Genomic DNA, 144179 nt, shown 5'->3' on the forward strand with positions numbered 1-144179 from the left:
ATCAGTGATGTCAGATCAGGCTGCAGTAAATGGCGTTTTTAACCATCTCCTGGCCCAGTTTCGGGAAGAGCTATTGCCAACCATCATCCCAGAGTTCAATATAGTAGGTATATAATAGTGTACTTCAGTATGTTTTCTGTTTGGTCATAAGTCAGTGAGTGTATGTTAGAAACATCACATCAGTATTAATAACGTAGCTGCAAGATCTTGATTTGTTAATTAACCTTAATTTTAATTAAATGTAATAACTGATGAATAGTGTCATTTTAATTGATTAACAGTGTTGTCTTTGGGAAAAATTACAATGTTATTTACTTTATTCTAACAAGTTATTTATTTTTAAGTCTTTCAACAGACCAATGACAACAGCTGGTTGAGATGGGGACCTTTGCCAGCTGCATGCGCCTCCTGGTTAACATGGAGCCAGCTGCAGCCGGTGCCCTCCATGTCCTCGACGTCACCCTCGCTGAAGGCAACAACCTAAACAGCCTACACAGCGATGAAGCCGGAACACGTTGAGTTATCCGCACAGCTGCAGCAGTCTTCACTCGGCATGGTTTGTCAGCGGCAGGGACTCCGAACTTGTGGGAGGTGTTCCTCAAAAGGAGGATCTGATCACCTACCATGGCTACCGGATGAACATCTACTTTTACAACGCCCTGGCGTTGTACTTCCACTGGGAATATGCCACCTCCTTCCTCACAGACTGGTCCAATGACAATGACCTGTTGAAGTCTTTGCGGTTCAACATCAAGGAGCCATTGTACAGGGCAGGATGCAGGGCCATGGGCATGATCCATGCCCTGATCATGGAGCCTTTCGAGATGATTCTGAAGTTGCCAGGCAATATTCTAGATCTGAATGCCGATCTTCAGAAGATGCTTTTTGCCTTGCAGGTTTGGAACAGTGATGGGTCCGCTGCAATGAAAAGGGATCCAGTGTTTGGATGTGGCACCACTGGACAACGACCTGGCTGCAAGGGTGTTCGAGGAGGTGGAAAGTGCAGAGGAAGACAGCTTCACCCAGCTGGACATTGAGTTCATCAGCACCGGCACTTGAGGAGAAGATGAGGCAGAAGATGAGGAACAAGAAGGAAAAAGATGCCACACTGCAGGCAAGCAAATTCAGGATCAGTCAAGAGATCACTAAGTGGGGGGGTACAATGACACCTTGGACCTCCAACAGCCAAGAGTCAGATCAACATCACTGACTGTAGAGCAAAGATGCTTTTCAAGCTCAAAGAAGAAGAGTGCAAATACAAGTTGGACCAAACAAAATCAAGGTATTTTGATATTTACATTTGAGTAATTTAGCAGACACTATTATCCAGAGTGACCTACAGTCATTTGTCACGGATTCTGCCGAGGCTGCCCCTCCTTGCTCGGGCAGGCTTCGGCGTTCGTCGTCACCGGAATACTAGCTACTGCCGATCTATGTTCTATGTTTCTATGTTTCCTGTTGTTGTCTGATTGTCACACACCTGTTTCCTATCATGTCATTACTCCTTCCCTATTTAACCCGGTGGCTCCCATTGTGTTTTGTGCGTGTTTGTTTTAGTTTTAGTTTTAGTTTCGTGTGTCATTTGGTGAGCGGGTTTGTTCCTCGCTGTGTGGAGGTATTTTGCATTGGTTTCTTTACTTCCTCAGTAAAGTACTTTTCATAGAGTTCTGTGTCCTGCGCCTGACTTCGATCCACCGTATTACACTGACACTCGTGACAGAAACACGCACCACTCTTAATGAGGACGCAGGGGGGTCATGAGGAGAGGATTAGTCTCTATCTGATTGATTCTCCTGCGTATCCTGTGGTGTTGGGACTCCCCTGGTTAACCACTCATGACCCCACTATTTCTTGGCAACAGAGGGCTCTCAAGGGATGGTCCAGTCAGTGCTCAGGGAGGTGTGTAGGGGTTTCCTTAGGGGCTACTACGGTGGAGAGTCCAAACCAGGTCTCCACAATTCACATTCCTTCCGAGTATGCCGATTTGGCTCTCGCCTTCAGTAAAAAGAGGGTGACTAAATTACCACCCCATCGTCCGGGGGATTGTGCGATAAATCTCCAGGTGGGCGCTGCACTTCCCCGGAGTCACGTGTACCCTCTGTCACAGGAGGAGAAGGCGGCTATGGAAACATATGTCTCCGAATCTCTGAGACAGGGACACATTCGGCCTTCCACTTCTCCTGTTTCCTCTAGTTGTTTTTTGTGAAGAAGAAGGATGGTGGGTTACGCCCGTGCATTGATTACCGTGGTCTTAATCAGATCACCGTCAAGTACAGCTATCCATTACCTCTGATAGCTTGTATGACAGAGTCATTGCACGGGGCACGCTTCTTCACGAAATTGGATCTCAGGAGCGCGTACAACCTGGTGCGTATCCGGGAGGGAGATGAGTGGAAGACGGCATTCAGTACTACCTCAGGACACTATGAGTACCTCGTCATGCCATACGGGTTGATGAATGCTCCATCAGTCTTCCAATCCTTTGTCGATGAGATTTTCAGGGATCTGCACGGACAGGGTGTAGTGGTGTATATTGATGACATCCTCATATACTCCGCTACACGGGCCGAGCATGTGTCCCTGGTGCGTAAAGTGCTTGGACGACTGTTGAAGCATGACCTGTATGCCAAGGCGGAGAATTGCCTGTTCTTCCAGGAGTCCATCTCCTTCCTAGGTTACCACATGTCCGCGTCTGGGGTGAGGATGGAGAGTGACCGCATTTTGGCCGTACGTAATTGGGCGACTCCAACCACGGTGAAGGAGGTGCAGCGATTTTTGGGGTTTGCCAATTACTACCGGAGGTTTATCCGGGGCTTTGGTCAGGTGGCGGCTCCCATTACCTCGTTGCTGAAGAAGGGAACCGGTGCGTCTGCGGTGGTCAGCTGAGGCGGACAGGGTGTTCAGTCATCTGAAGAACCTGTTTACCTCGGCTCCAGTGCTGGCTCATCCGGATCCCTCCTTGGCTTTCACGGTTGAGGTGGACGCGTCGGAGGCTGGGATAGGGGCTGTTCTTTCCCAGCGCTCGGTCACACCACCCAAGCTCCGCCTCTGTGCGTTCTTTTCGAAGAAGCTCAGCCCGGTGGAACGCAACTATGATGTGGGGGACCGGAGCTGTTGGCTGTGGTCCAAGCCCTGAAAGCGTGGAGACATTGGCTTGAGGGGGCTAAACACCCTTTTCTCATTTTGACTGACCACCGCAATCTGGAGTACCTCATGGTTTCACCCCGAAAGTAACGGGCAGGTGGAGAGAGTCAACCAGGAGGTGGGTAGGTTTCTGAGGTCGTATTGCCAGGACCGGTGGGGGGAGTGGTCGGTTTTCCTCCCCTGGGCAGAAATGGCCCAAAACTCCCTCCGCCACTCCTCCACTGACCTGTCTCCATTCCAGTGTGTACTAGGTTATCAGCCGGTCCTGGCACCATGGCATCAGAGCCAGATCGAGGCACCTGCGGTGGATGAATGGTTTCGGCGCTCGCAGGAGACCTGGAACGCTGTCCATGTTCGCCTGCAACGGGCCATCAGGCGGCAAAAGGTGAGTGCCGACCGCCACCACAGTGAGGCTCCGGTGTATGCCCCGGGGGACCGGGTCTGGCTCTCGACCCGAAACCTGCCCCTTCGCCTGCCCTGCCGGAAGCTAGGTCGGCGGTTTGTGGGGCCATTCAAAGTCCTGAGGAGATTGAACGAGGTATGTTATAGGTTACAGCTTCCTCCTGACTATCGTATTAACCCCTCGTTCCATGTGTCTTTCCTCAGGCCGGTGGTAGCTGGTCCACTCCAGGAGTCTGAGATACGGGAAGTTCCTCCGCCCCCACTGGACATCGAGGGGGCACCGGCGTACTCGGTCCGTTCCATCTTGGATTCGAGGCGTCGGTTGGGAGGCCTGCAGTATCTCGTGGAGTGGGAGGGGTACGGTCTGGAGGAACGGTGCTGGGTCCCTAGGAGGGACATCCTCGATCCCTCCATGTTGAGGGATTTCCACCGCAGTCATCCGACTCGCCCCGCGCTGCGTCCTCCTGGCCGTTACTTCCTCAGTAAAGTACATTTTCATAGAGTTCTGTGTCCTGCGCCTGACTTCGATCCACCGCATTACACTGACACTCGTGACATCATTATTGAATATTACATTTGTTTAACAATCTGCCAAATACTCCCGTAAGGGAGGGGTCACCAATAGGCGATGTGACACCTAAATAGGAATGTATTAATTCATTCCAGGTTGGAGGAGTTGGTCAGGAGACCAGAGGGTGGCACAGTTGAATAGTTTTCAGCCACAGTTGTGGGTATGGTTGAGCCCAGAGAAGAGGAAGCAATGAACATAATGTACAGCATCAAGTACGATGTTTGTGAGGCATTGTTGAGCTTCCTTCTCCTTAAAGACATAAAAAAAGACTGACCTATATCTGGTGTGATGATACAGTGTGGCGGTGTGGCAGCCTTTTTTCCAATGCGGTCATTGGTAATCCCAGTAAATCCCATGCCTGTTATTTTTGTTTATATATTGATCCTTTCCAGATGTATTGTTCCTATTGTATAGACCTGTAATTATTATTGAGAATGCATTTGGATTTATAAGCTTTTGACTAAATTATAAATTGTTCAAGTTGTAGAGTTGCCGGTTTCCAATTGATATGTTAAGTGATTGTGTTGGCACCTACGAAGGTGGTTTGAAATGTGGCTTGAAATATCAGATTCCATGTGCTTTTTGGCTGTTCAGACTGCAGGAAAAATAACAGATTTGAATCTGGGATTTGAGTCAATTCAAACTGCCAATGTGAACAAGGTTTAGTGTCCTACCTCCCATCGCTCTCTCTCTCCCTCTCTCTCTCTCCCTCTCTCTCTCTCCCTCTCTCTTTCCACCCTTCTCTCTCTCTCTCCCTCTCTCTCTCTCTCTCTCTCTCTCTCTCCTTCTCTCTCTGAGATAAAGCATACCACGTTATAATAACCAGGCATTCCAGAGGGTGTCACCCCAATACTAATTAGAGACCACAGAGGTAGAGGGAGATTTATGAATTCCCTATGTGTGTGCATGCTTTTAGAAAACAGTTACCAACATATAAAAAAATATATTAATGTTTTCATAAAAAACGTTATTTTAATGAGTAAATTAGTTTTGTTTCATCCTTCCACCAGACAATAGTCAGGGGAAAAGCCAGTCATTAGTTCTGAGATTCTGAAGTTGCTAGCCAAATGGGCCATTCTATTGGCATGGTTGATAAACGTACTGGTCGTCCGTTCTAAGACAAAAAGGTTGCTATGGAGGCTAACTGCTTCTCCTTTGCTAGCTAGCCAACTAAAGCTAACACACAGTCACACAAAGCAGCTGGAATGACAGCAAACTATGTGCATTTTTGTTTGTTTTACCTTTGTTTCTATTGCCATTTCTTTGGATATATCCATTATAATGATCCTGATAAATGAATTCGCCTGGCTCAGATAAGCTGTCATTCACGTCCGGACACGTTCATTGTCTATGGCATGGTGGAGATCGTAAAAGAAAAACAACTGCACAGGTTGGAGAAGCAGGCAGCAAGCTTCAGACAAATCCCAACTGTTGCAAACCAATTGCTAGGCTAGAAGCATGCGGAAATAATATCTAGACTGTTTCTTTATGAAGTTTATGAATTGCCTGGCTGGGGTGTGGGACAGTAGATGTGCATTGATAATTCAAATGGAACTGTTAACAGGCATTACCCGGGGATTGTGATGAATAACTCCCTGCTAACAACCAATCAGAATCTAGGATCCAAACAACCTGTTTTATAATTCATTATACCATGGCATTGTTGAATACTCATTTATGATTGGCTTGAAGGGCATTCTTGAGCGTGCATTATTTCCCAATAACGCACAGTATATCAGCACGGTAGAATTCAAATGAACAGTTCATTCTTACATGTTCTATTGCTGTGTTTAAAACAACTGGGAACTCAAAAAAAAACTAGCTCGTACTGGGGAAGACCTGAAGATCAGTGACGTCATGATTTGATCTCGTTCCCAGTTGTCTTTAAAGCACCATTAGTTTGAGCAGCGTTTGAAAGCAAAAGTCAAATTGAAAACATTAACGTTATTGGCATTGATGAATTAGATTTTCATAATAGTAAGCTAGGAGTGATGGTTTGGTTAGCTAAACTAGCAATTATGTTTGTTTGGTTACCAAGGCAACTACTGTAGCTATCTAGTAAACTTGCTACCTACTTCAGTGGATGTTGAACACATTTCTTCCTGCAAATGAACACATTTCTATCAGCAAATAGCCATGGTATAAAAGGGATAATCAACTCGGGGCTCTATGCGTTCTCTGGAAAATAATGCAACTCCGTGGAAGGTCAGTTCCACTCCGCTAGCATGTCGTGGAACACACCTTCCCATGTAATGTTAATGGGGCGCTAACATAGAATGTTGTAGTGTCATGTAAATGCTTGATAATGCAGAAACTTCAATTGACCAATTCTCTAAATACATGACTCCGTGCAGGACTGGGGGACTGGGACTCTGTTAATCTGTGTGTTGTGATTTTAATTAATGTAGTGACTCAAGAAGTGTCCGAGTGTTCGGCGTTTTGTTGGAATTGCACCGACAGCTAAACAGTGAGTCAAACATTAAGAAGTCAAAAGGAGGGTGGAGTGGGGACAACATGAGCACATTTTGTGTTAGCCAAACTGTGAATGAAATATGATAGTTTTTTATTATTTTGAATGTCATGCTTTTGCTAACACTTCCTTGGAACAAAGTTATCAAAAAAGAAGCTTATTTGAAAAAGTTAGAACATGTGACTGTTTTTTGTTCTTTTATAGAAACCACATACTTATTGTCCCCCCATCTCTATCTTTCTCTGTCTCTGTCTCTGACTCTCTCTTTCTCTTTCTCCCTCTCTCTTTCTCTCTCTCTCCCTCTCTGTCTCTCTCTTTTTCTCTGTCTCTCTCTCTTTTTCTCTCCGTCTCTCTCTCTCTCTTGGATAATAAAACAGCTCATCTAACAAGGCATTTCTCATGTTTAGCCAACAGCAAATAAAAACATTACATAGTCTATGCCTTTGCATTCATAAATGTCCATTACATTTTCGTATTTATGTTATGTATATTTCTCCTTCGCAAGGTTAGGCCCAACTCATACGACTCTAGAATATGAACACCAATGTGAGCCCCCTATCCTAGACTTTTCACCTCAGAAAAATAATTTAATTTCAGAAATATAGAGTTCACTGAAATATTATCGCTATGAGCACTACACTCCACTCCAGATCGTCTGTAGATATGACTAGTCTAGGCTCACCCCACCGAACCCTAAAGTGCAAATTTGATGTATGCATGTAAGCGGGCATACAGTGTTTCATCAGGAGAGTGCAGGATGAAAGACAAATAGCAGGGTTACTGTAACTCCAGTTGACCACAAGGAATGCAACCAGGCAGCGTGTACAGACAGGAGAGGAGAGGAGAGGAGAGGAGAGGAGAGGAGAGGAGAGGAGAGGAGAGGAGAGGAGAGGAGAGGAGAGGAGAGGAGAGGAGAGGAGAGGAGAGGAGAGGAGAGGAGAGGAGAGAGGAACAACATGTGATTCCACACAGAGAAGAGGATCGACAAAGGCTCCAACCCTGCTCCCTGTAGGCTGCTCATCATCATTCTCCTCTATGAAAGGAGTAATAGCAGTGAGGAGTAATGGGAGTAAGATAAGTATTTGAATGGGATTCAGTAGAAATTTTGAAAAGTATGAAACTGACACACAGAGAATGTTCTAATAACTTAAGAAATCAATGTACATTATTATGGTCCTTCTTCCACCTTGTATTATTACTGTATGAAACAAGGATTTAGTGACCCTTATAATAATTGATAATGACTGTAGTGTCGACTTAAAAGCAGTATGGCTTAATGGTGGCCATGTAGCAGCTTGAGGCTACTTTTTAACTTACATCTCCAAAGGGCACGAGTCACCCAGGATTATTACTTTCCCAGTGCAGTGTGATGTAGTGTACCCTCCCAAACAACCCAACCAACCAACCAACCAACCTACCAACCAACCAGCCAACTCTGTGGGTTCTGGCAACTGTGTCATATTTCTGTTGGTGAGGTTGGGTTGGTGAGATCATAATGGATATTCTGTTTTAGGGTCCTGACTGTTTTCTGACTCTGTGTGTGTCTGTGTGTGTGCGTGCGTACATGCGTTCATGCGTGCATGTGTCCGACAGAGCAGAGGACAATTACTTCCTAATGGTGATATTATCATGAACACATGAGGGTGCTGTTCTGCTTACAACGTTTGGGAAGTAGTGAGATAAGGCCAAGCGGTAGAATTACTAGAGCATTTTGGACTACAGTATAATTCTGCACCTGTTTTCAGCATGAAAACGGACTACTAAACTATAAATGGTCAAAAGAGTGGTCACACTTTACTTGTATAGTCCGGATTTTCCATCTGTAGATGCTCTACAGATGGTCATACTATCAACAAACTATGTTGATAAGTAACTGTTTGCTAAGGTTACGGTTAGGTTTAGAATAAGGGTTAGGGTAAGGGTTAAGGTTAGGATTAGGGCTAGGGCTAGGGCTAGGGTTAGGGTTCAATTTAGGGTTAGGATAAGGATTAAGGTTAGGGTTAGAGATAGGGTTAGTAGATAGTTGAAATGTTACTGATAGTCTGTACAGCATCTATCCGAATAAAAGTTCAAGGCTGCATATGTTTTAACTCTATTCTAAGCTTTTTATTTGCTTCTAAAAATGTGGTTTCCCCCCTCCAATAGCCTGGAACCAAATTTCTATTGCATATAAGCAACTGTAAACATCATATTTGTTTTTCAATACAACACATTGTAAGTGGACTACCTAATTAAGTCCCACCTTGTCTCAAAATGGAGCAGGATCATTGAATATGTCATGGTTCATCCTGGCCCGTCCTGAGGGTAACTTACAGGAACAAAGCTATAGCATGGTCAGTATTGTGAGGGAAGAGACCTTTTGAAATTAGAATAACCTTCTGCTTTCTCTATCTATTCATCCTCACACTGATCCTCTCATTTCAGTCTCCAGCCTGTCTGAAATAATCAGTTATCCACAGTAATTGCTGTGTGTCATGAACAGTGAGTTTCAGAGACTTTCAGTGAGTTACAGAGAGTTTCAATGAGTCTTGCACATCATGTCTAAACTAAACCAAGGTCCTGGCTCTGTGGTCACTGAAGATCCCAAGGCATTTGTGACAGTAGGGGTGTTAACCCCAGTGTCCCTGGCTGAATTCCAACTTGGCCCCTCATGTATTCTCATGTATTCTCAACCATATTCCCTGATAAAAGAAAGTTAAATGAACGAACCAGTGTTATTAATGTGTTATTATTGCACTGAGGCCCTCAAACCGCTCTGACATGCAAACCCTCAATGACTCCCGCTTTACTCTCTCTCAATTCAATTCAACGGGCTTTATTATCTCTCTCTCTCTCTCTCTCTCTCTCTCTCTCTCTCTCTCTCTCTCTCTCTCTCTCTCTCTCTCTCTCTCTCTCTCTCTCTCTCTCTCTCTCTCTCTCTCTCTCTCTCTCTCTCTGCCCAACGCTGCAGGTTGAATCCATTGCCACGATTTCCTGTCACATGATTCGAAATAGGATCCCCTGCTTGCTTTCTACTATCTCTCTTGTGTCTCTGTGTGTTTAGACCTGCCTGCCTTGGAGTTCACTTCACAGACTTTTAACGCGAACTTGGAACGACACCTCAACCCACACAAAAGGACTCGCCGCATCAGTCCGCATCAGGCTGCGTTCAGAGCAACAGTTCACCTGCGTCCGAAGTCCCGAACACGCTCTGCTCCGTTCGGAACACGACTGTACCCTACCCAAGACAAGTCCCGCTCTTTCTTTCTCAAAGACTTGAGCGATGGATTCATTTTTGACAATCACTACTGCCCTTCTACTAGTTGGGTTTCTATCTTCGACTGCTTCCAGACATTTCGACACTGGTAAGTTGATCAGAAACTTTTTCTGCTGTTTCTTCTCACAGTGTGTGTCTTTATCCAACACATCCGCTAGAAGAAGCCTTTAAAAGTTACGAGGTACGCTGCGTACTTTTTTGAGCCGGCTGAGAATTTCCTCGCAAGACGCTCAATGGAAAGATTAGGTTATTGGTGTGAAATTCTTTGCGGATGTAATTTATGACTGAATTTGAATACAATATGGTGCACTTATCGTAGCCTGGGAATATGCTACAATGCTCTGCACTTGTAGCATACAACAGAACATTACACACAAGTCTTTCTATGCGTCTCCCGACCTGTCTACCTGGCATGTTTTGTATAGCCTACTGTAAATCGTAGCAGATGCTGAAATGCTGCTGCTACCTGTCACTGGTTAAATTCAAAAAGGAACAATCAGCCCAAGTCCATTTTCTTATGACAAATGCTATTGTTGATGGCGCATTCTTATTGCCCACCACAGACGTTGTAGGTCATTGACTTTATTCTGAAATGTGTATAAATTATTCAAAATAGGCTACTCTAATAATATCCAATCATTGTAATAAAGTAGGCTAATAATGCAATATTGTCCAAGGTATTGGGTTGACAGTGGGCAAGAGTCATTGGCTGTTATTTATTGAATTCCTTATGAATGGGTTGAGTTGGCTACAATGTGGACACCCATCAGTGACACCTGGATTCCCCCGTCCAGAATATGAACTTGAAGCATTCCTTGTTATACACAGTCAGACGCTGAGACATCGACATGCCAACTTCAATCTATCTTCTGTATTCAGACTGAAAAACACAGATTGTAACACTGCAGAGAAATTACGCAAATCCCATGAAACTGTATTCCGTTTCAAAACGAGCCCCCCTTTTTAAGAGAAAAATAAAGAATTTGTTTGATTTTAATTTTTAATAATGATGACCACACAAACCAAAGTTCTGGTGCTGTAATTTGTGTTGTGTTTCATGTCTAAACAGCAAATCCTCCTGCTTTCCTGTTTATTTTTTTCTTTCTTAATTATACCTTTGATTCCAATGAGAGGTTTAACCATCTGGGCTACATATGTAAGTGCTCCCATGTGTACCTATGTATTAACACTGTAAACTATGGTATTCCCCCTTTTTGCCCTGCAATGGAGAGAGAACCCTAGTCCAGAATACTTTATTATGGCCTTAAGTATTCTGTATGTTAACTGTATAACATATATATACCCTCTGCATAATAGATATTGGGTATATGATCATAATTTATACATCCTTTGCATCTGGAAAATCTATTCTCTTTTCTGTTTTCTGTTGTATATTTGTCATAGAGCAACTCTGTGTGGTGATGCTGCTCTCTCTATTTTGGATGTTTGCCCCAAATACATTTTAGATCAAGTAGAAGAAACATTTCTGAGTGTAGACAACACGCACAGGCACACACACACACACACACACACACACACACACACACACACACACACACACACACACACACACACACACACACACACGAGTTTCCCGATGTGCCGCTCATACAAATTGAATTTATGCTGAAGTCAATTGCCCTTTCATATCTTGTCTCCTGAACAGTACAGATAGGGTTGTCATCCCTACTGTAACTATGCAGTAGGGCAGGGTTTCCCAAATGTGGGTGCACGTTTTGGTTTTTGCCCTAGCACTATACAGCTGATTCAGATAATCAAAGCTTGATGATGAATTGGTTATTTGAATCAGCTGTGTAGTGCTAGGGCATAAAACAAAACGTGCACCCAGGGGGGCCCCAGGACCGAGTTTGGGAAACCCTGCAGTAGGGCATTCCCATCGAAAAGGACCCATGAGCACCAACCTGAAGTTTATAAGAGCATATCAAATTAGGTGTCAAATGAAAGCCAAGAGTCTATATTTTTGGGAAATGAAGGCATAGATACATTTTACAACCATTTTCCATCTTAGAAATTAGGCATAAGTAAAGGCTTTGATTTCTGGATAAACAGAAGGAAAAGGGGTCTTAGAAAACATCTACCAGAAAAAGTCTTAAAATGGTATCAGAAATACACCAAAACACAATAATGTTGACGTAAACACCCCTGCCAACTAATAGCAACACTTATATTTAGTTTTGGAGATATTTACATTCTGTAAGTTTAAGAAATATTGCTTTGTGCCTTGTAATTCCGTTACCTAAAACCCACATATCTTTAAGATATTTTCGAATTTCTCTCCCTCATGAGGATGGTGGATAATGAAAGTTTACAGAAGTAACAAGTAATGGTAGACCTACCAATTAGTTATAGTGATTTTACTAGTATCAATTTGATGAATTATTTGTAACGTGTACGCTGGGAGACAGGAAGCAAGTACAGGGAGTGAATTTAATAATAAATGAAACATGGAACAAAACAAGAAACACGAGTAGCGTACAGACATGAAATACAGAAACAGAATGAATAATGCCTGGGGAATAAACCGAAGGGAGTGACGCATATAGGGGAGGGAATCAGGAAGGTGATGGAGTCCAGGTGAGTCTCATAATACCGCGCAGGTGCGCGTAACGATGGTGGCAGGTGTGCGTAATGAACAGTCAACTGGCGACCTCGAGCGCCGGAGATGGGGAGTGGAAGTAGACATGACATTATTATGTGATTAAAACTCGTAATTCCATTACCAAATTGGTAATGGAATTACCCAAAAAAACGGAATTGGCTACAATGGGAAATCATAATAGTCACAAATCTGCTAATGTAATCCCTTCCACTGGCATTATTGTTATGTTCAGCCGATAACTGTTTTCTCATCTCGTGGTCAAACCAAGAGTGTTAAAACTGTCTGAGTCTGGACAGTCTGGATTCTCCCTCTCTCTCTCTCCCTCTCTCTCTCTCTCTCTCTCTCTCTCTCTCTCTCTCTCTCTCTCTCTCTCTCTCTCTCTCTCTCTCTCTCTCTCTCTCTCTCTCTCTCTCTCTCTCTCTCTCTCTCTCTCTCTCTCTCTCTCTCTCTCTCTCTCTCTCTCTCTCTCTCTCTCTCTCTCTCTCTCTCTCTCTCTCTCTCTCTCTCTCTCTCTCTCTCTCTCTCTCTCTCTCTCTCTCTCTCTATCTCTCTCTCTCTCTCTCTCTCTCTCTCTCTCTCTCTCTCTCTCTCTCTCTCTCTCTCTCTCTCTCTCTCTCTCTCTCTCTCTCTCTCTCTCTCTCTCTCTCTCTCTCTCTCTCTCTCTCTCTCTCTCTCTCTCTCTCTCTCTCTCTCTCTATCTCTCTCTCTCTCTCTCTCTCTCCCTCTCTCTCTCTCTCTCTCCTCTCTCTCTCTCTCTCTCTCTCTCTCTCTCTCTCTCTCTCTCTCTCTCTCTCTCTCTCTCTCTCTCTCTCTCTCTCTCTCTCTCTGTCTCTCTCTCTCTCTCTCTCTCTCTCTCTCTCTCTCTCTCTCTCTCTCTCTCTCTCTCTCTCTGTCTCTCTCTCTCTCTCTCTCTCTCTCTCTCTCTCTCTCTCTCTCTCTCTCTCTCTCTCTCTCTCTCTCTCTCTCTCTCTCTCTCTCTCTCTCTCTCTCTCACCAGTTAATGAACTCCAAACTTGTAACACTTGTAACGCAGCCAGTCTTACATTCAAAACCTTTCATTGTGCATTCATTTTGTTTGTAGACATCTTTCACCACACAACCACTGATCCAAAATATAAGTTTACTGTGAAATATAATGATACAGTAGGTATGTATTGTAGTGGTCCTGTATGTGGCTCAGTTCATAAGAGCAAGGCACTAGCAACACCAGAGTTGTGGGTTCGATTCCCACTGGGGTCACATACAAAAATGTGTGGACTGTTGTCATTTTGGATAAAAGTGTCTGCTACGTAAATGGCATGTATTATGGTATTACAGTACTGTATTGGCCAATGTAATTTTAGTAAAGCAGTGTGAACCTTCCCCCCATCAAAAAGACCCCATCAACTTCATTTTGGGGACATGTTTACTGTATAGGGGATGCATTTCTTTCTTGTTTTTTGACTTTTGGGAGTATTTGTGTATTGGTATTGTATTGATATTGTATTACTGCTCTATAGGAGCTAGACATCTTTGAATCTTAATTCGGAGCAGATATTTAACAGAGGTTTTGGAAAACGTGGTCACATAAACACCTGAGAGACATTTGACCGTAATTCCTTTACCAAAGTTTACATTTGCACAGTTCTTCCATTAAATTTGTTTTTGTACATTTTTCAGTGGAAATTGTTAAAAGTAGTCCTTGTGCATAAAGTTGTATGGTTTGTTAAACTTTGAAATCAATGTTTTTTGGGGCATAATTCCATTACTGTAGAATTGCCAAGTACTTATAGCTGCAGGCTTACTGTGTCGTAGGTGTTGAAGGGAGATATATAGCTGAGGCTTAAACACTAATCATCATCTCTGCCTCCTCTTCACACTTACTGCATCCCAAATGCCACCCTATTGCCTATACAGTATAGTGCACTTATTTTGACCAGAGCCCAATATGCCCTGGTCAAAAGTAGTGCACTATAACGGGAATAGGATTCCATTTGGGACGTAAACATTGTTTTTCAGAGCTGAGTGTCTTTGAGGGCTTATAAACGGGCCCAGCCGCTTGGACTCCCACATACCATTCTCCTCTCTAACCAATCAGGGGCCCAGCTCAGAGAGAGAATGTTTGCTTGGCAGCCGCAGAGACACTTGACACTCGTACACACAAATGGAAGTTGTTTCATGTCAAAGCTGTAACAGTGAAGGTGCAATTGAGTTGTGCTGAAAGCTGAAAGCCGGTAACGTTTGCTTTCGCGGTGTGTGCGTGTGTGTGCGTGTGTGTGTCGGGTCCTGTGAACAACCCGGAGCCGGTTAAACTGCAGTTAGTATTCTGTTGTTGACGTTTGTGTTCGGGGGATTTGTGATGGCCTTAACGTTTTGGAGACTGTTGCCTTTTGGCCCACAGCACAGTTATGTATAGGAGTCCTGCTGACTGACTGCTTCACATACTGCATACCCTTCTCAAATCAGACTGTGGAGGTTGTGTGGCGTAAAATGCTGGAAAGAGTAGCGCTAAATGTTGACACATACTTGTTTTAGCACTACAGTAATACTATGTGGAGGCATTACTATCTGTGCCGAGCAGTGTTAATTTTGGGACTTTTTTTTTGTCTTAGTCATTTTGACACAAATATCATTAAGTCTTAGTCACATTTTTTGTCATTTGAATAATGATTTAGTCTAGTTATTGTCAAAATGATGAAAACAGTGGGCCATTTTATTCAACTACATGCCCTTTCATTTTAGTCACATTTTAGTCACATCACATTTGTATTGCCTCATTAACCTATAGTAAACATAAATCACTGACTTCCATGTGCACAAACATACATAGGCAATTTTGTGCAGATGAGGGATATACATTTTAAAATAAAGTATACATCCATTTTTCTTTCTTTCTTGTCCTATCATGATGGAACGGTCCCTAACCCTATACCCTAAACACCCACCTGTGCGACCCATACACCAAAGAGAAGTCCCCATCTGTTTTATGGCCCTGCTGTAAGTTGCCTATATGCAGCCAAAACAGAAAGATAAATTTGGTCAGAGACCTACTAGAGCAGCACTCAAGATTCTGAGCCTGCCTGGCAGGGTTGGTCCTACAAAGCGAGAGCCCCCTGATGGGAAAGCATACTATACAAGGAAATTCTCAAAGCTGCTAATGAGAACCTTGACGACCTTGTACCTAGCCGGTGGGGATTCCGGTGGGGTACCCCACCCAGGTAGTGGCAGTGCTGGCAACACTGGCTGCAGTGTAACCCATGGGGAGGGGGTCACACTCGGACAATCAGAGAGGGGGCATATTATTGTGGCCCTGGTGGCACAAAATAATCAAAGGTCTGACTGCACAGAGATGCTTGGGAAAATGGTCACAATGGGGGACCAGCGTGTGTTTGTTTCAGGGGAAGGGGGTGGATCTGATCTCCATCACCTAGGACTTGACATTGGTTAATCAAATCTGAATGTTTTTCAAATTTTTGCTCAATCTTGCATGCTTTCTCAAACAGCTGTAACTGTATATGCATTCGTAAATCAGGTCCTTTCTTGAGTTGGGCTCTGGGATGTAACAACTGTTGAGCATCTGAGCTTATGGTTGATTGTAGGGGAAAGGGGTTGAGTGTGTTAGAGTATGTGTGTGTGTGTATGTATCCCACATCTGTTGCAAGAGGGTAAGGATGTTAGGGACAATATAGGATGAGTCACAATAATTGTTTGGTAAAATAATAATTGCTTGACAAAAATGTAATGTAATGCAATGGCAATCCTGGTTATAGGTAACAATCCTTTGCATGAACTGCCGACATTATTACGCATATTAATTGTTAATGATGGAAATTAAGATACGCAAGATATTTGAATAGATATATATTATTAATAGCTACAGTTGAAGTCTGAAGTTTACATACACCTTAGCCAAATACATTTAAACTCAGTTTTTCACAATTCCTGACATTTAATCCTAGTAAAAATTCCCTGTCTTAGGTCAGTTAGGATCACCACTTTATTTTAAGAATGTAAAATGTCAGAATAATAGTAGAGAGAATGATTTATTTCAACTTTTATTTATTTCATCACATTCCCAGTGGGTAAGAAGTTGACATACACTCAATTAGTATTTGGTAGCATTGCCTTTAAATTGTTTAACTTGGGTCAAACGTTTCGGGTAGCCTTCCACAAGCTTCCCACAATAAGTTGGGTGAATTTTGGCCCATTCCTCCTGACAGAGCTGGTGTAACTGAGTCAGGTTTGTAGGCCTCCTTAATCACACACGCTTTTTCAGTTCTGCCCACAAATGTTCTGTAGGATTGAGGTCAGGGCTTTGTGATGGCCACTCCAATACCTTGACTTTGTTGTCCTTAAGCCATTTTGCCACAACTTTGGAAGTATGCTTGGGGTCATTGTCCATTTGAAAGACCCATTTGCGACCAAGCTTTAACTTCCTGACTGATGTCTTGAGATGTTGCTTCAATATATCCACATAATTTTCCTTCCTCATGATGCCATCTATTTTGTGAATTGCACCAGCCCCTCCTGCAGCAAAGCACCCCCACAGCATGATGCTGCCACCCCGTGCTTCACGGTTGGGATGGTGTTCTTCGGCTTGCAAGCCCCCCTTTTTTCCTCCAAACATAACGATGGTCGTTATGGCTAAACAGTTCTATTTTTGTTTCTTCAGACCAGAGGACATTTCTCCAAAAAGTACGATCTTTGTCCCCATGTGCAGTTGCAAACCGTAGTCTGGCTTTTTTATGGCGTTTTTGGAGCGATGGCTTCTTCCTTGCTGAGCGGCCTTTCAGGTTATGTCGATATAGGACTCGTTTTACTGTGGATATAGATACTTTTGTACCTGTTTCCTCCAGCATCTTCACAAGGTCCTTTGCTGTTGTTCTGGGATTGATTCACACTTTTCGCACCAAAGTACGTTCATCTCTAGGAGACAGAACGCGTCTCCTTCCTGAGCGGTATGACGGCTGCGTGGTCCCATGGTGTTTATACTTGCGTACTATTGTTTGTACAGATGAACGTGGTACCTTCAGGCGCTTGGAAATTGCTCCCAAGGATGAACCAGACTTGTGGAGGTCTACAATTATTGTGGAGGTCTTGGCTGATTTATTTTGATTTTCCCATGATGTCAAGCAAAGAGGCACTGAGTTTGAAGGTAGGCCTTGAAATACATCCACAGGTACACCTCCAATTGACTCAAATGATGTCAATTAGCCTATCAGAAGCTTCTAAAGCCATGACATAATTTTCTGGAATTTTCCAAGCTGTTTAAAGGCACAGTCAACTTAGTGTATGTAAACTTCTGACCAACTGGAATTGTGATACAGTGAATTATAAGTGAAATAATCTGTCTGTAAACAATTGTTGGAAAAATTACTTGTGTCACGCACAAAGTAGATGTCCTAACAGACTTGCCAAAACTATAGTTTGTTAACAAGAAATTTGTGGAGTGTTTGTAAGCTTCCGACTTCAACTGTATACATACAGCAAATTGAGGTGAGAGCATTTGAAATACTTTTAGTGGTTGATCTGCTTCTGTTTTGTGGGTGGCACTGTGTGCTGTTTTCGAAGGATGGGTCCTGGCCTCTCAGGGGGCCTAGGGATCTGGGGGGACGGGTGGTCTGCCGGTCACTGGGGTGACAACCCAACTTGAGATGGGGAGGTGTTTTAGCGGGTTATACGAAATATGCTTCTCCCATGGGCAAAGAAACTCAAAAGGGGTGATGATATTAATTAACAGTAATTTTGATCCGAATGTGCAAATTGTCCAAATAGATCCGCAATGTTATTAATTGTACTTATCACTGAAAATCCAGTCCACTTAGTAGTCAGATTTTAGTCACAGAGATAATTTTGTCTTGTCTCATTTTAGTAAACTGAAAATATCTATATTTTTTGCATAGTTCTAGTTTTTTCTGGGTCTATTTAGTCAATTATAGTCTTGTCAATTGCCACTGAAAAATAGGTGTTTGACGAATATTTTAGTCACTATTATTGTTGACGAAATTAACACTGCCGCTGAGGTGGAATCCAACCCAACTGCTATTAGCAAGTTGTGAAAAAACAATAACAAAACAACTGCAAACTGCAGTTTGACATCTCCTGAGTATCAGCCAATTGCGTTAGTGAAAACATTTGCATAAATTGCTACAGATCGGTTTTCAAGCAGGAGAGAGCGTTAGGTTTGCCATTATTCATCTTGTGCTGTGAAGTCTCTATAGTGATGTAGACATGCATGATCTAACTTGTAAGGCTGGGCTAATGTGACATGTTAGGAGTGTTCTCTTTTCAGAGAGAGCATCTGATTTGCTGCATATGAGGTAATAGCATGACCTGACATAAACTGCATTTAGATGAAAATCATATAAAGTAGAGGAGTTTGGATTAGTGTCAATATGTATGGTTTGTGGAGTGCTTGTGCTCCTTTGTGTCATTGTGTGTACGTGTGTGTATGCTAGCCTAGCGTTGGACCAGTAACCGAAAGGTCGCTGGTTCAAATCCCTGAGCAAGGTGAGAAAATCTGCCGTTCTGCCCTTGAGCAAGGCCGTTATCCCCCAACAACAACTGCTCCCCAGGCGCTGATGACATGGACATCGATTAAGGCAGCACCCCTAACCTTTCTGATTCAGAGGGGTTGGGTTAAATGTGGCAGACACACATTTCTGTTGAATGCATTTAGTTGCGCAACTGACTAGGTATCCCACCTTCCCTCCCTTCTATCTTTGCTTTATTGAGGGCTATCCAGAAACAGCTTGAGGCAGCTACCACCCGGTAGACTCTATTCCCCTTATTGACTTTGAACCAGTGCAGTGGGGAAGAGGAGTGAGGAGAGTGAGTGTCTAGTCAGGATTTCCTTCCAGTCCAGACTGACTCCCATAGCTGTCTCTGTGCTACAGTGACTGAGTGCAGCAGAATTTGGCAACCTAACGGCTTTCTCCGGCTACCTAAGTCTACCATATCTGGCAACGTGACCCCTCACTCCTGCTCCGACTCCTGCTCCGACTCCTGCTGTGTCTGGCAACCTCACCACTCTCTCGCTTTCTTGCTCTCCCCTGCTCCTGCTCCGAGAGCCATCCTGGGCCAGCTTCACAGCATAACACAGCATAGTTGACAGAGCCTGCACTCTGTCAGGAGCTTCACGGAGAAGCAGAGCAGACAGCCAGATACATTACTGGCCTGGAGAGGAGCTGTGTGTGTGTGTGTGTGTGTGTGGCCAACAGCGCACAGTGTGGTAACCGATAAACGGTCCTCGCTGGGTTGTAACTGTTGGTGTAATGTTTTTTCTCCCACTCTGGCAAGCAAGCTACAAAACAGACACAGATTAATGTGCTTTGTGATGGCTTCTCGAGTTTTTGGCTCAAGTTGTGTGCGCTTGCATGCCTGTGTGCGTATGCATGTGTGTGCGCACATTTGTACCTGTGTGTGTATGTGTGTGTAGGTATATGTATGGGCCAGATCAGATGTAGAGGCATGGCCTAGGCCCTAACACATCTGGTGACTTCATAAACTCCCCATGTTCCTGCTCAGGTTTTAAAGGGGTCACCATGCAACGCTAAGACCGGGGGTCTCATGTCCTCACCTCTGACTCCCCTTTCCCCTTAGTCTCTCTCCCTCCATCCCCCATCTTACTCCTCTCTCCCCCCTCCAACCCAGGTGTTGCCTCCTCTCCCCCTTTCTCTCCCTTCTCTCACCCCCTCTCTCCTACTCTCTTTTTCCCCACTCATCCTTCCTCTCCTCCATCCCTTTCGCTCTCTACCCCTCTACAGCCCAGGTGTTGCCTCCCCCCAGCCCCTCACTCATCCCTGGGTCTGTCTCTAGTTAAGTCCCTCTCTCTCTTCCTCTCGTAACTGCCGCCCCTGCATCATATGTTTTGACTGGATTATGTCACAGTTTGCATCCTGACTGACTGTTTGACTAGGATGAGGATGGGACCGAGGTTTTTTGCATCCCAAATGGCAGCCTGTTCCCTATGTAGTGCAATACTTCTGACCAGGACCCATAGGGAATAGGATGCCATTTGGGACATTGCTGATGATGGGGCTGTAGGGTCTGGGTCCTCTTTGAGGATAACAGTGAGACCGTCGGCGAGAAATGTGAGCATGTGTTGGCAGCAGGATGGAGGGATGGAGATAGAGAGGTAGATGGAGACAGACGGGGTGTTTTAGGGCTGCTGGAATGTATGTGTAACCCATCTAGCTCAGCACAGGGAGTGTCGGGGTTGTAGGCTTCATATGTGGCCCTTGTGGTCCTTTTTTAGTTTTTTTTGGCCCTCACACTCTAACCTCTTAGCCACAGATGGGCTTCAGTGCAGCAGACACTGGTGAACCATTGAATGTATGGGGAGTGGTGTGTGTGTGTGTGTGTGTGTGTGTGTGTGTGTGTGTGTGTGTGCCAGAGTATGTTCACTTCAACAGGGAAACAAAACACAAACTAAACTAACACCAATATTTTTCCAGGGCAGTCGTCCCTGGATGGCACTAGGCTTGTTCGGTATACCGTATATACCGCATACTGGGGTATTTGGAAATAGCCACAGGGTGGTTTTTCAATACTGTCAATACCGTTGAAACTATTTATTTGAAGCATTTGAGTGTAGCTACTTTTGAAGTAAATACCTGCAGTCAACAATACGTTAGATAATGAAGATTGCATAATGAAGCTTACCGGTAGTCTCCAGTCACGTGGTGTTTGTTTACAAGCACACAACGAAGAGAGACCGGAGCCTTTTGTCACTCACTGTTGTGTAGCATGTGCCAGGGGATGTAATTACAGTATGGAATTCACAACTAAATGTTTGTCAGGTGGATATCTTAAGTTCATTCTAAAATGTGCTAAATGTTCTGCAGTTGTTCATTAGGTTTGCTAATTTAATAGCTTGTTAGCTATCCAGTTAAGTGGTTAGCGTCCTTCAAAATCAAGCTTCGCTTGCTGTCTAAAATGTGTTTTGTGCGTGCAGCAAACTGTGAGTAGCATTTTTGAGTTACTTGTATAACTTTATGAACTGGGATGTCTGTCCTGCAAATAGTTTAGGTCAGAGACTGTATAAAATGTTCGCAATGCACTCGTTATCATTTAGTTAGCATTCTCTATGAGATTGGACATGTACTGTGGTTAGCATTGCTAGCCTTTGGATTACAGAGGCTCAGTGTGGTTTTAAAAAAGCGCCCCATTTGTCAGTTTGAAGGTATGACAATCTGGATACCGCCCAAGCCTAGCTGGCACACCACAGTGAGAGAGCAGGTTGGGCATTACTAGCAGCATAGTACTAGAATATGCTAGGATCTACTTTCTATCCTAGCACTAGCCTAACTTGTTGTCTCATGCTCTACACTAGGGGAATCAGGCCGACAGTGCTGTTAGCAATGCTAACAATGTGTTTGCATGAATGGAGACATAAGGATTGGGGCTTGGAGAGGTTGTGTTAGGACTTATGAGAGGCAAAGAGTTTAAGGGGAGAGAAGAGAGAGACATGGGAGATGGAGAGATATACAGAAACAGAGAGAGGGAGACAGAGACAGAGCAGATATTATATATATATAGAGAGAGAGAGAGAGAGAGAGAGCGAGAGAGAGAGAGAGAGAGAGAGAGAGAGAGAGGGAGACAGAGACAGAGCAGATATTATAGAGAGAGAGAGAGAGAGAGAGAGAGAGAGAGAGAGAGAGAGAGAGAGAGAGAGAGAGAGAGAGAGAGAGAGAGAGAGAGAGAGAGAGAGAGAGAGAGAGAGAGAGAGAGTATGAGTGCTCCCTATTTGCCTACATTCCCAGTACTCTGCAGCATGCCCTGACTTGCGACGTCTGCCCAAAGTTCAGTGGAATACTCATATTTACTTAGCTGAAAGTGAGTTGAGTTTGGCTGGAAGTAGGAAACTTTGGTCTGTGTCATGTGGCTTTGCGTCCGGCCGCTGGCCTAGCAGCTACTTCCTGTTGACCCCTGGGTGGTGCCCTGCAGACGTCAGGTTACGGCCGACGCCCTGGGACAGGCTACCATGGCAACCGCAGACCCAGAGATGGACAGACGGACTGAGTCTTAGTATACACTGTTCTGATTATCATTATTATTACGATTATTACCAAGCCTGAGTTTAGCTGTAGCTGTGATTGTTTTTTTTTGTCATGTTCCTCAGAGGATTTCAAAGGCTTCTGTGTGTTTGATCAGTCTGTCTCTCTGTCTCTCTCTCTCTCTGTCTCTCTCTCTGTCTCTCTCTCTGTCTCTCCTCTCTCTCTCTGTCTCTCTCTCTCTCTCTGCCTCTCTATCTCTCTCTCTGTCTCTCTCTCTCTCTCTCTGTCTCTCTCTCTCTCTGTCTGTCTCTCTCTCTCTGTGTCTCTCTCTCTCTCTCTCTCTCTCTCTCTCTCTCTCTCTCTCTCTCTCTCTCTCTCTCTGTCTCTCTCTCTGTCTCTCTCTGTCTCGGTTCTACCTCCTTTCCATCTCTTTCTCTTTCACCTTGTGCAAATCACCACCTGTCCAGGGCAGGCTCCACAGCTGTCATTCCAGGATGCAAACCACCCCTGTCATCTTCTCCTGTGTCAGTCTCTTCTTTTCCATTTTTCTCTCTCTCTACCTCCCTTCCTCCCTCTTTCTTTCCCTTCCCGCGTCAGAGTCAGATTCACTTTCTGCCACAGGCCCTGTCCTGTCTCATCTCTGAAAGTCAAAGGCACTTCGTCGGATGAGAAGGCGAATGGGGCAGCTATCCTCTCTCTAGTGAGTAGATTGGACATGACAGATGTGATAATTATGTAAAGCGTGTTGTGAGAAGAGACAAAAGAAAGGTGGTTTCATGTTCACTGTGTCACTCAGTCTGGCCTGATCCGGCAAGGCAGCTCTCTCCTCTACTCTCCTCTTCTCCTTTCTCCTCTTCTCCTCTCGTAGACAACGTAGAATTAAGCTGTCAAGCATCTGCCTGTTTCACCACTATGTGTGTTGATGTGTGTGTGCGTGCATGTGTGTGTGTCTAATGCTCAACTGCCAAGACTGGAGGACATAAACAATATTTAGGTGGAGGGAGTGTATTCGTTGTTCTTTTTTCTGTCTGTTGCCAGCTATGACTTTTCTTGGGACATGTTTGTGTTCAACATAGGTCAAGGTCAATGTGGGATGTTTTGTGCCTGGACATGTCCAATTTCAACTGTACTTCACTTTAGAACTTTATCTATACTGTTGTTGCTCCATACGACAACATCTCTGCACTGCATTCTCTCTTCCTCTCTCTCTCTTATTCTCCTCTCCCTCTATCTCGGTCATTCTTCCTCTCTTCCTCCATCCCTCTCTTATTTGAATGCCATTATGCATGAGCAGCATTGCTCACCTCATCGGCCCAGTCTTCTTGTGTACCTTGACATTTGCTTGTGCATTAGGAGCCTTTCCTCTCATTTCCCACTGACATTCTCTCTGGGCCCCGCCAATTCCTATGGGTCCTGGTCAAAAGCAGTGCACAATGGAGGGAATAGGGTGCCATTTGGAACACAGACTCTGTTATAGGCCATCAGACTGAACACACTTTGAGACGCGGCGTACGCTGTGCAGGGTAAATGCAGATACGCAAAGAACAGTAATGGCATTACGTATGGAAGCATACATGCCCCATGCTTTCTGGGAATTCTATCAACTCTCTACAACAAACAATTGTTTTTCGTTATTAAAATGCAATTTTATTCATCAGAATGGAATTTTAAAGTACGTTTGGTTAGGATTGGAAGCCCCTGAAGGGAAATGTGTTTCGATGCATTGGAGAATTACACAAAATAATGAGTTTTCGTGCCTAAGCTTTTGGATTCATATAATGAGTTTAAATCAAAATGCACTGTTATCAGCTGTGGACGTGTAGATATGAAGAGAACACACATTGCTATTCTGACTGAGTCAGTGCTCTGATAGGTCAAATTTTTTCAAGTGTGTCAGGATAAAAATAAAAAAAAGTTAAAGTTATGTGAGACACTGTGGTTCTATATTCCCGGTAAAACCCCAAAACCAGTTGTGTTTGCTTTGGGGGGGGGGACATGACTTGTCCTGTGAACTCCAGTCTTTTTATATGAGGGTTGCGTTTGGTCCTCATCCGGTGGCCACTGAGGTTTCTCGTATGCATCCAAAATGGCACCCTATTCCCTACAAGGGCTCTACCTTTGACCAGAGCTCTATGGGCCCTGGTCGAATGTAGTGTGCTATATTGGGAATAGGGTGCCATTTGGTACGTAGCTTGCTCTCTGTTCCAGCCCTGCTGCTGAGGAATGACAGGCTCAGCCTCTCTAAATACACACACTCACACACACCAAATGAAATCACAGGCTCTCTAAATAAATGGAGAGCAATTTCCCTCCAGCAGCAGGGACCAGGGCCTCGGCTTGGCTAGGCTTGATCTAGGTCCAGCAGGCATTTTGCGGCCGAAGAAGCAAATTGTCGCCTTTCCCCTCCTGCAGATGCAGGACACACCCACTGACAGTGGACAGCAGGGTTCAGTGGACAGGCCAAATGGACAGCAGGGATCAGTGGACAGGCCAAGTGGACAGGGATTTGTAGTAGACAGGACATGGGAGTTAACAAGACAATGAGTGGACATCTGGACAACATAGCGAGTGGAGGCAGCTAAATGTTGACTTAGGTAAGTTGACTAAGGAGTTGATTTAGGTAAGTGGACTAGTCAGAATGTGGACAGAGTTAAGTGAATTGTGGGACGGGGGGATTGCATTGCAAATATGAGGCTTTGACAACCCATATCTATCTACTGAATCCAAGTTATGTGGGAACTCAACAGACACAATGATTTATGTAAGTGATTGAACCTCAGGAACATCTTGGTCCCAGGACCTTGTTTTACGACCCAGGTCTTACCCCTGTAAGCCGTTTAGCTGTGAGCCAGTGATATCCCATTGCAGCGCATTGAAGCTCTTTGAATGTGGCTGAAACTCAATGGCTTTGAAACCTGACCTGACAGGACAAGAGGCCCTGATTTAGCTAGCTGTCTGTCTATCCCTGTCTGCCTCCCTAATGGCACCCTATTCCCTACACAGTGCACTACCTTTGACCAGAGCCCTATATGGACCCTGGTCAAAAGTAGTTCACTATAGGGAATAGGATGCCATTTGGGACGCAGCCCCTGTGTTCTTGAGGTGAATACATCCCACCTTTCTGAGGTGAACAACAAGTTGGTTGGACATGAGTGTGTCTGTGTGTGTGTCTCCAAATACCCCCAGTGCCCAGCAGACAGTCTACGTGGCACAATCACCGAGCCCAGCGCCGACTGAGCCCCGGCCGAGCAACCAGGGGCGGTCACACACGGCCGATGCCATGAAACTAGATCCACACTAGATCCTCAATAGATCCCTGTAATGGATCCTCTTTCTCAGGCATGGTAGTGGGACTGGGATGCCCTCTCTCTCCCATTGACCGGAGACATCTGATTCTCTGTACAGAGGAGCTTCCTAGAGCCACACAGACCACAGTGAAACACACACTTACACACAAACCACAGTGATAAGGATTCGCTTTCACAAGTCAGGACCAGACATTGGAGATGGCCTGGTAAAAACACAAAACACAGGGGGCTAAAAGGCTGGTGATGATCCCTGCTTTAGTTCCTTCTTGTGTTGTGTTTAGGGTTGCAAACGGAGGGTATAATACTGGAAACTTTCCAAGTTTAGCAGTAAACTACCAGTATTTTGGTATCTTTCAAGGATTTTATGTAATCTATCACAAGACATCTAGTGTCTGTAATTACCTCTGGCACTCTGTGTGGCCTTATCACATGTAAAATATTTAAAATAATTAAATAGGATGATTTAAAAATAAAACATTTAATGACAAAGCTGTAAAACATTATCCTACATATAAACCATCAACTTAGTGAATACCATTGGTGTTTAATATGAAGGTTTCAGCTTGAAATAGTATTTGTTATTTTTTACACACTTATTTATTTGACTATGTCAATATGTATTTGTTGTAAATGTTTTGGCGTCAAATTGGTGGCAGTTCTGGAAAAAGTCAATAGTTAGAAGAGTTAAAAAATGAATACTACATATGAATCTTTTTTTGTTTGTTGATAGATTGCCATAGATTTTCTGTTAATTTCCCAGATTAGATTCCGGTAACTGGTAAATTACCGGTAGCTTTGCAACCGTAGTTGTGTGGCAGCTTTTGTGCATTGGTTTTTGTGTCCAGGTGTTGTGTGTTTTGTTTGTGGATTATCTGTCGGTCATTTGTAATTTTAATATGGTGGTATTGCACCCTTCGCTCGTTGGCTGACCGGGGCAATCAGGAAGATAAAACATCACGCATTAAGCGCATTTAGAGAAAATCTAAGAAAATCGGAGAAGAATCCAGAATTACAGATGAATGTGTTTTGTTGTGGTCCTTTTAGAAAATGTTTCAGATAAGGGGGAATTTAGTGTGGAGAGAGAGATAAAGGTGAAATGTCGGACTGCTCTCTCTCACCATCATAGCAAAGAGCCCAGTTTCTCTCATTTTTCTCAGATCCAAGTAGAAGTGGATGTGACGATGCAGTCGGAAGAATGCAGAAGGGACTTAGCCAAGACTTCCATCTGTAGTTTACCAAGATTGGCAAAACAAACATGCGGGGCCTTTTCTGATGTGCTTGCCACTCACACTCTATTAGCTTCATGCTGCTAGAAGAGAGTCATTGGATGCAGATGGGGCATGTTTGTGTTCCACACATGGACCCGCTGCTCGCAAAACATTCTGACGAAACGTTCTAAAACTAAGAGTTCTAGAACTAGGAACACTAAGTTCTAGAACAATTGAGCTATAGGAACACTGAGTTCTAAAACTATGGAGCTAGGAAAACTCTTGAGTTCTACATGGCTCTGGAATTCTCAAGGTTTCTGAAGTGCAGCTATGAAGTGCAGTCTATGTAATGTTGTCATCTGCCCAAAGGGTGAACAAAATCCAATGTTGGTCTGCTCCAATTACGCCTAATTTAAACACATGGCTCAAAGCCTTCCTTAGACGTTTTGATCAAATTAAGTCAAATTTCCAGCCGGCACTTCATGCCACTTCTGCTCTCATCTAAAGAACAATTATTCCAAAGTGAGCCCATTGGCTACAGAACTCACAAGCTGATTTGAAATTCTTTCACGGTGGCGAGCGGGTGGGCGCTTGGCCGGCTGTTGGGTTATGGGAGATGTTCCAGTCATTGGTACCCAGAATTCCAAGCTGACATTACTACTTCCTCCTTACTACTTCCTCTTTGGTTCTCAAACTGTCAAACTTCTTACAACAACATGTTGGGAAGTTCACCGTAATTCTCTCTTTCCCCCTTGGGTTATGCATGGTTACATTAAATCCTCAATGCTTCACTTTTATTCTACATCAATAACATTCTTATAATATTGCTTATTAATATCTGTATTAGTGTTATCGTTACATGTTCTTGAGGAAACAGTAGTGCGATTACTTGCGGTTTTCGATTTCGGGTTAGATTTGTTTATTTTTTATTAAATGCACTATGCATTATGTGGGTTGAATGCTGTAACTGCCCATTACTGCTTGTCACTTACTAACCATCATTTATTCACTTTACTTTTATAAAATATTTCAGTTGTTGTGTATATTACATTTGTTTTATTTGATGACTTTATTATTTCATTCCAAGTCATCATCTCATCTCTATAGAGCTGCTGCTTATGACTGCTGAATACCAACTATCAATCACTTAGATTAGGTAGAGATATCTAGCGAAGCAGCTACTCTATCCCTCTCAATTGCACATTATTCTGTCTCTTTTATGTTACAGGCTAAAAGAAACACAGATCAGACAAGCAGGCGTGCGATGGATTATGGTCATTGTAGTTAATTACCACGTTTTCAGCGCAACACTACGTAGAATATTTACCTGTTGGAAAATACAACTCCCTACTACATCACACAGTTTGGGCTCGATCTGATTTATCTCTACAGAAACTGTGCAATGTGCGCATTGAGCTCACAGAAGAAAAAACGAACAAAATGGAATTAAAATAATTGAACAGATGAACAGTTGATCATCTTTTGCACATCTATCATTCCAGTGTTAATACGAAATTGTAACTATTTTGCACTTTGGCCTATTTATTGCCTTACCTCCATAACTTACTACATTCGCACACACTGTATATAGATTTTCTGTTGTACACTGCTCAAAAAAATAAAGGGAACACTTAAACAACACAATGTAACTCCAAGTCAATCACACTTCTGTGAAATCAAACTGTCCACTTAGGAAGCAACACTGATTGACAATACATTTCACATGCTGTTGTGCAAATGGAATAGACAACAGGTGGAAATTATAGGCAATTAGCAAGACACCCCCAATAAAGGACTGGTTTTGCAGGTGGTGACCACAGACCACTTCTCAGTTCCTATGCTTCCTGGCTGATGTTTTGGTCACTTTTGAATGCTGGCGGTGCTTTCACTCTAGTGGTAGCATGAGACGGAGTCTACAACCCACACAAGTGGCTCAGGTAGTGCAGCTCATCCAGGATGGCACATCAATGCGAGCTGTGGCAAGAAGGTTTGCTGTGTCTGTCAGCGTAGTGTCCAGAGCATGGAGGCGCTACCAGGAGACAGGCCAGTACATCAGGAGACGTGGAGGAGGCCGTAGGAGGGCAACAACCCAGCAGCAGGACTGCTACCTCCACCTTTGTGCAAGGAGGAGCAGGAGGAGCACTGCCAGAGCCCTGCAAAATGACCTCCAGCAGGCCACAAATGTGCATGTGTCTGCTCAAACGGTCAGAAACAGACTCCATGAGGGTGGTATGAGGGCCCGACGTCCACAGGTGGGGGTTGTGCTTACAGCCCAACACCGTGCAGGACGTTTGGCATTTGCCAGAGAACACCAAGATTGGCAAATTCGCCACTGGCGCCCTGTGCTCTTCACAGATGAAAGCAGGTTCAAACTGAGCACATGTGACAGACGTGACAGAGTCTGGAGACGCCGTGGAGAACGTTCTGCTGCCTGCAACATCCTCCAGCATGACCGGTTTGGCGGTGGGTCAGTCATGGTGTGGGGTGGCATTTCTTTGGGGGGCCGCACAGCCCTCCATGTGCTCGCCAGAGGTAGCCTGACTGCCATTAGGTACTGAGATGTGATCCTCAGACCCCTTGTGAGACCATATGCTGGTGCGGTTGGCCCTGGGTTCCTCCTAATGCAAGACAATGCTAGACCTCATGTGGCTGGAGTGTGTCAGCAGTTCCTGCAAGAGGAAGGCATTGATGCTATGGACTGGCCCGCCCGTTCCCCAGACCTGAATCCAATTGAGCACATCTGGGACATCATGTCTCGCTCCATCCACCAACGCCACGTTGCACCACAGACTGTCCAGGAGTTGGCGGATGCTTTAGTCCAGGTCTGGGAGGAGATCCCTCAGGAGACCATCCGCCACCTCATCAGGAGCATGCCCAGGCGTTGTAGGGAGGTCATACAGGCACGTGGAGGCCACACACACTACTGAGCCTCATTTTGACTTGTTTTAAGGACATTACATCAAAGTTGGATCAGCCTGTAGTGTGGTTTTCCACTTTAATTTTGACTCCAAATCCAGACCTCCATGGGTTGATACATTTGATTTCCATTGATCATTTTTGTGCGATTTTGTTGTCAGCACATTCAACTATGTAAAGAAAAAAGTATTTAATAAGATTATTTCATTCATTCAGATCTAGGATGTGTTATTTTAGTGTTCCCTTAATTTTTTTGAGCAGTGTATTTTTGACTTTATGTTTTGTTTACCCCATATGTAACTCTGTGTTGTTGTTTTTATCGCACTGCTTTGCTTTATCTTGGCCAGGTCGCGGTTGTAAATGAGAACTTGTTCTCAACTGGCTTACCTGGTTAAATGAAGGTGAAATAAATAAATAAATAAATACTTAGTTCTTTAAAATCCAAAAAATAACCAAAATGTCAGTTAATCGCTCAGCACTAGAACAGAATACCAGAAAGGAAGAACAAACATTTATTTCTCTATTACTGTTGCATGCATAATATAAGTGATTGAAATTGTTTTTTGAGAGCACTTGAATGGCAGGTCACAATTGCCTCACCTCTGTTCATGCCCTCTATTTATCCTCCCAGTCCGGCCCCATCTTCCCTGGGGCCTGTAATCACGCAGGGGCCCAGAAAGAGAGAGGAAGGGAGAGGGAGAGAGAGAGAAAGGGCGAGAGAGACAGAGAGAGAGGGAGACGAGGGAGAAAAGAGAGGGAGAGAGAGGTGAGGAGGGGGTCTTTGTTTTGAAACACACCTGTTTTCGATCGTCCTGTTTGTGCTCATGTTGGCTGGCATGTCTGGTATGTTAATTACATGTGGTTTGGGGTAAGGAGGCTCTGGCTCTGAGCTGTTTCAGGGGCATGTGTGTGCAGCTATTAGCCGCTCTCTGTTCTCTCTCTCTCACTCGCTCAACTCACTCACTCCCTCTCTCTCTTTGTGAGGTGTGTTAGCGATTGGGGCCAATGCTTAGATGTAGCAGTGAGGCTTTGGCTAGAGTTAGAGGGGTTTGGGGGATCACTGGAGATAGATGAAAGTGTTTCTGATAGGGAAGAAGGAGAGTTGAAGTTCGCAAAGATGCTTGTTGGACCTCACATTATCAATACACCTCCAAACTTATGGATCAATGTGTTTGCATTTTTACTGTACCATTTTATTGTCTGAAGATAATGATGGATTCACTGGCGGAGCGTTTATTTTTTTTACACATTGCTTTCATTCAGAATGCCAGGAAATTAACAACAAGTCGCCCTAGTGTTCTGTACTGTAGACACCACAGGCTTACAGTAAATGTTTTAGCACATTGATTGTTGCCTTTGAAAGTCTGGAACACGCTGGTCAGCCTAGATTAGAATGACTGACACACACACAGTGGGCGGACATCCTTTGGGGAATTACACTGGCAGTACAGTCAAGAGTGGGTGAGAATGAATGAATGACACACGCACAATGACATAGTCCACTGGGAAGTTGGAACAATGCAGTCTGTGTGTCTGGGTGCCCCTGTCCTCCACATCGGATGCAACTTAAAACACTGTCGCCCCCGCTGCTCGGCTGATTAAAATTGCACCCTTTCTTACAGTAAAAGCGTTGGAAGAGTAGAAGGAGGGAGAAGTGAGAGAGAGAGAGAGAGAGAGAGAGAGAGAGAGAGAGAGAGTGTAAAGGAATGCTGTGAATAGTAGAGACAGATTAATGCATGTTCTGTCACTGCATCTGCTTATAACAGATCTCTGAGACTGCATCCCAAATGCAACCTATTCCCTATATAGTGCACTATTTTTTACCAGTGCACTATGAAGGGAATAGCGTGCCATTTTGGGATGTAGCCTGAGTGTTGGTTGGTGTAGGGATCATTTTACTCCCTCTTTTTTTTATAAAAAGAAGGGAAGAGGAGAGGAAGAGAGGAAGAGAAGAAGAGAGGAGAAAAGCCCCCATGCAGTGCTTGAACAGACTTTAGCAACAGTGGGCTATCATGTCCCAAATCACAGCCATAGATCCCAAAGCTAGCCAATCCACGATAGTACTAAGAACCCGTATGCTTGTGTGTGTGTGTGTGTGTGTGTGGGTGTTTGTGTTTGTGTGTTCATTCCCTTCCTTCCCAGCAGCAGACAAATTAAACAGGCTCAGTTTTTTCTCTATCTAAGCCCTACATTGGTTGTTTGTTTGCTGGTATAGGGGCCCAGCACGTAACTGCACCACAGAGCTCATCTGGAATGGCATTTGGAGCTCTGAGCTGAGGCCTGGCTGGTCTGGTGTAGGCTAGCTAGGCGCATGCTAGCTTTGTCTTTGTTTGCTGCTAATTTTATGAGCCTTGGCTTGGTGGGTCCTTCCATAACAATAGGAAATCAAGTTAACCAAGTGTTACTTCACTGGAGCAACATGGAGAGAATGAGGGCTTTGAAGAAAGCAGTTCTAACAATAAAAGATCATAAATAGTTTTCTATCTCTGGCGTTGTTGTGCTCTGCCTCTACTTCTCCTGCTGTTTCTCTTCCATTCTCACCTATTTCTATTTCTCTCATCTCTCATTCTGTCTCTGTTTTTCCCTTTCCCTTTGACTCTTTCTATCATCCTGTATTCGGTGCTCTCTGTGCGCCCGCCTAATTTACAGTTTGGTTTATGATTTCAGATGGATCTATCCCAAACACCTTAATTGTGTACCTTGGAACACACAGAGCAACTTCATTGAGCCTCTCTCGCTCTCACCCTCCCTCCCTCCCTCCTGCTCTGTCCTGGCTGTATCCACGTTGTTTCACTGAGACCCTCTCTCTCTCTCTCTCTCCCTCACTCACTCCCCTCCCCTCCCCTCTCTCCCCCTAACCCCCTCCCTCCTCCTCTTCACCTTGTTTACTCTATTGTCAGAGTTGGTTTAGAGTGAGTTCACCGGCAGCCTGTGTTGAGTATGCGGCATTGTGTAGCAGGAGGGACATTTCCCCGTCTATATTTGTTTAACCTGCTAACCTTGTCTACTTAGTCTACTTAGAGGCCTGGGACATGGCAGATGAATCACAGACAGGGTAGCTTGATATACAGTAATGGGGAGAGGCAGGCAGGGGTGAAGTGTGTGTGTCTGTGTGTAATAGGAGGTGAAGATATGAAGACCCTTTCAGTCATGTTTGGAAAATATGCCTCTTCATTTTCGTCTTTGTCTCACTGAAACAGCAGATGGCTAGAGCAGAGTGACTCCAGAGGAAACAGGGAAACTGACAGGAAGTGCAAGGGGGAAGTAATTTAACGTGACACCGGTCCTCCCTTGTGTCACGTTGGCATTTCATCCTCACGTATGTCAGGTCCTTCCTTTCCACTTTTGTTTCAACGTCCTCCTTTAGGTCATAGTCAGTATAAGTCCCGTCGTTCACTACCAAATCCTGCCCTTCTCCTGAAGTGTGCACTTGACTTACACACTTTCTCGCATGGATTTGACAATAGTGGAAGTGCGTGTGTGAGGGGTATTTGGGGTAGAGTGTTGAGGTTTTTTAGGCCTAAAGTGGGTGTCCATGGTTTTTAATGCTCCCTTATTCGGGTCACTAACAAAACAGAATGACAATGGCTTTAAAGGAAACAAGTAATTGTATTGGAGAAAGACATTGGGGTAGTGAAGTGGCATCTCTCACTTATGTGGGAATAAGACTCACTTCAATTATGTGGTAGCAAGACTATCTTTTTCAGTCACGCTCACACTTTTGTAGACCCTTGTAAGGGTGAAAGCATCTTGCCTGTTTAGTCACAGTTGTAACCTGTAAGTCTAGACCACTGATACCCCATAGTGGAATACTGTATCTATACACCTCATGGGAAATAAGTTACTGTACCGCTATAAAACTTAACAGCACTGCAGTATACCGATAAAAACATTGATATTGCCATGCGGTGCCCTCCTCAAATCAAATCAATTGTATTCGTCACATGCTTCATAAACAACAGGTGTAGACTAAAGGCCTCTGCATGCTTCCCAGCCTAAACAGTTTTGGAACAGTTTGTGCATATGTTATGACAACATTTTGTGACGTTTTTTGTTAGTTTTGGTCTTCCGCAAGGTTTTTTTGGTTGTTCACACACACTATATTTTTTCTCAAGGCAAGCCGAAGTCGGTAACCGCAGTCTACGCCCCTTCGTCGGTGATTGGTCAGCAGTAGGGATTCGTTAATGAAGTGTTTGTTGTCATTTAGGGCATACAAATCACTTTTGGGTTCACTAGCCACTCAGATTTCTTACCAGCCAAAATAATTTGATTCCGCTAAAATTACATCAACAAAACACAAAACGTATGGGCATGCTTTGTAATGTTTCTAAAACAAAAAATGTATTACTAGTAAGAAGTAATGTGGTTGTTTAATTTCATTTTTTGTGATGTTAGTCTTTTAACCAAAATATCACAGATGAGACAAAATAATTCACCTTCCCCTTTAAGGGCAGGATGTTACCATGGTAACACGACTCCAGTCATGTTTGTGCCTGCGAGATTGACTCTGACTAGTAGAGAAGCGTTGTCTTCTCTTCCCTACCAGTTGAAACTCAATCATAGAAGAACAACCTAGCTTGTGAACAAAACAATGTCAATAGTATTTCGTTTCAAGTAAATTAGACCAAATGTAATGCCTGTGCACAGGTGCTTCTAAAAATGAATCTTTCACTCATCTCTTCACATGCGCACAGCCCCCAGCCAGGCAGTGTTTCAGTGCTAGGTGGAATAGGCTATGTAGGATTCGTAGTTCTTTGACTTAATTTACCAGCTATGAAACAAAACGGCAGAAATACTTTGATAAACAGCTAATGCAGCATTTATTTTACTATAAATGTGATCATATTTGACTATTTTTATTCACAAATGCAAGTGTAATGCTCGCACTGTGGAGCCCTGACCATCCGCCAACCTGGCTGGTGAAATAGATATCTTACCCACCAATGCCAAAATCTACACGCATTTGCAGGTGGCGGGTGTTTTTAGGCCCTGTTGTCATTCAACCAGAGACAAATCGTTTTCATGCACATTTTTTCACTTGAGAAATACTGCACCAAATATCTTACATGCTGACTATACCGGGCGTCCGCGTGCGCCATCTCACGCATGTTGATTTTGTCCATCCACACCAGATGCGATCAGGACACGCAGGTTGAAATATCAAAACTAACTCTGAACCAACTATATTCATTTGGGGACAGGTCGAAAAACATGAAACATGGTTGGACATTTAGCTAGCTAGCTTGCTGTTGCTAACTAATTGTCCTGGGTTGTTATTTTACCTGAAATGCAGAAGGTCCTTTTTTTCTGGATCTTTGTAGAATTTTGAGTCACAAAATCGTGTGTTCTCTACTCCAACAATTAATCCACAGATAAAAGGGGAAACCTAGTTAGTTTCTAGTAATCTTTCCTCCTTCAGTCTTCTTCTGTGGACTTTATAATGGCGGTTGGCAACCAACTTTAAGGTGCATTACCACCACTACCAACTGGACTGGAGTGTGGACCTCAGTTCATCTTTCAATCACCCACGTGGGTATATGCTTCTAAATACCAATGAGGAAATGGGAGAGGCGGGACTTGGCGTCAAAAATAGTAGCAGGTTCTATTTTAGCGCCTGGCTACGTAGACGTTCGTTATCTTAGATTAATTCTGACTATTTTGAGGAAGTGTATACTGTCTACGGCGTCTCAAAATGGACAAACAGTACTATTGATGCGTTTTTCATGTTTTTCAAGTGAAGGTCTTTTAATGGAGCATGCGAGCACACTCGTTCGTTTCGCTTAGCCTAGTTCGGCTCGTGGTGCCCCAACACTCTATTAAGACACTTTATGTTGGTGTTTACTTTATTTTGTCAGTTACCTCATACAGTCTGTCCTACAGTCAGTCCTCATGGTTGTCCCTCTGTTACTCCCTACTGGGTTGTAATAAAGATGGTGGAATGGATAGAAGGATGGAGGGATATAGAGAGGGATGGAGGAAGCTCCTTAAATCAGAGTCTGTCTTTAGAACCAGACCTATGTAATTATCTAGCACTTTGTTTCATCCCTGCTCATAGCTAACACAACAAAACAGGGCTGTATTAATAGCGTGACCTGCAAACTCTCTACAGAGAAACCTCCTTTGTTTGTCTACTTGTTTGTTTTGTTTCCCAATGAAATCACATGACCACAAGCAGGCACAGCTCTCTCTCTCTCTCTCTCTCTCTCTCTCTCTCTCTCTCTCTCTTTCTCTCTCTCCCCTCTCTCTCTTTCTCTCCCCCTCTCTATATATCCCTCTCTCTCGCTCTCTCTCTCTCTCCATCACTCGCCAACGAGCACTATTTGAAGTCTTAGTATGGAAGTAATTTGCCCGCAAATCCCGACAAATATAATAACAGGGCGATTAGCTCTCAGTGAATTATCCTCCTCTCTTTCCTTTTTTAAGACTTATTGGGTTTGTGTGGTATCCTGCGAGAGCAAGACTTTGCTGGTTGGGGTTTGGGGCGAGTCCTCCATCCTCCTCTTCTCCTCCCATTTCCCAAACTTTTCTATTTGAGGATCTTGCATGTATTTAAGAGTTTTTTCTACTCCCCCACTCTCTCTCTCTCTCTCTCTCTCTCTCTCTCTCTCTCTCTCTCTCTCTCTCTTTCCGTCTTTCATGCGGTCGTGGTCTCTGGTTCTGTTTCCATCAGGCTGTGATGCGACCACAAGAAAGGCCCTTGTCATGTGACATGAGTGGAACGGTCACACGCTGACAGAGAGGGGGTGGAGAGGGTCTGAGGTGGCGATAGTCACCAATCAGAGGGAAGAGGACAGCTGGAGTATGTCCCAAATAGCCCCCTATTCCCTTATATAGAGCACTATTTTTGATGGGCCCTGGTTAAAAGTAGTGCACTAAATAGGGAATAGTGTACCATTTCGGATGGAGACCTCGTGGTAAGTGGATGGATTGAGTCACAGCTTTTGGATCTCCCTTCCTATCCTCATCCTATAGCGGGAGGGACTTTTGTTTTCAAGGATGTGTGCATGGCGCTCCCTCCCTCCCTCCCTTCCTCCGCAGGCCTTTTAAACGCTCCATTCATATTTAAGATGGCCTCACTTATCTCTGAGTCCCTGCAGATCCACTACTTCCCATTCCCACCGCAGGCAAATGGTGCCTCCAGACCACATCACGCCCTTGGCCCGGTCGCTAGGAAAACACTGCCTTATTTATCGTCTCGTCCTGGAAGGGTTAGATAGCTTTGCCATAGCAGGCTCATGACTGCCAACAGCAGCAGCAGTATCCAAAGTACTGAACACTGAAACAGTAAACTTCCACAAAAATTTTCCAAATAGGAGATATTTCACAAAGTCACATTGGGTTCCTCTCCTTTTGTCTTCTGATCTATTGCTTTGTAAAGCAGGCACAATAACGTCAGTCACTTAAATTTCAATCTAATGTGTGTGTGTGTGTGTGTGTCCAGTTTGAAGGACAGACACAGGGCCTGTTTGTCATGCAAGGCTCTGCCTCAACGCTTCCTGCAAGGTACTGTTGTCAGTCTGAGATGACTGGAGTGGGGAATACAGCACCCTTGACGTGATTGCTCTGGGATAGAAGTGACTCATAAATGCACTGGCACTGGCCCTCAAACTCTCCACACTGCTCAGTGTGTATCCTGTGACACACACACACACATCCCACCTTATTTAACACGCCTCATCTGTCCTCTGAACGTCAGACTGATAGCTGATGCTATCCCTCTATACTCTCCATACAACTGTGACACGTCTCCTAATGCTATTAAGCTGGATTGCTACTTTTATGAATTCATGTTCGTTCCCCTTCACAGTCTCTGGGTAGATTTATGATGCTTGGCTGATACTGAGCCACGCAGACCTAGATACTGGCAGAACTCATTCGCTGGGGGAGTGAGGAGCTGTTTACAGTTTACAGACAATGGAGTGGCATCATAATTACTGAAACCCTACACCCCTCAGCTCCTTACTAGCAGTGCAGCCTGTCAGCCTGTCATACCGCTGACGGATCGTGGATAGGGCTGACCGAACAATTGCGCCTGCCCTAAATGGCTTTCATTAAAACCCACTTTTACATGACACTGGAAGCAACTGGAGGCCTCTCCTGGTTTGATATGGAGGCAGCTCGTTTTTCTGCAGGAACATAGTGTTTCACGAGGGAAACTATTGTATGTGTTTCCTGTTACTTTTGGCATGAGACATGGAAGGAATGACATCAGATATCAAACCACCATACAGACAACCCTGGATGACTGAAGTCATTTAGATTTAGTTTTTGCTGTATTTTGCTCGATGTTCTTCCATAGATCAGCCTTATGTCTGGATAAGGCTCTTAAGTAGAAAATGGGAATCAGGGGAGACCAATACTGAGTGGTAGGACCAATTGACTCCTTTATGTCTGTGAACTAACACATCTAGGGCTGAGTTGAGTGGGTGACTTTGGGAACAGTCCTTCAAAGGCTCTGTGATGCTGCTGTCTCTTCCCAAACCGGCCGGTAACGAGCTGTACAGGGCTGCTTCAGGAGAGTCTATAGGGATAGACTGATCTGAATGATGTTCGACTCTAGATGCTGTGGAACAGGAGATGAGCTTTAAACATTAGACTCCAAAGGGGAAGCAGAGAGAGACTAACACCATAGCATTCTCGCTTAGGGCATATGGCGGTCACTGCAAGCAGGATGAACAGTAAAGCTGACAGAGCTTCACTCTATACTTCACTGTCTGTAGATGCATTTTCAGACAGGGCCTGTGTCTGTGCTGGCCAGACCAGAGACCCTCCTCCCTCCCTCTGAGCCCCAGGGAAACCCTTTGCAATGAGGGCTCATCAGACTCCCATCAGTTTATTTGGTTTCTCTTTCTTTTGTTGTCTGGAGAAAAAAAGCGCTTATTTTCTCCATCTTGTGTTTTGTTTGAGCGTTAGAGCTGAGATACAGTTGTTTAACCATGCTTTAGTTTGTCCTCTCTCTCGGTCTCTCCCTCTCTCTTTCACTCTCTCGCTCTCTCTCTTCTCCATATGGTTGTCGTACAATTTTGCAGAAAATTCAAACCATGCCTGTTTTTTACTGTATGTATCGTAGTGGGTTTCTAAAGACACTTGTGAAACTTTTGGAGGGCATTAATTGGAGCAATATTGTGTGATTGATCTCATGCTAGCTATCTAACACACTTGGCCATCTTTAGAATCTAAAACTGGGCAAAGAACACAACTATTCCAAGACTTACAGTTATCCTATTTGTTTAAAACTCTAATAATTCAAGCCTACTCTTTTGTCTCAACATTATCAACAGACTACATTGATGTAAAAACATGACTGAAAAAAACTCAGCCAAGCTTCTGATTTTTATTAGAATAGATCTTTCTCTCTCAATGCCAAACACCGTGAACCCTTGTTAAATATCTCTCTCTCTCTCTCTCTCTCTCTCTCTCTCTCTCTCTCTCTCTCTCTCTCTCTCTCTCTCTCTCTCTCTCTCCCCCCTCTCTCCCCTCTCTCCTTCCCTCACTCCCCCCCCCCCTCCCTCCGTACTTCACTCCCTCCCTCTCACTTTCTCCAGAATGTTACACAGCCAATGGAGGGGACTACAGGGGCTGCCAGAACCAGACGAGCCTCCTGGGGGGCAAGCCCTGCCTCTTCTGGAATGAGACCTTCCAGCACCCCTACAACACCCTCAAGTACCCCAACGGAGAGGGGGGTCTGGGCAGCCACAACTACTGCAGGTGAGACCCCCTCTGGAGCCTGAGCTGGAGAAGTTGGCTTAGCATTTAGCCTCACTATTTGTATGCTGGAAGCTAGCTGGTGGAGTTAGCTTAGCCTGTTAGCATTTAGCCTCACTGTTAGTATGCTGGAAGCTAGCTGGTGGAGTTAGCTTAGCATGTTAGCATTTAGCTCACTATTTGTATGCTGGAAGCTGGCTGGTGGAGTTAGCTTAGCCTGTTAGCATTTAGTCTCACTATTAGTATGCTGGAAGCTGGCTGGTGGAGTTAGCTTAGCCTGTTAGCATTTAACCTCACTATTAGTATCACTGAAAATTGTTTAGACACTTTACAACAGCAACCCCATTCCGTCTTTCCTTGTTATATTTCATCCCTACTCTGTTCAATCTGCCCTGGTTTTATTTACATGAGAAAGTGTACTCACACAACACATCAATGAAATCATACAGCAAGGAGATGTTATATTCCTGTTATTATCTGAAGATACACATACAGTGAGGGAAAAAAGTATTTGATCCCCTGCTGATTTTGTACGTTTGCCCACTGACAAAGACATGATCAGTCTATAATTTTAATGGTAGGTTTATTTGAACAGTGAGTGACAGAATAACAACAAAAAAATCCAGAAAAACGCATGTCAAAAATGTTATATAAATTGATTTGTATTTTAATGAGGGAAATAAGTATTTGACCCCTCTGCAAAACATGACTTAGTACTTGGTGGCAAAACCCTTGTTGGCAATCACAGAGGTCAGACGTTTCTTGTAGTTGGCCACCAGGTTTGCACACATCTCAGGAGGGATTTTGTCCCACTCCTCTTTGCAGATCTTCTCCAAGTCATTAAGGTTTCGAGGCTGATGTTTGACAACTCGAACCTTCAGCTCCCTCCACAGATTTTCTATGGGATTAAGGTCTGGAGACTGGCTAGGCCACTCCAGGAACTTAATGTGCTTCTTCTTGAGCCACTCCTTTGTTGCCTTGGCCGTGTGTTTTTGGTCATTGTCATGCTGGAATACCCATCCACGACCCATTTTCAATGCCCTGGCTGAGGGAAGGAGGTTCTCACCCAAGATTTGACGGTACATGGCCCCGTCCATCGTCCCTTTGAAGCGGTGAAGTTGTCCTGTCCCCTTAGCAGAAAAACACCCCCAAAGCATAATGTTTCCACCTCCATGTTTGACAGTGGGGATGGTGTTCTTGGGGTCATAGGCAGCATTCCTCCTCCTCCAAACACGGTGAGTTGAGTTGATGCCAAAGAGCTCGATTTTGGTCTCATCTGACCACAACACTTTCACCCAGTTCTCCTCTGAATCATTCAGATGTTAATTGGCAAACTTCAGATGGGCCTGTATATGTGCTTTCTTTAGCAGGGGGACCTTGCGGGTGCTGCAGGATTTCAGTCCTTCACGGCGTAGTATGTTACCAATTGTTTTCTTGGTGACTATGGTCCCAGCTGCCTTGAAATCATTGACAAGATCCTCCCGTGTAGTTCTGGGCTGATTTCTCACCGTTCTCATGATCATTGCAACTCCACGAGGTGAGATCTTGCATGGAGCCCCAGGCCGAGGGAGATTTACAATTATTTTGTGTTTCTTCCATTTGCGAATAATCGCATCAACTGTTGTCACCTTCTCACCAAGCTGCTTGGCGATGGTCTTGTAGCCCATTCCAGCCTTGTGTAGGTCTACAATCTTGTCCCTGACATCCTTGGAGAGCTCTTTGGTCTTGGCCATGGTGGAGAGTTTGGAATCTGATTGATTGATTGCTTCTGTGGACAGGTGTCTTTTATACAGGTAACAAGCTGAGATTAGGAGCACTCCCTTTAAGAGTGTGCTCCTAATCTCAGCTCGTTACCTGTATAAAATACACATGGGAGCCAGAAATCTTTCTAATTGAGAGGGGGTCAAATACTTATTTCCCTCATTAAAATGCAAATCAATTTATAAAATTTTTGACATGCGTTTTTCTGGATTGTTTTGTTGTTATTCTGTCTCTCACTGTTCAAATAAACCTACCATTAAAATTATAGACTGATCATTTCTTTGTCAGTGGGCAAACGTACAAAATCAGCAGGGGATCAAATACTTTTTTCCCTCACTGTAGTGATGCCACTTCTGGTGCATACAGCATGGTGTATGATGTGATTGACTTAGACAGACTGTTCTTAAAATGTCTTTAGAAGTAGAGCACACAGAGACATGTTTCTGAGAAGTCAGGGGAGAGATTCCCTCTTGGATGGTTTGACACAGAATCCTCTAAGTGTGTGTGTGTGTGTGTGTGTGTGTGTGTGTGTGTGTGTGTGTGTGTGTGTGTGTGTGTGTGTGTGTGTGTGTGTGTGTGTGTGTGTGTGTGTGCGTGCGTGCATGTGTACATTTGTGTGTATATGAGCGTGTGTGTTAGTGTGTGTGCGTGGGGGTGTGGGGTTGTGAATATTTAATGGTGGTCCCTCCCTGACGGCCCTTTTATCCTTGTCATCACGGGAAGCCAACCACGCTTGAAGAGTTTGTACAAGCAAAGTCCTCCTCACCCCACTGATCCAGAGAATGCCAGAGGACACCACCATGTCTGGGCTATCTGTAAAACACAACACAGCCATCGCTGTTAGTCTCATACACAACCCTTACATAGCTACAGCACTCACACAGCCATACGTACTTATGTACAACACTCATAGGCCTGTGATTGCTATCAGCTACACTCACATACAACACAACACTGTGATATGTGGTTGTCCCACCTAGCTATCTTAAGATGAATGCACTAACTGTAAGTCGCTCTGGATAAGAGCATCTGTTAAACAACTAAAATGTAAACACTCACACAGCCCTACTGACTTACATACAACACTCACATCATAGGCCCATAACCTCCCATACATAGGCCCATAACCTCCCATACATAGGCCCATAACCTCCCATACATAGGCTCATAACCTCCCATACATATGCCCATAACCTCCCATACATAGGCCTATAACCTCCCATACATAGGCCCATAACCTCCCATACATCATAAGCCCATAACTTAGTAGACATTGCTGTCAGCTGCACTCACAGACAACACTCACATAGGCCCAGTGGTGTAAAGTACTTAATAACCTTTTGCTGCAGTGGGCTAAATCAGGGTCACACACAGTGATTCTTGGTAGTCTTAAACAAATCTAGTTTAAAACAAAAGTATACACCTCACACACATTGTTATGGGCTTAATACAAGAAGACACCTGTACCATGTCAGATATAGAGTTGGAATGTATTCAGTTTTGAGTTTGCATCCCAATATTACAGTTTATATACAACACAGAAGACTGAAATATAACAAAACCGTTTGACGTAGAAACACCGGATTTTCTGCTTTAAAAAACATAATGTTTATTATTTATGAATTTATGAAAAATATTAGTAACATTCCACCCATGAAGCCACTTGGTAATTAGACTGCAGGAAAGGGCTACATAAAAATACTTTAAAGTACTACTTAAGTAGTTTTTTGGGGTATGTGTACTTCACTTTACTATTTATATTTTTGACAACTTTACCTTTTACTCCACTACATTCCTAAAGAAAATTATGTACTTTTTACTCCATACATTTTCCCTGACACCCAAAAGTACTCGTTACATTTTGAATGCTTAGCAGGACAGGAAAATGGGCCAATTCACGCACTTATCAAGAGAAGATCCCTGGTCATCCCTACGGCCTCTGATCTAGAGGACTCACTAAACACAAAGTGTTGGAGTGTGCCCCTGGCTATCTGGTTTGGTTGATATAAGGAATTTTAAATTGAAGGCCCCCAAGAACACAGTGGCCTCCATCATTCCTAAATGGAAGAAGTTTGGAACCACCAAGACTCTTCCTAGTGCTGGCCGCCCGGCCAAACTGAGCAATTGGGGAAGAAGTGCCTTGGTCAGGGTGGTGACCAAGAACCCGATGGTCACTCTGACAGAGCTCTAGAGATCCTCTGTAGAGATGGGAGAACCTTCCAGTAGGACAACCATCTCTGCAGCACTCCACCAATCAGGCCTTTATGTTAGAGTGGCCAGATGGAAGCCACTCCTCAGTAAAATGCACATGACAGCCCGCTTGGAGTTTGCCAAAAGGCACCTAAAGGACTCTCAGACCATGAGAAACGAGATTCTCTGGTCTGATGAAACCAAGATTGAAGTCTTTGGCCTGGATGCCAAGCGTCACGTCTGGAGGAAACCTGTCACCATCCCTACGGTGAAGCATGGTGGTGGCAGCATCATGCTGTGTGGATGTTTTTCAGCAGCAGGGCCTGGGAGACTAGTCAGGATTAAGGCAAAGATGAACAGCGCAAAGAACAGAGAGAGCTTTGATGAAAACCTGCTCCAGAGCCCCAGGACCTCAGACGAAGGTTCACCTTCCAACAGGACAACGACCCTAAGCACACAGCCAAGACATCGCAGGAGTGGCTTCAGGACAAGTCTCTGAATGTCCTTGAGTGGCCCAGCCAGAGCCCGGACTTGAACCCAATCAAACATCTCAGGAGAGACCTGAAAATAGTTGTGCAGCAATGCTCCCCATCCAACCTGACAGAGCTTGAGAGGATCTGCAGAGAAGAATGGGAGAACCTCCCCAAATACAGGTGTGCCAAGCTTGTAGCGTCATACCCAAGAAGACTCGAGGCTGTAATCGCTGCCAAAGGTGCTTCAACAAAGTACTGAATAAAGGGTCTGAATACTTATGTTAATGTCATTTTTCAGTTTTATATTCTTAATAAATGTGCAAACATTTCTACAAACCTTTTTTGCCTTGTCATTATGGGGTATTGTGTGTAGATTGATGAGGGGAAAAAAAACTATTTTATCAATTTTAGAATAAGGCTGTAACGTAACAAAATGTGGAAAAAGTTAAGGGGTCTGAATACTTTCTGAATGTGCTGTATATTTAAAACCAAATGCTTTTAGGCTTTTACTCAAGTAGTATTTTATTAGGTGACTTTCACTTTTACTTGAATCATTTTCTATTAAGGTATCTTTTACTCAAGTATGACAATGGGTACTTTTTCAACAACTGCATAGGCCTACAATCTAGTGGACTCATTGAACCCAGTAGCTAGCATTGAAGTATTTCCCCACTTAAAAGCCCCTTAAACATATCCTAAGTCTAAGTCATGGCCATTGATCTTGAGAGACTTCTAGTAAGTAGCTAAGATATAACAAATAAGAAAAATAGTATTTCCCCACCACCACTTAAAAACCCATTTAAAACATTTCCTAAGTTTAGTCATTGCCATAAAGTCATAAAGCAACAATGCTTTGAAGTGGCCGAGGACGGATTTGTTTTTGCTTTGCTTGGATAGGGATTCCATTAAGAATATATTACTCCTGACAAGCAATGTGAAAAAGGACATCTAGCCAATTGCGTGATCCTAGCACAATAAACATTTCATGATTCAGGCTATTGACAACTCACCACTTCGTAAATCTAGTTGGGTTGAAAGCAAAAGACACAGATCCATGATCTGCAAAGAAAATGGACAATCAAACATTCTTAGTCTAGTTGTCTCTGGGTTAGCTTTAATTGTCACCTTATCTAACCCCTTCTCTCTCTTTCTCTCGTTTTCTCTTTCTCTCTTTCTGTCCCCGAGTCACTCATCAGCATGAGTATTGGGACTGGATTGGCTCCTTCACACTGAATAGATGAGCGATGGCATTTACGAGTGGCTCAGTCACACAGTCACACGCTCTTTTGTTATTGCCTTGCCTTATCCTGGCTGGCATTTCCCTGAAGAGGAGAAAGTAAGGCTGACGTGTTTGTCTCTCTCTTTCCTCCTCTGTCCCGTTGTCTCTCTCTCTCTCGCTGTCTCTGTCTCTCTCATTTCAATTTCAATTTCAATTCAATTTCAATTCAATTTCAATTCAATTTCAATTCAATTTCAATTCAATTTCAATTCAATTTCAATTCAATTTCAATTCAAAAGGGCTGTATTGCCATCAGAAACACATGTTTACATTGCCAAAGGAAGTTAAATAAACAATCAGAAATGATCAGTAAACATTACACATTCTCTCGCTCTCGCTAGATTTGTTTTCAAATTCTTTGTGGGTCTGTGTAATCTGAGGGGAATATGTGTCTCTAATATGGTGATACATTTGGCAGGAGGTTAGGAAGTGCAGCTCAGTTTCCACCTTATTTTGAGAGCCAGGTCTGCCTATGGTGGCCTCTCTCAATAGCAAGGCAATGCTCACTGAGTCTGTACATACTCAAAGCTTTCCTTAATTTTGGGTCAGGGTGTACTCTCTGTTTAGGGCCAAATAGCGTTCCAGTTTGCTCAGTTTTTTGGCAAATTCTTTCCAATGTGTCAATTATCTTTTTGTTTTCTCATTTGGTTGGGTCTAATTGTGTTGTTGACCTGGGGCTCTGTGGGGTCTGTTTGTGTTTGTGAACAGAGCCCCAGGACCAGCATGCTTAGGGCACTCTTCTCTAGGTTAATCTCTCTGTAGTTGATGGCTTTGTTATAGAAGGTTTGGGAATCGCTTCCTTTTAGGTCATTGTCGAATTTAATGACTATTTTCTGGATTTTGATAATTATTTGGTATCGGCCTAATTCTGCTCTACATGCATTATTTGGTGTTTTACTTTGTACACAGAGGATGCTTTTGCAGAATGGGTTCAAGTATTTTTTGCCAGATCCTAATTGGGATGTCTAATTTCATGTTCCTTTTGATGGCGTAGAAGGCCCTTCTTGCCTTGTCTCTCAGATCGTTCACAGTTTTGTGGAAGTGGTGCTGATGTTTAGGCCCAGGTAGGTATAGTTTTTTGTGTGCTCTAGGGCAACGGTATTTAGATGGAATTCGTATTTGTGGTCCTGGCAACTGGACCTTTTTTGGAACACCATTATTTTTGTCTTACTGAGATTTACTGTCAGGGCCCAGGTCTGACAGAATCTGTGCAGAAGATCTAGATGCTGTTGTATGCCCTCCTTGGTTGGGGACAGAAGCACCAGATCATCAGCAAACAGTAGACATTTGACTCCAGATTCTAGTAGGGTGGTCGCGTGTGTGTGCGTTTTTAAAGTCCCTACCACATGGAGAAGACTCTTTCTGTTCATTCCATTTGGTTTGATGGAAGCGTTGGTTGATTGGACATGTAAATATCTAGCCAGATCGGAAATTGACTTGGACTGAAGAATTTGGAATGCAAAATACCTGATTTACATCATGGGCATCTTTCAATTCAAATTCAATTCTCCAGTACTTTCTCTACCTTCCAACTCTCTGTCTCCTTCTCCCTTTATCTCCCCTCTCTCCCTTTCTTTCTCTCCCTTTCTTTCTCTCCCTTTCTTTCTCTCCCTCTCTTTTTCTCCCTCTCTCTTTCTCCCTTTATCTTCCACTTTTTTTCTCTCACTCACTGTCTTTGTCTTTCTTTATTTCTCTCTCTTTCTCTCCATCCTTCCGTGACGCAGGTTTTTACTGTGTTGGGAATTCAATTCCAAGATGGCGTAGCAGTGCGGTCGTGTTCTCTGTTGTGTGTCCGTGTAAATAGCCTGCTTTTTTGTATTTTACGTAATATTTCCCTATTTCCCTAGCAAACATTTCCCCATCCTTCTACTAAATATACTTTCCTGCAACCCGCCTCACTCAATGTGGAACGAATTCTATTATTTACTCACCTTTATCTAGAATCTCCAGTTGAAACTTGCTAGCCAGCTAACTAGCTAACTAGCTACTTGCTATTAGCCACCGTTAGCGGTTTTCACCCAGAATATCTGATTTTCTGCCGGAATAACTGAATCACCGGACCTTAACACCGGATCGCAACTAGCTAGCCGCAACCAAATGGATGTTGCTGTAGGCTAATCACCACTGCCCCCGAAGCAAGCACCAGTTAGCCTTGAGCTAGCCTTGAGCCAGGCCCATATCCCGGCTATCTACCTCTCTGTCTACCGGACGGGAGTAGCCAGCTAACTAGCTACTTGCTATTAGCCACCGTTAGCGGTTTTTCACCATTGTCCGTGGCCTGCACTACCTACCAGCCAGCTCTAGCCTGGACTATTATTGGCCAGTCTGCACAGCGCATTATCGACCCAGAACATATCGGATTTTCTGCCGGAATCACTGAATCACTGTACCTTTAACACCGGATCTTCGCAACTAGCTAGCTGCAACCAAATGGATGTTGTTGTTGGCTAATCAGCCTTGTGCTAGCCTCGAGTCAGGCACATCTCCCGGCTATCTACCACTCTGCCCACCCGACTAGAATCACTACTCTCGACGGGTCTGACCTAGAGTATGTGGACAACTACAAATACCTAGGTGTCTGGTTAGACTGTAAACTCTCCTTCCAGACTCACATTAAGCATCTCCAATCCAAAGTTAAATCTAGAACAAAGCCTCCTTCACTCATGCTGCCAAACGTGCCCTCGTAAAACTGACTATCCTACCGATCCTTGACTTCGGCGATGTCATTTACAAAATAGCCTCCAACACTCTACTCAGCAAATTGACTGTAGTCTTTCACAGTGCCATCCGTTTTATCACCAAAGCCCCATATACTACCCACCATTGTGACGTGGACGCTCTTGTTGGCTGGCCCTCACTACATATTCGTCGCCAAACCCACTGGCTCCAGGCCATCTATAAATCACTGCTAGGCAAATCCCCGCCTTATCTTAACTCATTGGTCACCATAGCAACACCCACCCGTAGTATGCGCTCCAGCAGGTATATCTCACTGGTCATCCCCAAAGCCAACACCTCCTTTGGCCGCCATTCCTTCCAGTTCTCTGCTGCCAATGACTGGAACAAACTGCAAAAATCTCCCTCACTAACTTTAAGCAACAGTTGTCAGAGCACCTTACCGATCACTGCACCTGTCCACAGCCCTTCTGAAATTAGCCCACCCAACTACCTCATCCCCCATATTGTTATTTATTTTGCTCATTTGCACCCCAGTATCTCTATTTGCACATCATCTCTTGCACATCTATCATTCCAGTGTTAATACTAATTGTAATTATTTTGCACTATGGCCTATTTATTGCCTTACCTCCATAACTTGCTACATTTGCACACACTGTATATATATTTTCTGTTGTATTTTTGACTTTATGTTTTGTTTTACCCCATATGTAACTCTGTGTTGTTGTTTTTATCGCACTGCTTTGCTTTATCTTGGCCAGGTCGCAGTTGTAAATGAGAACTTGTTCTCAACTGGATTACCTGGTTAAATAAAGGTTAAATAAAAAATAAATAAATAAATAAATGGCTGGATAGGGCCTCCGCTGGATCTGGAGCTGCACTGGTGAAGTTTTTAAGGACAGGAATCATTACATTTCTTTCCTTTAAGGCCGTGGCTGTGAATATGGAGTTTTCGCCCCAGGCCCGCCCCTGGCCGCCCCTCCGGAAACCTCTTTCTCAAAGCTAAGGATCTGAATCACGTTCTGCACTTTTATTATTTTACGCACACATTCACGTTTCTCCTCACCCTCTTCTGAACCCTCAACCAATTTTAACAATGATGATGATGTGTCTCTGCCTATGTCTCTGCCTCATATTTTTGAACAGCTGGATTAAAAACCCAGTGGCGATTTATACGAACGTTCCAAATATATATATATATATATATATATATACACTTCCAGTCAAAAGTTTGGACAAACCTACTCATTCAAGTGTTTTTCTTAATTTTGTACTATTTTCTACATTGTAGAATACTAGTGAATACATCAAAACTATGAAATAACACATATGGAATCATGTAGTAACCAAGAAAGTGTTAAACAAATCAAAATATATTTTATATTTGAGATTCTTCAAATAGCCACATTTTGCCTTGATGACAGCTTTGAACACTCTTGGCATTCTCTCAACCAGCTTCATGAGGTAGTCACCTGAAATGCATTTCAAGTAACAGGTGTTCCTTCTTAAAAGTTAATTTGTGGAATTTCTTTCCTTCTTAATGCATATGAGACAATCAGTTGTGTAGATCTACATAGGTGTACAGAGGCCCATTATCAGCAACCATCAGTCCTGTGTTCCAATGGCACGTTGTGTTTGCTAATCCAAGTTTATCATTTTAAAAGGCTAATTGATCATTAGAAAACCCTTTTGCAGTTAGGTTAGCACAGCTGAAAACGGTTGTGCTGATTAAAGAAGCAATAAAACTGGCCTTCTTGAGACTAGTTGAGTATCTGGAGCATCAGAAATTGTGTGTTCGATTACAGGCTCAAAATGTCCAGAAACAAAGAACCTTCTTCTGAAACTCGTCAGCCTATTCTTGTTCTGAGAAATGAAGGCTATTCCATGCGAGTAATTGCCAAGAAACTGAAGATCTCGTACAACGCTGTGTACTACTCCCTTCACAGAACAGCGCAAACTGTCTCTAACCAGAATAGAAAGAGGAGTGGGAGGCCCTAGTGCACAATGCTACAAAAGCCATTTACAACATTAACAATGTCTACACTGTATTTCTGATCAATTTGATGTTATTTTAATGGACAATATATATATATATAATGAAGACTACAACCTTCTCTGTCTGTCTGTCGTAGCGGATATTGCCGTAGCACAAGCAAGACGCACCACAGGAGGCTGGTGGCACCTTAATTGGGGAGGACGGGCTCATGGTAACGGCTGGAGTGGATTAAGTGTAATTGTATCAAATACATCAAACACATAGTTTCCGTGTGTTCGATGCCATTCCATTCGCTCCTTTTCAGCCTCTATTAGCCATCCTCCCCTCAGAAGCCTCCACTGGTTTACACATTGCATTGGGGCAAAACGATCAGCGTTTTGTGTGATGATATCATTTGTATAGTTATGCTGCCTTATAGACAGAGTTTCTGAAAAGAGAACACTACCACTTTGACTGCCTCCCAATAGCCAATGTTTTCACATTAAATCGCTATTGACTGCCTGTCTGTGTCTTGCTAGTTTGATACGCTGCTGCTTTCCTAAATAGCTGTATGTAGGCCAACTCCCTTCCTAAAGAAAATAACCGCTAGACTGCTTGTTGTGTCGTGCTTATGTTGCAATACATTACTGTTAAAACAGACCAAGAACTACATTTGTTCAAACTGTCTTTTGTGCACAAGCGGCAGCGGAGTCATGGGTGGGCACTGAGCAGAAGCTGAGCAGAGTTTCTGAGAGTGTGAAGAGAAGAGAAGCAGGTGGAATGTGGGTGGACTTATGAGGAGCGAGGGGGGAATCGTAAACCATGTTCCCATCCCATTGTTGGCTTTTCCCCATACTGATTTAGTTGAAAGGGGTCTGTGGCTCCATGGCAGTGTGCAAGGGGGGTCTCTAATAGTCCTCACATTTAATCTTTATAGCCATCAGTAAAACAGCGCAATGAAAACAGGGAGAGATGTGGTTAATGGGGCAGAGGGAAATGTCATATTAATTCCAGAAAAGGAGAGCAAAGCTGCATTAAATGTCAAGAGAACTCGTGTCTCTCTGGAGAAGACTTCAGTGACAGAGACACAGTTAGATTCGACCGCGCACGACGCATTTCAAAAACTGACACTGACTGACAACCGGAATGCAAGAGCATACTGTTACAGCACAGTGCCCTCAGTTTGCAGATGAAGACATACGTCACTTCATTAATAACCTAAATGTAAATTAAACCAAATTAAAGAGGAGTTTTGTACATAGCCTACACACAGCTTTAACCTTTATTAAGCCAGGTTGCCCCACTGAGGTCAGAAGACCTCTTGTTGAAGAGAGACATGGCTTGATCTGGTGTTGTGCTGCTGCCACTGGCGTAACAAAGTTTCTCTGGACCCCCCTGCAAGGCCGGAGTTCGCCCCCACCCCTCCCCCAAACAAATAATTGAATGTGTCAGCCAGACAGCCAGACAGCCAATCACAAATAAGCCTATACACTAGATCGCTGTCCATGGTGCTGAAATCGTAGCCTTGACCACGGCAATTGTTCACCGATATCCCCTTATACTTTCAATCAGTGGAATTGTTTCTTTTTCAAGGCCTGAGGCCTTTTACAGTCACATTCCTGAAGCCCAAGAAACAAATACTTACCTTTCTAGTAAGTATGGAAATTAAAAATGTTTAGTAATTACTTTTCCAAGGGTTACTGTCAAAATTATTTATGAAATAAATAAAAAATAAACATTGATGATAGTCGCATGGGCCCCCAGAGCTTGTGTCCCCCAAATGGCACCTTATAGTGCACTACTTTTACCAAGGCCCATAAGGCTCTGGTCAAAAGTAGTTCACTATATAGGGAATAGGTTGTCATTTGGGACACAGCCCAAATGTTGGTTCAGTGGGAGGTTGACTGGTTTTAACACCTGTTTCCTGGCTTTTAGTATACACGTTTGCCGACAGTGTGTAAGTTATGGGTGTTCAGTGTAGTGTAGTATAGGCCCATAGCTTTCTCCAATAAGGCTGATAATGGCCATGGTGTCATTTACTGTGATGTGATGTCTTCTTCTTATTGGGGTCCTTTAGTTGTGGTTTCTTTGCAGCAATTCAACAATGAAGGCCTGATTCACACAGTCCCCTCTGGACAGTTGATGTTGAGATGTGTCTGTGACTTGAAGTCTGTGAAGCATTTATTTGAGCTGCAATTTCGGGGGGTGGTAACTCTAATTAACTTATCCTCTGCAGCAGAGTTAACTATGGGTCTTCCATTCCTGTGGTGGTCCTCATGAGAGGCAGTTTCATCATAGCGCTTGATGGTTTTTGCGACTGCACTTTAAGAAACTTTCAAAGTTCTTGACATTTTCCGTGTTGACTGACCTTCATGTCTTAAAGTAATGATGGACTGTCATTTCTCTTTGATTATTTGAGCTGTTCTTGCCATAATATGGACTTGGTCTTTTACCAAATAGGGCTATCTTCTGTATACCCCCCTACCTTGTCACAACACAACTGATTGACTCAAACGCATTATGAAGGAAATAAATTCCACAAATTAACTTTTAAGAAGGCACACCTGTTAATTGAAATGCATTCCAGGTGACTACCTCATGAAGCTGGTTGAGAGAATGCCAAGAGTGTGCAAAGCTGTCATTTGACTGGTAGTGTATGTATATGTATTTATATGTATGTATGTATGTATGTATGTATGTATGTATGTGTATATGTATGTATTTATATGTGTATGTATGTATGTATGTATGTGTATGTTAGTATATATATATATATATGTATATATTTGCAAAAGAAATATATGGGGGATTGGAAGTGATGCAGACAATTACATTTTTTAAAATAAATATATACAGTGGGGAGAACAAGTATTTGATACACTGCCGATTTTGCAGGTTTTCCTACTTACAAAGCATGTAGAGGTCTGTAATTTTTATCATAGGTACACTTCAACTGTGAGAGACGGAATCTAAAACAAAAATCCAGAAAATCGCATTGTATGATTTTTAAGTAATTAATTTGCATTTTATTGCATGACATAAGTATTTGATACATCAGAAAAGCAGAACTTAAAATTTGGTACAAAAACCTTTGTTTGCAATTACAGAGATCATACGTTTCCTGTAGGTCTTGACCAGGTTTGCACACACTGCAGCAGGGATTTTGGCCCACTCCTCCATACAGACCTTCTCCAGATCCTTCAGGTTTCGGGGCTGTCACTGGGCAATACGGACTTTCAGCTTACATGTTGATGCCTTTGTTCATCATCCACCATTTGCTGCTATAACAACCTCCACTCTTCTGGGTATGCCTTCTACTAGATGTTGGTACATTGCTGCGGGGACTTGCTTCCATTCAGCCATGAGCATTAGTGAGGTTGGGCGATTAGGCCTGGCTCGCAGTCGGCGTTCCAATTCATCCCAAAGGTGTTCGATGGGGTTGAGGTCAGGGCTCTGTGCAGGCCAGTCATGTTCTTCCACACCGATCTCGACAAACCATTTTTGTATGGAATTCGCTATGTGCGAATTGTCATGCTGAAACAGGAAAGGGCCTTCCCCAAACTGTTGCCACAAAGTTGGAAGCAGAGAATCGTCTAGAATGTCATTGTAGGCTGTAGATACCCTTTAATTCAACTGGGCACATGTAATTGCAGTTTGGTAAACAAATTGCCACTGGATTGATGCTAATAATCTTGATATCATAACTTTGTAGGTAATTGAGAAGGTTTTTGGGAAAGCCTTTCCATCTACCAGAAGACGGTTATCATTATTAGAAGGGACGTCAAACGTTCAGCCTGCTGCACAGACCCTTTGGACGCTCTAATAATAATAATAATAATAAATAATTGATTGGATTTATATAGCGCTTTTCTACCAACTGAGGTATTCAAAGTGCTTTACATAGTAGGGGGAAACTCACCTCATCCACCACCAATGTGCGGCACCCACCTGGGTGATGCACGGCGACCATTTTTGTGCCAGAATGCTAACCACACATCAGAGGTGAGGAGTGATATATGCCAATTAGGGGGATGATTAGGTGGCCATGATGGAATGGGTCCAGGTTGGGAACTTAGCCATGACACCAGGGTTTACACCTCTACTCTTACAATAAGTGCCATGGGGATATTTAAATGACACGAGAGTCAGAGATGACCACAGATGACCACAGAGAGCTCTAGTCTAGAGCGCCAGGTTAAATTGTGCTTAGGAGCATTTTTAAACTCTCTCCATGGCTAATGTAGGAAGAAATAGATGTAATTGTTGTAAAAATGTTTGAGTGTGCTACATTTACTATCATCATATATTAAAATATTCAATTAATTTGACATATTTAATTATGTTATATTACGCTAATTTCCTATGGTGGACAAAACGTGTTACATTGCACAAGCTTGCAATTTCACCACATAACATTTTGTGGAATTACATCAGATTGGGGATGTTATTTTTAAAGTGTATAGTCCGTCGCAGCCAGGACTTATAACGCCGTTGTCATTTTCAAACTGAAATGGCACAGTCAATTTGCGGTACTCTCTGTATAAAAGTCGCTGGCCACAAACTAATACACCGATTTGACAGTTAAGCTATCACTCAAATGAAAGCCAACCCATGTCACTATTTGGAACTCTCTCTCTCTGTTTCTCTCTCTCTCTGTTTCTCTATCTCTCTGTTTCTCTCTCTCTCTGTTTCTCTCTCTCTCTGTTTCTCTCTCTCTCTGTTTCTCTCTCTCTCTCTCTCTCTCTCTCTCTCTCTCTCTCTCTGTTTCTCTCTCTCTCTCTCTCTCTCTCTCTCTCTCTGTTTCTCTCTCTCTCTCTCTCTCTCTCTCTCTCTCTCTCTCTCTCTCTCTCTCTCTCTCTCTCTCTCTCTCTCTCTCTCTCTCTCTCTCTCTCTCTCTCGAGGGAAATAGACAGCCTCTGATCCTCTCCTGACCTCAAAGCCTAAACCAAACAAGCCTCTCAAACCCTCTTCAGCAGTTTTACACCGTCATTTTCCGAAGGGGTTTTCAGCTATCATCTTTTCTCTGTGGCTTCAGTGAGTGGCCAAATACTACGCTAATACGATTTAAAATACTTTCAGCATTTGCTTTAGTCTGAGTCCCAGATGTGTGGGGTTTGCGGCTGTGGGACTGTTCTATTGGTTAATATGCAACAGTCAAGCTCATACAAGCACAGATACAGTATTTGAAATTATTTCAAATAGTGTTTTGAACCCAGCTCTGAACCGCAGGCTAGTGGCTTGCTAATAGCATGAGTCCTGGGTGAACAGACCGACCGCCTCACACAGAAAAGCATGTTATTTCCAGCCCAGCTCTGTGCTGCTCAGCACTGCAGGTTTTCTCCCCTCTGATGTTGACGATTCAGAGCTTTTTATGGCTACGCCATGCCAGATATTTTTACGTTTATCATACATTTCATGATTAGGGGTACTTGGAAAATGGTTATTAAAGAAAAGTCTTTTGAACAGCGGCCAGCGGGGAACAGCGGTTTTTCTCTGTTCTCAGATGTAAGCCACACTGCCCAGTTAAAACACTGCCTAGCAGCTAGCTAAAACAGAGGAGTTAAACACAGACACAGACACACAAACACACACACTCTACACCCCCCTCCCCATCCCCACACTACACTACACTTCACTACACACACACACACACATACACACACCACATCCATACGCCCCTAGAACTACTATATCAGAGCCAAAGCATCTCCACTTAGGCTGCAGTCTTTCTCTGTACCAACAGGTTAAAATGATGGATTCTCTCTCCCTACCACAGCTCATTCTCCACCTGTCCTCTCCATCCTCCATGTCCCCTCTCTCCTCCACACTTCAGGGTTGGGGATAATGCCTCTCCTCTTTCATGTGGGTTTACCCATTCATTCTCTTCTCTCCTCACCTCCACCCCCCTCCCTCCATCACAGGGTGCTCAGGGCCAAAGACGGCCAGAAAACTGATTGTTTGTTGATCAAAGCTACCGGTTGTGTTTGTGTGTGTGTGTGTGTGTGTGTTTAAGGAAGTAAGTGTGTGTGTGTGTGTTCAGGATGATGCCCTCCTGAGGCTGTGATTAGGTTAATTAGATTAGTGACTAGAAGCGATGGATAACCTCATCTCACATAGAGCAGTTTGACAGGTCCAATGTGTGTTTGTGTGTGCGTGCGTTGGTGTAGAATAGTGTGTGTCCCCGCTTGTGTGCGTTTCTATTTGCGTGCATGTGCGTTTGTACATTTGCGTGTAGCCTGTGTTTGTTCCCTAGAGGTTTGAATCTAGCTACCCCTCTATCTTTACCGTCATGATAGTATCAGCCCCACCCCAACAGCCCCAGAGACTGGGTATATTACCATAGACATAATGGAGAAGATGCTAGAGCAGGTGTCAAACTCATTCCACGGAGGGCCGAGTGTCTGCGGGTTTTCACTCCTCCCTTGTATTTGATTGATGAATTAAGGTCGCTAATTAGTAAGGAACTCCCCACACTTGGGTGTCTATGGCTTAATTGAAAGGAAAAAACTAAAAACCTGCAGGCACTAGGCCCTCCATGGAATGAGTTTCACACCCCTGGGATAGAGTGTCCCAATCCAAGTGGAAAACAAGTACTGTGTTTCCTTTGTGCGTGGCAGGCTGTACTTTACACTAAATGAACATGGACATAATGGAAATGAAAATAACTTGTCTCTGAAAATCAAAAGAAATCAGCCACTGGAATTGTAATACAGTGAATTACAGGTGAAATAAACAATTGTTGGAAAAATTACTTGTGTCATGCACAAAGTAGATGTCCTAACCGACTTGCCAAAACTATAATTTGTTAACAAGAAATTTGTGGAGTGGTTGAAAAACGAGTTTGAATGACTCCAACCTAAGTGTATGTAAACTTCCAACTTAAACTGTAGATAGTGAACTACTTTTGAACCGGGTCAAAATGTGTGCACTATATAGGGAATAGGTTGCCATTTGGGAGACGAGTCCATGGTTAGGAGGAAGAGAGGGATCATTTTCTCCTAACAGAGAAAGAAAAAAAGATCCAAATGTCCACAGTACGTAACTCAACTTCATCCCCATCCCTAGGTTAAAGCTTCCCCTTACAAACAAAAAAACAATCCACTGTTCCTAAAATGATATCTTGCTCAATAAGCTTTTTCTGCCCTGTGAAAGGAGAGGAAGAGACCCTGGAAAGTGTTTTTGATAGGAGAAGAAAGGAATGGAAACGCCCTTCAGAATTCCCCCCACAATAGGGCTGAAATGGGATAGCTGAGGCCCCTGGCTTTTTTACAATGAAGAACGTCAAAAGAGAAAAGAAAGGAAGAGAATAGGTCAATTACAGTCAGAGCTGAGAAAAGGACAACAATAATGTTCCTAAATAAGATCTTTCCTCCATTGACCTAGGATGGGTTTTTTGTTGCCCTGTGCACCTTAGTGAAAAAAAGGTTCCACACTAGGCTTTGGCGGTATGCCATATATACCGTATACTGGGGTATTTGGAAATAGCCACAGGATGGTTTTTCAATACCGTCAATGTTGTTGAAACGATTTCATTGATTCTTTTTATTTTATTAATTTGAATATTTGTAGCTACTTTTTATGTAAATACCTGCAGTCAACTTGTGCAATACTTTAGGAGATAAAGAAGATTGCGTTCTTCATTTCACCTGTCACATAATATTTCATTATGAAACTTACCAGTAGTCACCAGTCACTTGGTGTTTGTTTACAAGCACACAAAGACAAGAGACCGAAGCCTTCTGAGTCACTTATGTTGTGCAGCATTCGCCAGGTAATCTAGTTACAGAACTTAATGTTTGCCAGCTAGATATCTTATAACTATTAAGTTAAATGTCTAAAATGTGCTAAATGCTCTGCAGTCAGCATTTGGTTTGCTAATTTAGTATCTAGTTAGCTATTCAGCTAAGTGGTTAGCTTCTTCCAAAATCAAGCTTCGCTTGGTAACAGCAGAGAATCACCTCCTGGATCAAGAGCCTTGCTGTATAATATTTGTTTTGTGCATGCAGCAAACTGTGAGTGGCATTTTGGAGTTACTTGAATAACTTTGAGCTGGGATGTCTGTCCTGTATAGACACTGTATAAAATGTTGGCAATGTGCTCGTTAGCATTTAGTTAGCATTTAGTTAGCCTTCCCTATGGGATTTTAGATGTACTTGTTAGCATTGCTAACCTTCGGATTACAGAGCATCAATGGGGTTTGAAAATAGCGCCCCTTGTGTTCAGTGCCAGTATTACCGAATATCCCAATATGGCACAAGGTCGGTACGAAGGTTTGACAATCTGGATACCGCCCAAGCCTATTCCACATGCTGGGATATGTGCTCCAAAGGGTGTCTATGTAGCTATTTATTATGTAATTAACAGTTTATAACCTTCTTATAAACCCTTTTCAAACTCTTCATTAAACCCATTATAAAGGGTAAGTGAAGTAGGACAATTAAGTGAACAACGCAAACAGACAGTATAGACAGTTCACAGAAACCAGCACCTACTCAAAGCCCCTGTCTGGATGTGTGTATGTTCTCCTTCTCTTCCCGTCAGGGAAACCAAAACAGCCAAAGTGCCACGGGGGCCAAAGGAGGCCAAGCTGTCAGGTTTGAAGGGTTAAAAGTGCAGAGTGGAGGTTCAAAGGAACGTGGCCCCTTCAGACAAAAGGCCCTGCTCCCTGCTCGCCCCAGGACAGGTCTGTCTCAACCAGAACAAAGACCCCACGTTCCTTTAGGCCCCTGTCTGCCTGTCTAAGAGCCCTCTGTCTAGGCCGGGGTCTGCTGGACATGCATGGTCAGGCCACCGAGGACCAGAACACAGGCTAACATAACAAACAGAGCAAAGCGGCTAGCTAGCGTCTAGTGGGGGTGCTGCAGTAGGGACAGGATAATTGGCACCACAAACAGACCCAATTTCAAAAAACGACTCTCCCGCACGGCAGGCAGCTCTCAGATATTTTATTCAATATTCGGTCTCCAGTTTTTGGTCGATAACCACTTTTTTATTTGTGTTTTCTCCCACTTATTTCCCCTCCTTCTCGCTTCTCTCTCTTCATCCCTCCTCCCAGGAACCCTGATGGTGACGTCCAGCCGTGGTGTTACATCGCTGACCATGAAGATAGAATCTACTGGAGATACTGTGACATCCCCAACTGTCAGAGTAAGTGGCTGTGTGTGTGTGTGTGTGTGTCTTCTTCTGTGCGTGTGCACGCTTGTGTGTGCGCGTGTTTGTGTCTGTGTGCATTGGTGCCTGAACTTTTGTGTGTGTCTGTGTATCAGAATCATGAAGTCAACGCCCTGTGTTCCTGTGTAACACCCTGGCTGACCTGAAGCCCGGAGGCCCTGTACCATTTGCATGATCATCTGTTCATCTCCCGGTCTCTCGTTTGGACGGATAGATACAGTAGTTATGAAAATGTTTATAGGTAGTCTGAGCTTTTTACTGAGCTATATCATCCTGAAGAATGTGCCTAATTGCCTTTCATCACCAGCCCTGCTGTGTCCGGGCCTGCCTGTTCGATATGAACTGTCAGTCAGTCATTCAGTCATACTGTGTGTGTTTCCCTATTTACCGGATGTGGGTTCGTTACTGTGCGTGCATGTGATTTGTGCGTGTATACATGTTTGTGTTAACACGTCTGTATGTCTTTGCATGTGTTTGTCTCCGTTTGTATCCCAGTGTGAGTGTGTGTGTACATTAATGTCAGCGCGCCAACTATCTCATTAGCTGTCAGTCAGCTCAGCAGAGCAGTGTGTGTGTGTGTGTGTTGTTGCCTCTGTACATGTTCTCTACTGGCTTGGCACAGACCTGGTAGAGGTGTCTGTCTCTATCTGTAATCCCAGAATGAACTGCTGTGGTATTACCTGATTGCTGGGAGGGACAGGGAGAGAGAGGTAGAGACTGGGTCGAATTCATCAACTAGTCAACTGAATTACAGACTGGAGATGACCTGAACACACAGTCAGTGCTACTAGAATAGACTGTGATGTGTGTCAGTGCTCTGGGCTGAAAACACTCCCATTCTTCATGTTTCTAACTTAAACCACATTATCAAATCAAATCATGCATTATTTAAACAGCACATTTCAGACATGGAATGCAACACAATGTGCTTCACAAAAAATTAAAATAAATCAAATGAAAATAAAAACATTGAAATATTTACTAAACAAACATAAGAGGATAAAAAAACTAAAAAAAACTAAAAAAGCACCATAAGGAAAAACAAACCTAAAAAGGTGTGTTTTAAGATGTCTTTTATACTGAACAAAAATATAAATGTAAGATGTAAGGTGTTGGTTCCATGTTTCATGAGCTGAAATAAAAGATCCCAGAAATGTTCCATATGCACAAAAAGCTTATTTCTCTCAAATTTTGTGAACAAATTTGTTTACATCCCTGTTAGTGAGCATTTCTCCTTTGCGAAGATAATCCATCCACCTGACAGGTGTGGCATATCAAGAAGCTGATTAAACAGCATGATCATTACACAGGTGCACCTGGTGCTGGGGACAATAAAAGGTCACACAACACAATGCCACAGATGTCTCAAGTTGAGGGAGCGTGCAATTGGCATGCTGACTGCAGGAATGTCCAGCAGCTGTTGCCAGAGAATTGAATATCTGCCATAAGCTGCTTCCAACGTCATTTTAGAGAATTTGGCAGTACATCCAACCGGCCTCACAACCGTAGACCATGTGTAACCATGCCCGCCCAGGACCTCCACATCTGGCTTCTTCACCTGCGGGATCATCTGAGGATGGGGGGGTGCTGAGGAGTATTTCTGTCTTTAATAAAGCCCTTGTGGGGAAAAACAGATTCTGATTGACTGGGCCTGGCTCCCTACGCCCTCCCAGGCCCACCCATGGCTGCGCCCCTGCCCAGTCATGTGAAATCCATAGATTATTAATTTATTTCTGATTACCTTCTATGAACTAACTCAGTAAAATCTTTGAAATTGTTGCATGTTGCATTTATATTTTTGTTCAGTATAAATATGTCCACACTTTCGGCCCCCCTCAGGTTCTCTGGCAGGCTATTCCAGAGGCTGGGGGCATATTATATAAAGGCTGCCTCTTGGTCCTAGGCTTTGAGATAGTTAAAAGGCCAGTGCCAGAGGACCTGAGGGACCCACTCGGTACATAACTTAACTTATAACTAATGTCATTTGGCACTGCCAGGGTAAACAAATGTCACATAATACATCTTGACAGGCCTGTCTGACCTCGTATGAAGGTCCACACTCTTACAGTACCAATGCCTATTTCAGACCTACACAACCAACAACTTAAGAATAATACAAGCAGAGTTCTTCCCTAATTTTATTGACCTCATGCGACCAGCCTGGACACAACACTAACAAGGTGGAGCCACTGGCCACTACCTCGCCAGGCTGGCGTGACCCTAGATGACAGGGCACAGTGGGACGACTTACTGACCAATCCTGGCAGATACAGACAGAGCCTCAGTGAATGGCCACACAAAAACACATGCAGACCAACCAAAACACAGACAAAACAGCAGATGCTCTTATCCAGTTAGTGCATTCATCTTAAGATAGCTAGGTGGGACATAGTAAGTACACTTTTCCTCAATAAAGTAGCGATCAGCAAAGTCCGAGCTAGATTTATTTTTAAGGGTGGGGGTCGAGGTGAGGAGGGAGATTATTTAAGATACTTGTTGAAGAGGTAGGGTTTCAGGTGCTTTCGGAAGATGGGCAGGGACTCTGCTGTCCTAGCTTCAGGGGGAAGCTGGTTTGGGTGCCAGGACAGAGAAGAGGTTGGACTGGGCTAAGCGGGAGCTGCCCTCCCATAGGGGTGGGAGAGCCAAGAGACCAGAGGTGGCAGAACGGAGTGCTCGGGTTGGAGTGTAGGGTTTGAGCATAGCCTGAAGGTAGGGAGGGGCAGTTCCTCTTGCTGCTCCGTAGGCAAGCACCATCTTGTAGTGGATGCGAGCTTCGACTGGAAGCCAGCGGAGTGTGCGGAGTAGCAGGGTGACATGGGATAACTTCGGAAGGTTGAAAATCAGGCGGGCTGCAGCATTATGGATAAGTTGCAGGGGTTTGATGGCACAAGCGGGGAGCCCTGCCAACAGCGAGTTGCAGTAGTCCAGACGGGAGATGACAAGTGTCTGGATTAGGACCTGCGTCGCTTCCTGTGTGAAGTAGGGTCGTACTCTACGGATGTTGTAGAGCATGTACATGCAGGAGCGAGTCACTGCTTTGATGTTTGCAGAGAATGACAGGGTGTTGCCCAGGGTCACGCCAAGGTTCTTTGCACTCTGGGAGGGCGACACTGGAGTTGTCCACTGTAATGGAGAGGCCTTTGAGTGGGCAGGCCTTCCCCGGGAGGAAGAGCAGCTCAGTCTTGTCAAGGTTGAGCTTGATGTTGTGGGCCAACATCAAAGGTATGCAGAGATGCGTGTCGCCACCTGGGTGTCAGAAGGGGGGAAGGAGAAAAGTAGTTGAGTGTCATCCGCATAGCAATGATAGGAGAGACCATGTGAGGATATGACGGAGCCGAGTGACTTAGTGTATAGAGAGAAGAGGAGAGGACCTAGATCCGAGCCCTGGGGGACACCAGTAGTGAGAGTATGTGGTGCAGACACAGATCCTCTCCACGTCACCTGGTAGAAGCGGCCTGCCAGGTAGGATGCAATCGAAGAGTGTGCAGAGCCTGAGACGCCCAACCCTGAGAGGGTGAAGAGGAGGATCTGATGGTTCACTGTCGAAGGCAGCGGATATATCTAGAAGGATGAGAACAGAGGAGAGAGAGTCAGCTTTGGAAGTGCGGAGAGCCTCCGTGACACATAGGAAAGCAGTCTCGGTTGAGTGACCCGTCTTGAAGCCTGACTGGTTAGGGTCAAGAAGATCGTTCTGAGAGAGATAACGAGAGAGTTGATCAGAGTGTTTTGGAAAGAAAAGAAAGAAGGGAGGCAGGTCTATAGTTTTTGACGTCAGATAAGTCAAGTGTTGGTTTCTTGAGGTGGGGAGCGACTCGGAACATTTTGAAGTCAGAGGGGACGCAGCCAGTGGTCAGGGATGAGTTGATGAGGGAAGTGAGAAGGTCTCCAGTGATGGTCTGGAAAGAGAGGAGGGGATGGGGTCGAGCGGGCAGGTTGTCGGGCGGCCAGACCTCACTAATTACAGGATGTTATCTGGAGAGAGAGGGGAGAAAGAGGTCAAGGCGTAGGGTAGTTCTGTGTGAGTGGGACCAGTGGACTCCATAGGCTAAGTGAATGAGGAGCGGATGTCATCACCCTTCTTTTCAAAGTGGTTGAGAAAGTCGTCCACGGAGGGGGAGGGGGTGGAGGAATAAGGAGCGAGGAGAAGGTGGAAAATAGTTTCCTAGGGTTCGAGGCAGAAGCTAGACATTTAGAGTGATAGAAAATGGCTTTAGCAGTGGATACAGAGGCAGAGAAGGTAGAGAGGAGGGTGAGAAAGGATGCTAGGTCCTCCGGAAGTTTAGTTTTCCTCCATTTTTGCTCAGCTGCCCACAGCCCTGTTCTGTAAGCTCACAATGAGTCACTCAGCCACAGAGCAGGAGGGGAGGGCCGAGTTAGCCGGGAGGAGAAGGGATAGTGCAAGTCATAGGATGCGGAAAGGGAGGAGAGTAGGGTCGAAGAGGCAGAATCAGGAGACTGGAGGGAGAAGGATTTAGCAGAAGGGACAGATGAGTTTAGTAGGCGAACAGCCTCTAGCAAAGATGAGGTCAAGCGTATTGCATGCCTTGTGAGTTGGAGGGAATTGGGAAAGGGTGAGGTCAAAAGAGGCTAGGAGGGGAAAGAGAGTTGGAAAGAAATTACTTGAAGCCAGACGTCGGGAGGTTGAAGTCACCAAGTACGAAGAACGGTGAGCCATCATCAGGAAATGAGTTTATCAAGGTGTCAAGCTCATTGAGGAACTCTCTAAGGGCACCTGGTGAGCGATAGGTGACAACAATGTTAAGCTTGAGTGGACAAGTGACAGTGACAGCATGGAATTCAAATGAGGAGATGGACAGGTGAGAGAGGTAGAAAATAGAAAATCTCCAGTTAGGAGAAATGAGTAGCCCTGTGCCACCACCGCGACAACCAGATACTCTTGGAATATGAGAGAAAACATAGTCAGATGAAGAGAAAACAGCTGTAGTAGCAGTGTTTTCTGGATGTCTCTGCAGCATAGGCTGAGATGAACTTGGTGTTCTTGACCGCAGATCGGCAGCGCCAAACGTTGCCAGAGACCCGGAATTTCACATGGGTTGTGCGCGCAGGGTACACTAAATTAGAAGGGTTGGAGCCAAGGGGTGGGGAGCGTCTGTAAAGCCTACAGGGAGAGGAGTGAACAGGTATAGAAAACACACATATAGTTGCCAAAGCTACAAAAGAGCAAAAAGAGATCATCAGAAAATAACCAGGTAAGATACTCAAGGGAGAGAGTGGTGTGGAGCCTTCCTCGTTCCTTCCTCTAACAACTCCGCAGAACAACTCTGCAGAACAACTCGGCAGAACCGTCTTTGTTTCGGCGACGGTATTTGTTTTGCAGACTAGACCACCACTGAGAAACCAGGGGAGACTCAAGTACTGACACTAATTGCTAATTGCAGAAGTGAAGAACACACCTCCCTGTACTAATTGCTGATTGCCTAGGAGAGGAGAAACCACTCCCCTCCAACACAGCTACTGATTACCAAAACAAGTCACATGCAGACCAACCAAAACACAGACAGACCACATGCAGACCAACCAAAACACAGACAGACCACCGATACAGACAAAAGAAAACACAGACGAGCCAGATCCCTTTCCGAAACACCACAGGAGCTCTGAGGCTCTTGTTGTTTCTCATGATCTTGTGAGACAAGACACTGACAGAAAGTGTGTTCTTTCTTTCACTTGGCAGCTGCATTTTAGATGCAGAAGAACACATGGAGAAAGGGCATGGCTGGAGGTGAAGGCAGGCAGCACCACGTAGCGACTGTGGTTTCACAATAAGATGAGGCGACTGGTTTGGTTTCGTGTTCTAGAACACACTTCTCTTCTCGCTGGCTGCCCTTGAGGCAGAACTGTCTCCTCAAGACAGAACAGGCATGTTTTCATCTGTCTTCATTGTAGATGCCTTGCTCCGGGCCCTTCCTTTCTCTATCTCAATTTTCTCTCTATTCAGAAATACAGTGTGTCTATCTATCTATAATGTCAGGGCAGAAAGGGGAGGAGGGAGGATGCGTGTAGAGCTGCATTCGATATGGGCAATGCTCAAAGCAGGCAGAAGAAGTGGAACACACACAGCACAGGGGTAGGTTACAGGGCAGGCAGGCTGCACCAGTCCAGACGAAGACAGCAGACAAAAAAATGCATGGAGACAGGGAGCACTATGGTGACCCAGCAGCCCATCTGCACTGCAACAAAGGGTGGCCTCAATTTCCCTGAGATAACTAATCATCTTAGCTCTTAGTCCAGCCAGGGGAATGGGTGGATGGATGGGTGGGTCGGACTGCTCCACTCTGACACAAAGGGCAGGGGATCGCTCTGGTCCAGACGCTCATGGATATTTGGACACTTGTGTGAAATAGGTCAGTCGAAAGAGAGAGAAAGAGAGAGGTGGAGGGAGAGAAAGAGAGAGAGACAGACAGAGAGACGTACACCTAAAGTACACACACACACTAACACACACACACACACTCTGCCTTTTCAGCAGGCCACACATTGTTGGATGTGTTGATGGATCCTTTAGCCATTTGGCCTCCAGAGGCTGAGAGGACAGCTGAAGACTGAGAGGAGTGGGCTTGAGTCACATAGAGGAGCAGTGGGCTCAGTCTCTCTCTCTCCCTGTCCCCTCCTGCCTACTACATTCTTGGGGCTGGCTGGGAGGGTTAGGGAAGAGGAGGAAGGGAAGAATGGGGTGTAATGGTGTTCTGTGAGAGATCACCAGTGGTTAATGAGGTGTGGGGAATGTACCAGATAAATCACTGTAACCCCCCACAGCCAAACTTACAGCAGGGCCAAGCCCACTCTGCCCTGAGCCAGGCCTGGGCCAAGGGAACCCTTCGTGGCAAAAAAGCTGTAGGCCTATCCTCATAGTAGCATATAGCAGAAACATTCCTGTCCCACTAGCTTGAGTCTGTTGTGACCTTTCACCCTTTTGCAGGTGTGTTTTTCACAAACATTTTGTAGTTATAAAACACTCAGTGGTGGAAAAAGTACCCAATTGTCATACTTGAGTAGAAGTAAAGATACCTTAATACAAAATGACTCAAGTAAAAGTGAAAGTCACCTGGTAAAATACTACTTGAGTAAAAGTCTAAATGTATTTGGTTTTAAATATACTTAAGTATCAAAAGTAAATGTAACTGCAAAAATATACTTAAGTATCAAAAGTAAAAGTAAAAGTATAAATAATTTCAAATTGCTTATATTAAGCAAAAAATATATCCCAATGTTCTTGATAAAAATTGTTTTACAGATAGCCAGGGGCATACTCCAACACTCAGACATAATTTACCAACAAAGCATTTGTGCATTTACTTGTTGAAGTCACCGCACCACTCTCTCTCTTCCATCGGGCTGAAAGTGACACAGATCGAAGAGTTGTCTGGCACTGTCAGGGGGAGGGCTCCAGGAACTGCAGTCCTGGAGTCTTCTCTGAAACATGCACGCGCACACACACACACACACGCACAAACACAAACACACACACTGTAGTCCTGGAGCGTTCTCTAAAAAACAAAGAGACTTTGAGACTTTCAAGTGAGCGAAGCGAAGAGCTCATCTCTCAACAACCAGCCTTATGATCAGGAAAAACAGGCACTGTGTCACTACTGTGCATTCCAATCTTCAGATACACCCTCTCAGTTTTCTCTGCTGCACTCAACACTACAATTTGTTCTTTACAGGATGTTTACATTTTAAGTTCAAAGAAGGGTTAATCCCACGACTCATATATACACTTCATAAACATGCATATTATTCAACCCAGTGACAATTGAACGGTGGAAAATAGCCAATATGCTAAAAGGCCTATATATTTTTCTTTAGTGCAGTTGACATGTCAAGCATATCATTAGAGGATATCGTAATGAACTTGCCTGGTGAAGTTCAAAGGCAAGTCCCTCAAAGATGTTATCTGTGATTGAATAGAGGAGAGAGGTAAAACTTCAAGCTACCTTTTCCTGTTGAACCTGAAATGTGTATAAGAAGGTGAGGTGCAACACAATCACTCTCCATTCTAAAAATAAATGTGTATTATAAATCAAGTTTAAAAAACGTACAGTGCAGTGATGTTTCATTCGTTTTGGTCTACACATAGGCCTTCATCAGAAAGAGAATATGCTAATGTAAATGTTTGCTCTGTGCATTGAAGTTCGAAGTAAAGACAGTCGCTGAAGGGTGTTAGTAGTGATTGATTCGGGAGGATAGGGGTAAAGCCTAAAGCTGCCTGGTGCACTTCAAAGTGTGATCACTGATTCTGTTATCAGAAATACTTACAAAACATCATTACCACGCTATCTGTCTGACGTTTTTATGAGATGGTCCATTGATTTATTATTACGCTATATATTTTCTGTTTTATTATACTATTTACATTTTACATTTTAGTCATTTAGCAGACGCTCTTATCCAGAGCGACTTACAGTTAGTTACTATAAAGGAAAAAGTTATGATGAGATATTATATGATCCCTTGGTTGTAATATATCATTAGTGCCTGGAGTTTGTTTCTGGTCATGTCATGTGGTCAGTGTCCCACGGTATTATATTTTACATTTGAATCCTTTTCTCTTAACCAGAGTAAAAACAACCCAGGTAGGTAAAAACAACCCACTTTTTAATCAGTTGCCATCTTGCTGCACCTGCAGAGTTGGTGTAGGGTGAAGTTGCCCCTAGATGCTGATCTGGGGTCAGTTTTCCCCCACTAATGGTTAAGGTTGGGATTGAGTGAGGGAAAGCTGATCCTAGATCTGTACTTAGGTGCTAGGGGAAACTTCACCCCGGAGCTGGAGAGTTAAACAGTTCAGGATAGAGTCAAAGTCATATCAGCTCATCTCCCCTCAGTAGGAGTGAGACTGTTCACATAGGACACCTGAGACTGAGAACGCTCCCTCCATTCAGGCCCTTAGTGTAACTGACCAGCCATTCCAGGCCCAGGAAAGCACAGGCACCATTGTTCCGGCAGCTCAATGGCGCCATTGTGGGGGCGAAAGTGAGACGTGGGCGGCTCAGTGGCTTAAGGAGCTCTCTATGCATCCCCTCCCCACAGATAGATGATTTAATGCACCTGTGGTCATCTGATTGTCTGTTTTTCCTAGGGCATCTACTACAGAGAATATGGGAAAAACATATTTTAAAGCCTGCAGGTATAATGCATTATGATGCAGTTATAATGCATTGTAAGCCCCTTATGATGTCTTATTATCATCTCATAATGGTAGTATGTTTTCAACACACACAGACATACCTGGTAGAGTTTGTTGTTTAAACCAGAGAAACTTTCAAGTTGTGTTATTGTGAGCGTCCTTCTCATCACAGTCATTCCTGTTAGAGACAGATGAACGTCTACAGTAGGTGGTCTCATCCTCTCCACCCCCTCACACACACACACACACACAGCCACTTACTCTGACACACATGTGCGTGCGTGCGAGCAAGAGTGTGTGTGTCTGTGTGCGTACATGCCTGTGTGTGAATGTGTCTGTGTGACTAATCTCTGTCTCAGCCCTGACGCCTGTCTGTCAGTAGAAACAGCCCCTCTCACCTGTCTGTTCCAGACCCCTCTCCAATGAGTAAACTCTTTGTTGGGTCTCAATGACCCCTGACCTCTCACAACTCCGCCCACATTACCCCTGGGGGGAAATGCCTGCACACAGGTACAAACTGGCTTTCCGTATCCCTAGGGGGGGGGGAAGAGGAGGGGACGGAGAGAGAGAATCACTTGATAGATTAGCATTTCTCTCTCTCTCCCTTTCTGTCTTTCTCTCAGTTACATGGTCTAAATAGGGCCATTGCCATTAGGGAATTAAATGGATTGGATTTCAAGGAGAGGTAGTTATACAGACTGGCCGTTAATAGGAACAACTAGACGCTTGTTATCAAACCTTCGTCTGGAGAAACAAGAGAAGATAAATACTGTAACATGGTGACCCTCTTACATAGGAATCATCAGAGCAAAGCCAAGTCCAAGCAAACTGCATGTAGGCTATGGGATAGCTTGTATGGGATAGCTTGTATGGGATATCGGATAGTTTATATGGGGATATGGGATAGCTTATATGGGAGAGCTTGTATGGGATATGAGATAGCTTGTATGGGATACTGTAGCTTATATACAGTGTATATAGAGGAACCATATTATCCTCTTTGATAAATAAACCTGCTCTGTGAGTAATTTATTATTGTGAATTAGGACTCAAACCACACAGAAGAGTTCAGTTGTAAATTAGGACCCGGTGAGGGCAATAGTTCAGTCGGAAAAATCAAAATATGTGAACTGGGACAGAACCTAGACAGAGAACACATCCTGTGCTGAGACTTGCCATGTGCCCTCGACCGGTTTATGTATGACCTGAGAGGAGGAAAATGGGGGTTACGTCCTCTATTACAGGGTACTGAGTCACACACACAAACACTCCCATTGAAAATGTCAGTAAAGACTAAGTTAGGGAATATCCAGGCCAAGAGGGCCAGATGTCCTATGGGAATGAGACAGTCAAGAATGGCATTCTGTTGTCTGCTTTTTCGGTTAAAGACATGTCACCCTCGATATCTTCTGGCTCACGTTATCTTATCCTTGGGCCAAATGGGAAGAGCCCTTCAAAGAATATTGAAGAGATAAGAATCATCCTAATTTCTTGAATATAGTCTGAACCCTCTGACTTGACAGACATCTTTTCGCATGCTATTCTACACAGATTGGAACACACACACACCCATAAACACACACCATGCCATATGAGAACTTCCCTGTGGTCTAAACAGTAGTTAAAGCAACCTGCTGTCAAAGTTATTCAAATCACTAATGACATGTTGTTCACTTTGAAAGAGGATAATGATGAATTGAAGAACTAGTCTTCCTGGGGTCCATTCTGTGTCAGACTGCAGGAAGACTAGCTGTCGCCATTGGCGTCGGCTAATGGGGATCCTAATAAAATCAGAAATCATAAATCATTCAAGCGCTTCTGAAAGAACCCCACAGGGGCAGACAGACATTTAGGAAAGCCATGCTTTTCATCTCCCAAGTTCCCAACTGTCCTGCCATCGGATCCGCCAATGGAATATAAGCCTATCTCCCCAGGACACATAACGCAGTGTGTGTGTGTGTTTGTGTGTGTGTTTGTGTGTGTACTTGCGCAGTGTATGTGCATGCTTACTTGCTCTCTATGTGTGTACCAGGCCCCCAGTGTCCGGTCTGGAGCGTGAAGTCACAAACTCTGCTGGTTGGCTACTGCCTGGCAACCTAGCGGTGCTAAAAGCCCTGGTCTGCTCTAGAAAGCCAATGTAAATTACGATCACCAGAACATACCAAACATTTTTTTTAGATGGCTGTTTTGGGCTCTAAAATGTGTTTATTATGCTCAATCCCCACGGTGAATTGTTATAATGTTCGCTACAAATCGAGACATTTCATTAAATAGTGATCAATTCTGACTACTACATTTGTCGTCACACAGGACCACGTGCTGACACAGACCAATCATGGGCCGGCAGGCTATGAGGAGGGTCGCGACCTCATGCCATAGACATTAAGGTTGACTCTCTCAGGCAGGATGAAAACGACTACATCGACCATGATCCTTTGCTAGTTACGGCCACTTTCACCACAATCATTAGCGATTTTTTGGTGCCATTCAGCCCCATTCAGCAATATGGCGCACTTCAAATTCAAATACTTCCGGCTTCATGCGCCATCGGGAGTTTTCCATAGGAATACATAGGTGATTACTATCAACTGGTTTTAATGTCTATGGTGTGTACGTGCACACTCATTTTCATTTTCTCTCCTTTGTTCCCTGGTTCAGTCAGTCACACAGAAAGCCCTCTAATTATTCATTTAGAACAGAGTTGTGTTCTGTTCGCTTCCTTTAATTAGCTTCTTCTGCTAGGAGCCCTCAGGCTAACGCATTGATCTCCCCTGTCTTCTATGTCTCTGTCGTGTTGTAACACGGCTAGCCAACACAGACACACACACACACAGATGTACGCAGGCAGACACACAGTGCACCACGCACACACATAGGACGCACAAACACACACACACAGACGGATTACAGGACGCATACACAAAGCATGCTCTGACCAGCTGGCAAGTGTCTTCACTGATATTTTCAACCTCTCCCTGACCCAATCTGTAATACTTACATGTTTCAAGCAGACCACCATCACCAAGACCGCCAAGGTAAACTGTCTAAATGACTATCGCCCCGAAGCACTCACATCTGTAGCCGTGAAATACTTTGAAAGGCTGATCATGGCTCACATCAACACCATCATCCCAAACACCTTGGACCCACTCCAATTACACAATACCGCCCCAACAGATACACAGATGACGCAATCTGTCCAAGCACATCACTGAGCTCAGGACACTGGGACTGAACACGTCCCTCTGCAACTGGACGCTGGACTTCCTGATGGGCCGCCCCCAGGTGGTGAGGGTAGGCAACAACACATCTGCCACGCTGACCCTCAACACGGGGGCCCCTCAGGGGTGCGTACTTAGTCCCCTCCTGTACTCCCTGTTCACACACGACTGCGTGGCCACGCACGACTCCAACACCAACATTACGTTTGCTGATGACACGACAGTGGTAGGCCTGATCACCGATGATGATGAGACCGCCTAAAGAGAGGAGGGCAGTGAGCTGATTGTGGACCAGGAAATGGAGGGCCGAGCACTCCCCCATTCACATTGACGAGGCTGTAGTAGAGCGGGTCGAGAGCTTGATATTCCTCGGTGCCCACATCATTAAGGAATTAACATGGTCCACACACATCAAAACACAGTTGTGAAGAAGGCACGGCAACGCCTCTTCCCCCTCAGGAGGCTGAAAAGATTTGGCATGGGCTCTCAGATCCTCAAACAGTTTTACAGCTGCACCATTGAGAGCATCTTGACTGGCTGCTTCACCGCTTGGTATGGCAACTGCTTGGCATCCGACCGCAAGGCGCTACAGAGGGTATTGCGTACGGCCCAGTACATCACTGGGGCCGAAGTACCTGCTATCCAAGACCTCTATACCAGGCCGTGTCAGAGGAAGGCCCTAAAAATGGTCAAAGACTCCAGCTACCCAAGTCACAGACTGTTCTCTCTGCTACCGCATGGCAAGCAGTACCGATGCACCAAGTCTGGAACCAACAGGACCCTGAACAGCTTCTACCCCCAAGCCATAAATAGCTAACCAAATAGCTACCTGGACTATCTTCATTGACTCATCACATACACTGCTGCTACTCTTTATTATCTATCCTGTTGCCTAGTCACTTTACCCCTACATACATTATATGTACATATCTACCTCAATTACCTCATACCCCTGCACATCGACTCGGTACTCTGCATTGTTGGGAAGGGCCCGTAAGTAAGCTTTTCACTGTTAGTCTATACCTGTTGTTTACGAAGCATGTGAAAAATAAAATTTGATTTTGATTTGATTAGACACCAAACACATACATGCACACACAGAGCGCACCACACACACACACACACACAGGACGCACAAGAACACAGACAGCACACACACACACACACACACCGTGTGAACACTCATACATACACAAATGTGTGCACACACAGACACACGTATACACACACACACACACAAGCTTGTTTTCCGTCCCTCAACATCTCCCCCTTCTACACCAGAGGGGTGACACCAACAGTAAAACGAAGAAGGCTGGGTCAAATAAAAACAACATTCTGTTTAATAATCAGCTGCCTATAGTCTTACTGAGGCTTGTTCCACTGCCATAACCACCAATAACCTCCCTTCACCGCACTGTGTTTTATGGTGCACAAACACACACACACACAGTATGTGTTTTAGGAAAGCCTTGTTGCAGTGCCTCATTTACAACAGGCTAGATTTATGACGTCTAAAGCCCTGAATCAAGTATAAAACACACAGACACACATAAAGACATAAGGCAGGAAACACCCTCTCTCTTTAATAACACTAACTAGAATGTCTCCACATCTCTTTTTCCTATGGGAGTTATGGCATATTCTCTCTGTTTCATTTTGTTGCTCGTAAATCATGCTGGAGTAAAACAGAGCAGAACAGAGCTATCTTGGCCCTAATAAGACTCAGCTGTATTTATACGTTGAAGACTGAGTATGGGGAGTTTCATTCCAAAACGCTATATATCCATTTTCAGAAATGCTGGTAAATTCGCTTTATTGTTTAAAGACATTCTGAAAGAGATTGGTGTGTTTTTTCACTATCTCATCATGGAATGGGGTTGTTCAATGACAGACATGTACTCTGTTTGTATAAAATATATCACTTGGTGGTTTCATTTCAGAGAGACAAATAATCATGTTTATTTGCTAAAGGCTATATATACACATCACTTTCAGAGAAATAAGTAGTACTGCTAGGTTTTACAAAGTCAAATGTAACAAATAACTACATTTTTAATAACCCTGCATAAATTGGTCATAACATTTGATCGGATCTTCATCTAAGTCACAACAATAGACAAACACAGTCTGCTTAAACTAATAACACACAAATTATTGTATTTTTCTTGTCTATATTGAAGACATCATTTAACATTCACAGTGTAGGTTGGAAAAAGTATGTGAACCCCTAGGCTAATGACCTCCAAAAGCTAATTGGAGTCAGGATTCAGCTAACCTGGAGTCCAATCAATGAGACGAGATTGGAGATGTTGGTTAGAGCTGCCCTGCCCTATAAAAAACACTCACAAAATTTGAGTTTTCTATTCACAAGAAGCATTGCCTGATGTGAACCATGCCTCGAACAAAAGAGATCTCAGAAGACCTAAGATTAAGAATTGTTGACTTGCATAAAGCTGGAAAGGGTTACAAAAGTATCTCTAAAAGCTTTGATGTTCATCAGTCCACGGTAAGACAAATTGTCTATAAATGGAGAAAGTTCAGCACTGGTGCTCCTCTCCCTAGGAGTCTCCATCCTGCAAAGATGACTGCAAGAGCACAGCGCAGAATGCTCAATGAGGTTAAGAAGAATCCTAGAGTGTCAGCTAAAGACTTAGAAATCTCTGGAACATGCTAACATCTCTGTTGACGGGTCTACGATACGTAAAACACTAAACAAGAATGGTGTTCATGGGAGGACACCACGGAAGAAGCCACTGCTGTCCAAATATAGAGAGCGGTTCACACCAGTCATCCTAAGAATATTGCTGAACTGAAACAGTTTTGTAAAGAGGAATGGTCCAAAATTCCTCCTGACCGTTGTGCAGTCTGATCCGCAACTACAGAAAACGTTTGGTTGAGGTTATTGTTGCCAAAGGAGGGTCAACCAGTTATTAAATCCAAGGGTTCACATACTTTTCCCACTCTGCACTGTGAAGGTTTACACAGTGTGTTCAATAAAGACATGAAAACGTATAATTGTTTGTGTGTTATTAGTTTAAGCAGACTGTGTATCTATTGTAGTGACAGATGAAGATCAGATCAAATTCTATGACCAATTTATGCAGAAATCCAGGTAATTCCAAAGGGTTCACATACTTTCTTGCCACTGTATACATTTGACATTTTAGTCATTTGGCATGCTCTTATCCAGAGCGACGTACAGTAAGTGCATTCATCTTAAGATGATAATTATTATATTATTTATTACATTTGTAAAGCGCTTTTCATTATACAGAATAATCTAAAAGTGCATTAAAAATATTCGTCTAAATTATTTTCGGAAGCTACACGGAACATATCCCAGTCCGCGTGATCAAAACAATCTTGAAGTCGGACTCAAGTCAGAGTCCTGGACTCAAGTACAACAACACTGCCTGATAGCCCAGATAGCTAGGTGAGACAACCACATATCCCAGTCAAATATACAGGATACGAGCATTCCATTCCAGTTAAACAATGAATATATAGCGTTTTAATTTTCATACACATCTAAAATCTATGAATAGAAAATCTGAGAACAGTAATATTTTACACACACATGAAGGTACCCATAAGCAATCATTTCTGATGAAAAAACTTAAATGTAAAAAGGTTTTGGGAAATAAACTCTTCATATAGACATACAGAGATATATATTTCTCTGTTTGTGAGTTTATAAGGAGATAGAGATGGGGAGAAAGAGCATGTGTGAGTAAGGGAGTGATCAACAGAGGGAAAGACAGAAAGAGAGCGAGAGAGAGAACGAAAGAAAGAAAGAAAGAAAGAAAGAAAGAAAGAAAGAAAGAAAGAAAGAAAGAAAGAACGCTCTTTCTTTCTCTTTCTTTCTTTCTTTCTTTCTTTCTTTCTTTCTTTCTTTCTTTCTTTCTTTCTTTCTTTCTTTCTTTCTTTCGTTCGTTCTCTCTCTCGCTCTCTTTCTGTCTTTCCCTCTGTTGATCTTGTAAACATAGTCAGTGAAAAGTATTATTTCCTTGGTGTATGATACTTAACATTCCAGGAGAGACAGATGAGCCTGTGTGTGCGTGCGGGTGCGTGCATGTGTACGTGTGTGTGAGAGTTGTTAAGGTGTTGACAATGCGGCGGTAAGGTGGTGGCATCGTTAATGGGCCTCTGGGATCCTATCCAAGCTTCAAAATACCTTCCTGTGTTACTGTAAGGCACTGAGACACACACATTACTGTAGGTCGGTAGAGGTCCGGCCATGATGAGCATCTTAAATTGCCTGACTGTGAGTGAATAGTATTTTATGACAGGGGAGTGTGTTTTTAAAATCTCCTTCTCCCTTTGTGACATTACAGCATTCCTAACCAGGACGTGCTAATGAGTTTCTCTCTTCATGGCACCACAGAGGAATGTAGTTAGATGTAAATCAACCCGCGGCGTTAGCTATGAAGCTAAAGAGACCCCACGCTGTCCGCTCGTAGCATGGCCCACACAATGACATTAAAGACCGTATATATCATTTATGATCTGTGTGGGCAGACTGACCCTTATTAGGAGTTGCGTAGTGTGTTGCTGCTAAACTGACCTTTTGTGTTCCCCCGGAGTGGGAACATTGTGCATTCTTTAGGCCGGCACACAGAGAGTGGCCACTGAGACACTGACCATTGAGACATTTACACTGTATAAAGAGCGAAATGTTGAGTCAATACTGGTGTGCTGCAGATATTTGTTCCCCCTCATGAATGAGTCCTGCAGGTCGTTAGCACTTGGCAGCTAGTTTAGAAAGACTTTAGAAAAGGCTGGTTTATTAAGTCATTGTCTTCTTATTGTCCTCCTCCTCCCTCACTGTCTTTCTGTGTGTCTCTCCCTCTCCTTTCCTCTCATCTCTCATGTATAAATATCCCTGGCTGTGTGTTTGATGTTGTGGCATTTGTTATCATGCTGTGGCCCTCTCCCCACTGATGCTTTTAGGTCTGGTCTAGGTGTCTGTTCCTTCTCCAGAGGTGTCTTATCCTGTTGCAGACAGACAGACACCCCTGAAGTCTGTTTCTGTTGTTGTTTTGTCTGCAATGAACCCTGGGGTGTGGTAACTGATCTCTTCCTAGCCGAGACAGCAAGTTGTGATGATTCTGTCTACAGACAGGTCCTCCTGTGTCGGGGTCTGTGTATTTCTGTGTGCGTGTGTGCGTGCGTGCGTGCGTGCGTGCGTGCGTGCGTGCGTGCGTGCGTGCGTGCGTGTGTGCGTGTGTGTGTGTGTGTGTGTGTGTGTCTCTACTGATGTGTATCCCCATGCTGTGCTCTCCCCAGGCCTCTCTCCAGTCTGGCCTGGCTGATATAGGTGTTGCTGCCTTCATATACCTTCTTTCCCTCATCTCCCCAACGGCTTGTTAAACCAAATTCCACTGACGGCTTTAAAGTGTGTGTATTTATTTTATTACAAGCAAAGATTTTGTACTGGTTGTGCGGCTTGCGTCTGTGTAGCAGATGTAGCTGACGAACAATGCTTTGCTCAGGGCCTTTCTTCTGTTAAGGCATTTTTGCCATAATTGCCGACGTTAGCAGAAAAATACTGCCACCTTCCATTGTCATCTCAAGTTCCTGAGCGAGCAAAGCTGTGATTCAGGGCTAATATCACACACACACGCACGCACACACACACACTCACAATCCAAGAGTTGCTGAAGCTGCTGCCGCTGGGATCTACAGGACAAAGGCAGATAAATTGACAGTAGTCTGCAATCTTCTTGTCAAAAGAGAACCACGGGGCCTGCTGCCTTTAATCTCACTGCTGAGCCCTGTAGTACCATTCCCTGCTGTTTGAAAGCCTTATTGAAGTGGTAAGTACCTGCCTGGGTTAGCTTTAGCTCAGGAGAGGACGGTTGCTATACAAACCACCAGGTGTTTACCGGGGTGTGTGTGTGTGTGTGTGTGTGTGTGTGTGTGTGTGTGTGTGTGTGTGTGTGTGTGTGTGTGTGTGTGTGTGTGTGTGTGTGTGTGTGTGTGTGTGTGTGTTTGTGTTGCTGTACACACCAGGTGTTTACCGCTCTAAAGTCTAAACTCGGGTCACACCCTGCATATTTTTACAGGTTTTAGAGTAACTGGAAGAATACCTGGGCTGCTTAAACTCATGTCCTAACATCTACCTGCCTCACCCTGGAGAGTATGAAGTACCTAATCAAGACTCCAAATATCCACATTACTGTCATGTTTGTCTTTAACTCGCCACTTAATCTCCCTCCTAAATCCTCCAGTCTGCCGCTGTGTGCTGCACTGTGCGTGCTCTGCCACACTAAATGAGCCAGACAGAGGTATTAATCGTCTCGTAAAGCGAGAGGGGTTTGACGTGGCTGGAAAGAAGAAAAGAAGGGATAAAAAGAAGGAAAGCAAGACAGAAGGGATAGTCCTGGTGATTTATAGAGGAGAGGGAAGGATGGAGAGGAGTTGAAGCATGTTGTTTCCTTCCCTCTTCACTGCTCCTCTCCTCAAACTCAGAGTGCTCTCTCTCCCTCACCTCTCTTCTGCTCTCTCCATCTCTCTCTCTCTCATCATCGTCTCCCGTCTCCTTTCTCTCTTATCCATCAAACACTCTACACTTCGTTGATCCCGTCATGGCCCTTTGGCCAACAGTGTGGTCGGACTGCGGTCAGAGAACGTGGGCGAGAAGCAGGGCGTAGAGTAGCAACGTTGTCCTGTCCTGGTCTAGGACATTTGGTTTATGTCACAAATGGCACCCTAATTTCCTATATTGCGTACTACTTTTAATCAGGGTTCTGGTCAAAAGTAGTGCACTATAAAGGTGCCATTTGGGACGCATCATTGGTTAGCAAGTGTTCAGCACTGGCCTTTTGAACCTCTTTTGGGATTCCCAGAAGACCTCGCCCTGCTCGTGTTTCGTCCTTACGCAAACGCCAACGCATCTGCGGCATCTGCTATTTACATAGACAAGCTATTGTGTCAGCCAAAACGTTTACATTGGCATCGGCGAGGCAGGCAGCGGGACTGGGAGCGCACGTGTGTGGTCTTCGTCATGATCCACTCTCTCTCTCTCCCTCTATCTCTCCCTGTCTTTCTCATAATACAATACAATATAATACAATAAATGCTTTATTGGCATGAATTTGTGGTTGCCACTGTTGCCAAAGTACTGTATATGAACTATTACAAATCAACAATATGTTCTCTCTCTCACTCTCTTGCTCTCTCGGCCTGTAGAAAACACCCCGAAAACAAAACGTGGACTAGGCATAGGTTTTAAGTCTTAAACATCCAGCATACACCAGTTAAAATGTGTGTGTGTGCTAACAATACATCTACAGGCCTCTTCTAGAACTCATTCTCTCTCTAACTCTCTCTAACTCTTGAAACCTCGTACCAATCTAGCGTATTGTTTGTATAAGGTTAAACACTGAGTATACCAAACATTAGGAACACCTTCCTAATATTGAGTTGCATCCCCTTTTGCCCTCAGAACAGCCTCAATTCGTCAGTTGTCGAAAGCATTCCACAGGGATACTGGCCCATGTTGACTCCAATGCTTCCACAGTTGTGTCAAGTTGGATGGATGTCCTTTGGGTGGTGGATAATTCTTAATACACACGGGAAACAGTTGAGCGTGAAAAACCCAGCAGCGTTGCAGTTCTTGAAACGAACCAGTGCGCCTGGCACCTACTACCATACCCCATTCAAAAGGCACTTACATATCTTGGCTTGCCCATTCACCCTCTGAATGGCACACATACACAATCCATGTCTCAGTTGTCTCAAGGCTTAAAAATCCTTATTTAACCTGTCTCCTCCCCTTCATCTAAACTGATTGAAGTGAATTTCACAGGTGATCCCAATAAGGGATCATAGCTTTCACCTGGATTCACCTGGTCAGTCTGTCATGGAAATGTTTTGTGTATATTTGGTTAGGTTCTTTCAATGAAAAGTTACCAAGGTTTACACAAGTCTCATTCAGCAATCAGGTATATGTGGTTAATAAGGTGGTTAAGCTAATACTGATATTTGCCGTAGAAGTAGCTTGGTTAGCACCTTAGGTTGTTTTTAAACTGTCATATCACTGAGTTGTCTCTCAAACCAGCCATGACAGTCAGATAAACCTCTCTCTCTCTCTCTCTCTCTCTCTCTCTCTCTCTCTCTCTCTCTCTCTCTCTCTCTCTCTCTCTCTCTCTCTCTCTCTCTCTCTCTCTCTCTCTCTCTCTCTCTCTCTCTCTCTCTCTCTCTCTCTCTCTCTCCACAAATTTCATGTGTTCTCTCTAATATATTTTACCCATAGAACATTGAAATGAAAATGAAAGTAATACAATTTGAATCCTAATGAAACAAAGGATTCTGTATCCTACTATATGTATTAGTCCAGGCTTGAAGGTTTTTCTTAGAATATAATTATTCAGTGTTTACAGTTTTGCATTGTATTACTTACTTACACCGTGTTTAATGAATGCACAGTGGATTGGGGTGAAGAACACTTTATTTATCTTGCAGAGAACACAAAGCTTTCTTTTTTCTTACAACCCAACCCCCTGGGACAGTGGCAGCTTCTCTTGTCTGTCCTAGACCATGTCCTCAGAAGTGTGCTTTTATAGGCCGTGTATATTGCAGCAGTAGCTGTCTTCTGCTCCTATTTTACCTCTGTCTCAATAGACCTTCTCCTCTCTCATCAATATTTAGAGAGAGCCCCAGGCTGCTTTACTGTGAGGTATTCTGGGGTCAACACGTCCGCTGTACCCCCATCTCTCTGTCTAGCACAGTTATGGCGATAAATGCGTGTACACTCAAGCATGCAGACACACCCTTCAGCACTGTTTCCCAACTCCGGTCCTCGAGTACCCCCAACAGTACATCTTTTTATTGTGGCCCCTGACAAGCACACCTGATTCTACTTGTCAACTAATCATCAAGCCCTTGACCAGTTGAATCAGGAGTTTCTGTCTGGGGCTACAACAAAAACGTGTGCTGTTAGGGGTAGTCGAGAACCGGTTGGGAAACACTGCCCTACAGCACCTTCAGCGATAGCCAAGTAAAACTCAACTCCACGATGTACTTCACATCAACAGAGTAGAGCGACGAATAGTATGGGTGCTGGAGCTCCTACATCGCATAGAATTAAGTTTTTATCAAAAATTACTAATTTCAGCACCTAAAGAATAGCACGCAATTACACAGGACATTCATTTTATGTGATGTCGGAGCTCCAGTCCACCCACTCTCGTCTCCGCACAACTCCATTGATGTGGAGTACATCGTGGAGTTGAGTTTTACTTGGTTACCTCAACCCTGAAAGTACACTCTTACTGCCAATTTCTCTCCCTATCTCTCACACATACACAAACACGCACAGACAGTTTCACACACACTACCCTCTATGGCAGTGATACTTCCAGTTCGCCCAGAAATGCACATACTCTAGATTCCAACACCCTCTCGCTGTGACTCAGACACCCTTCCTCTCCTCCCTCACCTCCTCCCCTCTCCTCCCTCCTCCCCCACCTCCTCCCCCTCTCCTCCCTCACCCCTCACCTCCTCCCCTCTCCTCCCTCACCCCTCACCTCCTCCCCCTCTCTTCCCTCACCCCTCACCTCCTCCCCCCACCTCCTCCCCCCTCTCCTCCCTCACCCCTCACCTCCTCCCCCTCTCCTCCCTCAGCTCCTCCCCCTCTCCTCCCTCCCTCACCTCCTCCCCTCTCCTCCCTCACCTCCTCCCCCTCCCTCACCTCCTCCCCCTCTCCTCCCTCACCTCCTCCTCCTTTCTTCCAAACCCAACTTTTTGTCTGGTGACAATTAACATAACAATCTCAAACTGAAGCCAGCCAGAGAATTCTGGGGAGATGGCGTTTTTTTTTTTGGCTCAACTCATCGTGTTTCATGGCGTTCCCAGTCCGCCGGAGTGTGTGTGTCTGTGTCTGCATCTGTGTGTGCGTGTGTGTGTGTGCATGCCTGCCTGTGTGTGAGTGTGCCTGTGTGTGTGTGTGTTTGTGTGTGTGTGTGTCTGTGTGTGAGTGTGCCTGTGTTTGTGTGTGTGTGTGTGTGTGTGTGTGTGTGTGTGTGTGTGTGTGTGTGTGTGTGTGTGTGTGTGTGTGTGTGTGTGTGTGCGTGCATGTGGAATCAGGCCAGCCTTTGGAGAAGAAGTGTTAATCACACCTTATAAAACACAACACCCTTCAACAGAGCCACATTACAGACCAGGTTACAGGAAATGTACTGTATGATCTAATGATCTATTACAGAACTACAACCTAGGAATGGTTCTGAGGGCCAATGGTCTGTGTCTTGGGTTAATACCTGTTTTCTTGGGTTAATACCTGTTTTATGTTCTAAAAATGCATACACTCTGAGACCACTCTTCTATGAGACACAGATGGTTCATGGGAAGTGTAGTGTATGCTCTAGTACAGAGCTAAAACCTGCATGTTCAGGGGTCCCTCAGGATTGGCTCTGTGGACCAATGTTCTATATCTTAGTTGTTCTATGAGACACAGGTGGTTTGTGGGAAGTCCCACACAACCACTGTTCTGGCATATGGCTTAGCCTCATGGTAAATGATCTCTGTGGGATTGGTTGTTTCAAACAGGACTCTGGTAATACACCACACAGGTGCATCATGGGAAATCAGTGGAGGCTAGTGGGAGGAGCTATAGGAGGACGGGCTCATTGTAATGGCTGGAATGGAATGATTGGAATGGAATCAAACATGTAGTTTCTATATGTTCAATGTGTTTGATGCCTTTTCATTTTTTCCATTCCAGCCATTACAATGACCCCGTCCTCCTATAGCTCCTCCCACCAACTTCCTATCTGGGAAATATAGTGAATGTTTAATATAATGTGTGATTTTAAGTACAGAAGGGCCTCTCATGAAGAACTACATGACTAACCCATGCTCTCCTCTCTGTGTTTTCTCCAGTGCCAGGTAACCTGGGTTGTTTCAAAGACAGTGGAGACCCTCCCACCCTGACAGGGAGCAGTGAGACCTCAGACAAACTCACCATCCAGAACTGCATCAGCTTCTGCCGGAAACAGAGATACAAGGTACAGAGATGGATGTGTCCCAAAAGTAATGCACTATAGGGAATAGGATGCCTTTCAAGATTTGGTTCACCATCTGAACTCTCTAACTTGTTTCATCCTCAAAAAATCATCTTTGAGGGAAGAATGGCTGTCTGTTCTAGACACTGTATTTCTATGTTTATGACCATAACTATCCTCACATTTCAAATTAATTCAGTGACCCATCAGATGATGAAACATCACAGGCAGCTGTTAATGTACACTCTCTATGGCCTTCTATTGTCTTGGGTACTGACCATGGGTGTAAACAGTGGCAGCTGTTAATGTACACTCTCTATGGCCTTCTATTGTCTTGGGTACTGACCATGGGTGTAAACAGTGGCAGCTGTTAATGTACACTCTCTATGGCCTTCTATTGTCTTGGGTACTGACCATGGGTGTAAACAGTGGCAGCTGTTAATGTACACTCTCTATGGCTTTCTATTGTCTTGGGTACTGACCATGGGTGTAAACAGTGGCAGCTGTTAATGTACACTCTCTATGGCCTTCTATTGTCTTGGGTACTGACCATGGGTGTAAACAGTGGCAGCTGTTAATGTTCACTCTCTATGGCCTTCTATTGTCTTGGGTACTGACCATGGGTGTAAACAGTGGCAGGTGTTAATGTACACTCTCTATGGCCTTCTATTGTCTTGGGTACTGACCATGGGTGTAAACAGTGGCAGGTGTTAATGTACACTCTCTATGGCCTTCTATTGTCTTGGGTACTGACCATGGGTGTAAACAGTGGCAGGTGTTTATGTTCTGTGTGGACACTTCCAGTTTGCCCTGCGACAGACCCAGCACTCAGACGCTGTCTGCACTGATGAGCAGTGACAGTCTGCCCCTCTGTGTGTGTGTGTGTGTGTGTCCCTCTCCGCAGATGGCACTGGCATGATGTTTCCACAGCCTGAGACCATAACGTCTGTTCGTCCTCCGATTGTCATTGTCTCTAATGCACATTTAAAACGCTGTATTGACGCCCTCTGACTTCACTATGACAAACAACCACATCCAACCTTAAGTCAGTCAGACAGGAAGTCGGTGCGTGCGTCCCAAATGGCACCCTGTTCCCTATATAGTGCACTACTTTTGGCCAGGGCCCATAGGGAATAGGGTGCCATTTGGGAGACAACCAGTGACTTAGTGACTCAGTGATTCAGATGCTCCCTGCAAACAGTTTTCTGCTCTGTCACCAGAGGACTTCACGTTTGACTTCCTTCTTCCTTTCTCAAGTAATTTTTCATTTTCATCTGATAAATATGTAACGCATTCACGTCGGTTCGATTAGCGGGCGGAGGAGTCTAGTTACATAAATTCCAGCTTCATGAGAAATTTTTCAGAATGAAGGGAAGTGATGCGGTACCTTCGTATGAATTCATTTATGGGAAGAAAATTACACAATGGTCTTCTTTTAATGGGAGACAAAGGAGCTTTTAGTCAGTGTTCTGCCTCTACACTGAGTATGACTGGGTTGGATCTGAATTCTGAAAGGAAAGGTCAAGATGTTTGAAGAGTTTTGACTGTTGTGGGTCCCAAATGGCAGCCTAGTATAGTGCACTACTTGGTCCTGGTCAAAAGTAGTGCACTATAGTGGGCCCTGGTCAAACGTAGTGCACTATTAAGGGAATAGGGTGCCATTTGGGAAGCATCCTGTGATTCTGTCTCTCATTCTAATACAGCTCAACGCAACATGGCTTTAGGAAATGTTTACTCTGTTTTGACTAAGAGTTGAAGGTTAAGCGGTCCGATGCTATTTCAGATTGGTTTATTTTAGCCCTCCACTGAGGTCTTTGATGTGAAATGGTACTTAACTAGTTACCCTCTAATTACTGCTGACATAATGGGGATTCGTCCAAAATTGCACCCTATTTCCTATGTAGTTGCACAACTTTTGAAACATAGGGAATAGGGTGCCATTTGGAACGCATCAAGAGTGGTGACTGTTCTGTTTCTCCGAAAGCACTGGACTCAACCCAACCACACCATATTATTATCCTCAAACGCCTGATGGCTTTAGAGACATAAATCACTTTGTTTTAGGACAGAAAAACAGTCCTTTTTAGGATGTCTATGGACTCATTCTGAAAGTATGCCTATTAACATGACACGTTAGATGATATAGTAGTATCTCTGATTAAGTGAGGTGGACAACTCTTCTGACTCTACCATCCAGAGTTGGCTTAAGAAGGTTGAGCTCTCTCTAAGGTCTGGTTCCCCTCAAGGTTTCTTTCTTTGCTCTCATCCAAAGGGTTTTCTTCCTCAGTGCTGCACTACACTTTTTAAAAGTGAAGGTCTTACCCTCTTGTAAAGCTTTACGCAAGTGCTAAACAAATCAAGTTTGATTTGAGATTCAAATTTGATGATCATTGATTGATTTGCATGTCTCTCTCTGTTCCGTAGCTGGCTGGGATGGAGTCGGGTTACGCCTGTTTCTGTGGCAACGACCTGGACCTGCATCGCCATGGCAAAGCACCCAGTATGGAATGCAACCACGTGTGTTTTGGTGACCACACCCAGCCCTGTGGAGGAGATGGATGGGTCATCATCTTCGACAGTGAGTAGATAGGAGATCGTTTGCTCTGGGTCGTATTCATTAGTGCACATCGTTTCAAACTGTAGAAATGTTTTTCCCTGTGCAAACAATAAAAACAAGAGTTTCTTATTGTACATATTCAGGTAGTCCTTCACAGTTTTGGGCTGTTTTTTTTCCATTTGGCTTCTAGTGAAAACGACCCTAGTCTGGTCAGCCCGTTATAACTCCCCTAACATCTATGATGCTTCACCTAATATGTAAAAAGTGGAGTTCACAAACCTAGCATATTTCCAGGTGCATGGAGATTTTTTTTTAAGTGAAGGAACCTAATATGAAAGGATTGCAACACTCACCAACTCACTCATTGGAAGAGTCATGTAAACATAATGTTCTATCTCTCCCTTTGTTGTCATAAAATGATTTGATGATTTTGGCAAAACAATACATGCTAAATCTCTTTCTAATAGGCTACACAAGCGTAACGTTTATGCAAGACACAACTGCTAGATAATGAGACACAGATTTCACAGCTGTAGTCAACACAATTACAACAATTATGAAACACTCCTTGTTCAATCTAGTCTCATCTTTCCCTTATGTGTTCAAAACTCTTCATTCCACTCTATCATTGAGAGAGTCTGTTGGATGTGGTTTCTATATGAAAAGGTCTCTATGGCAACTACGAGATGTAGGAGTCAACAGGGTTAGTTATGTAAGAGGGTTAGTTGTATGAGAGACTTATAAGCAAAATGCAAACTTCAATAATTGAACTGTTATCCATTTAATGATCTTTGTCTGTTTATCTCCTCCAGCTCGTGTTGGTGCGTGCGGGGGTAACTACTCTGCCCCCTCTGGGGTGGTCTACTCCCCTGACTTCCCTGATAAGTACGAGGCAGGGAGGGTCTGCTACTGGACTGTCCAGGTATTGTGTCTTGTTTCTTTGGGTTTCGATCAAATGGCACCCTATCCCCTTTATAGTGCACTACTTTTGACCAGGGTCCAACTGTAGGGCGTTATATTGGGGATAGGGTGCATTTGGGATGCAATATTTGTATTTTATTTGTTTTGTTGCTTACATTTGTTGCCTATTGCCTAAAGCATCTTTGGGTTTCAGAAAGTAGTTACTACTATGTATTATTAAGTACTATGTATTATTAAGTGCTATGTATTTTTTATATTTGAATTATTATTAGGTACCTGGAGCCTCCATGATCCTGTTCAACTTTACCTTCTTTGACATCTCGGACCAGAAAGACATGGTGGAACTGCTGGATGGCTATACCACCCAGGTGTTAGCACGGTTCGATGGCCATAACCCGCCCCGGGACCTGGTCAACGTCACTGGAGACTTTGTTATCCTCTACTTCTACTCAGACCGCACCAACCAAGCAAAGGGCTTCGCTGTCACATACCAAGGTGGGTTTGCAATGGGATATACGTATACAGTATGTATGTAACCGGTGTGAAATGGCTAGCTAGTTAGCGGCGCGCGCTAGTAGCGTTTCAATCAGTGACGTCACTCGCTCTGAGACCTTGAAGTAGTTGTTTCCCTTGCTCTGCAAGGGCCCCGGCTTTTGTGGAGCGACGGGTAACGGTGCTTCGAGGGTGACTGTTGTCGATGTGTGCAGAGGGTCCCTGGTTCAAGGTAGGGGCGAGGAGAGGGACAGAAGCAACACTGTTACATATACACACACACACATACGCACCAACCTAGCTGTCACATACTAAGTTAAGAGACAGGTAGATAGGTAAGGACTTCAGGAGGGCGTCAATTAGTATTGTCCCCAACCCTTGTCATCAACATCACATCACCCATACATACACTATACAGTGCATTAGGAAAGTATTCAGACCCCTTGACTTTTTCCACTGTTACGTTACAGCCTTATTCCAAAATTGATTAAACTGTTTTTTTCCCTCATCAATCTACACACATAATGACCCCATAATGACAAAGCAAAAACAGGTATTTCAAAAACTGAAATATCACATTTACAAGTATTTAGACCCTTTACTCAGTACTTTGTTGAAGCGCCTTTGGCAGCGATTACAGCCTCAAGTCTTCTTGGGTATGACACTACAAGCTTGGTACACCTGTATTTGGGGAGTTTCTCCCATTCTTTTCTGCAGATCCTCTCAAGCTCTATCAGGTTGGATGGGGAGCGTCGCTGCACAGCTATTTTCAGGCCTCTCCAGAGATGTTCGATCGGGTTGAAGTCCGGGCTCTGGCTGGGTCACTCATGGACATTCAGAGACTTGTCCCGAAGCCACTCCTGCGTTGTCTTGGCTGTGTGCTTAGGGTCATTGTCCTGTTGGAAGGTGAACCTTTGCTCCAGTCTGAGGTCCTGAGCGCTCTGGAGCAGGTTTTCATCAAGGATCTCTCTGTACTCTGCTCCATTCATCTTTCCCTCGATCCTGACTAGTCTCCCAGTCCCTGCCACTGAAAATCAACCCCACAGCATGATGCTGCCACCACCATGCTTCACCGTAGGGATGGTGCCAGGTTTCCCCTAGACGTGACGCTTGGCATTCAGGCCAAAGACTTGAATCTTGGTTTCATCAGACCAGAGAATCTTGTTTCTCATGGTCTGAGAGTCCTTTAGGTGCCTTTTGGCAAACTCCAAGCAAGCTGTCATGTGCCTTTTACTGAGGAGTGGCTTCCGTCTGGCCACTCTACCATAAAGGCCTGATTGGTGGAGTGCTGCAGAGATGGTTGTCCTTCTGAAAGATTCACCCATCTCCACAGAGGAACTCTGGAGCTCTGTCAGAGTGACCATCAGGTTCTTGGTCACCTCCCTGACCAAGGCCCTTCTCCCCTGATTGCTCAGTTTGGCCCGGGCGGCCAGCTCTAGGAAGAGTCTTGGTGGTTCCAAACTTCTTCCATTTAAGAATGATGGAGGCCACTGTGTTCTTGGGGACCTTCAGTGCTGCAGAATTGTTTTGGTACCCTTCCCCATATATGTGCCTCGACACAATCCTGTCTCGGAGCTCTGCGGACAATTCCTTCGACTTCATGGCTTGGTTTTTGCTCTGACATGCACTGTCAACTGTGGGACCTTATATAGACAGGTGTGTGCCTTTCCAAATAATGTCCAATCAATTGAATTTATCACAGGTGGACTCCAATCAAGTTGTAGAAACATCTCAAGGATGATCAATGGAAACAGGATGCACCTGAGCTCAATTTCAAGTCTTTTGCAAAGGGTCTGAATACTTATGTTAATAAGGTATTTCTGTTTTTTATTTGTAATAAATTAGCAAACATGTCTAAAAACCTGTTTTCGCTTTGTCATTATGGGATATTGTGTATAGATTGTTGAAGGAAATGTGTAATTTCATCCATTTTAGAATAAGGCTGTAACGTAACAAAATGTGGAAAAAGTCAAGGGGCCTGAATACTTTCCAAATGCACTGTATTTACAAAGGTATGTGGACACTGCTTCAAATTAGTGGATCCGGCTATTTCAGCCACACCCGTTGCTGACAGGCGTATAAAAGCAGGCACACAGCCATGCAATCTGCATAGACAAACATTGGCAGTAGAATGGCCTTACTGAAGAGCTCAGTGACTTTCAACGTGGCACTGTCATAGGATGCCACCTTTCCAACAAGTCAGTTCGTCAAATGTCTGCCCTGCTAGAGCTTCCCCGGTCAACTGTAAGTGCTGTTATTGTGAAGTGGAAATGTCTAGGAGCAACAACGGCTCAGCCGCGAAGCACGTAGCGTGTAAAAATCATCTGTCCTCGTTTGCAACACCGAGTTCCAAACTGCCTCTGGAAGCAACGTCAGCACAATAACTGTTCATCGGGAGCTTCATCAAATGGGTTTCCATAGCCGAGCAGCTGCACACAAGCCTAAGGTCACCATGCGCAATGCCAAGCGTCAGCTGGAGTGGTGTAAAGCTTGCCGCCATTGGACTCTGGACCAGTGGAAACACGTTCTCTGGAGTGATAAATCACGCTTCACCATCTGGCAGTCCAACGGACGAATCTGGGTTTGCGGATGCCAGGAGAACACTACCTGCCCCAATGCATAGTGCCAACTGTAAAGTTTGGTGGAGGAGGAATAATGGTCTGGGGCTGTTTTTCGTGGTTCGGGCTAGGCCCCTTAGTTCCAGTAAAGGGAAATCTTAATGCTACAGCATACAAAGACATTCGAGACAATTCTGTGCTTCCAACTTTGTGGCAACAGTTTGGGGAAGGCCCTTTCCTGTTTCAGCATGACAATGCCCCTGTGCACAAAGCGAGGTCCCTACAGAAATGGTTTGTCGAGATCGGTGTGGAAGAACTTGACTGGCCTGCACAGAGCCCTGACCTCAACCCCATCGATCACCTTTGGGATGAATTGGAACACCGGCTGCGAGCCAGGCCTAATCGCCCAACATCAGTGCCCGACCTCACTAATGCTCTTGTAGCTGAATGGAAGCAAGTCCCCGCGTCAATGTTCCAACATATAGTGGCAGCAAAGGGGTGACCAACTCCATATTAATTACCATGACTTTGGAATGAGATGTTCGATGAGCAGGTGTCCAAATACTTTTGGTCATGTAGTGTAGGTTGTTTTGAGGTTGGCACAACAATTGTAACAATTGTACAAAAACAAAGCAAGTTGTTATAGTAGATATGAGAGATACTGTAACAAGCTTTTCCAGACCTCTATCACCCTCGGCTTGGCTTGAGTGATTTCAGCCCCATGCAGTGATTTGACTGAACCACAAACTCATCTCTCTCCGGGAGACATAATTTGCATGAACAGGTGCAGGCTGACATCCTTCTATCCTGGTTCCATGGCAGGGTTTTGCATAGCAACCACGCCGCCTGGCCACTGTTAAATCGACCAGACTAATGTGTTGTGGCTCTACTTAAGGCACACACACGTAAACACAGACACACCGGCACATGCACACACACTGAGGGTAAGAGAGGGAGACAGGCAGGGGAGACTCCAAGTGCTGCCGGCGGCTGACCTTTTCTCTTATCATTTGCTAGCCAATGCCTCAAAGCCGCAGGTGATATTGGTGTTGCATATCGAAATGTTTTGTTTTTCTAGGAACTCACCGTGAGACACACACTAATTCACAGGGTGCATGTCGTTGCATATTTAACACTGGCAGTGTGGGGAATACTTTTCGGGATGGTAAAAATGTTCTGTGTAAACTCAAACGACTAAAAAACAGATATAAAGAACATGTATGTAGAAAATATAAATAGCCTACGATCATCTTTGAGAACTAACAATCACCAAAATAAAAACTACACAGTCTGGTAGAATTTAACATTCAAAACATTTCATGGCATGGGGCTCCCATTGATTTTGTTATAATGTTTGAGTCATTCAGATAGCATAAGAACACGGCATAAACCATGGCCAAATAAATAGAATTGCAGGAAATTAGTAGGGTTGGGAATTGCCAGGGACCTCACGATACGATATTACCATGATACTTAGGTGCCAATACGATATGTATTGCGATTCTCACGATTCTAGATGTATTGGGATTCGATAGTGCGATTTTATTGCGATTTGTAGTGAAGGCAGCAAACATATTGCTCACTACATGTCTGCTGCAGAGAGACAATAGAGAGCATGAGAAAATTTGTTTAGATCAGTCATGGAAATAAAAGTGCTGAAAACATGTTGGCTCACTATTTATATAAAACGAAGATGGAGAACAAGCTATAGGATGAAAAATAACCGTTTTGGGGCAAGTACAGCAGGCTAGCGCTAGTTAATGCTACCTGGCAAAAAACTAAATATATATATTTATTAAACATTTACAAATCGATACTTGGAGTCAAATATCTATATAATATTGAACAAAATCAATATTGCTATATGTAACTGTATTGATTTTTTCCTCCTTTTTGTTTTTGGTCTCTGTCCTACTCACAAATCTCTGTTGGAAACAGACAGGTCGCACGTCCGCCAAAAGGCCATTCTTTTCCCATCTTCCTTTCCGGATTTTCCTACTCAAGCTCTCCTCAGCACGACATGATTCCTGTTCCCCTGCATAGCCATTTACACTCGTATACGGGTTTGAAAATGGCAGATTTGGGCACTGATAACCACCTAAATTGAAATGCAGTGGCTGTACAGTAACATGCTATAAATTACGTCAGAGCTCAGGCTTCACAGCACTGAAGTTCTGAAGTTGAGCACCACACGCGACAAGAAGTTGCCCAAATCCCTTCCGCTAATTGGGCAACTTTTGCACATTCTTTGTTGTCTAACTGAAGTAAATGCAGTAAATTAAGAGGACTCTGTATATTTTGATAGATGAGATGTTGAGGATTGTAATAAATACCGCTTTGGTGTCATACAAGCAAGCCAAACACCCTCGAGTTCAAATGTGCACTTCACATTTCGATCATACAACTCATGTAATATACAGTGTCAATGTTTACATGAGTGTCAATGACAACTTTTGCAGATAGTATGTAAAAATGCAAGCACCAAACACACTTAAATCATGATTTTATAATATTTGTGCTAATAAATCACAGATTCCAAGGTCAATTAGCTCCAGGACGAATTGCAAAAATCTCTGAAGCTGGAGACTCTTATCTCCCTCACTAACTTTAAGCATCAGTTGTCAGAGCACCTTACCGATCACTGCACCTGTACACAGCCCATCTGAAATTAGCCCACCCAACTACCTCATCCCTATATTGTTATTTATTTTGCTCATTTGCACCCCAGTATCTCTATTTGCACATAATCTCTTGCACATCTATCATTCCAGTGTTAATACTAATTGTAATTATTTTGCACTATAGCCTATTTATTGCCTTACCTCCATAACTTGCTACATTTGCACACACTGTATATATATTTTCTGTATTTTTGGACTTTATGTTTTGTAACTCTGTGTTGTTGTTTTTATCGCACTGCTTTGCTTTATCTTGGCCAGGTCGCAGTTGTAAATGAGAACTTGTTCTCAACTGGCTTACCTGGTTAAATAAAGGTGAAAAAAATAAAAAAACAGGACAATATTTCTACCTAATTAATTACACAAAAACAAATACACCCTTGTAGTAACAACACTTCACAATTTTACACACATGTACATACCAGCATACAATCCTTTCTCCAACTAAATATTCACAATGTTTGCGAGTTCTATTACACAGTACTAGGATGTTAGTCCATCCATAAAGATTATAAATTAAACATGAAACTGTAGGTGCAAACCTGTCTTTGACTTCACTCTTTCCCAAGCGTGTTAGTATGTCTTTGTCAATTGCCATGATGCATTCTATCTTGGGTCCTTGGGCTCCTAAGACAGGTATGTAGACGTCTTAATGCACTGAACTATCTCTGACAGCTGCTAACTGGGATGGTCAGCGTAGCCTGTATGATTGCCTTCAGTAATGGGAACATATCAGGGTCTAACAATTTATACACACAGGACATGTCAGAAGTGGCATCTTTTTTTGAGAGGTAATGTTTAGCAAGGACTATGTCCCCTGGCTTGTGTGGGCCTCCCCTCTCTCTATGTTCTCGCTCTGTCCTGTCTGCTCCCCTCTCTTCCTTGCTGTCTGAATTTCTGCTTTCCTGGATCAGTGCCATAGCAATCTGGAGTATTCTGAACAGACAAACACACACATAAGCAATATACACACGCACACACACAATATGAACAACAGGCAAATAATGTTTACCTGAATTGAGCTAAAAGTCAAATCTGGGATTATTTCTGTTCCTTAATGATATTAGCAGTTCACTCAATCTTAAACCTGATTAACATCCAACTGTCTTATCCTTCACTTACCACAATACCTGTGTTCTCCCTCTGTGGCTTTAGCAACAAAATCGAAATGCGTGCAACCATGTGGCAAAACAGATGAGGTTGGCTTCGATTGTTAACATGTAAGCCAATTTATATTTAGTCTGTTAGAGAACAAATACATTTGCACAATGACCACCTGTTGTTTCAAATACATTGTTAGTTGTTGGTTAGCTAGCGAATTGTAGCCATATTTGCATTGACATAAAATCCGTCAAAACACCTCAAAACAACACATGGTATCAATAACATGAAACATGCTGAAATAAGCCACTTATGATTCCCACACATGGCAGTGTCATTCTTGCTAGCAATCTGGCCATCCAGAACCAAAACAGGCTGATATATGCCCCATGGAAGCGCGCACATCGTTTTTGTGACGTTGTCAGCCAACCCATCTATGTAACTAGATGCTAAATAATTGTATTGTAAACACACACAATCTATTCACTTACTCCTGCAAATACAACAGCCGTCTCTGTGTTTGCTGAGCTGCATCTTCAATTCCATATGTCCATCTTCTATAAATTGGAGAAAAAAATTAACAGCTATGCAGCTTTGTTTTTTCAACAGGTAACGTTAGCTAGCTAATTGAGCTGACGTTACCAAAAGTAGCTAACGCCATGTTAGCCTTAAGTTAGCTAGCTATCTTTATTAGTAATTTTTTGCAAATTTGGACAGTACTTGATTAGACAGTACTTGGTTAGTTAGTGATACTTTGTCGGGTGGTGAACAGTGCTCCAGCAGTTGGATTCAGTGTCCAGATAGCTAATCAATAACTGTACTGTCAAATCCCTGCTCATAAAATGTGTTAGGTTGCTAATGAAGCAGCACTTCTAGCTAGACTGGGTAGTCCCTCAGTGCAGCTTTTGAGTAAACATGTTGAAATGTAAGTTACTCGAATCTGGCTTACTGTGAGGTCAATAACTCTGAATTACATCATCATGGGCTACCCAAATGTGCTATAGTAATAGCAAGCTAACAAAGTTTATCTCCGGCTCTCCTTGTCATCTTTGCTCTCTCTCCCTCAGAGAATGAAAAGAAAAAGATAACAAAATATTTGAGACTATATCTAATGACGTTCTACTCAATATACTCTTTAAACTAATTTCCTGTATCCCCTTCTCCCTCATACTAGATCTCATCCTCTCTCTTTCCCTCCGATCCTGCCCACACTGTAGCAATACATGCTCCACGGTCTCTGTTTCCTGACAATAATCACACTTTCCTGTTGGATGCTTTCCTATCACATTTAATGTCTTATTCAACTTGCTGTGTCCCACCCTTAATCTTGTAAAAATAGCCTCCTCTCTTCTGTCCCTTCCTGCCGTCCTCCCCTCCCCGACTTTCCTCTGTACTTGAAATAAATGCCTTCCCTTATTATCTATATTCCACTGCTCCTGCCATCTCTGCACCATCACTGTGTATGTCAGTCTTTTTGCCTCTGCCTTGCTCATTAAAACTTCAACATCAACATCCCCACTACTAAGTGCTTGTTTAGCCAGTTAATCTACTGCCTCGTTCCCCTCCAGCCCCACAATCTTATTTGTATACCCATCTGTTTAATCCTGCCATGGGTTTGTAGCACCTCATAAAGCAGGTCTTGTCTGCTACGTGAGCTAAAGGACTGGACACTCATTAACACTGCACATGAATCACAGCAAATAACTACTCTATCTTGTTTGACTTCCTCCACCCACTGCAAGGCCAACAGTATGGCCATCAGCTCCGCCGTATATACAGCCAGATGATCTGTAATACGTTTCCTGATTTCCACCCCACATTCCTGCACTACAAATGCTGACCCAGTACGTCCTGTCCTTGGATCTTTTGAACCATCTGTGTAAATGGTCACAAAATCCTGATACACAGTATCAAGACGTCTCTTAAACAAATAAAATGGTTCAACGCCCTCCCTATCTTTCTGTAGTCTCTCCAACACTTCCAGATCAACTACTGGAGGCGGGAGTAGCCATAATGGATTAACAGGAATAGCTACCGTTGGACTAAACTCTCTTCCATACAGTCCCATCTCCTTCGCCTTGGTATTACCCACCCACCCAAAGCTCTGTTCTGTCTTCGCTCATGTTCCCAGCATGCCTGTAAAATCCCTTTCGCAGGATGAGACACCCCATGTCCTTGTAGGTTGACCCAATAATTCATTGCCAGCTGCTGTCTCCTAATCTGCAATGGCATATCCCCCATCTCCACTTGTAATGCAGCCACTGGGGACGTCCGAAACGCCCCACTACATATTCTGAGTCCTTGCCCCTGTATGACATCTTTCCAGTGATGTCCGGGCTGCCGAACCATATGCAATACTGCCATAGTCTATTACAGATCGGATCAATGCAACATACATGATCTTCAATGAGGAACGCCCACTCCTTCCCCGTCAGACAGCGCATCAAATGTAACACCTTCTTACACTTTCCCACCACTCTCTCAATGTGTTCTGCTCAGGTCAGTCTAGTGTCAAAGTATACCCCAAGGAACCTGAAGGCTCTCACCCTCTCCAAGTTTCTCCCATATAACCTCAAGCATACCTCATCTCCCACCTTCCTCCTGGTAAAGAACACAGTTTGAGTTCTCTACAGAGAACCTGAATCCCCACATTAATGCCCACCGCTCTACCTCATCAATTGCTTCCTGTACCTTCCTGACTATGTATGGCACATTTCTTCCCCTCTTCCATAAGGCCCCATCATCTGCAAATAACGACCTCCCTATATCCGGCTGTACCTGAGAGTAAACATCATTGATCATGATTGAGAACAACAGAGGACTAATCACGTTCCCCTGCGGTGTACCGTTATCCACCAAGTAGCTGCCTGATAAAGACTTCCCCACCCTCACCTGGATAGACCTTCCTAACAGGAAATCCTTTATCCAGTTGTACGTTCTTCCTCCTACCCCCATAATATCAAGCTTGATTAACAACCCCTCCTTCAACATCATATGATACTCCCAAGTGGCGCAGCGGTCTAAGGCACTGCATCTCAGCACTTGAGGTGTCACTACAGACCCCCTGGTTCGATTCCAGGCTGTATCACAACCGGCTGTGATTGGGAGTCCCATAGGGCGGCGCGCAATTGGCCCAGCGTCGTCCGAGTTTGGCCGGTGTAGACCGTCATTGTAAATAAGAATTTGTTCTTAACTGACTTGCCTAGTTAAATAAAGGTAAAATAAAAAAATTAAATACGCCTTCTCCACATCAAAAAAGACATCTACAACAGTCTCCTTGTTCACCTGAGCCTTCCTGACCTCTGCTTCTAAGCAGAGCACTGGATCCATAGTTCCCCTACCCTTCCTGAACCCACTCTGATGTGGCGTTACTAGCCCTCTGCTCTCCAGGAAGTAAGTTAGCCTCTCCGTAATCATATGTTCCATAATCTTACATACATGTGATGTTAAAGCTATTGGCCGATAGCTTGTTGGCTTCATTGGATCCTTCCCTGGCTTCCAGATTGGTACCACTACTGCCTCCTTCCAACTGCCTGGTAGTTTCCCCTCCTCCCACACTCTGTTGTACAACACCAATACCTTATCCAGTGCCTCATCACTAAAATGGGCCAACACAACATAGCACACCTCATCTTTCCCAGGTGAAGTTAATCCAGCCTTACCTATTGCTCTTTTCACCTCTGCCATTCAACGCATCATTTACATCCTCCCTCCTTTCCAGCACTCCAGGATGGTCTTCTCTCATGCTCTCTCTCCCCCTCTGCCCCTCCTCTGACAAATTTGCGGAGCTATGCTGTTAGGCCTACTGCTGATAGGTAGCTCTCTCTGCTCTCTCCCTCCCCTCTGTCTGTCCTTGATTGCAGGAGTGAAGTCTGGTGTGCGGGAGTCAGGGTTCCAGCTGCAGCTCATTCACCATAATCACCTCAGCCTTTAAGACCCGGTCAAACTTACCACTCATCGTCAGATCATAGTCAAGACGACCATGTTAGTCTCGCTGCCGACTCAACCTGGTTATTTTTGCTCTTTGTGTTTTTGGTCTGTTCTATTTACTTTTTCTCCTGTGCCACAGATATTTGGAACCTGACTCCTGCCTCCGCTTCACTCCTGCCACCACCATCCTGCTCTCCATTACCGGACCTCTCTTTTGGACTCACCACGGACACTAGGACATTACGGTACCACACCTGCCCTGATCTGGATCTGTTACCCTCCCTGTACCTGGACTTGCTCTTCCCATATATTTGGAAACCTGGACTTTGAACATTGTAAATAAACCTGTTAAAACTTCTCTGGCTTGGTGTACTTGTCTGCATTTGGGTTCTTATCCAGTTAAATCATAACAGTATGATCTGACCAACATGAACCCAGCAGACAGTAGCTCGGATACCACCCCAGAGTGCACTCAAATTTGGACTGCCATAGCCAATCAGGGCATTTTACTTGGCCAACATGATACCCTGTTTAAAACGATTGCTGAGGACAGTCAGGTGCTGCTTAATCAGGTTCAATTACTCTCCAATCAAGTATCTGCCCTTACTACCCCTTCAGCCCAGATCAGAGAGCCTTTTGTTCCTGCTCCAGAGCGCTATGACGGGAACATGGGAACCTGTGGCGATTTTTTGACTCAATGCTCGTTAGTGTTTGAACAACAGCCCCTCACCTACGCCTCAGAAAGAGCCCGTATTGCCTACCTTATCAACTCTACTAGCGGTTCCGCTCGTGCCTGGGGATCCGCGGTCTGGGAGAGTCAGTCGGACATTTGCAACGCTTACGTTGCCTTCACCACGGAGATGAGGAAGGTTTTTGACCACCCCGTACGAGGCAAGGAGGCTGCGAAACGGCTGTTTTCTCTTCGGCAGGGGGCTCGTAGTGTGGCGGAGATGGCAGTGGAGTTTCGGACTTTAGCAGCAGTGAGTGGTTGGAATGACGAGGCATTACAAGGAGTGTTCATCAATGCTTTGTCTGAGACCTTAAAAGATGAATTGGTGTCATATGATGAATCGCCTACGCTGGATAATCTTATTTCACTCACTATCAGGTTGGATAATCGGATTCGGGAGCGCCGCCGGGAGAGGAGTGTTAGTTCCAAGCAACCTGTCTGTCATCAACAAACTCCTCCCTGCATCGTCCCTACGGAGAGAGCCGTGTCTTCCCGAGTCGATACGAGGAGCACTGAACCCGAAGCCATGGAGGTGGGTCGTGCACGGTTGTCCTCAGAGGAGCGTGCACGTCGTATTCAGGCTCGGGTCTGCCTGTATTGTGGAGAAGCTGGTCATTTCGTTCCTTCCTGCCCAGTTCGTCCGGGAAAAGGGCCGGCTCATCATTAATGGGAGAAGTTTTGGTGAGCCGAGCAGCGGATTCTTCCTCTTCTCCCCGCATTCTGCTCCAGGCATCCCTCCAGTGGCAGTCCCAGAATTTCTCTGTTAGTGCGCTGATTGACTCTGGTGCCGACGAAAGCTTTTGGATAGAGAGTGGGCTCAACAAATGGATTTGGAGACTGTTCCTATGGACTGTCCGCTGCAGGCTAAGGGTCTAAATGGACAATTGTTGACCCGCATTACCCATCAGACTGTTCCTGTTTGTCTTAGAGTGTCGGGAAATCATCAGGAGAACATTCAATTCCATATTATCGACTGCCCACAGACTCCCCTGGTCCTTGGTATCCCCTGGCTCATAAAACACAATCCACACATTGATTGGGTGACAGGTAGCATTGTTTCATGGAGCACATTTTGTCATGTGAATTGTTTGTGTTCTGCTCAGACTCCTGCCAGTACTGTGCCTCAACCTCCACTGGAGTCCATGGATCTTTCTGCTGTTCCTGACGTGTATCATGACCTGGCATCCGTTTTCTGCAAACACAGAGCTACTTCTCTTCCTCCTCACCGGCCTTACGACTGCGCCATTGACCTCCAGCCAGGAGCCCCGCTCCCCCAGCAGTCGCCTGTACAATCTCTCCCGGCCGGAGACGGAGGCTATGGAGAACTACATTCGGGACTCCTTGGCGGCAGGTATTATGCGTCCTTCCTCGTCACCTGTAGGAGCGGGATTCTTTTTTGTTGCTAAGAAGGATAAGACCCTCAGACCCTGTATTGATTACCGTGGACTTAACAACATCACCATTAAGAACAAGTATTCTCTGCCTTTGATTAATTCTGCTTTTCCCCTCCTTCATGGTGCTACCATCTTTACGAAACTGGATCTACGAAATGCGTATCACCTGGTGCGCATTCGTAAGGGTGATGAATGGAAGACTGCCTTCAACACACCCTTGGGACATTTTGAGTATCGGGTTATGCCTTTTGGGTTGTCTAATGCCCCTGCTGTTTTTCAGGCACTAGTCAATGATGTCCTTCGGGACATGTTGAATCGGTTTGTTTTTGTCTATCTGGATGATATCTTGATTTTCTCAGAGTCCTCCCAGGAACATGAACTGCATGTGCGCCAGGTGTTGCAAAGGTTGTTGGAGAACAAACTGTTTGTGAAGATGGAGAAATGTGAATTTCATGTGTCTGAGACCTCTTTTTGGGTTACATCATAGCTCAGGGGGAGCTGCGGATGGACCCAGCTAAGATCTCTGCTGTCACGGACTGGCCAGCTCCCTCTACCCGCAAACAACTTCAACGATTCCTGGGGTTTGCGAACTTCTATAGGAGGTTCATCAAGGACTACAGCCGCATTGCGGCGCCACTCACCGCTCTCACCTCCATCTCACGACCGTTTGCTTGGAATGAAGGGGGCCGAATCAGCGTTCGAAGAACTGAAACATCGCTTCGCCTCGGCTCCCATTCTGATGCAGCCGGACCCCGACCGCCAGTTTGTCGTGGAGGTGGATGCATCCGACACTGGGGTAGGTGCAGTGTTGTCACAACGTTCTCCTGAAGATAACAAACTGCATCCCTGTGCTTTTCTCTCAAGGAAACTTTCTCAGGCAGAGAGGAATTATGATGTTGGAAATCGTGAACTGCTCGCCGTTAAGCTGGCTCTCGAGGAGTGGCGACATTGGTTGGAGGGCGGAACAACCCTTCATCGTTTGGACGGATCATAAGAATCTGGCTTACCTCCAGTCAGCGAAGCAGCTCAACCCCCGTCAAGCCAGGTGGGCACTATTTTTTGGGAGATTCAATTTTTCTCTGTCTTACCGTCCTGGGTCACGCAACGTCAAGCCTGACGCCCTGTCTCGTGTTCATTCGGCTGTTGATACTGGTAGTAACCCTGAACCCATTTTGCCTCCTACCTGCAGTATTGCAGTCATCACATGTGACATCGAGGGGATTGTTAGACAGGCTCAACATCATCAAGCTGACCCTGGGAGGGGTCCTCCTAACCGGATGTTTGTCCCTGAGTCTGCTCGCTCCCAGGTACTTCAGTGGGCTCACTCGTCTCCCCTTACCTGTCACCCTGGAGTTTCGCGGACCCTTGACTTTGTGCGACGGAAGTTCTGGTGGGCCACGATGGAGGCGGACACTCGAGCCTTCATTGCTGCTTGTACGGTATGTGCACGAAGTAAAAACTCCACCCAGGCCAGCGCTGGTCATCTACGACCTCTACCTATACCCAGCCGGCCCTGGTCGCATATCGCTATGGATTTTGTCACTGGACTTCCCCCCTCGTCTGGTAAGACTGTCATTCTTACGGTGATTGATCGTTTTTCTAAGTTCGCTCATTTTTTGGCCCTACCTAAACTGCCCACTGCCAGAGAGACGGCTGATATTTTGGTTGAACATGTGTTCCGCTCTCATGGTCTACCCACGGATATTGTCTCTGACAGGGGTCCCCAGTTTGTCTCCCAGGTGTGGAAAGCTTTCTGTAAAGCTTTGGGCATTACATCCAGCCTGTCCTCTGGATATCACCCCCCAGACCAACGGGCAAGCCGAGAGAGCGAACCAGGAGATGGAGACCGCTCTTCGCTGTGTCACTGGGTCTAACCCTGGGTCATGGAGCTCCATGCTCCCCTGGGTGGAATATGCTCATAACACCTTGACTAACGCTTCCTCTGGTTTGTCTCCTTTTCTGTGTGCTCTGGGTTATCAACCTCCCCTGTTCCCTTCCCAAGAGAGGGAACTTGCGGTACCCTCGGTGCAGTCCCACATGCGCCGCTGCTTCAAGGTCTGGAGGAAGGCCAGGGTAGCTCTGTCCCGAGCTTCGGCGTACATGCAGAGGCAAGCCAACCGTCACCGGTCCCAGGCTCCCGGTTACTCTCCTGGTCAAGAGGTATGGCTGAAGTCACGGGACCTTCCATTGAAGGTGGAGTCTAAGAAGATGGCGCCTCGTTTTATAGGACCGTTCAAGATACTGTCTATTGTTAACCCCTGCGCGGTCAAGCTACAGCTTCCTGCCTCCCTACGGGTTCATTCCACCTTTCATGTTTCCCAGATTAAGCCTGTGTCGGTTAGCCCTTTGTGCCCGCCCTCTCGTCCCCCTCCTCCGCCCAGGATCGTGGGTGGGGGTCCGGTCTACACTGTCCGGCGACTTCTGGATGTTCGCCGCCGAGGTCGTGGTTTCCAGTACCTGGTGGATTGGGAGGGTTATGGTCCCGAGGAACGTTCCTGGGTGCCCAGGAGCTTCATTGTGGATCCTGCTCTGGTCCGAGAGTTTCATAGGTTACATCCCGATAAACCCCGTCGGCCGCCAGGTGGCGTCCGTAGAGGGGGTACTGTTAGGCCTACTGCTGATAGGTAGCTCTCTCTGCTCTCTCCCTCCCCTCTGTCTGTCCTTGATTGCAGGAGTGAAGTCTGGTGTGCGGGAGTCAGGGTTCCAGCTGCAGCTCATTCACCATAATCACCTCAGCCTTTAAGACCCGGTCAAACTTACCACTCATCGTCAGATCATAGTCAAGACGACCATGTTAGTCTCGCTGCCGACTCAACCTGGTTATTTTTGCTCTTTGTGTTTTTGGTCTGTTCTATTTACTTTTTCTCCTGTGCCACAGATATTTGGAACCTGACTCCTGCCTCCGCTTCACTCCTGCCACCACCATCCTGCTCTCCATTACCGGACCTCTCTTTTGGACTCACCACGGACACTAGGACATTACGGTACCACACCTGCCCTGATCTGGATCTGTTACCCTCCCTGTACCTGGACTTGCTCTTCCCATATATTTGGAAACCTGGACTTTGAACATTGTAAATAAACCTGTTAAAACTTCTCTGGCTTGGTGTACTTGTCTGCATTTGGGTTCTTATCCAGTTAAATCATAACATATGCACTTGGACAAATGCATTGGCCATCATCTCTGCCTTCTCCTCATCTGTTACTGCCACATCCTCCCCACTCGCCAACACTGGATAATCCCACTCCCTTCTGACCCCACTCATCCTCTTAATCATACCCACACTTCTCCCACAGGTGTCGCCCTTCCAATGGTGTCACAGAACCGATGCCAACATGACCTCTTTGCCTGAACCCCTGCTGTCGCTTGCTCCACACCCACCCCGCCCGGCCATCTAGATGTGTGAAAGTTAGTGTATAAGCTAATGATGTATGACATTCCTGATAGTTCTCCTCACCAGGGCCTGGGCCTGCGAATCAAAAATGACTTTGGAAAACCACTTTGACTCCGCTTCCTAAAGTGCCACCGTACACAGAAATGCTGGTTTTAGGCAGCACTAAAAAGGTAGGGCAGGCCAGGGCTCATGTTTGGAGTATTCATTGCAGTGTAGCCTAGCTTGTTTTACACCATCCCAGCAGGGCAAAAGACTTGGGGCTGAGACAAAATCATTCGGGGCTAAAGCCCCTTAAGCCCGGGTCTGGTGACATCAATGATGAAAATCCTGGAAAAGTTATGGAATTTTTATATTGTGTTTTCCTTTTAAAAGGGATCAATCACTTACAAAATCTACATATCAGCCATGATCAGAATTAGGCCTACCCTTCATCATGTCTCTCTGTGTGTGCTGTGCATTATCTGTGTGTGTACCAGTGCGAGTGGGCGTTGCCCGAGGAGAGAGAGGGAGCCCAGCTAGCACATAACGTTCTGAGAACCATATGTTTCTTAGAGCTTGGTAAGTGTGTGGTTGGCCTATGGTTATTTTGCATACAACCTTCCCACAAAGTTCTGGGAATGGTGCAGGATAGTTGCTTGGCGTTGGAACTTCCTCAGCACATTTAAGGAACTTGAAAAAATAATGTTATTATTTGGTATTTCATTACTTTAACAGAATGTTTCCTAAAAGTTCAAACATGGTTACATTTAATAACATTTTTGAAAATGTTCTCGGAATGTTCTCCAACTGGTTTGACATTGGGGATGTTCTCAAATAGTTCAGAGAACGTTAAGAAACAACATTCTCCTCTGGGAATTTCAGTACTTCAGCATAACGTTTCTACCAGGTTTCCTCATGGTACTATTTAAAGTAATGTTCTCAAATTGTTCCAAAAACTTTAAGAACAAACGTTCTTCTCTGGGAATTTCAATACTTCAGCATAACGTTTCCTACAGGGTTCCTCATGGTTCTATTTAAGGAACCATTAGTAACGTTGAAAGAACATTCTAATAATGTTATTAAAAAACATATACAGTGGGGGAAAAAAGTATTTAGTCAGCCACCAATTGTGCAAGTTCTCCCACTTAAAAAGATGAAAGAGGCCTGTAATTTTCATCATAGGTACACGTCAACTATGACAGACAAATTGAGAAAAGAAATTCCAGAAAATCACATTGTAGGATTTTTAATGAATTTATTTGCAAATTATGGTGGAAAATAAGTATTTGGTCACCTACAAACAAGCAAGATTTCTGGCTCTCACAGACCTGTAACTTCTTCTTTAAGAGGCTCCTCTGTCCTCCACTCGTTACCTGTATTAATGGCACCTGTTTGAACTTGTTATCAGTATAAAAGACCCCTGTCCACAACCTCAAACAGTCACACTCCAAACTCCACTATGGACAAGACCAAAGAGCTGTCAAAGGACACCAGAAACAAAATTGTAGACCTGCACCAGGCTGGGAAGACTGAATCTGCAATAGGTAAGCAGCTTGGTTTGAAGAAATCAACTGTGGGAGCAATTATTAGGAAATGGAAGACATACAAGACCACTGATAATCTCCCTCGATCTGGGGCTCCACGCAAGATCTCACCCCGTGGGGTCAAAATGATCACTAGAACGGTGAGCAAAAATCCCAGAACCACACGGGGGGACCTAGTGAATGACCTGCAGAGAGCTGGGACCAAAGTAACAAAGCCTACCATCAGTAACACACTACGCCGCCAGGGACTCAAATCCTGCAGTGCCAGACGTGTCCCCCTGCTTAAGCCAGTAAATTTCCAGGCCCGTCTGAAGTTTGCTAGAGTGCATTTGGATGATCCAGAAGAGGATTGGGAGAATGTCATATGGTTAGATGAAACCAAAATAGAAATTTTTGGTAAAAACTCAACTCGTCGTGTTTGGAGGACAAAGAATGCTGAGTTGCATTCAAAGAACACCATACCTACTGTGAAGCATGGGGTGGAAACATCATGCTTTGGGGCTGTTTTTCTGCAAAGGGACCAGGACGACTGATCCGTGTAAAGGAAAGAATGAATGGGGCCATGTATCGTGAGATTTTGAGTGAAAACCTCCTTCCATCAGCAAGGGCATTGAAGATGAAACGTGGCTATGTCTTTCAGCATGACAATGATCCCAAACACACCGCCCGGGCAACGAAGGAGTGGCTTCGTAAGAAGCATTTCAAGGTCCTGGAGTGGCCTAGCCAGTCTCCAGATCTCAACCCCATAGAAAATCTTTGGAGGGAGTTGAAAGTCTGTGTTGCCCAGCGACAGCCCCAAAACATCACTGCTCTAGAGGAGATCTGCATGGAGGAATGGGCCAAAATACCAGCAACAGTGTGTGAAAACCTTGTGAAGACTTACAGAAAACGTTTGACCTGTGTCATTGCCAACAAAGGGTATATAACAAAGTATTGAGAAACTTTTGTTATTGACCAAATACTTATTTTCCACCATAATTTGCAAATAAATTCATTAAAAATCCTACAATGTGATGTTCTGGATTTTTTTTTCTCATTTTGTCTGTCATAGTTGACGTGTACCTATGATGAAAATTACAGGCCTCTCTCATCTTTTTAAGTGGGAGAACTTGCACAATTGGTGGCTGACTAAATACTTTTTTTCCCCACTGTACATTCTGTTCTCAGCATCAGCAAAACTCTCACTATCCACTATCTTGATAAGTGTGTTCAGGTGTGTTGGCCACGCCCACTAATTGGCCTCACATGATCTTAATGAGTGCTTGTTTCCTTTGAAATGGGGTCTGTTTGAATAGACTAAAATGAACAGCTTTGTATGAGTTTTAAAAACATTGCATGTTAGCTCCATTGTGGTGGCAAAGTGGACTAATTCCATGGATCGACAACAGAAGAGCATAGGGTCGAATCTCGCTGACGCTGTGTCACAATTAAAAAGAAATGTGTTTGCATGATTAACGCCTAAGCAAATTAATTTCCATATGTCCTATCTGTGCTTGGTGTTCAAAACAGTTAACCTAAGCTAGCAGTTTTATTAACCTCTTAAGGATCGGACCCTTTTTTTCAAATTTCGCCTAAATTGACATACCCAAATCTAACTGCATGTGTAGCTCAGGACCTGAAGCAAGGATTATGCATATTCTTGATACCATTTGAAAGGAAACACTTTGAAGTTTGTGGAAATTTGAAATTAATGTAGGAGAATATAACACATTCAATCTTTGAAATGCAAGAGAAAGGCCACAATCTGGATAAGAGCGTCTGCTAAATGACTAAAATGTAAATGTAAAAATAATATTGCAGTTTAGGCGCAATTTAGATTTTGGCCACTAGATGGCAGCAGTGTGAGTGCAAAGTTTCAGATTGATCCAGTGAAGCATTGCAATGCTGGAATATTTTGTATCAAGTCTACCCAAATATGCAGAATTGGTCAATTGATACATTTTTAAGTAAATAACTATAGAGGACATACAAAAATGATATGGTAATACAAAATGTAAGTTTACACACTCCCAGGAATGTCATACATCATTAGCTTATACACTAACTTTCACACATCTAGATGGCCAGGCGGGGTGGGTGTGGAGCAAGCGACAGCAGGGGTTCAAACTGTCGAACCCAGTTCCTACATTTGAATATAAACAAAACTATGCTACATTTTATCTCTGATGACAAATCAGAGCAAGATTACTGAATGTATGTACATTATTTACCTTCAGAGGTGAATGTATCAAACCAGTTGCCGTGATAAGGTTTTTGTTGTTGTGTACTCTCCTCAAACAATAGCATGGTATTTTTCCACTGTAATAGCTACTGTAAATTGAACAGTGCAGTTAGATTAACAAGAATTTAAGCTTTCTGCCCATATAAGACATGTCTATGTCATGGAAAGTTTGCTGTTACTTACAACAGTCATGCTAACCACATTAGCGCACGTTAGCTCAACTGTCCCGTATACGGGACACCGATCCCGTAGAGGTTAAAAGTCTTATTGAAACAACAAATGTGGCGAAAAGTACAGTAAATGTAAAATGCACATACAATCAACATTGTAATGTGTCAGTCTTGTGTCAGGTGAACTGTTGTGTCCTCAAATTTGGTCAAATAATTTTCCCATAATCTCTAAACTCCATTTCAATTGCTACCATGCTTATGCCTTAAAAATGTTTTCTGTAAGAAACATTTCAATTTAGCCCTATCCATATAGGCCAATTCCCACAAGTGTAAAGGGTTAACAGTTCACAGGAGTGTCACAAGATTCTCTGCCAGCTCTTGTCTCTGTGTTGGAAAAAACTTAAACAAAAGGAACGTTTTATAGGTGTAAGAATTAGCTTTGCTGCTTTTTCTCCTTGAGGTCTCTTTGTAGCTAGCATCCGGAACCGGCTAGCTACAGAGACTTGGCTAGCTTAGCTGCAAGACTTCGCTAACCAGGCTAGCTCACTATCCTACTCTAGATTTTCTAGCCTTTGTCTTGGTAGATAGATGCGCTTTGTCCGTCGCAAGCGAAGAGCGGCACACCTGTACTCCTAAAATCCTTCCCTTCGTGCAGCGATCCGCCTTCATACGGTCGCTCTCAAGAAAGACAGAGGGAGTCCACTTTACCCCCGAGTGACCTCTGTGTCACACCGCTCTCCTTGGCTCGTTCGTTCCGATTTGGCCAAGGCAGGAAGACAAATAGCCAGTCGCCACCAAGCACTGTCACCAGTTCCCAGTGTCACTACACTCTCTCTTTCAATAAAAACACCTCTGTCACAACCAGGCATCAATGCCAAGGACACATAGCAAAAATACTATGAAAGAGCAACTTTCTCTGCTGCCACCAGTGGGCGTCATTGCGCCACTGGTGAGTACCTCCCCATGGGCTGCTCGCCGAGAGAGTAGACAACTGGCACGCATGCGCAGTCAAGCCTGGGACCCTATCCACGGTTACCAAAAGCTACAGACTGTAGTTCGCTATGAGACCTCTTGTCTTCAATGGCATTCTGGAATCAGATGCGACCAACGACTTGGCATGCATACTAGAGCAGGAAATCTCCTCTCTTCTATACAAATGAAATATCAGAGCGATAGCAGAGGAAGAGAGCCATTGCAGCTTCTACTCCCGGTACATTCTGGTTACCAAAAAGGGGGAGATTCACCCCATTCTGGACCTACGGGTCCTCAATGGCTATCTGAGGAAGTTTGCATTTCATATTTTAACACCAAACGTGCTCTCTCGTTCTATTCGTCCAGGCAACTGGGTCACATCAGTCGACCTGCTTACTTCCATATAAGCATCCACACAAGGTTTCTAAGGATTGCCTTTCAAGGCAAGCCTACGAATACCTTGTTCTCCCGTTCGGGCTAGCGCTAGCTTCCCGAACATTCACCAAGTGTGTGGAGGCGGCTCTCGAGTCCCTCAGAAACGGAGGGCTGAGGGTATCCGCCTACATAAATGATTACCTGCTCTGCTCCCCTTCCCAGGAGCAAGCGGGGCGAGACGTTACCTCCTTGGTAACCCACCTTTCCGGGCTCGGATTTCCAAATCAATCAGATAAAAAGCTGTTTTATACCGACACAGAGAATAGAGTATCTGAGAATCACCCTAGACTCGCTCTCGTATCGGGCAACGCTGTTGGAAAGCCGCATCGCCTCATTCCGACAGTGCCTATCCCTATTAAACAGGGGGCACTCGGCCATGTTCCGAACATGCCTCCGGTTACAGGAGTTAATGGCCTCAATTATCTCAGTGGTCCCACATTGCCTACTGAGGATGAGATGTTTCCAACTTTGGCTTTTATCCCTACGTCTGTGCACTCAACGCTACCTCAATCAACAGATAAAGGTGTGACATCAGAGTGCCTCACAGCTTTCTGGAAATGGAGGGGCCCCTCGATCTTCACATTCGGCACCACTCTAGGGGTGGTGTCAGCGAGGAAGGTGGTGACGACAGACGTGTCACTCATAGGTTGGGGCGCTGTTCACGAGGGCAGTAAACTGAGTGTGGACCACACAACTCGGCCTTGCCCATATCAATTACCTCAAACTTCTGACAGTGTTCCTCTTATGAAACACATTCTACCATTCCTCCGGTATTGTCACGTCCTTGTCAGGACAGACAATATGACAGTGGTGGCATCCATTCCTTAAAACTCCACGGCCTAGCCAAAGCTATCATTCTGTGGAGTGGAACCCACATACTCTCTTTACGAGCGACCCATGTCCCGGGCGTACTGAATGTAGGAGCAGACTTACTGTCCAGAGGAAAACTCCATCCCCAAGTAGTGGAGGGAATCGGAGAGAAATACGGACAGGCATCTGCAGATCTCTTTGCATCACAAGAAAATGTGCAATGCCCACTGTTCTTTGCGATATCAAGTAACACTCCCCTAGGGCTGGCAGTGTTGGCACTAGGGCTGTTATTGTGACCGTATTACCGCCACACCGGCGGTCACGAGTCATGACGGCAGTCAAATTCCACGTGACCGTTTAGTCACGTAATTAGGCTTCTCCAAGCTCTGATGCTGCTGATGGTCATTAGTAGCCTACCAAACTTGCTAACTGCCTGGTACTCAGCACTCTATTGTCCCTGTAATTACTCTGACATCAATGCAAATGTAATCGAAAATCTAATCAAACACTTCATGAGAGCCCATGAGCTCATGTTGAGCAACATTTCTATAGGCTATGCAATTGCGTGAGAAAACAGAGTGATGGCCTCTATTAAAAAGAGGAGGATCCCATCAGCTTTCTATAGGCTAGGCCTATTATATTTCTTTCTCAACTTTCTTAATATTAAGCACATTGCTTCTCTTTACAACAGGAGTGTAGCCTACCTGGCTGGCATGAAAATGAACCACGGGAAAAGTGTCCTCCATTCGCTATTTAAGTGCATAGAATACATGTATTTTTTTCCCCTGCCCATTTCGAGACAGGTGCATGATAATGGTCCATTCTAAATCAAAACAAATGTCACACTTATATTATTTAGTATATGTAAAGACAAGATTAAATCAATAATAGTCGGGCCTCCCGAGTGGTCGAGGCGTCACTACAAACCCGGGTTCGATCCCAGGCTGTGTGACACTGGGAGACCCATGAGGCGGCGCACAATTGGCCCAGCATCGTCCGGGTTATGGGAGGGTTTGGCCGGCCGGGATGTCCTTGTCCTCTAGCGACTCCTTGTGGCAGGCCGGGTGCCTGCAAGCTGACTTTGATCGCCAGGTGTACGGTGATTTCTCTGACACATTGGTGCGGCTGTCTTCCGGGTTAAGCGAACAGTGCGGCTTGGCAGGGTTGTGTTTCGGAGGACGTATGGCTTGCAGCGATGGGACAAGACTGTAACTACCAACTGGGGAGAAAATTGATACAAGTTTTTTTTTTTTAAGAATAATCTGATTGGTGACAATATTAGCCAATCACTTGTGAATGCCCAGCTTGTGTGCAGTAAGGCAAGAAATGTATGCCTATATGTTTTGATAAGGTTTTTATCACAGCTAAAGTGGACAAATAGCTTTTTAAAATTAAGCACATTAATCCGCTTTAAAACGGGTGTAGAGCCTAACTGGCATACATACGCAGCGTGTGAGTTTCAAGTTTGGGGAAGATCATTTTCACCATAAAAATGCACCTTTATAATAAAAGCATTACATGCATAATCATATTTGCGGTCACTTTTGAGAATGGTGTTTTCCAGCTAATTGTTTGCATTTTGGAACATTCACGCTTATAGCCTACTGCCGTGTGTGCATTGCTGCGCTTATAATGTGAAGAAATAGCATAATAGTTTATCAACATTTTAAGCTAAAGGTTCTGATCTGTTGAGTCAGCCTCATTGCTTAAAAAACATTTTTTTATGCTAAAGGTTGTATTAATTTGGGATCTATCGCATCCCACAACTGTCCCAGACTATGCTTGGTATATTTATTTATCGCACAGAATAGAATAGGTCAACTTTTGTACTATGGGGATAGTAGATTGACATAGGCTAGTGCTTTTGCTGTTCGTTAGGCCTACTCATCTCGTTGGCTGACGAAAAGTAAATGTGGTAATATCTTCCAATATCTTCAATATGCGCCTCAGAATTGGATAAGGACGTGCGCAGTTCCGTCCCTGATGTGTCTGTCTTCACTTGCAGGCTGTGTGGAAGACCCGATTACGTTACTGGCATTGGCTAATGAGAATTGAGCAATCTGAGAGAGCCATGTGAGTGAGAGGTGCTACAGAGCATGCAGCCGGGAGAAGGGAATTATAATTATTATATTCAGCTCAAGGGCACAACGGCCACTGGCCGCAAAAGGCATGGATTTTTTTAGGGGGCATTACGGCCACACAAAGGAGATGCCGCCGGGAAATTCGAGGCATTATCAAGTGCTTGTCAAATTGGGAATGAGAGACTGATGAAGTGTGTGCAGCCTGAGCAAAAGAAGCCTTTCATGAGACTTTTTTCAAATCATCATTAGAGTCACATCATGCAGCCTTAGAATGTATTAAAAATTAGCCCAACGTTTGTATAGCCCAACGTTTGTATTTAAACGAAAGTTGTAGAAATAACTCTAAATTAAGCATAAAAGGAGGATCTGTTTCTTTGTTAACCGCTCAACACAGAATAGCAACAGGTGTGCACTCCCTCAAATCGTTTGGAGAAAATATCCTTTCTATTTTATTCAGCTATGTTCAATTGTATTCTTCATACTATAAAATAATGCCACGGAATTCTAAGCAAATCTTGTCTGCTAAATGAAGTAGTGTAGCCCACAGCCATATGGCATAGCCAGATCAGGACCTAACATAAGGACAACTCAGAGTATGCTATTCTGTTCTTCTGAAATAGACTACATTGTCTTCATATCCTGTTTCTTCAGACCTGTCTAAAATAAATCATGGATTTATTGTGATGGTGTAGGGCATATTACATGGCTTTTTATTTGACTTTTTTTTTTATGTAGATGTTCCAAAGGTCTGCATCAGTGGCTTGTAGGCTATGCATGGAAGCCAGGAGATGCTAAATGTGTTTACGTTAACTAACGGTCAATTACCGTGAGACCGGCAGTTATTTGCTTGACAATCACCGGCTGACTAAATTTCGGGACCGCCATAGCCCTAGTTGGCACACCCTTGGCCAAAGGCGCTGCTCTACGCTTTCCCCCCTATAAGCCTCACACTCCCCACTCTAGTCATAGTGAGACAACGAGGCTTGTCCCTCATCCTGGTAGCCCCCAGATGGCCGGGCAAGCTCTGGTTAACGGAGATCATTCTCTTGCTTTATGACGAGCCCTGGCAACTCCCATTATGCACGGATCTCCTGGCCCAGGCGAACTGGGAAATTCATCACCCTCACCATGGCCCTATGGACGCGACTAGTCTGCCTCAGAGTCATTGAGACAATCCAGAGCCCCTTCTACATGCTCAATTTACGGAAATAAATGCTGCATCTTTGAGAAGTGGTGTGACCAAAAACAGATCATTCCTTACCAATGTTTTGTATCAGAGGTTTTATGCTTCCTGCAAGGCCTTCTGGACAGCGGGAAGGCTTTCTCCACTGTTAAGTTCTACTTAACCGCTTTCCTCGGCCTGTCATATAGGCCTTAATAACAGCACGGTGGGCAAGCACCCGCTGTAATGCCATTTTAAGAAGGGGGCGCCCCGCTTACGTCCAATATCCAAGCCTGTAGCCCCGTCTTGGGATCTTTCTACTCTGCTTGAGGCTTTGTCTGAGCAGCGTTTTGAGATGCTGGAGGCTGTAGAGATGAAATATCTCTCTCTCAAGACCGCTTTATTGGTAGTCCTTACTTCCGCAAAGCGAGTGAGTGAACGACATTCACTGTCAGCTCACAATTCCTGCCTACTGTTTGTCCAGGGTTTTACCAAGGTAACCCTATTGCCTAACCCCACCTTTATGCCTAAGGTCAGCGACAGTTACAATTGTCTTACCTTGGAGCTTATGACTTTCCACCTACCACCTTTCTCTTCTGCAGAGGACGAGCGTCTCCACCGTTTGTGTCCAGTGCATGCTTTACGCATGTATTTGGATAGAACGAGAGCTTGACGCAAGAGCGTCAACGGTTGTGACATTGGATAGTGGATGCTATAATACTAGCTTATAATAGCAAGGGGTTACAGCTTGTGAGGGTTCATTCCACCAGAGGTATGGCTACCTCTTGGGCTCTGTTCAAAGGCGTCTCCTTACAGCAGATCTGTAATGCGGCATGTTGGGCATCCCCTCATGAGGTTCTACCGACTGAAAGTCACTGCACCTTCTCTGGCGCATACTGTTCTCAGTATCGGGGCGTCTGAGGGGTAGTCTGGAGACTAGTGTTCGGAGAGCGGGCCTGCTATATGGGAGTTTCATACGTCTCGTATGTGAGTCGTCGAAACAAATAATTGAAAGAGAACTCAAAGTTATTTACATAACCCCGGTTCTCTGATATTATAAGTGAGATGACTCGCCACACTCCCCTCCTCACAAGAGGAAGATAGGCATGCTTGAATGGCCTTTTGGCAGGCGCGTGGACCCTGTTATGGGGAAGGGGGCTCACCCCATTGGGCGGCCTGTCTGTCTCCAACAGACGTTTGTGTTTGGTTCTTTGAGTTTTCTGGACACAGGCACGTTCCCACATGAGTCGTCCCACTCATAATATCAGAGAACCGGGGTTATGTAAATAACCTTGAGATGTTTTGTTTGTCACTGGTATCGTATATCTGTATATATATCATTCATACATCATTCTCCCCATCCTGAACATCATTGTATACACAGAGTGCACCACCAACTAGGGATCCCAATCTGAACCCAATCTTATATTACACACTCATCATAATGGAATGAAAGTACTGTATTTACGTATAAATAGCAGTTCTCTGTATAGACCAAACTCTTGTATTGTTTCAGTTCCATTTCCTTAAGGCATCAGCACTCAACACAACTCTCTCTGAATTAGTTAATATTGTTGACATTAAAGCTAAGAGCCTACAGGGCTGGAAGGCACACAAACTCAGACATACACACAAACACAGACATACACCCAAACACACACACACAGAGAGAGACACACAGACTAAAAAATGATATTCTCAGGTCAGAGTCTGACACCCAGATCTACAGCCAATTCCCTTCTCAATCCTGACTTCACTTGTTTCAGACCGCACAGCAGAAACAGAGGTTGTTGGGAATGAATATACAATATAATGAGACATGTTATAAGAAAAGGTCACAAGTTTAAAAAAAATGAATAATCCCGCTGAGCTGGGAAAAGAGAGAGAGAGAGATTCTCCCTTGAGGCTAAGCTGGATGGATGTAAATACCAAACAGTATGTTAGTACATCCATACGTTGCTGAGTGGTGCGATGGTAATTTCCCTCTCAGATGAGGATAAACGCTCTCAGATGACGTCTGAGGAATTTCCTGCCGAGGTTTGAAGCAGCGGCAGCGCTGCATTCTGTTGTATCAAATGGAGAACATGTGGGAACATCGCAGTCATGTTAAGTTATGTCAGACAAAACTTTTAACTCCTAGTAAAGATTTAGGCCACCATTCATGGTAGAGATAAGAGATTATATCGAGGTTACTCTTCTGCGAAATAAAGTTATTGAAGACCAACTTTTAATGAATTACCACATTGTAAATGAAAGTGACATGGATTGCAGCAACATGTGTGACAGACAATTGAAATATCATTATCAAACCAAGGCTTTTGTATTTGTTTCTTTGGATAACAACTTCCAAATAATAAGAAATTAGGCTACTCTCCCACCACATGTATTTCCAATTCAGACAATAAAGTACAATATGCCACAGTAGGCCTAATGGACTAATTACTGTACGAAAATATAAAGGTTCACTATTGAGTGTTATCACGTTGATCTACAAATAAAGAAATATCCGCTATCCATACAACACTACCAGCCTAACCACGAACAGCTCATCACACACAGACAACCACTAAACAAATAGAATACATCACAGTCTCGAGTAGCACAACGTTTCATCTTAACATGGCAACATAGGCCTAATTATACATCCAATCTGTTTTGTGGAGCTGTAGCCTATTTCTGTCTGTTGTCCCCACTTTTCCCTGTCCTGTTCATTGTTTTGTATGTTTGTTTGTTTTTTCAAGTGATTAAAATGATTGGTTAAAAACATAATTATATATTATTTGTGCAACTTTCAATAACTTCATTACTATTATTAGAATACAATATAATTTGATTCAAAATACAATGCAATCATGATTTAGTTTCAAATGTCAAATGTGTAGCTTACAGTTCAGGAATATTTCCTTTTACCCTCTTGTTAAGAAATGACCATATTTGATTCAGACAAGTAAAATCATTAATGGATAACATAAATTGGAAACCATGGATTTGCGTAGGGTAGGCTACATTGCCATAGTAGATTTGCCGTGGTAAACGAGGAAATTAAATACTTTATTTCAGTTGTGCGGAATGATTGTCAAATAGATAAATCGCCCTTAGTCGGGTAGAATTGCCGGATGAAATTGTTCAGATGATAATACCCATCAAAGATAAACCCAACATCCGCGTTAGGGAGCAGTAAATCGGTGGCCAATGCTGCTTGTAAATGAGATCAGCTGCGTTGGTGAATTTACCACGTATTGATGGTTTAACATCTGCCAATAATCTACTGGCCAATCTTCGTTGCAATAGGCCCATGGAAACATTCTGTTTGTTGTTGTTGTTTCAGCACTGAGAGGCCTGGACACCAGACCTATGGATGAGGAAGAGGAGGAGGAGGAAGATGAGGACACTAGTACAGTGGAGCCTCAGCTTAACGGCGTAACGGAGAAGTCTAACGGGAGCGGTAACGGACGTTCCTCTCAGATCCTCTATGTGATAACATCCAGTCCCGGTAAACCGGACCACAACATGCCAGGTCAGTGGGCCGGACCCAACAGGACCAACGGACACACCTCTAGTATGTAGATACCAATATCCTACCTACTTAACTATCCTATCTACCTCTAGTATGTAGAGACCAAGATTGTTGTTTTCTATCTCTCAGTTACCAACATCCTATCTTTCTACTTCTCTGGGGTTTCTAATATGGCTTTCTACTACGACTCACCTCTATTGATACCGACATGTCTACGTCCTATCTCTCCATCTCTCAGTTACTACTTGTTTGTTTTTTTGTACCTTTGGTACTGTTTTTTTTTAACCTTTCTGGGGTTTCCCTTATGTGTAACCAACATCGTACCTTTCTGGGGTTTCTCTTATGTGTAACCAACATCGTACCTTCCTGCATCTGCATGCTGTTTTCGATTGTTCAAAAACGGTATGTTTTACAAAAAAGGTGTGAGACCTGTTTGGTTATAGGGATATACAGTGGGGGAAAAAAGTATTTAGTCAGCCACCAATTGTGCAAGTTCTCCCACTTAAAAAGATGAGAGAGGCCTGTAATTTTCATCATAGGTACACGTCAACTATGACAGCCAAAATGAGAAAAAAAATCCAGAAAATCACATTGTAGGATTTTTAATGCATTTATTTGCAAATTATGGTGGAAAATAAGTATTTGGTCAATAACAAAAGTTTCTCAATACTTTGTTATATACCCTTTGTTGGCAATGACACAGGTCAAACGTTTTCTGTAAATCTTCACAAGGTTTTCACACACTGTTGCTGGTATTTTGGCCCATTCCTCCATGCAGATCTCCTCTAGAGCAGTGATGTTTTGGGGCTATCGCTGGGCAACACGGACTTTCAACTCCCTCCAAAGATTTTCTATGGGGTTGAGATCTGGAGACTGGCTAGGCCCCTCCAGGACCTTGAAGTGCTTCTTACGAAGCCACTCCTTCGTTGCCCGGGCGGTGTGTTTGGGATCATTGTCATGCTGAAAGACCCAGCCACGTTTCATCTTCAATGCCCTTGCTGATGGAAGGAGGTTTTCACTCAAAATCTCACGATACATGGCCCCATTCATTCTTTCCTTTACACGGATCAGTCGTCCTGGTCCCTTTGCAGAAAAACAGCCCCAAAGCATGATGTTTCCACCCCCATGCTTCACAGTAGGTATGGTGTTCTTTGGATGCAACTCAGCATTCTTTGTCCTCCAAACACGACGAGTTGAGTTTTTACCAAAAAGTTCTATTTTGGTTTCATCTGACCATATGACATTCTCCCAATCCTCTTCTGGATCATCCAAATGCACTCTAGCAAACTTCAGACGGGCCTGGACATGTACTGGCTTAAGCAGGGGGACACGTCTGGCACTGCAGAATTTGAGTTCCTGGCGGCGTAGTGTGTTACTGATGGTAGGCTTTGTTACTTTGGTCCCAGCTCTCTGCAGGTCATTCACTAGGTCCCCCCGTGTGGTTCTGGGATTTTTGCTCACCGTTCTTGTGATCATTTTGACCCCACGGGGTGAGATCTTGCGTGGAGCCCCAGATCGAGGGAGATTATCAGTGGTCTTGTATGTCTTCCATTTCCTAATAATTGCTCCCACAGTTGATTTCTTCAAACCAAGCTGCTTACCTATTGCAGATTCAGTCTTCCCAGCCTGGTGCAGGTCTACAATTTTGTTTCTGGTGTCCTTTGACAGCTCTTTGGTCTTGGCCATAGTGGAGTTTGGAGTGTGACTGTTTGAGGTTGTGGACAGGTGTCTTTTATACTGATAACAAGTTCAAACAGGTGCCATTAATACAGGTAACGAGTGGAGGACAGAGGAGCCTCTTAAAGAAGAAGTTACAGGTCTGTGAGAGCCAGAAATCTTGCTTGTTTGTAGGTGACCAAATACTTATTTTCCACCATAATTTGCAAATAAATTCATTAAAAATCCTACAATGTGATTTTCTGGATTTTTTTCTTCTCAATTTGTCTGTCATAGTTGACGTGTACCTATGATGAAAATTACAGGCCTCTCTCATCTTTTTAAGTGGGAGAACTTCCACAATTGGTGGCTGACTAAATACCTTTTTCCCCCACTGTATACTGAACAAAAATATAAACGCAACATGCAACAATTTCAAAGAAATCAGTCAATTTAAATAAATAAATTAGGCCGCAATCTATGGATTTCACATGACTTGGCAAGGGCACAGCCATGGGTGTGCCTGGGAGCGCATACAGTAGGCCCACCCACTGAGGAGCCCAGCCAATCAGAATGAGTTTTTCCCCACAAAAGGGTTTTATTACAGACAGAAATACTCCCCCTCAGACGATCCCGCAGGTGAAGAAGCCTGATGTGGAGGTCCTGGGCTGACGTGGTTACACGTGGTCTGCAGTTGTGAGGCCGGGTGGACGTACTGCCAAATTCTCTAAAACGATGTTGGAGGCAGCTTATGGTAGAGATATGAACATTAAATGATCTGGCAACAGCTCTGGTGGACATTCCTACAGTCAGCATGCCAATTAAACGCTCCCTCAAAACTTGAGACATCTGTAGTATTGTGTTGTGTGACAAAACTGCAAATTTTAGAGTGGCCTTTAAGGTGCACCTGTGTAATGATCATGCTGTTAAATCAGCTTCTTGATATGCCACACCTATCAGGTGGATGGATTATCTTGGCAAAGGAGAAATGCTCACTAACAGGGATGTAAACAAATTTGAGCTCAACATTTGAGAAAAATAAGCTTTTTGTGCATATGGAAAATTTCTGGGATCTTTTATTTCAGCTCATGAACAATGGGACCAACACTTTACATGTTGCGTTTATATTTTTGTTCAGTATATATTAACAGATGTGCATCAAAAAAAATGCAGGTACTAATATTTTACTGTCTGAATCGGTTCTGTTAAAGGGCTTTAGGCTAACATGTGCAGGTAGATCAAGCCTTACACTGAGTATACTCTTTCCATGACATAGACTGACCAGGTGAATCCAGGTGAAAGCTATGGTCCCTTATTGATGTCACCTGTTAAATCCACTTCATTCAGTGTAGATGAAGGGGAGGAGACAGGTTAAAGAATTATTTTTATACCTTGAGACAATTGAGACATGGATTGTGTATGTGTGCCATTCAGAGGGTGAATGGGTAAGACAAAAGATTGAAGTGCCTTTGAACAAGGTATGGTAGTAGGTGCCAGGCGCACCAGCTTGAGTGTGTCAAGAACTGCAACGCTGCTGGGTTTTTTACGCTCAAATGTTTCCCGTGTGTATCAAGAATGGTCGGACACCCAATGGACATCCAGCCAACTTGACACAGCTGCGGGAAGCATTGGAGTTAACATGGGCCAGCATCCCTGTGGAATGCTTTCGACACCTTGTAGAGTTCATACCCCGACGAATTGAGGCTGTTCTAAGTGCAAAAGGGGGTGCAACTCAATATTACAAAGGTGTTCCTAATGTTTTGTACACTCAGTGTATAATACTGTACAAATATGGTGTAGATGTGCCAGACCGTTTTTATTTTATAGCCCCCTTTTATCTCTTTCTGATCAGGTGCCTCCATGCCTGTCTGAGACTCTACTCAAGTGCATAGGGTTCTTCTTCACTGGTATGTTTCTTCTAAACTGTCTGATTTCAATTGTGTTTCTGTGTTGACAGTGTGGACCATCTACGCTCTAGCTGCTCTCCTGACTCTGACAGTCATAGCCATGGTGGCTAAACTACTCCTGCATATTACAGTGAAGTAAGTATTTCATTTTCCGTTGTTTGCTGTAACTTATGGACAGTAAAGTTGTATTGTACTAATGCCTCAATAGTGTAACCGAAGTGTAGTTGATTGCATGTAATGTCTTTTTAACGCTGTGAGAGCCCCAGCAGGTGGAATATATAACCTAATGTTACTATTCTCTCTTGCTATATCTATTTCTCTCTCTTCTCTCCCTCTCTCAATCTTTTTTTCCAGATCTCCCAACATCCCAACCATCAGTGGTTCAGAGAGCTGCAGCGGGCAGAGTGCTGCGTCCGAGCCCTGGATCATCTTCTACCGGCCCTCCACCATCTCCCTCTTCAAGAAGAAGCTAAAGAACCACCACGGAGACCTCAGCCCTCTGGTGGGCAACTAGCGAACTGCAGTCTGGTCCACTACATCACCACCATCACCACTACTTCACCCTGTACCAGGGCCTACCGCACCAGAGCTAGCCACAGAGCTAGCCCCTCTACCAATGAGACTCTATGGGGCACTGAGCTACAAAGCTAACATGCTAACTAATGACTGATTCACTGACTCACTGAGTGACTACTACCAAATGGCCCAAGAGCCAAATCCCTAAAGGGGATCCAGACAGGGCTGTCTGTGTCTGCTGTGTACAAGGCAGGAGAGGAGGGCAGATATACAGTGTAAGGTGGACTTTTTACTGGGAGCCATGCATATTCCCTATCAGTGACTGTCATAGGTGTCTCACAGAACAAGGGGTTGGATCTTGACCAATGTCAGAGTAAGGCCTAGATTCAATCAGATCAAGCGTTAAACAGCGATATCTGATGTTTTGGCGGTGTCAGAGGTGTAACTGTGTTGGAGCAGTCAAATCGGTTAGCAGCTGCTCTTGATCACTGTCACAAAGCCACACCCACAGCTCGCGTTAGAAGTTCAGAAGGAGAAAGTGTAGGCTCAAATTAAAAATCACTCAACGAAATAAGAGTAATCGAGGTATAGATTACAACTCACATTCCTGTGTTCGAACTTGTAAAGAAGGCTGCATGGGATTTCTCTTAATGCGACTCCGTGCAGCCAATGATAATGTCCGCTTTAGGGATAATGCCAGGAGCCACTTGTGGATTTGAAAACTCTAAAGCAGTTCCACCTCCGACACTGCTATCTCTTCCACACTGCCTCTGGAGGAAACTGTATCAAGAGTCTCTACTATGGCCGCTGGTGGATGAGGGATAGGGGGGGGGGTTTCATTAAACAACTGCCATTTAAAGGAGTCTTTGAAATGCTCAGAGGTTCTCTCTCGTCCGCTCAGCTGTGGGTTCTTATCTTTCTGGTTTAACTATGTTTAAGTGCCTTAGGGCTCTTCAACAAGCCTGCTAGGCTTCTTTCCCTCTCCCCTTCTCCTTGTCTCTGAGTCTATTGCTTGTGATCCCCACCCTATGACAGACTACGTCAATTGGAATTACTGTAGCGTGGGCGAGACTTGGAAAAAATGTTTGCTTGATTTCTTTTCTATTTCTTTTTCTATGTGCACTTATGTGTAGTCTTCTTGGACATTACTGAACATATTGTTATCGTTATGTTGCCATTTGATTACAAGGAGGGGGTAAATTGTGTTGTATATTGTGTAATTCAATGTGGGGGATGATGATGACATATGTCCTGCTCTTTCATTTTGTGTCTCGGCAAAGCAATGGCGAAATCCATCAAAGTCGTTTTTGTACTTACTCATCAACTGCAACTTAGCTCAGAGTTTGGAGCTTTTTTTTTTTCTTCCTGTCTTCAGCAGCAGATTCATTCCCACATTCAGAGGGCTCACTAGACCCAAACAACCTCTCTCAACTTGCAGCTAAAGCACAACTAATATGGGATGAATGAATGAACTCGTGATAGTCCACTGTGCAAGGCAAGCAGACTGTTGCAGTCCGGTGTGTTTCTGTGAGCTTTGAGGACACGTGAAAGGTCACAATGTGTTAATGTGCTCCTGGAATGCAGCAGGTTGGAATTCCATAAAGAGAGGTTGAACCATAGAGATGAAATATATGTTAATATATATTACATTATACTGTATATGTATAATAATGTTAGAATTGTATTTCTATCAGTTTGTTTTTCCCAACAATCTCAAACATAGTCAAAGCTGATTAATCTGGTCCAAAACCTCAATGCACTTAAATTTGCCGCTACTTGTATGGTGACAGATAAATAGTACTTCAATCTAGTTTGGCTCTTATCTGCTCTCGAACCAAAACCGTTAGAAACTGATTATTGGAGATTTGCAAACTGCAAACTTGATATTGAGAGCACTTGCAACAAAAGGGTTACAGTTGATATGCAAAATTGCACGAATAGATTACATTTTAGGTAGTGTAACTTGGTCAAGAAATACTTCAATTTCACCTCATTTAAACATTCTGTCATAAACAGCACATGTTCAACTTCATAAAACAACATGTTTTCCCATCTCAAGGGTTAGGAAAAAAATACTATTGTAAGTGCCAATAAAGTGGCATTAAAGTAACAGGGTTGACATAACCAACGATTTATATATACTCTAGATGACTGACAAGGGGGCGCTGTTTTGAAGCCACCGCACCGCCATCTTGGCATTCCCCCACCTTTGTAAAAAATATTTTGGAAGCTGTGGAAATGCATTTATAAATGTCTACATTTGTTTTTGCCACATGTATTATATTACAGACACCTTAATGCATACTTTTAAATAAAAGTATGTGAGCTAAACATAAAAATAAAGAATTCATAAATAAATAAAAACATTTAAAGTATTTTCTTTAGAGAGTGCTAATGTTACTGTCCCCACTACAACAACAAAAATACTTAAATACATGTAATTTTGTATTTTAAACATTTCAATGAAATACTGTAGAATTCCATTCATTCCTATGGAGGACTGCTTTTCTGAGGAGTGCCAATATGGCCGACCGGTGGCTTCAAAGCCTCTCATTGGCCAATACATAGCATCAGCAATCCAGGGTTTATATACATCATTGACCGTAACATGGTTGAGGTTTTCATCTTAAATCAGCCATGCTTGTGATGGCTTGTGACAGGGGGAATGGAAGCTTGTTGTGTGCAACAGAGAGGGGCAATTGAATGGCCAAAAAGAGTTGACCCAGCTCACCTGCCTTTACACTATGATTTTACTATTATATGTTCAATGTTTCTTTTGAACGAGAGTTCAGTTCACGTAACAGGGTTGACCTTAAAATGAGGGGCAGACGTATATTAATCACTAATCACATTAAATAAATAATAATCTTCAGAAATAACTCTGTCAAAACAAGAACATAATTAGATGAAATGAAAAAAATGAAATAATTAGGGCTTTACAATGATGGTGAAAACCTAATGACATTTTGTGGTTAAGTGGGTTCAAATCTTCCTACAAGTCAGAACAACTTGACAAGGGACATTTTTTTCAAGTGCAGATTTCTTTATTCATATAAAAAAAATCTGATGTATTGAATTGTCCATGTGGTCTATATTAAAGGGCACTTAATTTAATATAACAGGCTTTTAAGATTCAATATTGGTGCACAATTTTTACTTAAAATATCAAAGGGACCAGTGGTTGTGTCCCAAATGGCACCCTATTCCCAACTATATATAGTGCACTACTTTTGACCAGTGCCCTATGTGTCACATTGGAATGAGGTTTAGGATTTATCGTAGGTGTGACTTAATGAGAGGGCCTCGCCTCGCGATGCAAGGAACTTTTCTTCTTCTCTGATGTTTGTCTGCTGGGTGACCTAATGTTGTATTTTGGCTGTCTGCTCATCTGTTACTCATGTTAATTATCGCAGGACAAGAAAATGCCCCTGGGTCTGTGATGTTCAGAGCAGTTTGTGCTTAGAGTAAGAGAGACTGTGTGTGTGTGTGTGTGTGTGTGTGTGTGTGTGTGTGTGTGTGTGTGTGTGTGTGTGTGTGTGTGTGTGTGTGTGTGTGTGTGTGTGTGTGTGTGTGTGTGTGTGTGTGTGTGTGTAAACGTTTTACTATACTTGTGAGTACCAGAAGTCCTCACAAGAATAGTAAACCAACAAAAATTCTGAGAAGTGAGGACATTTTTCCGGTCCTCACTTGTAAAAAGGCCATTTCAGGTTTAGGGGTTAGGGTTAGAATTAGGGTTAGGGTTAGAATTATGGGTTAGCGGTTAGTGGTTCGGGTTAGGAGTTAAGGTTAGGGTTAGGTTTAGGGTTAGGGATTAGGGAAAATAGGATTTTGAACGGGCATCAATTGTTGGTCCCCAAAAAGTCCTCACAAGTATAGTAAGACATAGAGAGAGCTCCAAATGTTTTGGGACAGTGACACATTGTCTGTTGTTTTGGCTCTGTACTCCAGCACTTTGGATTTGAAATGAGGTTAAAGTGCAGACTGTCAGCTTTAATTTGAGGGTATTTTCATGAACCGTTTAGAAATTACAGCAATTTTTTACATAGTCCCCCCATTTTAAGGGACAAAAAGTATTGGGACAAATTCACTTATATCTGTATTAAATTTAAGTATTTGGTCCCATATTCATAGCATGCAATGACTACATCAAGCTTGTGACTCTACACATTTGCTGGATGCATTTGCTGTTTGTTTTGGTTGTGTTTCAGAATATTTTGTGCACAATATAAATTAATGGTAAATAATGTATTGTGTCATTTTGGAGTCTCTTTTATTGTAAATAAGAATATAATATGTTTCTGAACACTTCTACATAAATGTGGATGCTACTATGAATACAGATAATCCTGAATGAATCGTGAATAATGAAAGTGAGAAAGTTACAGATGCACAAATATCATACCCCCAAAACATGCTAACATCTCACTATTACAATAACAGGGAAGGTTAGCATTTTGTAGCGGGGTATGATATTTGTTCACCCGATATGGAGGAAAATACCCTCAAATTAAAGCTGACAGTCTGCACTTGAACTTCATAGTCATTGTATCATTTCAAATCCAAAGGGCTGGAGTAGAGAGCCAAAACAACAACAAATGTGTCCCAATACCTTTGGAGCTCAATGTACGTAGCTGTGTGTGTGTGTGCGTGTGTGTGTGTGTGTGACAGAGAGAGATAGCATGTGTGCATGGAAGAGAGTATGTGAGTGAGAGAAAGAGGGGGAGCGTGTGTGTATGAGGAAAATCAGAGAGAGGCGTCTTTGTCAAATCACATAGAAAGTAACCATATCTGACAGTTTAAATCTAGCAAGGTCATGTCTGTTTGGATAGCCTGATGAATAATAACACCAACTCCATTTTCTCCCCTGTCCTCCAGTCAACCGGACAATTCCATGGTACCTTCTTATAATAATGGAAACTGTCTTCTCTTTTCTCTATCTGTGGTGCATTCAGAATGATACTTGGTACTGTTGTCATGGTAATAAGATGAGCAGCTCAGTGTGATATGGAGACCAATGGGTTTTGGGGGAATACAAAATACTGTTTTCATGAAAATTGTAAATAAATTAGTGAAATTGTAATTTATACCGTAAATTATTGTTATTTTGTATGTGAATGGGATATAATCTATATTTTGTATAAGTGAAGTACCTTTGTAGTTTTATTTAAATTAATGTGTCCTTCTGGTTGCTAAATAAATACTGTATGCATGTTTCTTATCCCTGTGTCCAGCCGTGATTAATCATACCAGCACACAAGACATACCCTACACATTTTCAGAATACATTATATGGATATTCACATGTATAGTGTGAATACATGTGAACAACCAGTATCCCTGCACATTGATATAGTACTGGTACTGAACTTGTATATAGCATTCAATACTGATGTGTTTCTATTTCTTGTGTGTTTTTTATTTTAACTGACCCAGTAATTGATTCCCTGCTCTTCTTTTAGTTTCAAATTGTACCTTTGATATTGTTGAGGAAAAGCTTGCAAGCATTTCACTGTACTGTTTACACCTGTTGTATCCTGTGCATGTGACAAATACACTTTGATAAATAAAAATAGTTTTAAAAATAGAATAATATCTAACAGTAGAGCTGGAAAAGGGAATTGTTGTTTATACACATAGAGAAAAGTATACTATTATACTGTAGGAGTACTGAAGTAAAAGTACTAGTACAGTGGATAAACATTATAGTCACAAACATTTTTAGAGAAGTCGTACCCATGAAGTACCTCTTTTTATCCATGTCCCACAAGTATACAGCTTGAACTAACCCTCCACAGTGCCTCCACTAAGCATCCATAGCCCTGTTGGGCCACTTCAGTCAGTGCTTGAAAAGATTATGACTCCCAATATCTGCAAGGAGGGTCATTTAAGCCCTGTTTTTCTCCAGAGCAGCAGAATGCTTATCGTATGTCTGAAATGACTGCCAGACTCTCTCTTGCTATCTCTCTGTAGATGCATAGACACAGAGTAGTGTCATGCCCTGGCTCTGGGGACACTTATATGTTGAGCCAGGGTGTTAGTTTCTATGTTTAGTGTTCTATGTTCATGTTCTAGTTCATGTGTTTCTATGTTGGCCGGGGTGGTTCCCAATCAGAGGCAGCTGTGGCTTGTTGTCTCTGATTGGGAACCATACTTAGGCAGCCTGTTTTGCACTTGTCATTTGTGGGATCTTGTTCCGGAGAGGTTTGTGTTTTGTTAACCTTAGGACTTCACGTATCGTTTTGTTGTTTTGTTGTATTGTGTAGTACTCATTAAAAGATGTACGCATATCACGCTGCGCCTTGGTCTGCTTCTTCTAACGAACGTGACAGAAGATCCCACCAATTAAGGACCAAGCAGCGTGTCCAGGAGCAAACGCCGGAGGTAACGCTAGTGGATGTCCTCCTCGGTTGGGGGAAGATCACCGAGGAGGAGGCCGTCCGCTACCGGAGGGCGATGAGGGAGGATGTCCAGGCAGGAGAGGAGAAGCGGCGCCAACCGGGCCGTCGTCGGACAGGCGAGAGGCAACCCCAATACATTTTTTTGGGGGGGGCACACGGCATGGACGACAGGGCTGCTGGAGGCAGCTACAGGGCGAGTTTGTGGACTAGGAGAGGAGGCCACCAGGTTACGGGGGCCATTGGTCAGGAGGGAGAAGGAGAGTGTGGAGGCACGGCGAGAGGAACTGAGTAGGCAGCAGAGGGAGCGGAGGTTTATGAGGAAACCCAGTCCCGCTCCTCGCACCAAGCAAGTGGTGTGTGTCACCAGTCCGGTCCGGCCCGTTCCTGATTCCCGCACAAGGCCAATGGTGTGTGTTCCCAGTACGGTCAGGCCCGTTCCTGCTCCCCGCACTAAGTTAGTGGTGCGTGTTCCCAGTACGGCCCAACCCGTTCCTGCTCCCCGCACTAAGTTAGTGGTGCGCGTCGCCGGCCCGGCCTGTTCCTGCCCCTCGCACCAAGCCAGTGGTGCGCGTCGCCAGCCCGGCCCGGCCTGTTCCTGCTCCCCGCACCAAGCCTGTGGTGCGCGTCGCCAGCCCGGTCCGGCCTGTTACTGCTCCCCACACCAAGCCAGTGGTGCGCGTCGTCAGCCCGGTCCGGCCCGTTCCTGCTCCCCGCACCAAGCCAGTGGTGCGCGTCGCCAGCCCGGTCCGGCCGGTTCCTGCTCCCCGCACCAAGCCAGTGGTGCGCGTCGTCAATCCGGCACAGCCCGTGCCTGTTCCACCGGTGCCTGGTCAGGTACCGGTCAGCTGCTCCACACCGGAGCCTAAGCAATCCGCTCCACCGATGTCCAGTCCAGCTCCAGCCAGCGGGACCAGACCAGGGGCGCTACGGGGGGGTAGCTAGAGAGTGGTGGTCACGCCCAGAGCCGGAATGCCCACCCGGCCCCTCCCCTGTTGGGTTTAGTTGGCGCGGTCGCAGTCCGCGCCTTTGGGGGGGGGGGGGGGTACTGTCACGCCCTGGCTCTGGGGACACTTATATGTTGAGCCAGGGTGTTAGTTTCTATGTTTAGTGTTCTATGTTCATGTTCTAGTTCATGTGTTTCTATGTTGGCCGGGGTGGTTCCCAATCAGAGGCAGCTGTGGCTTGTTGTCTCTGATTGGGAATCATACTTAGGCAGCCTGTTTTGCACTTGTCATTTGTGGGATCTTGTTCCGGAGAGGTTTGTGTTTTGTTAACCTTAGGACTTCACGTATCGTTTTGTTGTATTGTGTAGTACTCATTAAAAGATGTACGCATATCACGCTGCGCCTTGGTCTGCTTCTTCTAACGAACGTGACAAGTGGTGGGTATTCGGAGCAGACCTGGGTTCAAATACTACTCTAAATCATTTCAACTAATTTAGCTAAACTTGATTGAGCTAACCTATTGCATTGAAACCAATAGAGAAGTCCCAAAAGTGTAAACCAAGCAAACACAGCACACCTGGCACACCAGGTAGGCTAAGGCAAACGCTCAAAGTATTTAAAATATTTCTAATCCTATTTGAACCCAGGTCTGGTATTGGGGGTGCCATGTTTGACCCATTGGCTCTCTTCTGTGCAAACGGAGGTCAGTCATGCAACCTGCAGATTTGGAAGAGTGTGAGGTTAGAGATTCAATTGGAACCGGGTGAAAAGTAAAAACATGAACGGATATATTATAATCTAAAACATTTGTGTGGGTATGTGTATTTTTTTCTTCAAATGGACTAGTGGAAGAGGGCAAGAGGCTCTGGTTAACCTAACTCAACAGGACTCGTAATTTGTCAAATAAAATTGCACACAGAAAAAACCCAATTTTGAAGCAAGACTTACACTGACACTGCATATCTAGTTTGAATCCGACACACATTTAGAACAGATAATTCACTTAAAGTGAGGCAGATCATTGCATTTTTAAAAGGAAATATTATGTTCAACATGACCATGGGTCAGGATATGTTAACATTGTAGAGCCTCAACCATGCGGCAGGTAGCCTAGCGGTTAGAGCGTCGTGCCAGTAACTGAAAGGTTGCAGGCTCGAATCCCCGAGCCAACAAGGTAAAACATCTGCCGATGTGCCCTTGAGCAAGGCATTTAACCCTAATTGCACGATAAGTGTCTGCTAAAATGTAAAAAAAAATACCTGTGGCGAACAGTTGACCTGAATGTTTAATACTTTGAAATACTGTCGTCTTACCCCCTCTACTGGTGGCATGCATTTCTGCTCCATACCAGTTTACAGCTGTAGGCTTATAAGAATGGAAGACAGCAGCACACTCTACTAACTCAGAATAGCATGGGGGTCTGTGCCACTGACCTCTCATGAAGACAGAGATAATGAGAGAGACTTGCTCTGTGAAGAAGGGAAGGAGATAGACAGAGAAACATAGTATTTTGCTACCACACAGACTACACGACACCTCGCCTTGCATCGACCCTGACTGCTCTTTTCACTCCCCTGGTCCACTGGTGCTGCCTAGCTATTGTTAGGCTGTAACACTAGTCCTGGGAGTCTAACTTAGCCCTCTCTCTCTGTATATGTGACACAGAGAAATAGGAGGACCTTTGTCTCCCCTCTCTCTCCACAGAGCCAGTGTGTTTCCACCATCCACCGGGTCCCTATGGGATGGCCATGCAGGCCATGGCCCTGTCCCCTGTTCCTCCTGTCACCTTCCCTGTAGCAGAGGCCATGAGAACAGACTGGTGCCAGCTTCTCCCTCTGAACATGAGACCTAGCCTCTAATTAACACAACAATAGAGACAATGGACCCGGGTGTCTGGTTACCAGAAGAGAAGAGAAGAAGAGATGAGAAAAGAAGAGAAGAGAAAAAGTTTGGTCCCAATCAATGAACAGGCAGGAGAACTAACACTTTCTGCACTAAAAGATAAAGAGGTAGAAGAAGTCAGAAACTGGAGCAGTATAAAACCACAAATAGGCTAGTGATGTGTGTGTGTGTCTCTGTGTGTGTGTGTGTGTGTGTGTGTGTGTGTGTGTGTGTGTGTGTGTGTGTGTGTGTGTGTGTGTGTGTGTGTGTGTGTGTGTGTGTGTGTGTGTGTGTGTGTGTGTGTGTGTGTGTGTGTGTGTGTGTGTGTGTGTGTGTGTGTGTGTGTGTTTGTGTGTGTGTGTGTGTGTTGTTGGCGTCGCATAGATATGACATCGGTAAGAAGTACCCAGTTAGAATGTTTGTGTTTTTTATGCCGAGAAACTCGAGAACAAACTCGTGAAAATAATGAGTTCCAACAGGGAAAAGTCGTTTTGAACGGTCATCCAACTCGGAAACTCTGGCAACTTTCTAGAGCTCCGATTTTCCGACCTGAAGATCACTAAAGTCATTATTTGACCTAATTTTTTCTGAGTTCCCAGTTGTCATGTTTTTCTTTCAAAATAGATGCAAGAGTTTCCAACTTGGGTTGGATGGATGACCGCTCAAAACAATTGTTCTCTTTTTTTTCGAGTTCCCAGTTGTCTTGAACGGACTGAAGTCGGAGATTGCTGAGTTCCCAGATGTTTTTAACGCGGCATGAGATTCAACATGGCGGCCTGAAAGATGGCGGAAGCTGTTGTGGATTGTGAATCTAATGGCGGCAAAATAAAGGAGAATTTGAGTATTGTCCAAAAAAATTGAAAATGGAGCAAAGTCGTGTACAGTGCTGAGAATGTCCCTTCGTATCTTGTACGGTTTGTTAAGGAGGAGCAGCTGATCGGATTATCAATCTTGAAGAATCCATTTGAGATATCCAAACTGGTGGAGAGAGTGCTGGGTAAAGTGAGGGCTGTGAGGATCACCAAAGGCGGGCTTGTTTAGATTTTTTGTACTTCTGAGGACCAGAACGAACGTGTGTTGCGTCTCACCCGATTTCAGAAGTTTGACGTGTGGTGTGTGTCTCTTCGAAACAGGGCACCCCTCAAGATGGCTAAAGTCAGGGCTGTCCAGGGCATTTCATATGCAACGGCTGTTAAAAGGGTTGAAGGTTCGAATGGTACTCCTGAAGAGTCCATGGTGGTGGATAGGCCTTAACTGCAGGCTGCAGGGGTTGCCTTTCACCAGCAGAACTCTGATATTTTAAAGGTTAACAAGGTGGACTTTGTGGCGTTTATACAGTTGAAATCGGAAGTTTACATACACTTAGGTTGGAGTCATTAAAACAATTTTTTCAACCACTCCACAAATTTCTTGTTAACAAACTATAGTTTTGGCAAGTCAGTTAGGACATCTACTTTGTGCATGACACAAGTAATTTTTCCAACAATTGTTTACAGACAGATTATTTCACTTATAAATCACTGAATCACAATTCCAGTGGGTCAGAAGTTTACATACACTAAGTTGACTGTGCCTTTAAACAGCTTGAAAAATTACAGAAAATGATGTCATGGCTTTAGAAACTTCTGATAGGCTAATTGACATCATTTGAGTCAATTGGAGGTGTACCTGTGGATGTATTTCAAGGCCTACCTTCAAACTCAGTGCCTCTTTGCTTGACATCATGGGAAAATAAAAAGAAATCAGCCAAGACCTCAGAAGAAGAATTGTAGACCTCCACAAGTCTGGTTCATCTGTACAAACAATAGTACGCAAGTATAAACACCAGGGGCCCACGCAGCCGTCATACTGCTCAGGAAGGAGACGCGTTCTGTCTCCTAGAGATGAACGTACTTTGGTGCGAAAAGTGTGAATCAATCCCAGAACAACAGCAAAGGACCTTGTGAAGATGCTGGAGGAAACAGGTACAAATGATCTATATCCACAGTAAAACAAGTCCTATATCGACATAACCTGAAAGGCCGCTCAGCAAGGAAGAAGCCACTTCTCCAAAACCGCATAAAAAAGCCAGACTACGGTTTGCAACTGCACATGGGGACAAAGATCGTACTTTTTGGAGAAATGTCCTCTGGTCTGATTAAACAAAAATATAACTGTTTGGCCATAATGACCATCGTTATGTTTGGAGGAAAAAGGGGGGCTTGCAAGCCGACGAACACCATCCCAACCGTGAAGGACGGGGGTGGCAGCATCATGCTGTGGGGGTGCTTTGCTGCAGGAAGGACTGGTGTGCTTCACAAAATAGATGGCATCATGAGGAAGGAAAATTATGTGGATATATTGAAGCAACATCTCAAGACATCAGTCAGGAAGTTAAAGCTTGGTCGCAAATGGGTCTTCTTAATGAACAATGACCCCAATCATACTTCCAAAGTTGTGGCAAAATGGCTTAAGGACAACAAAGTCAAGGTATTGGAGTGGCCATCACAAAGCCCTGACCTCAATCCTATAGAAAATGTGTGGGAAGAACTGAAAAAGCGTGTGCAAGCAAGGAGGCCTACAAACCTGACTCAGTTACACCAGCTCTGTCAGGAGGAATGGGCCAAAATTCACCCAATTTATTGTGGGAAGCTTGTGGAAGGCTACCCGGAACATTTGACCCAAGTTAAACAATTTAAAGGAAATGCTACCAAATACTAATTGAGTGTACTGAGTGTACTTCTGACCCACTGGGAATGTGATGAAATAAATAAAAGCTGAAATAAATCATTCCCCTTACTATTATTCTGACATTTCACATTCTTAAAATAAAGTGGTGATCCTAATTTACCTAAAACAGGGAATTTTTACTAGGATTAAATGTCAGGAATTGTGAAAAGCTGAGTTTAAATGTATTTGGCTAAGGTGTATGTAAACTTCTGACTTCAACTGTAGCTATGGTGATTAATGGCACTGCCAAGGTGGAGAAGAGGTCCAGGAAAATAGATATCATTGTGGATACGGCGGAGCGGTTCCTGGGACTGAAAGGAACCATTTTTCGGCGGTGGAGTTGCATGGAGTATTGTCACAAGCCATACTGTACCACCCTCTTAGGCCCTAGAACCTGAGAAGAGAGATATGGAGATTTGAAGGAAGAAGTGGGAGTTTTGTTTTGGTTTAGTCAACATACTATTTTTATCAGTGGTGTCAAGTACCACTTAAGTCATTTTTTGGGGGGTCTGTACTTTACTTTAGTATTTATATATTTTTAACAACTTTTATTTTTTATTCACTACATTCCTGAAGAAAATAATGTACTTTTTACTCCTACCTTTTCCCTGACACCCAAAAGTACTTGTTACATTTTGAATGCTTAGCAGGACAGGGAAATGGTCCAATTCATGCACTTATCAAGGGACCATCTCTGGTCTACCCTACTGCCTCTGATCTGGCAGACTCACGAAACACAAATGCTTCGTTTGTAAATTATGTCTGTGTTGGAGTGTGCCCCTGACTATCCGTAAAATGTTTTATCAAAAAAGACAATTGTGCCGTCTGGTTTGCTTTTACTTTTGATACTTAACTATTTTCAACCAAATACATGTTTTTTTACTGGGTGACTTTCACTTTTACTTGAGTCATTTTCTTTTAAGGTAACTTTACTTTTACTCAAGTATGACAATTGTGTACTTTTTCCACCACAGATTTTAATTTGTTTTGATTCAGTTAGTTTTCCCAATCGCGTATGGATTTTCTTTTTACCTTGTTTTTTCAACCCGTCCAGTTGGTGGCGGAAATACACCTTGTTGGGTTGTAGTCCGCCATAAAACCCACAGAAGAAGAAGAAAAATATCATGGCGGCCTCCATTAGGTTGCTCGCGCGGAGAATTGTTCGTGACGCTTCTCGAAATATCAACAGCAGCGTGTCTGGTCGAATAGTCAGGTCGAGTTGCCCTTCAAATGTTTCAGCTTGTCGATGTTTCAGCGATGGTGCCGCGGACAAAAGTACACATTTCGGCTTCGAGACTGTGCCCGAAGGAGAGAAGGCAGAGAGAGGTAGATAGCTACGTTAATGGTGCTCGGATATTTATTTATTGATACGCCTAGCTTGTTGGTTCAGTTGGCCATTAATGCCCGACCTTGGATTTTATGTTCATTGCAAATGTATCTCAAAGTCTGTAGAGGCAAACCACTTTACCTCTTTAATTTAGTTAACGTTATCTAACTTGAAAATCGATTGTTAACCTTGCTCTAGAACGATCAGCGTGTGAAGTCTAAGTTTTGCAACGGTTAGCCGTGCATGCGCCAATGCTGGTGTAATATGGGGTGTATCTCGGCTTCTAAAGTAGCTTCCTATCCTCGTCTTGTCCATGTCTAATGTCTCCTTCATCTGTAATGGGGTACTGCTAATTCAAGAAAATCACAGTGAAACACACATGTCTGATGACAGTATTGTACCCAAAATGATCCATTCCCTGTCCCTGATATCGACTCGCTTCCTTCAAAACATTAACCCAGAGATTTTTATAGTTATGTTAATATATAGTTATGTTCATCTATAGCCCTGTTCATCTGTGGTCAACCCTTCACCTTTGCCTGTATGTGTATCTCCAGTTTACAAGGTGTTTGAGAGTGTGGCCCAGAAGTATGATGTGATGAATGATGCTATGAGTCTGGGGGTCCACCGGCTCTGGAAGGACATGCTACTCCACGTTATGAACCCCCAGCCAGGCATGCGCCTACTGGACGTAGCTGGAGGAACAGGTAGGCTTCCTATTCAGTGATCATAACAGTAGTCCTTATGTAGCACAGGTGATTTTGAATCAAGCTCTCGTGTTAAGCTAGCCCTGCCTGAGACTTGTGTTGTTCACATCCCACCTGTTACACACACTTGTACCTCAATTTTTCTCTGTCAATTCAAATACATCACTTCAACTGTGCACCTCCAGGTGACATCTCCTTCAGATTCCTGGACTATGTGAGGTCTCAGCAGGAGCGTGTTGCACGGCGGACTGCCCGGGCCAACCAGACCCCCTCATGGCAGGAGATATCAACCAGCTACACGCCCCCCACAGAGGGAATAGAGATGGAGACAGAGGCCAGAGAGTCCAGGGCCGTCGTCTGTGACATCAACAAGGAGATGCTAAAAGTGGGCAAACAGAAAGCAGAGAGCATGGGCGTCAGTAGTGGTAGGGAGATTTAATATCAAGTTTTTATTGAATTACTATGTTATATTTGATATTATCTGGTGTATCACCTCACCTATTGATTAGTCAATCTACTATCTTTATTATTTATATGCATACAGTATTACCCTCCATTTACTATCTTCCTGTAGTACACCATTTTACCCTCATTAGACATGTATGTGGACTGTGCTTTCAGTAAGTAGTCATGATTTCTGTTGGCTTTACTGAGTATATGATGTGATATAACCCTGTATGTTTTTCTCACCTGTGTGTCACAGGCCTGTCCTGGGTGGTAGGAGATGCAGAGGAGCTGCCTTTCGATGATGACCAGTTTGATGTGTACACCATCGCTTTCGGCATCCGTAATGTCACCCACATAGACCTGGTAATCTCCTTCTCAATCGCAGTGTAGGACATTGTGAAGCCCCCTGCAAAGGCTGGCTGCCTTTTTTTTTTCTTAGGTACTCCTGGCAAGCAAGGAAATAAACATTTGTCTTTAATCTTGCATTAATTGTACACCAGAAATCGAACTTAATAATGTAGCCAAATAGAATACTCTTCTACGGGCCAATGCTTACCAACAATTATAAAATAAAATGTTTTTTCCTCTGTCTTATTTCCAGGCCCTACAGGAGGCTGTACGGGTGCTGAAGCCAGGGGGAAGGTTCATGTGTCTGGAGTTCAGTAAAGTCACCAACCCACTGCTGTCCAGGCTCTACGATGCCTACAGTTTCCAGATGATCCCAGTGCTGGGGGAGGTGATCGCTGGTGACTGGAAGTCTTATCAGTACCTGGTGGAGAGCATCAGGAAGTTTCCAGACCAGGTAAGAATGAATGATTCAATCATCCTTCTGTACCTATTCCGTCTGGCCCTTTGGTGGCCAGAATTATGCCAAATAGATTTCTCTGAAACGATCTTATTCTTCAAATACTGCCCGAATAAATTACATCAGTTCCTGTTGTTTATAATTCAATTGGATATTGTGTACGTTTGTATACCTAAGTTTTGCTGTATGTTTTTACTGAACTGTTTCTCTCTCCTCTCCCTCTACAGGAGACGTTCAAACGAATGATTGAGGAGGCAGGGTTCTTTTCCGTCCGCTACCACAACCTGACAGGAGGAGTGGTGGCCCTCCACTCTGGATTCAAGCTGTGAGCAGAGCAGTGCTGATCTAGGATCGGGTACCTACTGTCGATTATAATTGTATTCATTAGGATCTAAAAGGCAAAACTGATCCTAGATCAGCCCTCATGCACTGAGACAATTTATGAATATGGGCCCTGGACTCTAACCAGTCAAGGCCGAGGCCCAGTGTGAGACAGACAGCTCCTCTAGGGTATGTGTGACTGGGGTTTTAAACCCAAGCAGATCCCACTGCAAACATCCAAGGAAACAATATACACAGAAATGGAAACACTGACATGCTGTCTACAATATTTGTGCATTATATTTATTTTTCTGATGGTTTGAGGAAAGGCTGTTTTTTCTCAGTGGGTACAATAAATCTATTTAGCAGGTTTCATTTTGGGGTTACAATGTGAACCCAACCTCTGCTCACAGGTCCTCTAGAGGCCAGAAGTTCTGTCCCAAATGGCACCCTATTTCCTATATGGACCCTGGTCAAATGTAGTGCACTATATAGGGAATAGGTTCCCATTTGGGATGTAGCCTGAGCGACCAATGGGAGGAGCACTTCGCAAAGGGAGCATCATGACACCACAATTTAAAATCTCAATATTTTTTGGTGATGTCAACCAAAAAGTGTCAACCGGTTTTACAATAAAAGTAAAGGCCTACAAACCTAAGTCCTCTTTTGTGCTTTAGCAATCCAATATTGTTTCCCGCTTTCAAAATAAGTACTAACTACTGTGAAACATCTTTAAATGCTTGATTTAGTGAGATTCGGATGGATTTTCTAGTCACTTTTCCCCATCTGGATAGAGCAGTCATCCCATGTGAAAAGTCCTATTACCCTCCTCTGGTCAACTGAGAAACTACATTACAGAAACTACAGAACACATGATCACTCTGAAAGTTATGGATTGATATGGTCCCCTGTTGCTGAAACTTGACTGAAATAACCCTGAACCACACAAAGCCACTAATTGTGTACAAATCAATCAAATAAAACTTTATTGAAAGCATATTTTAAAATCGCAATACATTTTACAGTAAAACAATAGGATGAAGGAGAATTTTCTGTTTTAAATTAAACCGAAAGCAATAAAAGAGACGAACGCAAGAACATTCAAACAAAAGATGTGTAAAATAATAGTGACAGAGAGCCTCACAACAGAGCATTGTTTTATGGAGACTCATTTTCTGTTTTCTTTTGTCTTTTATTATGACTCCTGGCCAGTCATCACAGGGATCTGAGGACGGTCCGATTGTTGTGGCCACTGAGTTGTTTTTAACATTTGAATACAGCTGTTTAAAATGCAGTTGTTCAGTGTAAATGCATTGCTGAGTATCATATGTACTAAGATTTATATTAGCAGGGGTGGACTTAGACTTAGCAAGGCCAGTCCCCTTTTATAGTAAAGACGTAATTAAACTGTAAAAATGTATTACCTTTTTAATGTGCCCAGAACACAACCAGTCATGATGTTTTCATAATTGTCAAACAGATCACTTTAAAAAGTAGGTTACCTTCGCACGTTGATCCAAAATAATTCCAGCATCCGAACAGTGCACTGTGCACCAGCCAACTTTCCTTCAGTTCGCAAGCGGCTGAAACGATCTCACCGGAGAAATCACCCGAGAGAGTGAAACAGCGCCCTTCTGTCTCACTATATGTAGCCCGTGCATCTGACACTGTCTGGCCAAAAAGAGTATGACATGCCATACTCTTTTTGGCCAGACGGCATCAGATACATGGGCTACACATACAGTGCATTCGGAAGGTATTCAGACCCTTTGACTTTTTCCACATTTTTTTACGTTACAGCCTTATTCTAAAATTGCTTAAATTGTTTTTTCTCATCAATCTACACACAATAGCCCATAATGACAAACCAAAAACAGTTTTTTATAATTATTTGCTGCAATTTATAAAAAATACTGATATCACATTTACACAAGTATTCAGACCCTTTACTCAGTACTTTGTTGAAGCACCTTTGGCAGCGATTACAGCCTTGACTCTTCTTGGGTATGATGCTACAAGCTTGGCACACTTGTTTCTCCCATTCTTCTCTGCAGATCCTCTCAAGCTCTGTCAGGTTGGATGGGGAGCATCGCTGCTCTCCAGAGATTTTCGATCGGGTTCAAGTCCGGGCTCAGGCTGGGCCACTCAAGGACATTCAGAGTCCTGCCCAGAAGCCACTCCTGCGTTGTCTTGGCTGTGTGCTTTGGGTCATTGTCCTGTTGGAAGGTGAACCTTCGCCCCAGTCTGAGGTCCTGAGCGCTCTGGCACAGGTTTTCATCAAGGATCTCCCTGTGGGGTGGGGGTGGTGCAATGCAAATAGTCTGGGTAGCCATTTGATTAGATGTTCAGGAGTCTTATGGCTTGGGGGTAGAAGCTGTTTAGAAGCCTCTTGGACCTAGACTTTGCGCTCTGGTACCACTTGCCGTGCGGTTGCAGAGAGAACAGTCTATGACTAGGGTGGCTGGAGTCTTTGACCATTTTTAGGGCCTTCCTCTGACACCGCCTGGTATAGAGGTCCTGGATGCCAGGAAGCTTGGCCCCAGTGATGTACTGGGCCGTACGCACTACCCTCTGTAGTGCCTTGCGGTTGGAGGCCGAGCAGTTCCCATACCAGGCAGTGATGCAACCAGTCAGGATGCTCTCGATGGTGCAGCTGTAGAACCTTTTGAGGATCTGAGGACCCATGCCTAATCTTTTCTCCTGAGGGGGAATAGGTTTTGGTTGACCTTCTGGAAGGTTCTCCCATCTCCACAGAGGTACTATGGAGCTCTCTCAGAGGGACCATTGAGTCTTGGTCACCTCCCTGACCAAGGCCCTTCTCCCCCGATTGCTCAGTTTGGCCGGGCGGCCAGCTCTAGGAAGAGTCTTGGTGGTTCCAAACTTCTTCCATTTAAGAATGATAGAGGCCATTGTGTTCTTGGGGACCTTCAATGCTGCAGAAATGTGCCTCGACACAATCCTGTCTTGGAGCTCTATGGACAATTCCTTCGACCTCATGGCTTGATTTTTGCTCTGAGACCAACTGTGGGACCTTACACAGACAGGTGTGTACCTTTCCAAATCATGTCCAATCAATTGAATTTACCACAGTTTGACTCCAAGTTGTAGAAACATCTCAAGGATGATCAATTGAAACAGGATGCACCTGAGCTCAATTTCGAGTCTCATAGCAAAGGGTCTGAATACTTATGTAAGTAAGGTATTTCTGTTTTGTATGTGTAATACATTTGCTAAACTTTCTACAAACCTGTTTTCGCTTTGTCATTATGGGGTATGGTGTGTAGATTGAGGATATTGTAAAAAAAATAAAATAATCATTTTTAGAATAAAGGCTGTAACGTAACAAAATGTGGAAAACGTCAAGGGGTCTGAATACTTTCCGAATGCACTGTACATGTCCTCTGCCTCGGCAACGATGGCAGTATTATCAGCAGCACCTGCAATAACTTAGGTACATTTCTTACTTTGTATTTTCTCTGCCCCGCTCTGAAAGCACCTCATTGCTGCAGCATGCGGAGCATGGAGGGGCTTCAAGCTGAGAAATTATATAAAACATTTGATTTTATGTCATGTCCAGCTCACAAGGCCCCTTGAGGATGTGAGGCCTGAGGCAATTTCCTCTTTTGCCTGATGTTAAGTCAACCACTGTATATTACGTCTATTCAATAGGAGTTTAAAAGTGTCTTCTCTTCCATGCAAGTCCTGGCATGGTTTGAATACTACTGCCCTGCAGGAGACCAGGGGTTCAGGTCTGCTAAATTGACAGTACTTTTTGTGATCCAATTGAAATTTTTGTCATTTAGCAGACGCTCTTATCCAGAGCGACTTACAATTAGTGAGTGCATACATTTTTCATACTGGCCCCCCGTGGGAAATGAACCCACAACCCTTGCATTGCAAGCGCCATGCTCTACCAACTGAGCTACAGGAGGGCCAATAAATCATTCTAGATAAGCCTAGCTGTCAGTAGCTACTGAAATCCAAAATGAGTGGCACCTCGAGGAACAAGTTGACACCAGCTTAGGGAGTTGTGAAACAACCATTCACCTTATAGGATGTCGATATCACATATCACACTTAAAACGGTAGTCCAAACTAACAATAATCCCATAGGATCTAGATATCACATATCAACAGATGTCCAAACTAAAAGCTATAGCCTAAAATCCTGAGGAAAGGGCACAGTTGATTTGTTGTGTCATGTCCTCCTCTCCAACCATCCAGGCTGGATTGACTTCAGAGCAGAATGTTGTTTAATTCCTGAAGAGCCACAGGCTTTTATTCCAACACGCTTCTTAATTCGTTTAACCAGGTGTGTTACGGCTGGGCTGGAACTAAGGTTGCAAAGTGAGTGAGGGTAAATTACTGGAAACTTTTGTTGTTTACCAGTAAACTACCAGAATTTTGGCAACTGTCAACTTTTTTGGGGAATTTTAACAGATTACATCTAGTGGCCTTTTTGGGTACCTCAGATTATCATAGGTGTCTGTAATCATCTCTGGCCCTTTGTGTGGCCTTATCACTTGTAAAATATATCAAATAAGATACAAAAATAAATAAATAGAATGAAAAAGCTGTAAAACATTATCCTAAATATACTTAGTGGATGCAATTGGTGTTTAATATGAGGGTTTCAGCATGACAATTTATTTTCTTATGTCATGTCTTTGTTGTAAATGTTTTGCCACCAAACTGGTTGGAGTTGTGAAATAAGTCAATAGTTGGAAGAGATGTACAGAATTAATAGAAAATAATGTCCTTGTTGATTAGGTGCTTTTTTTTTTATTTAGGCTATATTCTCTTGAACCATATGGTCTATCCACTAGAAACGTATGGACAATATGGACACATATTTAAAAAAGGAATACTATAAATCAATACAAAACAATTAGTTATTCAAGTTTTAAATGACCAAAGTTGCCGTAGATTAGCCCTTATTTACAAACATTTCAGAAGATTCTGCTAACTTTGGTAAATTACCGGTAGCTTTCCAACCCTAGCTGGGGGACCAGGGTTGAAGAACACCTCTTAAGAGTAACAAATACTGTAGGTGTGGAGACTCCATTCAAAAAATTCTACCACTCTGGAATTACTGTAACCTGCTCCCTCTCCCCTCCAGATATGAGTGTGCCTGCCTCATCCCCAGCCAAGCCTGTCTCCATCATTATAACAAGCACAAACACACAGTTGGAAACAACTAATTAATGAGTGTTTACTCTGGCAAGGGAAGGGGAGTGTGCAGCGTTCCAGAGTCTATAGGTCTGGCTGGCTGGCTGCCCTCTTCCTCCATCCCTCCATCCTTCCCTTGCTCCGTGAGCTCTTGGTGAGCTACGAAAACCAGACATTTCCCACTGACTTTATCTTGAGTTTTGGTGTGAACATAATGTCACATCAGCACAATAGCTTAAAACAGAGTGCCTCAGAGCGGTAAGGGAATCGCCATTCCCAGTCACTGGTTAAATCCCAAATAACACTTTATTCCCCATATATTGCAATACTTTTGACCCTATGGGGATCTGCCTCTCATGTCAACTACTAGCCTGATCCCAGATCTGTTTGTGCTGTCTTGCTTCTGGTGACAAATGACCATAGGACTTGGCAAGATAGCACAAACAGATCTGGGCTCAGGCTAGCGGTTGACATTGCAGAGGAAGTTAAGATGGATGCTAGTCAACCACAGGGTGACACAGAGAACAGCTCTCTAGCTTAGCTTCCACTGTACACACACACATCAACGTCAACGTCAGCAAGACAAAGGAGCTGATCGTGGACTACAGGAAACGGAGGGCCGAGCACGCCCCCATTGAAATTGAGGGGGCTATAGCGGAGAGATTCAAGTTCCTCGGTGTCCACATCACTAAGGACCTATCATGGTCCAAACACACCAACACAGTCGTGAAGAAGGCACGGCAACGCCTCTTCCCCCTCAGGAGGCTGAAAATATTTGGCATTGGACCTCAGATCCTCAAAAGGTTATACAGCTGCACCATTGAGAGCATCTTGACTGGCTGCTTCAACGCTTGGTATGGCAACTGCTCGGCATCTGACCACAAGGCACTACAAAGGGTAGTGCGTATGGCCCAATATATTCACTGGGGCCGAGCTCCCTGTCATCCAGGACCTCTATACCAGGCAGTGTCAGAGGAAGGCCCAAAAAATTGTCAAAGACTCCAGCCACCCAAGTCACAGTCTGTTCTCTCTGCTAACGCACGGCAAGTGGTACTGGAGCGCTAAGTCTTGGACCAAAAGGCTCCTGAACAGCTTCTACCCCAAAGCCATAAGACTGCTGAACAGTTAATTAAATGGCTACCCAGACTTTCTGCTTTTCACCCCTACCTACATGTACATTGTTCTTCAATCAATCAACCCAACTACCTCATACCCCAGTACACTGACTCGGTACCGGTACTCCTTGTATATAGCCTCGCTGTTATTTTGTGTTTCTATTTTTATCTATTTGCTAATTTTTGTATTTTTTAACTGCATTGTTGGGAAAGGGCTCGTAAGTAAGAATTTCACGGTAAAGTCTACACTTGTTGTATTCGACACATGACAAATGAAATTAGCTTTTGATATGGTGGCACTGAGAACAACTCTCTAACCCAACTTCCACTGTTCACACAGGCAGACAAACCGAACCTATGGTAAGATAGATCCCTGCTGCTGTATTGATTTGATTTGCAGACTATCTATTCCGCCAGTCCTTTGTGATTAGTGAGTTCTTTGATCTGACAGATCGTTTTCCTCTTATGATTGGTGTGTCTTCCCCTGCGGTCAAACACTCTGCCAAGTCAAGCGCTACAGTAGTATGGGAGGCCTGGGAACATGTTGGGGTTGGAGAGGGGGTGGAGAGGGAGAGAGGGGGGTGGAGATTAGGGGAAAAATGGTGCAAGAGGAGTGAAAGGAAAAAGGAGAGAGCGCAAGAGAGAGGGGGGAGAGAGAAGAGGGAGAGACCAAGGGAAAGAGGATAAAGGAACAAGTAGAAAGGGAAAATGGAGAAAGAGAAAATGGAGAGAGGGAAATGGAGAAAGAGAAATGGAGAGAGAGAGAAATGGAGAAAGAAAATGGAGAGAGAAAATGGCAAAGGGTGAGAGATGGAGGAGAGGGAGAGACGGTGTCACAGACTGGCTGCGTGCTTTCTCTTCCTCTGTGTTCCTCAGGGTTCTTCACCTTTCCCCCCTCGTTCCCAGGCTCACATCCACTTTCCCCTCAACATGTCACTACCTGTCACACTCCTTCACCAGCGGCTCTTTGAACTTTACTACAGAACATTTAAGTGGTCAGGCATTGATTTGCTGCTTCAAACTTCAGTTAGTTAAAATAAGTGAAGGTTTGATTGATCCGGGTTGACCTTAATATCCCACACAGCACATTACTCACAGCCCAATTGTTAGCAAATATGTCAGTCTGTTTAGTTATGTTGTTGGATTAAGTTTCTCTTTTAACAAGACACACTGGCACCGACTGACCTGGCTTGGCCTCATTTGTTGTTATTCTTATTTGTTTGTATGTATGTGCGTGAGTGCATTTGCGTGTGTGTGTGTGAGCACGTATGCCATACACTCTAGGTGCTCAGATGCAATACTTTTATAGGCAACATTTTGACAGCCAAGCTATCTTCATCAGGGTAGCACATATGACTCTCTACTTTATCTTCAGAATATCTCCTCTCATACTCTGTGTAGTTTATCATTCTGAGGAATGTTGATTACTGTGAAGACGATTCAAATGACTTCTAACACTCATTTCCCCCCTGAGAACATACCTGTTTCTGCAAGCCTTAAAAGGTGCAGGTGCCCCAACTGAGGCACGCGCACACACACCACACACACACACACACACAGAGAACCTCAGTGCAACGGGGCCTCTCTCTCTCTCTGAAGACGCCAATTCCCACCTACCATCCCCCCAGACGATTTCAGCGGTAGTCCCACAGTGTGTGCGTTCGCTGTGGAATTAGGGCCTATTGAAATAACTCCCCTTAATCTACACTTCAAAGTCAGTGTTCGCCCCGGGGCAGATCCGTCCAAGGGGCGGTCCGGCTGAGGCTAGGGCTGTCTCAGAATGCTTAATGCTTCAAAACCTCAAATATTCTGTCATGAACTGTTTGAAAAGTGAAATGCATTTAAAGACACAATGCAGAGCTAGAGTTCATTATTATGAATCGTTGTCTATGAAGAGTAAAAGGTTAATGTTTTTACATAGCAGTTATTTTTCCCATGGTCAAATAAAATTACAGCAAGGTTTTAGGTACTGTACTACTACTACTACCAGAAAGAATAAGACGTGAACATACCGTTATTTGTAAACAAAGACATGACTATTTATATACTGGGATCAATTGACTTCCAGCTCAGACTATTTTGGAGTTGGACATATTGTACGTCTGAAAGCAAATAAAGGCATCTACAGTGTGTCAAAGCTGTATCTTTCCATCTCTCTCTTTCTCTCTCTTCTGCTTTTGATCCCTGACAGAGAAAGAGTCAACAACAGTTACAATTTATACCGAAAAAGAGTCGTTTGAATGTGTAGCCTACGATCCGCACACATCATTTCGCACTGCACTGCTCTGCTCTGTACGCACAAGCCAGGCCTCCTCTTCTCTCTTCTCCTCTCTGTGAATTGTCCCTTTGTTGCCGTGGTGCTGACGTTATGGTTTAATGAAGAAAGGAGATGATGGGGGAAGGCAGGGTTTAGCAGCACTGCAGTGTGTTATTACATAAAGCAATTAAGGGGCCCCACACACTCCCCAACTGGAGGGAGATGCTTTCCCCATCACAATGTGCTGACTATTGACTCCGGGAAAGAGAGAGGAGTTCGTGTGATTCAAATGACAATTGTTCTAATAATGTTTGTTATCAGTGTGTATTTATACGTGTCCGTGAATATTTGAACACATACCTTATTTGATATATTTTCTATAAATCCAACAAGTTTGATATTTGTTGACATGATATGTAGGCGACACACAACTTATCTACTACATATGCCATGGGCATAATGCTATTTTTTATCACCATTATTTATTAGCCATCAGCTGAATGATGCTAAAATGTTTGACAGAGATAAATAATCTATCTTAAAACAATCTCTTGTGTTGGTGTTATGGCAGTACATACCTCATGGAACACTGCATTCTTATTTCTTCCTAATGATCATAGAGAAATACCTGCAATACTAAACAATATACCATGGCCAAAGTCTGCCTATTGTATCTAAGGAACCAACACAACCATATCTCCTGACAGTGACAGCTGATTTCTGTCATGGTGCAGGATGAGTTTATTCCCCAGCACAGAGAGACAATGAGAGAGAGCAAAAGAGAGAGAGAAGGGACAGGACAGGGTGTTTAGGAGAGCCCAAAGCTGTCTGTGGGGGCCAAAGGGCGACTGCACTTCCGGATTTGGCCTCGTTTTTCAGCAATGCTCATTAAGAAA

General features: G+C 44.1%; 2 protein-coding genes across 2 annotated transcripts; both read left to right on the forward strand.

Moving 5' to 3' along the window:
* Positions 1-9640: 9640 nt before the first annotated feature.
* On the forward strand, positions 9641-120031 carry LOC121584623 (kremen protein 1-like). Its single transcript, XM_041900618.2, has 10 exons — positions 9641-9931; positions 39418-39580; positions 58990-59081; positions 82356-82480; positions 84902-85055; positions 85847-85956; positions 86228-86450; positions 114936-115166; positions 118738-118822; positions 119042-120031. The coding sequence occupies exons 1-10, from the start codon at positions 9850-9852 to the stop codon at positions 119199-119201; spliced, it is 1425 nt and encodes a 474-aa protein (XP_041756552.1). The 5' UTR covers positions 9641-9849; the 3' UTR covers positions 119202-120031.
* Positions 120032-132221: 12190 nt separating this feature from the next.
* Positions 132222-136211, forward strand: coq5 (coenzyme Q5, methyltransferase). The gene is made up of 6 exons (XM_041900619.2): positions 132222-132461; positions 133020-133169; positions 133355-133594; positions 133873-133979; positions 134218-134418; positions 134649-136211. The coding sequence occupies exons 1-6, from the start codon at positions 132260-132262 to the stop codon at positions 134748-134750; spliced, it is 1002 nt and encodes a 333-aa protein (XP_041756553.1). The 5' UTR covers positions 132222-132259; the 3' UTR covers positions 134751-136211.
* The last annotated feature ends 7968 nt before the right edge of the window (positions 136212-144179 follow it).

This window comes from Coregonus clupeaformis, chromosome 16 (assembly GCF_020615455.1).
Source record: "Coregonus clupeaformis isolate EN_2021a chromosome 16, ASM2061545v1, whole genome shotgun sequence".
NCBI lineage: Eukaryota > Metazoa > Chordata > Actinopteri > Salmoniformes > Salmonidae > Coregonus > Coregonus clupeaformis.

What these genes read in the sequence shown, in the direction of transcription:
- LOC121584623 (XM_041900618.2), top strand. Translation starts at nt 9,850, where the DNA reads ATGGATTCATTTTTGACAATCACTACTGCCCTTCTACTAGTTGGGTTT. An exon ending in GCCGGAAACAGAGATACAAG is followed by an intron (nt 82,481 to 84,901) that starts GTACAGAGATGG and finishes TCTGTTCCGTAG; the next exon opens with CTGGCTGGGATGGAGTCGGG. An exon ending in CTCCTGCATATTACAGTGAA is followed by an intron (nt 118,823 to 119,041) that starts GTAAGTATTTCA and finishes CTTTTTTTCCAG; the next exon opens with ATCTCCCAACATCCCAACCA.
- coq5 (XM_041900619.2), top strand. Translation starts at nt 132,260, where the DNA reads ATGGCGGCCTCCATTAGGTTGCTCGCGCGGAGAATTGTTCGTGACGCT. An exon ending in AGGAGAGAAGGCAGAGAGAG is followed by an intron (nt 132,462 to 133,019) that starts GTAGATAGCTAC and finishes GTGTATCTCCAG; the next exon opens with TTTACAAGGTGTTTGAGAGT. An exon ending in ATGTCACCCACATAGACCTG is followed by an intron (nt 133,980 to 134,217) that starts GTAATCTCCTTC and finishes TCTTATTTCCAG; the next exon opens with GCCCTACAGGAGGCTGTACG.